This window comes from Ranitomeya imitator, chromosome 5 (assembly GCF_032444005.1).
Source record: "Ranitomeya imitator isolate aRanImi1 chromosome 5, aRanImi1.pri, whole genome shotgun sequence".
Lineage (NCBI taxonomy): Eukaryota > Metazoa > Chordata > Amphibia > Anura > Dendrobatidae > Ranitomeya > Ranitomeya imitator.
The window spans coordinates 420,398,365-420,542,543 of record NC_091286.1 but is presented as its reverse complement, the minus strand read 5'-3'; the positions used below and the strand labels follow the sequence as shown (position 1 = coordinate 420,542,543).

The 144,179-nt window shown below is 45.6% G+C and overlaps 1 protein-coding gene across 1 annotated transcript; it reads right to left on the bottom strand.

The window, feature by feature from the left end:
• Window positions 1-33,813: 33,813 nt before the first annotated feature.
• Window positions 33,814-132,717, bottom strand: LOC138680785 (receptor-transporting protein 3-like). Its single transcript, XM_069768041.1, has 2 exons — window positions 132,542-132,717; window positions 33,814-34,664 (listed from the first exon to the last, which is right to left on the bottom strand). Exons 1-2 carry the CDS (start codon window positions 132,679-132,681, stop codon window positions 34,136-34,138), a joined length of 669 nt encoding a protein of 222 aa, XP_069624142.1. The 5' UTR covers window positions 132,682-132,717; the 3' UTR covers window positions 33,814-34,135.
• Between the last annotated feature and the right edge of the window lie 11,462 nt (window positions 132,718-144,179).

Sequence of the window (144,179 nt, the reverse complement as noted above, 5' to 3'; positions counted from 1 at the left end):
TGCATAAAAACCATTTTTTTTTTCACTCTGGAGATACAGGGCCCAGGATTCATTTTTTATCATTCAACTGGGCATTTAATTTTGTTCCCCTTTGTGTGCCTGTACGTTCATCCCTCTGACGCTGTTCAATCATAAAAGGGCAGCGTACATAGGTAGGAAATAGTAGCAGTGGCGTAGGAAGGGGGTGCGGGGGGGGCGGGCCGCCCCGGGCGGCACAATGCGGGGGGCGGGCATCTAGCTGTGCTGGCACAAGCATCTTTTCAGTCAGTGCAGGGCCAGGCAGTGCAGGCACATAGGGGTTAAGAACGCAGCCAGCGTGACATTGTGGGCGGAGAGAGCACGTTCTCCTGCTCTGCTCTCCCGCCCGCCCCTCGCTGGCTGCTGAACTTATCAGGACAGGCAGATTCCGGAGGAGCTCCTTGCCGCCCTGAGTGAGTGCGATGTGTCGCTGTATTCTGACAGTCTGGGTGACCTGGGGCGGCCACAGCTGATATACTGTATATTATATACTTCAGCAGCCACCCAGGCCCCCAGCACCTGTCCTGTATATGTATATACTGTATCTGTACAGCCTGTATGACAGTATATATAATATATATACAGGACAGGTGCTGGGGGCCTGGGCTGGGTGGCTGTTGAAATATATACACTGCACAGTACCACTGCCCTGTATAAATACACTGCACAGTACCACTCCTCCTGTATATATACACTGCACAGTACCACTCCTCCTGTCCTGTATATATACACTGCACAGTACCACTCCTCCTGTATATATACACTGCACAGTACCACTCCTCCTGTCCTGTATATATATACACTGCACAGTACCACTCCTCCTGTCCTGTATATATATACACTGCACAGTACCACTCCTCCTGTATATATACTGCACAGTACCACTCCTCCTGTATATATACACTGCACAGTACCACTCCCCCTGTATATATACACTGCACAGTACCACTCCTCCTGTCATGTATATATACACTGCACAGTACCACTCCTCCTGTATATATACACTGCACAGTACCACTCCTCCTGTCCTGTATATACAGTTAGGTTCATATATATTTGGACAGAGACAACATGTTTCTAATTTTGGTTATAGAAATTACCACAATGAATTTTAAACCAAACAATTCAGATGCAGTTGAAGTTCAGACTTTCAGCTTTCATATGAGGGTATCCACATTAAAATTTGATGAAAGGTTTAGGAATTTCAGCTCCTTAACATGTGCCACCCTGTTATTAAAGGGACCAAAAGTAATTGGACAGATTCAATAAATTTAAATAAAATGTTAATTTCTAGTACTTGGGTTGAAAACCGTTTGTTGGCAATGACTGCCTAAAGTGTTGAACTCATGGACATCACCAGACGCTGTGTTTCATCCTTTTTGAAGCTCTGCCAGGCCTTCACTGCGGTGGTTTTCGGTTGCTGTTTGTTCGTGGGCCTTTCTGTCTGAAATTTAGTCTTTAACAAGTGAAATGTATGCTCAATTGGGTTGAGATCAGATGACTGACTTGGCCATTCAAGAATATTCCACTTCTTGCTTTAATAAACGCCTGGGTTGCTTTGGCTTTATGTTTTGGGTCATTGTCCATCTGTAGTATGAAACGACGACCAATCAGTTTTGCTGCATTTGGCTGGATCTGAGCACACAGTATGGCTCTGAATACCTCAGAATTCATTCGGCTGCTTCTGTCCTGTGTCACATCATCAATAAACACTAGTGACCCAGTGCCACTGGCAGCCATGCATGCCCGCGCCATCACACTGCCTCCGCCGTGTGTTACAGATGATGTGGTATGCTTTGGATCATGAGCTGTACCACGCCTTCACCATACTTTTCTCTTTCCATCATTCTGGTAGAGGTTGATCTTGGTTTCATCTGTCCAAAGAATGTTCTTCCAGAACTGTGCTGGCTTTTTTAGATGTTTTTAGCAAAGTCCAGTCTAGCCTTTTTACTCTTGATGCTTATGAGTGGCTTGCACCGTGCAGTGAACCCTCTGTATTTACTTTCATGCAGTCTTCTCTTTATGGTAGATTTGGATATTGATACACCGACCTCCTGGAGAGTGTTGTTCACTTGGTTGGCTGTTGTGAAGGGTTTCTCTTCACCATGGAGATTATTCTGCGATCATCCACCACTGTTGCCTTCCGTGGGCGCCCAGGTCTTTTTGCATTGATGAGTTCACCAGTGCTTTCTTTCTTTCTCAGAATGTACCAAACTGTAGATTTTACCACTCCTAATATTGTAGCAATTTCTCGGATGGTTTTTTTCTGTTTTCGCAGCTTACGGATGGCTTGCTTCACCTGCATGGAGAGCTCCTTTGACGGCATGTTTACTTCACAGCAAATCCTTCCAAATGCAGGCACCACACCTCAATTCAACTCCAGGCCTTTTATCTGCTTAATTGAGAATGACTGTTGTGAGTTCTGTTTTTGGGCTCCCTCTGGTGGTTACTGATGGTACTGGGTGACTTGTCTTTCCTGGGTTTCTGGGTTCCACCTGTTCCATCAGCATATGGGAGTTTCCTATTTAACCTGGCTTTGCTGGCATTTCCTCACCGGTTATCAATGTATCCAGTGTGTCTTGTTACCTCTGCTCCCTGCTCCTAGAACCTTCTGGTCAAGCTAAGTTTGGATTTTCCTGTTTTGGTGTTTTGCTTTATTTGGTTTTTAGTCCAGCCTGCAGATATGTGATTCTTGCTGCTGGTTGCTCTAGTGGGCTGAAATTGCTCCTCATGTACCATGAGTTGGCACATGAGTTCAAGTAATTTCAGGATGGTTTTTTGAAGGGTTTTTCGCTGACCGCGCAGTTCACTTTTGTATCCTCTGCTATCTAGCTTTAGCGGGCCTCATTTTGCTGAAACTGTTTTCATACTGCGTATGTGCTTTCCTCTCATTTCACCGTCATTATATGTGGGGGGCTGCTATTTCTGTGGGGGATTTCTCTGGAGGCAAGAGAGGTCTGTGTTTCTTCTAATAGGGGAAGTTAGATCTTCGGCTGGAGCGAGACGTCTAGGATCATCGTAGGCACGTTCCCCGGCTACTTTTATTTGTGTGTTAGGTTCAGGGTCGCGGTCAGCTCAGGTTCCATCGCCCTAGAGCTTGTTTGTATCTGTGCTTGTCCTTTAGTGATCCCCTGCCATTGGGATCATGACAGTATAACCGGCCCACAAAGTGTTAATTGTATTGGCTGAAGTAGGAGGATAAGTAGTCTGAGGAAGTTTTTTTTTTTTTTTTTCTCTTTCCCTCAGAGTTTGCTGCCTAGCCTTATTGCAGCGTGGCTACTTCCTCCTCCTCTTAATCTTTGAATGGCTCTGATCCCAGCTGTTTATCATGGACGTCCAGAGTTTGGCTTCCAGCCTGAATAATCTTGCCACTAAGGTTCAAAATATACAGGATTTTGTTGTACATGCTCCTATGTCTGAACCTAGAATTCCTGTCCCAGAGTTTTTTTCTGGAGATAGATCTCGTTTTCTGAATTTTAGGAACAATTGCAAGTTGTTTCTTTCTTTGAAATCTCGCTCCTCTGGAGACCCTGCTCAGCAAGTCAAGATAATTATATCTTTCCTGCGGGGTGACCCTCAGGATTGGGCATTTGCATTGGCACCAGGGGACCCTGCGTTGCTTAATGCGGATGCGTTTTTTCTGGCATTAGGTTTGCTCTATGAGGAACCTAACCAAGAGATTCAGGCTGAAAAAGCTTTGTTGGCCCACTCTCAGGGGCAAGATGAAGCAGAAATTTATTGTCAAAAATTTCGGAAGTGGTCGGTACTTACTCAGTGGAATGAGTGCGCTCTGGCTGCAAAGTTTAGAGATGGCCTTTCTGAGGCCATTAAAGATGTTATGGTGGGGTTCCCTGCGCCTGCTGGTCTGAATGAGTCTATGACTATGGCTGTTCAGATTGATCGGCGTTTACGGGAGCGCAAACCTGTGCATCATTTGTTGGTGTCGTCTGAACCGTCACCTGAGATAATGCAATGTGATAGAATTCAGTCCAGAAGTGAACGGCAAAAGTATAGGCGGAAAAAAGGGTTGTGCTTTTATTGTGGTGATTCAGCTCATGTTATATCAGCATGCTCTAAACGCACAAAAAAGGTTGATAAGTCTGTTGCCATTAGTACTTTACAGTCTAAGTTCATTCTGTCTGTGACTCTGATTTGTTCATTATCATCCATTTCCGTCGATGCCTATGTGGATTCAGGCGCTGCCCTGAGTCTTATGGATTGGTCATTTGCCAATCGCTGTGGGTTTAGTCTGGAGCCTCTGGAAGTCCCTATTCCTTTGAAGGGAATTGACTCTACACCTTTGGCTATGAATAAACCTCAGTACTGGACACAAGTGACCATGCGTATGACTCCCGTTCACCAGGAGGTGATTCGCTTCCTGGTACTGTATAATTTGCATGATGTTCTAGTACTTGGTCTGCCATGGTTACAAACTCATAATCCAGTCCTTGACTGGAAATCAATGTCTGTGTTAAGCTGGGGTTGTCAGGGGGTTCATGATGATGCACCTCCGATTTCTATCGCTTCATCTACTCCTTCTGAGATTCCTGTGTTTTTGTCTGACTATCGGGATGTTTTTGAGGAGCCTAAGCTCAGTTTGCTTCCTCCTCACAGGGATTGCGATTGTGCTATAAATTTAATTCCAGGCAGTAAATTTCCTAAAGGTCGTTTGTTCAATCTGTCAGTGCCAGAGCATACTGCTATGCGGGATTATGTTAAGGAGTCCTTGGAAAAGGGACATATCCGTCCATCTTTGTCCCCTTTGGGAGCAGGTTTTTTTTTCGTGGCCAAAAAAGATGGTTCCTTGAGGCCTTGTATAGATTATCGTCTTTTGAATAAGATTACCGTAAAATATCAGTATCCTTTGCCATTGTTGACTGATTTGTTTGCTCGCATTAAGGGGGCTAAATGGTTCACTAAGATTGATCTTCGGGGTGCGTATAATCTTATACGAATAAAGCAAGGTGATGAGTGGAAAACCGCATTTAATACGCCTGAGGGCCATTTTGAGTATTTGGTAATGCCTTTTGGACTTTCTAATGCTCCTTCAGTCTTCCAGTCCTTTATGCACGATATTTTCCGTGAATATCTGGATAAATTTATGATTGTGTATTTGGATGATATTTTGGTTTTTTCTGATGACTGGGATTCTCATGTTCAGCAGGTCAGGAAGGTGTTTCAGGTCCTGCGGGCCAATTCCTTGTTTGTAAAAGGCTCAAAGTGTCTCTTTGGAGTCCAGAAGATTTCTTTCTTGGGGTATATTTTTTCCCCTTCTACTATTGAGATGGATCCCGTCAAGGTTCAGGCTATTTGTGACTGGACGCAGCCTACATCTCTTAAGAGTCTACAGAAGTTCTTGGGCTTTGCTAATTTCTATCGTCGTTTTATAACTAATTTTTCTAGTGTTGTTAAGCCTTTGACGGATTTGACTAAGAAGGGTGCTGATGTTGCTAATTGGTCTCCTGCGGCTGTGGAGGCCTTTCAGGAACTTAAGCGCCGGTTTTCTTCTGCTCCTGTGTTGCGTCAGCCAGATGTTTCGCTCCCTTTTCAGGTTGAGGTTGATGCTTCCGAGATTGGAGCGGGGGCGGTTTTGTCACAGAGAAGCTCCGATGGCTCAGTGATGAAGCCATGCGCGTTTTTTTCTAGAAAGTTTTCGCCGGCTGAGCGGAATTATGATGTTGGTAATCGGGAACTTTTGGCCATGAAGTGGGCATTTGAGGAGTGGCGTCATTGGCTAGAGGGTGCTAGACATCGTGTGGTGGTCTTGACTGATCACAAAAATTTGATTTACCTTGAGTCTGCCAGGCGTCTGAATCCTAGACAGGCTCGTTGGTCACTGTTTTTCTCTCGTTTCAATTTTGTGGTTTCATACCTGCCAGGTTCAAAGAATGTGAAGGCGGATGCTCTTTCTAGGAGTTTTGTGCCTGACTCCCTTGGAAATTCTGAGCCCTCTGGTATCCTTAGGGATGGGGTGATTTTGTCTGCTGTCTCCCCAGACTTGCGACGTGCTTTGCAGGAGTTTCAGGCGGGTAAACCTGATCGTTGTCCGCCTGAGAGACTGTTTGTTCCGGATAATTGGACCAGTAGAGTCATCTCCGAGGTCCATTCTTCTGCATTGGCAGGTCATCCTGGAATATTTGGTACTAGAGACTTGGTGGCCAGGTCTTTTTGGTGGTCTTCCTTGTCGAGGGATGTGCGTTCTTTTGTGCAGTCTTGTGAGGTTTGTGCTCGGGCTAAGCCTTGCTGTTCTCGGGCCAGTGGATTGTTGTCACCTTTGCCTATCCCGAAGAGGCCTTGGACGCACATTTCCATGGACTTTATTTCGGATCTCCCTGTCTCTCAAAAAATGTCCGTCATCTGGGTTGTGTGTGATCGCTTTTCTAAAATGGTTCATCTGGTACCCTTGCCTAAGTTGCCTTCCTCCTCTGAGTTGGTCCCTCTGTTTTTTCAGAATGTGGTTTGTTTGCATGGGATTCCTGAGAACATCGTTTCTGACAGGGGATCCCAGTTTGTGTCTAGATTTTGGCGGACGTTCTGTGCTAAGATGGGCATTGATTTGTCCTTTTCGTCTGCATTCCATCCTCAGACGAATGGCCAGACTGAACGAACTAATCAGACCTTGGAAACTTATTTAAGGTGTTTTGTTTCTGCTGATCAGGATGACTGGGTTACCTTTTTGCCGTTGGCCGAGTTTGCCCTTAATAATCGGGCTAGTTCTGCTACCTTGGTTTCTCCTTTCTTTTGTAATTCGGGGTTTCATCCTCGTTTTTCCTCTGGTCAGGTGGAACCTTCTGATTGTCCTGGAGTGGACATGGTGGTGGATAGGTTGCATCGGATTTGGAGTCATGTGGTGGACAATTTGAAGTTGTCCCAGGAGAAGGCTCAGCAGTTTGCTAATCGCCGTCGCCGCGTGGGTCCTCGACTTCTTGTTGGTGACTTGGTGTGGTTGTCTTCTCGTTTTGTTCCTATGAAGGTCTCTTCTCCTAAGTTCAAGCCTCGGTTCATCGGTCCCTATAGGATCTTGGAAATTCTTAACCCTGTGTCGTTTCGTTTGGATCTCCCGGCATCGTTTGCTATTCATAATGTGTTTCATCGGTCGTTGTTGCGGAAGTATGAGGTACCTGTTGTTCCTTCGCTTGAGCCTCCTGCTCCAGTGCTGGTGGAGGGAGAATTGGAGTATGTTGTGGAGAAGATCTTGGATTCTCGTGTTTCCAGACGGAAACTCCAGTATTTGGTCAAGTGGAAGGGTTATGGTCAGGAGGATAATTCTTGGGTGGTTGCCTCGGATGTTCATGCTGATGATTTGGTTCGCGCTTTTCATAGGGCTCATCCTGGTCGCCCTGGTGGTTCTCGTGAGGGTTCGGTGACCCCTCCTCAAGGGGGGGGTACTGTTGTGAGTTCTGTTTTTGGGCTCCCTCTGGTGGTTACTGATGGTACTGGGTGACTTGTCTTTCCTGGGTTTCTGGGTTCCACCTGTTCCATCAGCATATGGGAGTTTCCTATTTAACCTGGCTTTGCTGGCATTTCCTCGCCGGTTATCAATGTATCCAGTGTGTCTTGTTACCTCTGCTCCCTGCTCCTAAAACCTTCTGGTCAAGCTAAGTTTGGATTTTCCTGTTTTGGTGTTTTGCTTTATTTGGTTTTTAGTCCAGCCTGCAGATATGTGATTCTTGCTGCTGGTTGCTCTAGTGGGCTGAAATTGCTCCTCATGTACCATGAGTTGGCACATGAGTTCAAGTAATTTCAGGATGGTTTTTTGAAGGGTTTTTCGCTGACCGCGCAGTTCACTTTTGTATCCTCTGCTATCTAGCTTTAGCGGGCCTCATTTTGCTGAAACTGTTTTCATACTGCGTATGTGCTTTCCTCTCATTTCACCGTCATTATATGTGGGGGGCTGCTATTTCTGTGGGGGATTTCTCTGGAGGCAAGAGAGGTCTGTGTTTCTTCTAATAGGGGAAGTTAGATCTTCGGCTGGAGCGAGACGTCTAGGATCATCGCAGGCACGTTCCCCGGCTACTTTTATTTGTGTGTTAGGTTCAGGGTCGCGGTCAGCTCAGGTTCCATCGCCCTAGAGCTTGTTTGTATCTGTGCTTGTCCTTTAGTGATCCCCTGCCATTGGGATCATGACAAATGACATAACTAAGGGATTGCCCAGACCTGTCCATGAAATAGCCTTGGAGTCAATTGTCCAATTACTTTTGGTCCCTTTAAAAACAGGGTGGCACATATTAAGGAGCTGAAACTCCTAAACCCTTCATCCAATTTTAATGTGGATACCCTCAAATGAAAGCTGGAAGTCGGAACTTCAACTGCATCTGAATTGTTTTGTTTAAAATTCATTGTGGTAATGTCTATAACCAAAATTAGAAAAATGTTGTCTCTGTCCAAATATATATGGACCTAACTGTATACACTGCACAGTACTGCTCCTCCTGTCCTGTATATATACACTGCACAGTACTGCTCCTCCTGTATATATACACTGCACAGTACCACTTCTCCTATCCTGTATATATACACTGCACAGTACCACTCCTCCTGTACTGTATATATACACCGCACAGTACCACTCCTCCTGTATATACAGTTAGGGCCAGAAATATTTGGACAGTGACACAAGTTTTGTTATTTTAGCTGTTTACAAAAACATGTTCAGAAATACAATTATATATATAATATGGGCTGAAAGTGCACACTCCCAGCTGCAATATGATAGTTTCCACATCCAAATCGGAGAAAGGGTTTAGGAATCATAGCTCTGTAATGCATAGCGTCCTCTTTTTCAAGGGACCAAAAGTAATTGGACAATGGACTCTAAGGGCTGCAATTAACTCTGAAGGCGTCTCCCTCGTTAACCTGTAATCAATGAAGTAGTTAAAAGGTCAGGGGTGGATTCCAGGTGTGTGGTTTTGCATTTGGAAGCTGTTGCTGTGAGCAGACAACATGCGGTCAAAGGAACTCTCAATTGAGGTGAAGCAGAACATCCTGAGGCTGAAAAAAAAGAAAAAAACCCATCAGAGAGATAGCAGACATGCTTGGAGTAGCAAAATCAACAGTTGGGTACATTCTGAGAAAAAAGGAATTGACTGTTGAGCTTGGGAACTCAAAAAGGCCTGGGCGTCCACGGATGACAACAGTGGTGGATGATTGCCGCATACTTAATTTGGTGAAGAAGAACCCGTTCACAACATCAACTGAAGTCCAGAACACTCTCAGTGAAGTAGGTGTATCTGTCTCTAAGTCAACAGTAAAGAGAAGACTCCATGACAGTAAATACAAAGGGTTCACATCTAGATGCAAACCATTCATCAATACCAAAAATAGACAGGCCAGAGATAAATTTGCAGAAAAACACCTCAAGAAGCCAGCTCCGTTCTGGAAAAGTATTCTATGGACAGATGAGACAAAGATCAACCTGTACCAGAATGATGGGAAGAAAAAAGTTTGGAGAAGAAAGGGAACGGCACATGATCCAAGGCACACCACATCCTCTGTAAAACATGGTGGAGGCAACGTGATGGCATGGGCATGCATAGCTTTCAATGGCACTGGGTCACTTGTGTTTATCGATGACATAAGAGCAGACAAGAGTAGCCGGATGAATTCTGAAGTGTACCAGGATATACTTTCAGCCCAGATTCAGCCAAATGCTGCAAAGTTGATTGGACGGCGCTTCATAGTACAGATGGACAATGACCCCAAGCATACAGCCAAAGCTACCCAGGAGTTCATGAGTGCCAAAAAGTGGAACATTCTGCAATGGCCAAGTCAATCTCCAGATCTAAACCCAATTGAGCATGCATTTCACTTGCTCAAATCCAGACTTAAGACGGAAAGACCCACAAACAAGCAAGACCTGAAGGCTGCGGCTGTAAAGGCCTGGCAAAGCATTAAGAAGGAGGAAACCCAGCGTTTGGTGATGTCCATGGGTTCCAGACTTAAGGCAGTGATTGCCTCCAAAGGATTTGCAACAAAATATTGAAAATAAAAATATTTTGTTTGGGTTATGTTTATTTGTCCAATTACTTTTGACCTCCTAAAATGTGGAGTGTTTGTAAAGAAATGTGTACAATTCCTACATTTTCTATCAGATATTTTTGTTCAACCCTTCAAATTAAACGTTACAATCTGCACTTGAATTCTGTTGTAGAGGTTTCATTTCAAATCCAATGTGGTGGCATGCAGAGCCCAACTCGCGAAAATTGTGTCACTGTCCAAATATTTCTGGCCCTAACTGTATACACTGCACAGTACAACTTCTCCTGTATATATACACTGCAAAAACAAAATCCAGCTCACCATACCGACATTCCCAGGAGCTCGGAGCACGGAACCGCTGTGTCAGGGCGTGGACGAACAGGAAAGAGAAGGAGATCCAGCTCAACGAAATAGTGAAAAATCCATAATTTATTTCACTCAAAATACAGTGAAAGGACAAAACATCAGCATACAGAAAAAATTATAAAAACAAGGTCAACGCGTTTCCGGTGACTAAGCACCCTTAATCATGAACGCGTTGACCTTGTTTTTATAATTTTTTCTGTATGCTGATGTTTTGTCCTTTCACTGTATTTTGAGTGAAATAAATTATGGATTTTTCACTATTTCGTTGAGCTGGATCTCCTTCTCTTTCCTATATATACACTGCACAGTACCACTCCTCCTGTATATATACACTGCACAGTACCACTTCAGTTGTGTGCGGAGGCTGACCAGAATACCGGCAGGTATGTAGGAGCTGGTATTCCACAACTCTGGTCTGCTGCTCACAAGCCTTGTCAGCATGTGCAAGTGTAGTTCCAGTGAGTGGTGGCATCCCACACAAGTCGGTTAGCTGACTTGCTGAAAATGGGCGCTGTCGCACTAACCTTCACCAAAAGCTTTGGCAAATCTGGGTAGGTTTTCAGAAACTGCTGAACTATCAAGTTGAGCACGTGGGCCAAGCATAGTATGTGTGAGCTTGCCAAGCTTCACTAAATAAATTACATTCTGTACATTCCACCATATAAATAGCATTGATAGAATTGCGTTTGATATAACTGAATGAATTGTTCCATTTAGAATCCTGGAACATTTAAAATGGACCTTTCACCATTGTTTCCCTTATAAACTATACATTTCCACACATAGTAGCAGGAATGTGCATAAAAACCATTTTTTTTTTCACTCTGGAGATACAGGGCCCAGGATTCATTTTTTATCATTCAACTGGGCATTTAATTTTGTTCCCCTTTGTGTGCCTGTACTTTCATCCCTCTGACGCTGTTCAATCATAAAAGGGCAGCGTACATAGGTAGGAAATAGTAGCAGTGGCGTAGGAAGGGGGATGCGGGGGGTGCGGGCCGCCCCAGGCGGCACAATGCGGGGGGCGGGCATCTAGCTGTGCTGGCACAAGCATCTTTTCAGTCAGTGCAGGGCCAGGCAGTGCAGGCACATAGGGGTTAAGAACGCAGCCAGCGTGACATTGTGGGCGGAGAGAGCACGTTCTCCTGCTCTGCTCTCCCGCCCGCCCCTCGCTGGCTGCTGAACTTATCAGGACAGGCAGATTCCGGAGGAGCTCCTTGCCGCCCTGAGTGAGTGCGATGTGTCGCTGTATTCTGACAGTCTGGGTGACCTGGGGCGGCCACAGCTGATATACTGTATATTATATACTTCAGCAGCCACCCAGGCCCCCAGCACCTGTCCTGTATATGTATATAATGTATCAGTACAGCCTGTATGACAGTATATACAGTTAGGTCCATATATATTTGGACAGAGACAACATTTTTCTAATTTTGGTTATAGACATTACCACAATTAATTTTAAACCAAACAATTCAGATGCAGTTGAAGTTCAGACTTTCAGCTTTCATTTGAGGGTATCCACATTAATATTGGATGAAGGGTTTAGGAGTTTCAGCTCCTTAACATGTGCCACCCTGCTTTTAAAGGGACCAAAAGTATTTGGACAGATTCAATAATTTTAAATAAAGTGTTCATTTTTAGTACTTGGTTGAAAACCCTTTGTTGGCAATGACTGCCTGAAGTCTTGAACTCATGGACATCACCAGATGCTGTGTTTCCTCCTTTTTGATCCTCTGCCAGGCCTTCACTGCAGTGGTTTTCAGTTGCTGTTTGTTTGTGGGCCTTTCTGTCTGAAGTTTAGTCTTTAACAAGTGAAATGCATGCTCAATTGGGTTGAGATCAGGTGACTGACTTGGCCATTCAAGAAAATTCCACTTCTTTGCTTTAACAAACTCCTGGGTTGCTTTGGCTTTATGTTTTGGGTCATTGTCCATCTGTAGTATGAAACAACGACCAATCAGTTTGGCTGCATTTGGCTGGATCTGAGCACACAGTATGTCTCTGAATACCTCAGAATTCATTCGGCTGCTTCTGTCCTGTGTCACATCATCAATAAACACTAATGACCCAGTGCTACTGGCAGCCATGCATGCCCAAGCCATCACACTGCCTCTGCTGTGTTTTACAGATGATGTGGTATGCTTTGGATCATGAGCTGTACCACGCCTTCGCCATACTTTTCTCTTTCCATCATTCTGGTAGAGGTTGATCTTCGTTTCATCTGTCCAAAGAATGTTCTTCCAGGACTGTGCTGGCTTTTTTAGATTTTTTTTAGCAAAGTCCAGTCTAGCCTTTTTATTCTGGATGCTTATGAGTGGCTTGCATCGTGCAGTGAACCCTCTGTATTTACTTTCATGCAGTCTTCTCTTTAGGGTAGATTTGAATATTGATACGCCTACCTCCTGGAGAGTGTTGTTCACTTGGTTGGCTGTTGGGAAGGGGTTTCTCTTCACCATGGAGATTATTCTGCGATCATCCACCACTGTAGTCTTCCATGGGTGGCCAGGTCTTTTTGCATTGATGAGTTCACCAGTGCTTTTTTCTTTGTCAGGATGTACCAAACTGTAGATTTTGCCACTCCTAATATTTTAGCAATTTCTCGGATGGGTTTTTTCAGTTTTCGCAGCTTAAGGAAGGCTTGTTTCACCAGCATGGAGAGCTCCTTTGACCGCATGTTTACTTCACAGCAAAACCTTCCAAATGCAAGCACTACACCTCAAATCAACTCCAGGCCCTTTATCTGCTTAATTGAGAATGACATAACAAAGGGATTGCCCACACCTATCCATAAAATAGCCTTGGAGTCAATTGTCCAATTACTTTTGGTCCCTTTAAAAACAGGGTGGCACATGTTAAGGAGCTTAAACTCCTAAACCCTTCATCCAATTTTAATGTGGATACCCTCAAATGAAAGCTGAAAGTCTGAACTTCAACTGCATCTGAATTGTTTTGTTTAAAATTAATTGTGGTAATGTCTATAACCAAAATTAGAAAAATGTTGTCTCTGTCCAAATATATATGGACCTAACTGTATAATATATATACAGGACAGGTGCTGGGGGCCTGGGCTGGGCGGCTGTTGAAATATATACACTGCACAGTACCACTGCCCTGTATAAATACACTGCACAGTACCACTCCTCCTGTATATATACACTGCACAGTACCACTCCTCCTGTCCTGTATATATACACTGCACAGTACCACTCCTCCTGTATATATACACTGCACAGTACCACTCCTCCTGTCCTGTATATATATACACTGCACAGTACCACTCCTCCTGTCCTGTATATATACACTGCACAGTACCACTCCTCCTGTCCTGTATATATACACTGCACAGTACCACTCATCCTGTCCTGTAAATATACACTGCACAGTACCGCTTCTCCTGTCCTGTATATATACACTGCACAGTACCACTCCTCCTGTATATATACACTGCACAGTACCACTCCTCCTGTCCTGTATATATACACTGCACAGTACCACTCCTCCTGTATATATACACTGCACAGTACCACTCCTCCTGTCCTGTATATATACACTGCACAGTACTGCTCCTCCTGCATATATACACTGCACAGTACCGCTTTTCCTGTCCTGTATATATACACTGCACAGTACCACTCCTCCTGTATATATACACTGCACAGTACCACTCCTCCTGTATATATACACTGCACAGTACCACTCCTCCTGTCCTGTATATATACACTGCACAGTACCACTCCTCCTGTCCTGTATATATACACTGCACAGTACCACTCCTCCTGTATATATATATACACTGCACAGTACCACTCCTCCTGTCCTGTATATATACACTGCACAGTACCGCTCCTCCTGTCCTGTATATATACACTGCACAGTACCACTCCTCCTGTCCTGTATATACACTGCACAGTACCACCTCTATATCCTGTATATATATATATACTGCACAGTACCACCTCTATATCCTGTATATATACACTGCACAGTACCACATCTATATCCTGTATATATATACACTGCACAGTACCACCTCTATATCCTGTATATATATACACTGCACAGTACCACCTCTATGTCCTGTATATATACACTGCACAGTACCACTCCTCCTGTCCTGTATATACACACTGCACAGTACCACTCCTCCTGGCTTGTATATATACACTGCACAGTACTGCTCCTCCTGTATATATACACTGCACAGTACCATCACTCCCCTGTATATCTACACTGCACAGTACCACTGCCCTGTATAAATACACTGCACAGTACCACTGCCCTGTATATACACACTGCACAGTACCACTCCTGCTGTGTATATATACACTGCACAGTAGCACTCCTCCTGTCCTGTATATATACACTGCACAGTACCACTCCTCCTGTCCTGTATATATACACTGCACAGTACCACTCCTCCTGTCCTGTATACAGTGGGGCAAAAAAGTATTTAGTCAGTCAGCAGTAGTGCAAGTTCCACCACTTAAAAAGATAAGAGGCGTCTGTAATTTACATCATAGGTAGACCTCAACTATGGGAGACAAACTGAGAAAAAAAAAATCCAGAAAATCACATTGTCTGTTTTTTTATCATTTTATTTGCATATTATGGTGGAAAATAAGTATTTGGTCAAAAACAAACAATCAAGAATTCTGCCTCTCACAGACCTGTAACTTCTTCTTTAAGAGTCTCCTCATTCCTCCATTCATTACCTGTAGTAATGGCACCTGTTTAAACTTGTTATCAGTATAAAAAGACACCTGCACCAGGCTGGGAAGACTGAATCTGCAATAGCCAACCAGCTTGGAGTGAAGAAATCAACAGTGGGAGCAATAATTAGAAAATGGAAGACATACAAGACCACTGATAATCTCCCTCGATCTGGGGCTCCACGCAAAATCCCACCCCGTGGGGTCAGAATGATCACAAGAACGGTGAGCAAAAATCCCAGAACCACGCGGGGGGACCTAGTGAATGAACTGCAGAGAGCTGGGACCAATGTAAGAAGGCCTACCATAAGTAACACACTACGCCACCATGGACTCAGATCCTGCAGTGCCAGACGTGTCCCACTGCTTAAGCCAGTACATGTCCGGGCCCGTCTGAAGTTTGCTAGAGAGCATTTGGATGATCCAGAGGAGTTTTGGGAGAATGTACTATGGTCTGATGAAACCAAACTGGAACTGTTTGGGAGAAACACAACTTGTCGTGTTTGGAGGAAAAAGAATACTGAGTTGCATCCATCAAACACCATACCTACTGTAAAGCATGGTGGTGGAAACATCATGCTTTGGGGCTGTTTCTCTGCAAAGGGGCCAGGACGACTGATCCGGGTACACGAAAGAATGAATGGGGCCATGTATCGTGAGATTTTGAGTGCAAACCTCCTTCCATCAGCAAGGGCATTGAAGATGAAACGTGGCTGGGTCTTTCAACATGACAATGATCCAAAGCACACCGCCAGGGCAACGAAGGAGTGGCTTCATAAGAAGCATTTCAAGGTCCTGAAGTGGCCTAGCCAGTCTCCAGATCTCAACCCTATAGAAAACCTTTGGAGGGAGTTGAAAGTCCGTGTTGCCAAGCGAAAAGCCAAAAACATCACTGCTCTAGAGGAGATCTGCATGGAGGAATGGGCCAACATACCAACAACAATGTGTGGCAACCTTGTGAAGACTTACAGAAAACGTTTGACCTCTGTCATTGCCAACAAAGGATATATGTTATGATAGGCAATTCAGTAACACAATGTACATAGCGATCAGAGCACATACAGTGATCTGATAATAACCCAAAATAATAGAACGAGCTCTGAGACGTGGGAACTCTGTAGACTGCAATACCTGATCCTCTCCAAACACAACTAGAGGCAGCTGTGGATTGCGCCTAACGCTCCCTATGGAACTCGGCACAGCCTGAGAAACTAACTAGCCTGAAGATAGAAAAATCAGCCTTCCTTGCCTCAGAGAAATACCCCAAAGGAAAAGGCAGCCCCCCACATATAATGACTGTGAGTAAGATGAAAAGACAAAACGTAGGGATGAAATAGATTCAGGAAAGTGAGGCCCGATATTCTAGACAGAACGAGGATAGTAAAGATAACTTTGCAGTCTACATAAAACCCTAAAGAAAAACCACGCAAAGGGGGCAAAAAGACCCTCCGTGCCGAACTAACGGCACGGAGGTACACCCTTTGCGTCTCAGAGCTTCCAGCAAAACAAATAGACAAGCTGGACAGAAAAAATAGCAACAAATAGCAAAGAAGCACTTAGCTATGCAGAGCAGCAGGCCGCAGGAATGATCCAGAGAAACACCAGTCCAACACTGGAACATTGACAGGAAGCATGGATCAAAGCATCAGGTGGAGTTAAGTAGCGAAGCAGCTAACGACCTCTCCAGATCACCTGAGGGAGGAACCTCAGAAGCTGCAGTACCACTTTCCTCCACAAACGGAAGCTCCCAGAGAGAATCAGCCGAAGTACCACTTGTGACCACAGGAGTGAGCTCTGCCACAGAATTCACAACAGTACCCCCCCCTTGAGGAGGGGTCACCGAACCCTCACCAGAGCCCCCAGGCCAACCAGGATGAGCCACATGAAAGGCACGAACAAGATCGGGAGCATGGACATCAGAGGCAAAAACCCAGGAATTATCTTCCTAAGCATAACCCTTCCATTTAACCAGATACTGGAGTTTCCGTCTAGAAATACGAGAATCCAAAATCTTCTCCACAATATACTCCAATTCCCCCTCCACCAAAACCGGGGCAGGAGGCTCAACAGATGGAACCATAGGTGCCACGTATCTCCGCAACAACGACCTATGGAATACATTATGTATGGAAAAAGAATCTGGGAGGGTCAGACGAAAAGACACAGGATTAAGAACCTCAGAAATCCTATACGGACCAATAAAACGAGGTTTAAATTTAGGAGAGGAAACCTTCATAGGAATATGACGAGAAGACAACCAAACCAGATCCCCAACACGAAGTCGGGGACCCACACGGCGTCTGCGATTAGCGAAAAGTTGAGCCTTCTCCTGGGACAAGGTCAAATTGTCCACTACCTGAGTCCAAATCTGCTGCAACCTGTCCACCACAGTATCCACACCAGGACAGTCCGAAGACTCAACCTGTCCTGAAGAGAAACGAGGATGGAACCCAGAATTGCAGAAAAACGGAGAAACTAAGGTAGCCGAGCTGGCCCGATTATTAAGGGCGAACTCAGCCAAAGGCAAAAAGGACACCCAGTCATCCTGATCAGCAGAAACAAAGCATCTCAGATATGTTTGCAAGGTCTGATTGGTTCGTTCGGTCTGGCCATTAGTCTGAGGATGGAAAGCCGAGGAAAAAGACAAGTCAATGCCCATCCTACCACAAAAAGCTTGCCAAAACCTCGAAACAAACTGAGAACCTCTGTCAGAAACAATATTCTCCGGAATGCCATGCAAACGAACCACATGCTGGAAGAACAAAGGCACCAAATCAGAGGAGGAAGGCAATTTAGCCAAGGGTACCAGATGGACCATCTTAGAAAAGCGATCACAGACCACCCAAATGACTGACATCTTTTGAGAAACGGGAAGGTCAGAAATAAAATCCATGGAGATATGTGTCCAAGGCCTCTTTGGGACCGGCAAGGGCAAAAGCAACCCACTGGCACGAGAACAGCAGGGCTTAGCCTGAGCACAAATCCCACAGGACTGCACAAAAGTACGCACATCCCGCGACAGAGACGGCCACCAAAAGGATCTAGCCACTAGCTCTCTGGTACCAAAGATTCCAGGATGACCAGCCAACACCGAACAATGAAGTTCAGAGATAACTCTATTCGTCCACCTATCAGGGACAAACAGTCTCTCCACTGAACAACGATCAGGTTTATTAGCCTGAAATTTTTGCAGCACCCGCCGCAAATCAGGGGAGATGGCAGACACAATGACTCCTTCCTTGAGGATACCCGCCGGCTCAGATAAACCCGGAGAGTCGGGCACAAAACTCCTAGACAGAGCATCCGCCTTCACATTTTTAGAGCCCGGAAGGTACGAAATCACAAAGTCAAAACGGGCAAAAAACAACGACCAACGGGCCTGTCTAGGATTCAAGCGCTTGGCAGACTCGAGATAAGTCAAGTTCTTATGATCAGTCAATACCACCACGCGATGCTTAGCTCCTTCAAGCCAATGACGCCACTCCTCGAATGCCCACTTCATGGCCAGCAACTCTCGGTTGCCCACATCATAATTTCGCTCAGCAGGCGAAAACTTCCTGGAAAAGAAAGCGCATGGTTTCATCACTGAGCAACCAGAACCTCTCTGTGACAAAACCGCTCCTGCACCAATCTCAGAAGCATCAACCTCGACCTGAAACGGAAGAGAAACATCTGGTTGACACAACACAGGGGCAGAACAAAAACGACGCTTCAACTCCTGAAAAGCTTCCACAGCAGCAGAAGACCAATTGACCAAATCAGCACCCTTCTTGGTCAAATCGGTCAATGGTTTGGCAATGCTAGAAAAATTGCAGATGAAGCGACGATAAAAATTAGCAAAGCCCAGGAACATTTGCAGACTTTTCAGAGATGTCGGCTGAGTCCAATCATGGATGGCTTGGACCTTAACCGGATCCATCTCGATAGTAGAAGGGGAAAAGATGAACCCCAAAAATGAAACCTTCTGCACACCAAAGAGACACTTTGATCCCTTCACAAACAAAGAATTAGCACGCAGGACCTGAAAAACTGTTCTGACCTGCTTCACATGAGACTCCCAATCATCCGAGAAGATCAAAATGTCATCCAAGTACACAATCAGGAATTTATCCAGGTACTCACGGAAGATGTCATGCATAAAAGACTGAAACACTGATGGAGCATTGGCAAGTCTGAACGGCATCACTAGATACTCAAAATGACCCTCAGGCGTATTAAATGCAGTTTTCCATTCATCGCCTTGCCTGATTCTAACCAGATTATACGCACCACGAAGATCTATCTTAGTGAACCAACTAGCCCCCTTAATCCGAGCAAACAAGTCAGATAACAATGGCAAGGGATACTGAAATTTAACAGTGATCTTATTAAGAAGGCGGTAATCTATACACGGTCTCAGCGAACCATCCTTCTTGGCTACAAAAAAGAACCCTGCTCCTAAAGGCGACGATGATGGGCGAATATGCCCCTTCTCCAGGGATTCCTTCACATAACTGCGCATAGCGGTGTGCTCAGGCACGGATAAATTAAACAATCGACCTTTAGGAAATTTACTACCAGGAATCAAATTGATAGCACAATCACAATCCCTATGCGGAGGTAGGGCATCGGACTTGGGCTCATCAAATACATCCCGGTAATCAGACAAGAACTCTGGAACCTCAGAAGGGGTGGATGACGAAATTGACAGAAATGGAACATCACCATGTACCCCCTGACAACCCCAGCTGGAGACCAACATGGAATTCCAATCCAATACTGGATTATGGTCTTGTAGCCATGGCAACCCCAACACGACCACATCATGCAGATTATGCAACACCAGAAAGCGAATAACCTCCTGATGTGCAGGAGCCATGCACATGGTCAGCTGGGTCCAGTACTGAGGCTTATTTTTGGCCAAAGGTGTAGCATCAATTCCTCTCAATGGAATAGGACACTGCAAGGGCTCCAAAAAAACCCCACAATGTTTAGCATAATCTAAGTCCATCAAATTCAGGGCAGCGCCTGAATCCACAAACGCCATGACAGAATACGACGACAAGGAGCATATCAAGGTAACAGACAGAAGAAATTTAGACTGTACAGTACCAATAACGGCAGACCTAGCGAACCGCTTAGTGCGCTTAGGACAATCAGAAATAGCATGAGTGGAATCACCACAGTAGAAACACAGCCCATTCAGACGTCTGTGTTCTTGCCGTTCAACTCTGGTCATAGTCCTATCGCACTGCATAGGCTCAGGTTTAATCTCAGGTAATACCGCCAAATGGTGCACAGATTTACGCTCGCGCAAGCGTCGACCGATCTGAATGGCCAAAGACATAGACTCATTCAAACCAGCGGGCATAGGAAATCCCACCATGACATCCTTAATGGCTTCAGAGAGACCCTTTCTGAAAATGGCAGCAAGCGCAGATTCATTCCATTGAGTGAGCACGGACCATTTTCTAAATTTCTGGCAATATAGCTCTATCTCATCCTGAGCCTGACCAAGAGACAGCAAATTTTTTTCTGCCTGATCTACTGAATTAGGCTCATCGTACAGCAATCCAAGCGCCAGGAATAACGCATCGATATTACTTAATGCAGGATCTCCTGATGCAAGAGAAAATGCCCAGTCCTGAGGGTCGGCCCGCAAAAAAGAAATGATGATCCTAACCTGTTGCGCTGGGTCACCAGAAGAGCGAGGTTTCAAAGCCAGAAACAATTTACAATTATTCTTGAAACTCAGAAATTTAGTTCTATCTCCAAAAAACAAATCTGGAATAGAAATTCTCGGTTCTAACAAAGAATTCTGAACCACAAAATTTTGAATATCTTGAACTCTTGCTGTGAGCTGATCCACACATGAAGACAGACCTTTAATGTCCATTGTAACACCTGTGTCCTGAAGCACCCAAATGTCTAGGGGGAAAAAAAGGCTGAACACAGAGCAGAGAAAAAAAAATGGTCTCAGAACTTCTTCTTTCCCTCTATTGAGAATCATTAGTACTTTTGGCTTCCTGTACTGTTATGAAAGGCAATTCAGTAACACAGTGTACATAGCGATCAGAGCACATACAGTGATCTGATAATAACCCAAAATAATAGAACGAGCTCTGAGACGTGGGAACTCTGTAGACTGCAATACCTGATCCTCTCCAAACACAACTAGAGGCAGCTGTGGATTGCGCCTAACGCTCCCTATGCAACTCGGCACAGCCTGAGAAACTAACTAGGCTGAAGATAGAAAAATCAGCCTTCCTTGCCTCAGAGAAATACCCCAAAGGAAAAGGCAGCCACCCACATATAATGACTGTGAGTAAGATGAAAAGACAAAACGTAGGGATGAAATAGATTCAGCAAAGTGAGGCCCGATATTCTAGACAGAACGAGGATAGTAAAGATAACTTTGCAGTCTACATAAAACCCTAAAGAAAAACCACGCAAAGGGGGCAAAAAGACCCTCCGTGCCGAACTAACGGCACGGAGGTACACCCTTTGCGTCTCAGAGCTTCCAGCAAAACAAATAGACAAGCTGGACAGAAAAAATAGCAACAAATAGCAAAGAAGCACTTAGCTATGCAGAGCAGCAGGCCGCAGGAATGATCCAGAGAAACACCAGTCCAACACTGGAACATTGACAGGAAGCATGGATCAAAGCATCAGGTGGAGTTAAGTAGCGAAACAGCTAACGACCTCTCCAGATCACCTGAGGGAGGAACCTCAGAAGCTGCAGTACCACTTTCCTCCACAAACGGAAGCTCCCAGAGAGAATCAGCCGAAGTACCACTTGTGACCACAGGAGTGAGCTCTGCCACGGAATTCACAACAGATATATTACAAAGTATTGAGATGAAATTTTTTTTCTGACCAAATACTTATTTTCCACCACAATATGCAAATAAAATGATAAAAAAACAGACAATGTGATTTTCTGGGTTTTTTTTTCTCAGTTTGTCTCCCATAGTTGAGGTCTACCTATGATGTAAATTACAGACGCCTCTCATCTTTTTAAGTGGTGGAACTTGCACTATTGCTGACTGACTGAATACTTTTTTGCCCCACTGTATATACACTGCACAGTACCACTCCTCCTGTCTTGTATATATACACTGCACAGTACTGCTCCTCCTGTCCTGTATATATACACTGCACAGTACTGCTCCTCCTGTCCTGTATATATACACTGCACAGTACCGCTCCTCCGGTATATATACACTGCACAGTACCACTCCTCCTGTCCTGTATATATACACTGCACAGTACCGCTCCTCCTGTATATATACACTGCACAGTACCACTCCTCCTGTACTGTATATACACCGCACAGTACCACTCCTCCTGTATATATACACACTGCACAGTACCACTTCTCCTGTATATATACACTGTACAGTACCACTCCTCCTGTCCTGTATATATACACTGCACAGTACTGCTCCTCCTGTCCTGTATATATACAATGCACAGTACCACTTCTCCTATCCTGTATATATACACTGCACAGTACCACTCCTCCTGTATATATACACCGCACAGTACCGCTCCTCCTGTCCTGTAAATATACACTGCACAGTACTGCTCCTCCTGTCCTGTATATATACACTGCACAGTACTGCTCCTCCTGTATATATACAATTCACAGTACCGCTTCTCCTATCCTGTATATATACACTGCACAGTACCACTCCTCCTGTACTGTATATATACACCGCACAGTACCATTCCTCCTGTATATATACACTGCACAGTATCACTTCTCCTGTATATATACACTGCACAGTACCACTCCTCCTGTATATATACACTGCACAGTAACACTCCTCCTGTATATATACACTGCACAGTATAACTCCTCCTGTATATATACACTACACAGTACCACTCCTCCTGTCCTGTATATCTACACTGCACAGTACGACTCCTCCTGTCCTGTATATATACACCGCACACTACCGCTCCTCCTGTCCTGTATATATACACTGCACAGTACCACCCCTCCTGTATATATACACTGCACAGTACCACTCCTCCTGTATATATACACTGCACAGCATAACTCCTCCTGTATATATACACTACACAGTACCACTCCTCCTGTCCTGTATATCTACACTGCACAGTACCACTCCTGTCCTGTATATATACACCGCACAGTACCGCTCCTCCTGTCCTGTATATATACACTGCACAGTACTGCTCCTCCTGTATATATACACTGCACAGTACCACTCCTCCTGTACTGTATATATACACCGCACAGTACCACTCCTCCTGTCCTGTATATCTACACTGCACAGTACGACTCCTCCTGTCCTGTATATATACACCGCACACTACCGCTCCTCCTGTCCTGTATATATACACTGCACAGTACCACCCCTCCTGTATATATACACTGCACAGTACCACTCCTCCTGTATATATACACTGCACAGTATAACTCCTCCTGTATATATACACTACACAGTACCACTCCTCCTGTCCTGTATATCTACACTGCACAGTACCACTCCTGTCCTGTATATATACACCGCACAGTACCGCTCCTCCTGTCCTGTATATATACACTGCACAGTACTGCTCCTCCTGTATATATACACTGCACAGTACCACTCCTCCTGTACTGTATATATACACCGCACAGTACCACTCCTCCTGTCCTGTATATATACACTGCACAGTACCGCTCCTCCTGTCCTGTATATATACACTGCACAGTACCGCTCCTCCTGTATATATACACTGCACAGTACCACTCCTCATGTACTGTATATATACACCGCACAGTACCACTCCTCCTGTCCTGTATATATACACCGCACAGTACCGCTCCTCCTGTCCTGTATATATACACCACACAGTACCACTCCTCCTGTATATATACACTGCACAGTACCACTTCTCCTGTATATATACACTGCACAGTACCACTCCTCCTGTCCTGTATATATACACCGCACAGTACTGCTCCTCCTGTCCTGTATATATACACCGCACAGTACCACTCCTCCTGTCCTGTATATATACACTGCACAGTACCACTGCCCTGTATATATACACTGCACAGTACCACTCCTCATGTACTGTATATATACACCGCACAGTACCACTCCTCCTGTCCTGTATATATACACCGCACAGTACCGCTCCTCCTGTCCTGTATATATACACCACACAGTACCACTCCTCCTGTATATATACACTGCACAGTACCACTTCTCCTGTATATATACACTGCACAGTACCACTCCTCCTGTCCTGTATATATACACCGCACAGTACTGCTCCTCCTGTCCTGTATATACACACCGCACAGTACTGCTCCTCCTGTCCTGTATATATACACCGCACAGTACCACTCCTCCTGACCTGTATATATACACTGCACAGTACCACTCCTCCTGTCCTGTATATATACACTGCACAGTACCACTCCTCCTGTCCTGTATATATACGCTGCACAGTACTGCTCCTGTCCTGTATATATACACTGCACAGTACCACTCCACCTGTCCTGTATATATACACTACACAGTACCACTCCTCCTGTCCTGTATATATACACTGCACAGTACCACTCCTCCTGTCCTGTATATATACACTGCACAGTACCACTCCTCCTGTCCTGTATATACACTGCACAGTACCACTCCTCCTGACCTGTATATATACACTGCACAGTACCACTCCTCCTGTCCTGTATATATATACACTGCATAGTACCACTCCTCCTGTCCTGTATATATACACTGCACAGTACTGCTCCTGTCCTGTATATATACACTGCACAGTACCACTCCTCCTGTCCTGTATATATACACTGCACAGTACCACTCCTCCTGTCCTTTATATATACACTGCACAGTACCACTCCTCCTGTCCTGTATATATACACTGCACAGTACTGCTCCTCCTGTCCTGTATATATACACTGCACAGTACTGCTCCTCCTGTCCTGTATATATACACTGCACAGTACTGCTCCTCCTGTCCTGTATATATACACTGCAAAGTACTGCTCCTCCTGTCCTGTATATATACACTGCACAGTACTGCTCCTCCTGTATATATACACTGCACAGTACTGCTCCTCCTGTCCTGTATATATACACCGCACAGTACCACTCCTCCTGTATATATACACCGCACAGTACCACTCCTCCTGTCCTGTATATATACACCGCACAGTACCGCTCCTCCTGTCCTGTATATATACACTGCACAGTACTGCTCCTCCTGTCCTGTATATATACACTGCACAGTACTGCTCCTCCTGTCCTGTATATATACACTGCACAGTACCACTCCTCCTGTCCTGTATATATACACCGCACAGTACCGCTCCTCCTGTCCTGTATATATACACTGCACAGTACCGCTCCTCCTGTCCTGTATATATACACTGCACAGTACCGCTCCTCCTGTCCTGTATATATACACTGCACAGTACCACTCCTCCTGTCCTGTATATATACACTGCACAGTACCACTCCTCCTGTCCTGTATATATACACTGCACAGTACCGCTCCTCCTGTCCTGTATATATACACAGCACAGTACTGCTCCTCCTGTCCTGTATATATACACTGCACAGTACTGCTCCTCCTGTCCTGCATATATACACTGCACAGTACTGCTCCTCCTGTATATATACACTGCACAGTACCTCTCCTCCTGTATATATACACTGCACAGTACCACTCCTCCTGTCCTGTATATATACACCGCACAGTACCGCTCCTCCTGTCCTGTATATATACACCGCACAGTACCGCTCCTCCTGTCCTGTATATATACACTGCACAGTACTGCTCCTCCTGTATATATACACTGCACAGTACCACTCCTCCTGTACTGTATATATACACCGCACAGTACCACTCCTCCTGTCCTGTATATATACACTGCACAGTACCGCTCCTCCTGTCCTGTATATATACACTGCACAGTACCGCTCCTCCTGTATATATACACTGCACACTACCACTCCTCATGTACTGTATATATACACCGCACAGTACCACTCCTCCTGTCCTGTATATATACACCACACAGTACCACTCCTCCTGTATATATACACTGCACAGTACCACTTCTCCTGTATATATACACTGCACAGTACCACTCCTCCTGTCCTGTATATATACACCGCACAGTACTGCTCCTCCTGTCCTGTATATATACACCGCACAGTACCACTCCTCCTGTCCTGTATATATACACTGCACAGTACCACTTCTCCTGTATATATACACTGCACAGTACCACTCCTCCTGTCCTGTATATATACACCGCACAGTACTGCTCCTCCTTTCCTGTATATATACACCGCACAGTACCACTCCTCCTGTCCTGTATATATACACTGCACAGTACCACTGCCCTGTATATATACACTGCACAGTACCACTCCTCCTGTCCTGTATATATACACCGCACAGTACTGCTCCTCCTGTCCTGTATATATACACTGCACAGTACCACTGCCCTGTATATATGCACTGCACAGTACCACTCCTCATGTACTGTATATATACACCGCACAGTACCACTCCTCCTGTCCTGTATATATACACCGCACAGTACCGCTCCTCCTGTCCTGTATATATACACCACACAGTAGCACTCCTCCTGTATATATACACTGCACAGTACCACTTCTCCTGTATATATACACTGCACAGTACCACTCCTCCTGTCCTGTATATATACACCGCACAGTACTGCTCCTCCTGTCCTGTATATATACACCGCACAGTACTGCTCCTCCTGTCCTGTATATATACACCGCACAGTACCACTCCTCCTGACCTGTATATATACACTGCACAGTACCACTCCTCCTGTCCTGTATATATACACTGCACAGTACCACTCCTCCTGTCCTGTATATATACGCTGCACAGTACTGCTCCTGTCCTGTATATATACACCGCACAGTACTGCTCCTCCTGTCCTGTATATATACACTGCACAGTACCACTCCTCCTGTCCTGTATATATACACCGCACAGTACTGCTCCTCCTGTCCTGTATATATACACCGCACAGTACTGCTCCTCCTGTCCTGTATATATACACCGCACAGTACCACTCCTCCTGACCTGTATATATACACTGCACAGTACCACTCCTCCTGACCTGTATATATACACTGCACAGTACCACTCCTCCTGTCCTGTATATATACACTGCACAGTACCACTCCACTTGTCCTGTATATATACACTACACAGTACCACTCCTCCTGTCCTGTATATATACACTGCACAGTACCACTCCTCCTGTCCTGTATATATACACTGCACAGTACCACTCCTCCTGTCCTGTATATACACTGCACAGTACCACTCCTCCTGACCTGTATATATACACTGCACAGTACCACTCCTCCTGTCCTGTATATATATACACTGCATAGTACCACTCCTCCTGTCCTGTATATATACACTGCACAGTACTGCTCCTGTCCTGTATATATACACTGCACAGTACCACTCCTCCTGTCCTGTATATATACACTGCACAGTACCACTCCTCCTGTCCTTTATATATACACTGCACAGTACCACTCCTCCTGTCCTGTATATATACACCGCACAGTACTGCTCCTCCTGTCCTGTATATATACACTGCACAGTACTGCTCCTCCTGTCCTGTATATATACACTGCAAAGTACTGCTCCTCCTGTCCTGTATATATACACTGCACAGTACTGCTCCTCCTGTATATATACACTGCACAGTACTGCTCCTCCTGTCCTGTATATATACACCGCACAGTACCACTCCTCCTGTATATATACACCGCACCGTACCACTCCTCCTGTCCTGTATATATACACCGCACAGTACCGCTCCTCCTGTCCTGTATATATACACTGCACAGTACTGCTCCTCCTGTCCTGTATATATACACTGCACAGTACTGCTCCTCCTGTCCTGTATATATACACTGCACAGTACTGCTCCTCCTGTCCTGTATATATACACTGCACAGTACCGCTCCTCCTGTCCTGTATATATACACTGCACAGTACCGCTCCTCCTGTCCTGTATATATACACTGCACAGTACCACTCCTCCTGTCCTGTATATATACACTGCACAGTACCACTCCTCCTGTCCTGTATATATACACTGCACAGTACCGCTCCTCCTGTCCTGTATATATACACTGCACAGTACTGCTCCTCCTGTCCTGTATATATACACTGCACAGTTCTGCTCCTCCTGTCCTGCATATATACACTGCACAGTACTGCTCCTCCTGTATATATACACTGCACAGTACCTCTCCTCCTGTATATAAACACTGCACAGTACCACTCCTCCTGTATATATACACTGCACAGTACTGCTCCTCCTGTATATATACACTGCACAGTACCTCTCCTCCTGTATATATACACTGCACAGTACCACTCCTCCTGTATATATACACTGTACAGTACCACTCCTCCTGTCCTGTATATATACACTGCACAGTACCGCTCCTCCTGTCCTGTATATATACACTGGACAGTACCACTCCTCCTGTCCTGTATATATACACTGCACAGTACCACTCCTCCTGTCCTGTATATATACACTGCACAGTACCACTCCTACTGTCCTGTATATATACACTGCACAGTACCACTCCTCCTGTCCTGTATATATACACTGCACAGTACTGCTCCTGTCCTGTATATATACACTGCACAGTACCACTCCTCCTGTCCTGTATATATACACTGCACAGTACCACTCCTCCTGTCCTGTATATATACACTGCACAGTACCGCTCCTCCTGTCCTGTATATATACACTGCACAGTACTGCTCCTCCTGTATGCACAGTACTGCTCCTCCTGTCCTGTATATATACACTGCACAATACTGCTCCTCCTGTATATATACACTGCACAGTACTGCTCCTCCTGTCCTGTATATATACACTGCACAGTACCACTCCTCCTGTCCTGTATATATACACTGCACAGTACTGCTCCTACTGTCCTGTATATATACACTGCACAGTACTGCTCCTCCTGTCCTGTATATATACACTGCACAGTACTGCTCCTCCTGTCCTGTATATATACACTGCACAGTACTGCTCCTCCTGTATATATACACTGCACAATACTGCTCCTCCTGTCCTGTATATATACACTGGACAGTACTGCTCCTCCTGTCCTGTATATATACACTGCACAGTACCGCTCCTCCTGTCCTGTATGTATACACTGCACAGTACCGCTCCTCCTGTCCTGTATATATACACTGCACAGTACCGCTCCTCCTGTCCTGTATATATACACTGCACAGTACCACTCCTCCTGTCCTGTATATATACACTGCACAGTACCACTCCTCCTGTCCTGTATATATACACTGCACAGTACCACTCCTCCTGTCCTGTATATATACACTGCTCAGTACCACTCCTCTTGTCCTGTATATATACACTGCACAGTACCACTCCTCCTGTCCTGTATATATACACTGCACAGTACCACTCCTCCTGTCCTGTATATATACACTGCACAGTACCACTCCTCCTGTCCTGTATATATACACTGCTCAGTACCACTCCTCTTGTCCTGTATATATACACTGCACAGTACCACTCCTCCTGTCCTGTATATATACACTGCACAGTACCACTCCTCCTGTCCTGTATATATACACTGCACAGTACCACTCCTCCTGTCCTGTATATATACACTGCACAGTACCACTCCTCCTGTCCTCTATGTATACACTGCACAGTACCACTCCTCCTGACCTGTATATACACTGCACAGTACCACTCCTCCTGACCTGTATATATACACTGCACAGTACCACTCCTCCTGTCCTGTATATACACTGCACAGTACCACTCCTCCTGACCTGTATATATACACTGCACAGTACCACTCCTCCTGTCCTGTATATATATATACACTGCATAGTACCACTCCTCCTGTCCTGTATATATACACTGCACAGTACTGCTCCTGTCCTGTATATATACACTGCACAGTACCACTCCTCCTGTCCTGTATATATACACTGCACAGTACCACTCCTCCTGTTCTTTATATATACACTGCACAGTACCTCTCCTCCTGTCCTGTATATATACACTGCACAGTACTGCTCCTCCTGTCCTGTATATATACACTGCACAGTACTGCTCCTCCTGTCCTGTATATATACACTGCACAGTACTGCTCCTCCTGTCCTGTATATATACACTGCACAGTACTGCTCCTCCTGTATATATACACTGCACAGTACTGCTCCTCCTGTCCTGTATATATACACCGCACAGTACCACTCCTCCTGTATATATACACCGCACAGTACCACTCCTCCTGTCCTGTATATATACACCGCACAGTACCGCTCCTCCTGTCCTGTATATATACACTGCACAGTACCACTCCTCCTGTCCTGTATATATACACCGCACAGTACCACTCCTCCTGTCCTGTATATATACACTGCACAGTACTGCTCCTCCTGTCCTGTATATATACACTGCACAGTACTGCTCCTCCTGTCCTGTATATATACACTGCACAGTACCGCTCCTCCTGTCCTGTATATATACACCGCACAGTACCGCTCCTCCTGTCCTGTATATATACACTGCACAGTACTGCTCCTCCTGTCCTGTATATATACACTGCACAGTACTGCTCCTCCTGTCCTGTATATATACACTGCACAGTACCGCTCCTCCTGTCCTGTATATATACACTGCACAGTACCTCTCCTCCTGTCCTGTATATATACAATGCACAGCACCACTCCTCCTGTCCTGTATATATACACTGCACAGTACCACTCCTTGTTTCCTGTATATACAATGCACAGTACCACTCCTCCTGTCCTGTATATATACACTGCACAGTACCACTCCTCCTGTCCTGTATATATACACTGCACAGTACCGCTCCTACTGTCCTGTATATATACACTGCATAGTACCGCTCCTCCTGTCCTGTATATATACACTGCACAGTACCACTCCTCCTGTCCTGTATATATACACTGCACAGTACCGCTCCTCCTGTCCTGTATATTTACACTGCACAGTACTGCTCCTCCTGTCCTGTATATATACACTGCACAGTACTGCTCCTCCTGTATATATACACTGCACAGTACCTCTCCTCCTGTATATATACACTGCACAGTACCACTCCTCCTGTCCTGTATATATACACTGCACAGTACCGCTCCTCCTGTATATATACACTGCACAGTACCACTCCTCCTGTATATATACACTGCACAGTACCTCTTCTCCTATTCTGTATATATACACTGCACAGTACCTCTTCTCCTATCCTGTATATATGCACTGCACAGTACCATCACTCCCCTGTATATATACACTGCACAGTACCACTGCCCTGTATTATATACACTGCACAGTACTGCTCCTCCTGCCCTGTATATATACACTGCACAGTACCACTCCTCCTGTATATATACACCGCACAGTACCACTCCTCCTGTATATATACACCGCACAGTACCACTCCTCCTGTCCTGTATATATACACCGCACAGTACCGCTCCTCCTGTCCTGTATATATACACTGCACAGTACCACTCCTCCTGTCCTGTATATATACACCGCACAGTACCGCTCCTCCTGTCCTGTATATATACACCGCACAGTACCGCTCCTCCTGTCCTGTATATATACACTGCACAGTACTGCTCCTCCTGTCCTGTATATATACACTGCACAGTACCTCTCCTCCTGTCCTGTATATATACAATGCACAGTACCACTCCTTGTGTCCTGTATATACAATGCACAGTACCACTCCTCCTGTCCTGTATATATACACTGCACAGTACCACTCCTTGTGTCCTGTATATACAATGCACAGTACCACTCCTCCTGTCCTGTATATATACACTGCACAGTACCACTCCTCCTGTCCTGTATATATACACTGCACAGTACCGCTCCTCCTGTCCTGTATATATACACTGCATAGTACCGCTCCTCCTGTCCTGTATATATACACTGCACAGTACCACTCCTCCTGTCCTGTATATATACACTGCACAGTACCGCTCCTCCTGTCCTGTATATTTACACTACACAGTACTGCTCCTCCTGTCCTGTATATATACACTGCACAGTACTGCTCCTCCTGTCCTGTATATATACACTGCACAGTACTGCTCCTCCTTTATATATACACTGCACAGTACCTCTCCTCCTGTATATATACACTGCACAGTACCACTCCTCCTGTCCTGTATATATACACTGCACAGTACTGCTCCTCCTGTATATATACACTGCACAGTACCACTCCTCCTGTATATATACACTGCACAGTACCTCTTCTCCTATTCTGTATATATACACTGCACAGTACCTCTTCTCCTATCCTGTATATATGCACTGCACAGTACCATCACTCCCCTGTATATATACACTGCACAGTACCACTGCCCTGTATTATATACACTGCACAGTACTGCTCCTCCTGCCCTGTATATATACACTGCACAGTACCACTCCTCCTGTATATATACACTGCACAGTACCACTGCCCTGTATATATACACTGCACAGTATCACTGCCCTGTATATATACACTGCACAGTACCACTCCTCCTGTCCTGTATATATACACTGCACAGTACCACTCCTCCTGTCCTGTATATATACACTGTACAGTACCACTCCTCCTATCCTGTATATATACACTGCACAGTACTGCTCCTCCTGTCCTGTATATATACACTGCACAGTACCACTCCTCCTATCCTGTATATATACACTGCACAGTACCACTGCCCTGTATATATACACTGCACAGTACTGCTCCTCCTGTCCTGTATATATACACTGCACAGTACCACTCCTCCTATCCTGTATATATACACTGCACAGTACCATCACTCCCCTGTATATATACACTGCACAGTACCGCTCCTCCTGTCCTGTATATATACACTGTAGAATTTGCAATAGCTGTCACTCATGTTAGAAGTGAAATCTGGCATTGTACTATACCTAGATTTCTCTGCTGTATCTGGGCATCATGAATCGTGGTATGTGTTAAAGGGGCCCACTGAGACTCTTTTGCCCGGGGCCCTCAAAAACCTGGAGCCGGCCCTGGGGGTGGGTCACCGGGCCACGGCCGGCGCTGCAGCTGTTTAACGCTATTGACGTGCGGGCCCGCGTCCGCACGTCAATAGTTAACAGCCGCCATCCAATCTGAGGCTGGCAGCTGACGTCAGTCCCAGTGTGCATGTCGCCGGCGTCTAACATCATTGTCAGTCGCCAGCGAGTGCACGCTTCAGCTGCGTGGAGAGAGCAGGAGCGCGGTCAGGTAAGCAGAACTTGTTTTTTTTTGCAGTCCCGATCATGTGATGGTAACATTCACCGGCGAAACAATTTAACTTCTCCATCTGAGGTCTTATTCCTGCTTGGGGGGGGGGGCGCCAAGCTCGGGAACATTACCGGGGGGCAAAAGCTCTAGCTACGCCTCTGAATAGTAGACACCCACAGTTTTGTCCTAAATGAAATGCCCATTGAGGTCAGGAACTAAGCCATGCTGACAACGCATCCATATCACCCTCATGTTAATACCTACCGCCCTTGGCAGCTCCAACCTCCCTCTGATGCTGCTGTTTGCCTCCTCTTCTGGCAATGTCAGGAGGGATTCGTGGCCACAGGAGACAGATAACCTTTTCTTCTTCTATCATGCCATTCTAACCATTATAAAATAGAATCCAAGATTTATAAAGTCTTTAATGGACTGGATAACAATTACAAATTATACAGAATTTTGATCTGCATTACATACAACACACTGAATGTTTAGTTACAGCATCCATGAACAAATCACTGTAATTGCATCTGTGCTGCGTAAGGCCTCATGGACATGATTATATTGTGCCTTTGAGTAAAAAAAAATTGATAGCGTGATAATACTAGAAACATTGCTTCTAACAACCATACAGCAGCACATGACTCCTTAAAACAGATGCTAATGTACTACGTGTGACCTCTTCTGGGCCCCATACATACATTGAGACTACATATTTCCCTGCCATTATTTTGTGATAAAAAAAACAAAAAGCAACGAAAGAATCAGGAAAACTAGGCAAATAATGCAGCAAATGTCCTGTAATATATGACCGACTGTAGTGTCTCCATTTTGTTCTCCAACTCTTGAAGTATCTCGGTGTTGGAATACTTCTGGCGCTGGCATAGTGATCACTGTTTTTTCTCTATAGCCTGTATTCCAAGGACGCAGCTTCATCATATAAGCCTCGCAATACTTCTTTTCATGAGGTCCCTCTATGTGATCACTGTAAACCTCAGGCTCTAGTGGTGGTCTTGTAGGCTTCCACTTATAGATCTTGCTTAGGATTTTGCTGACTAGATTGATGATGATCCTCTTACTGTTCTCTTGGGAAATGTCAGGCTCTTCGAAAGTCGAAACATTGCACCGTCTACATCTTTGCCTGAAAATCTTCATATTCACAGTGCCGCATCTAGATCTTGTATTCCACCTTATCAAAAACAGAATATGTACTTGTGCCGAGTTCCACCGTCGGCCACAGCGTGAGCATTGGAAGCTAAAACAAGAAATAAAAATACAAATAAATATGACATAATAATATTGAGGTGACTATAACTATGTCTTGTGTAGTGTAATGAAATCACAAAAGTGTATTACTACATTGCATTTACTATTACTACTATGTGCCTGTACTGAAATTTGTTATTTTATTATTTATGCAATTAATACATTTGCTTATGTAAAAAATATATAGACAGAGTTGTACTACAGCCAAGGATAACAAAGCTTTGTGTATATTAGGCTGCCGTCACACTAGCAGTATTTGGTCAGTATTTTCTATCAGTATTTGTAAGGCCGGGTTCACATTGCGTTAACAGCAGCCCGTTCAACACATACGTTAACGGGCTGCTATTAACGCAAGTGCCAGTATGGCAGCGCGCTAGCGCAGATAGAGCGTCTGGTAGCTCTATCTGCGCTAGCGGTGATGGACCCGGAAATGCTGCAGCCTGTATCCCAGGGTTCGTCACTCAATGACGGCACATGGCTAGCGCACTCCCAAGATAAAGAAGAGATCCATAGATAAAAATGTATAAGTTTATTTCAGAATGATTAAAAATCGAAAACATAGACAAAGTTAAAAAAGCAAGATGTCACAAAAACTGGAGAGATGCTACCAGCACACAATTAAAGAAGTTGTCCACTACTATAAAGTTGTTTTTTTTTCATAAATCTTGCTATTATGTGCCACTGAAAACATCTACTGTGTTTATTTTAGCAATATTACCTGTTATCATGCTGTAGCAGCACATCTTCAGTGCTGGATTCAGCTCTCATGGGGTTAATTGACAACTGCCTTTCTCCTGAGTTATTGTGCTCTAATACTACAAGTTCCATGATGCTTTGCACTGCCACTAAGCCCAAACCTACCACACCTACTCCAAAAACACACCCAAACCCCTCCCTCCTCTATCTTCAAAAAGATTTGTGGTGTCATTTCTGTCCAACCTCCTCTTTTACATTTGTCCAACCCACACTCCATTACACACAGATAGATAGATAGATAGATAGATAGATAGATAGATAGATAGATAGATAGATAGATAGATAGATAGATAGATAGATAGATATTAGATTGATAGAGATAGATATTAGATAGATAGATGATAGATAGATAGATATATAGATATGGGATAGATAGATAGATATTAGATAGATATATAGATATTAGATAGATAGATAGATATTAGATAGATAGATATTAGATAGATATGGGATAGATAGATAGATAGATATTGCCATGGACTATAGCCCCCAACCTGAACCTGCCCCATCCACCTCCCCTATGCCATGGACTATAGCCCCCAACCTGGATCTGCCCCATCCACCTCCCCTATGCCATGGACTATAGCCCCCAACCTGGATCTGCCCCATCCACCTCCCCCACAGCTCCTACCCAACATCCCCACAGTCCCTATCCCTATTGCCTCTATACACTTGCTTTGGCAAAACTGATGTGTATTTGGTCCTGCCAATAAAGCTTCTTTGAATCTTGAATCTTGAATCTTGACATTAGATAGATAGATATTAGATAGATAGATATTAGATAGATAGATATTAGATAAATAGATAGATAGATATGGGATAGATAGATAGATAGATAGATAGATAGATAGATAGATAGATAGATAGATACATAGATAGATAGATAGATAGATAGATAGATAGATAGATAGATAGATAGATAGATAGATAGATAGATATTAGATAGATATGGGATAGATAGATATTAGATAGATAGATATTAGATAGATAGATATTAGATAGATATTAGATAGATAGATATGGGATAGATAGATAGATAGATAGATAGATAGATAGATAGATAGATAGATAGATAGATAGATATTAGATAGATATGGGATAGATAGATATTAGATAGATAGATATTAGATAGATAGATATTAGATAGATATTAGATAGATAGATATGGGATAGATAGATGTTAGATAGATATTAGATAGATAGATAGATATTAGATAGATAGATATTAGATAGATAGATAGATAGATAGATATGGGATAGACAGATAGATAGATAGATAGATAGATATTAGATAAATAGATAGATAGATATGGGATAGATAGATAGATAGATACATAGATAGATAGATAGATAGATAGATAGATAGATAGATAGATATTAGATAGATATGGTATAGATAGATATTAGATAGATAGATATTAGATAGATAGATATTAGATAGATATTAGATAGATAGATATGGGATAGATAGATAGATGTTAGATAGATATTAGATAGATAGATAGATAGATATTAGATAGATATTATATAGATAAATATTAGATAGATATTATATAGATAGATATTAGATAGATAGATATTAGAAAGATAGATAGATATGGGATAGATAGATAGATATTAGATAGATAGATATTAGATAGATAGATAGATAGAGATAGATATTAGATAGATAAATGATAGATAGATAGATATGGGATAGATAAATAGATAGATATTAGATAGATAGATATTAGATAAATACAGTTAGGGCCAGAAATATTTGGACAGTGACACAATTTTCGCAAGTTGGGCTCTGCATGCCACCACATTGGATTTGAAATGAAACCTCTACAACAGAATTCAAGTGCAGATTGTAACGTTTAATTTGAAGGGTTGAACAAAAATATCTGATAGAAAATGTAGGAATTGTACACATTTCTTTACAAACACTCCACATTTTAGGAGGTCAAAAGTAATTGGACAAATAAACATAACCCAAACAAAATATTTTTATTTTCAATATTTTGTTGCAAATCCTTTGGAGGCAATCACTGCCTTAAGTCTGGAACCCATGGACATCACCAAACGCTGGGTTTCCTCCTTCTGAATGCTTTGCCAGGCCTTTACAGCCGCAGCCTTCAGGTCTTGCTTGTTTGTGGGTCTTTCCGTCTTAAGTCTGGATTTGAGCAAGTGAAATGCATGCTCAATTGGGTTTAGATCTGGAGATTGACTTGGCCATTGCAGAATGTTCCACTTTTTGGCACTCATGAACTCCTGGGTAGCTTTGGCTGTATGCTTGGGGTCATTGTCCATCTGTACTATGAAGCGCCGTCCAATCAACTTTGCAGCATTTGGCTGAATCTGGGCTGAAAGTATATCCCGGTACACTTCAGAATTCATCTGGCTACTCTTGTCTGCTCTTATGTCATCAATAAACACAAGTGACCCAGTGCCATTGAAAGCCTTGCATGCCCATGCCATCACGTTGCCTCAACCATGTTTTACAGAGTATGTGGTGTGCCTTGGATCATGTGCCGTTCCCTTTCTTCTCCAAACTTTTTTCTTCCCATCATTCTGGTACAGGTTGATCTTTGTCTCATCTGTCCATAGAATACTTTTCCAGAACTGAGCTGGCTTCTTGAGGTGTTTTTCTGCAAATTTAACTCTGGCCTGTCTATTTTTGGTATTGATGAATGGTTTGCATCTAGATGTGAACCCTTTGTATTTACTGTCATGGAGTCTTCTCTTTACTGTTGACTTAGAGACAGATACACCTACTTCACTGAGAGTGTTCTGGACTTCAGTTGATGTTGTGAACGGGTTCTTCTTCACCAAATTAAGTATGCGGCGATCATCCACCACTGTTGTCTTCCGTGGACGCCCAGGCCTTTTTGAGTTCCCAAGCTCACCAGTCAATTCCTTTTTTCTCAGAATGTACCCAACTGTTGATTTTGCTACTCCAAGCATGTCTGCTATCTCTCTGATGGATTTTTTCTTTTTTTTCAGCCTCAGGATGTTCTGCTTCACCTCAATTGAGAGTTCCTTTGACCGCATGTTGTCTGCTCACAGCAACAGCTTCCAAATGCAAAACCACACACCTGGAATCCACCCCTGACCTTTTAACTACTTCATTGATTACAGGTTAATGAGGGAGACGCCTTCAGAGTTAATTGCAGCCCTTAGAGTCCATTGTCCAATTACTTTTGGTCCCTTGAAAAAGAGGACGCTATGCATTACAGAGCTATGATTCCTAAACCCTTTCTCCGATTTGGATGTGGAAAATATCATATTGCAGCTGGGAGTGTGCACTTTCAGCCCATATCTATTATATAAAGCTGAATGTGTGTGTGTGTGTGTGTGTGTGTATGTGTGTGTGTGTGTGTGTGTGTGTGTGTATGTATGTATGTATGTATGTATGTCCGGGATTGGCATCTGCACCGTCGCAGCTACAGCCACAAAATTTTGCACAGTCGCACGTCTGGACCCCGAGAGCGTCATAGGCTATGTTGTGAGGCGAAATTTTAACCCCGCACGTTCCAATTCACCAAACAATTTTGCCCCTATCTACATAATGGGGAAAAAAGTGAAAGGAAAAGTGTTGGAGGCGTCGTAGCTACAGCCACAAAATTTTGCACAGTCACACGTCTGGACCCTGAGAGCGTCATAGGCTATGTTGTGAGGTGAAATTTTAACCCCGTGCATTCCAATTCACTAAACAATTTTGCCCCTATCTACATAATGGGGAAAAAGTGAAATGAAAAGTGTTGGAGGCGTCGTAGCTACAGCCACAAAATTTTTCACAGTCACACGTCTGGACCCTGAGAGCATCATAGGCTACGTTGTGAGGTGAAATTTTAACCCTGCGCTTTCCAATTCACCAAACAATTTTGTCCCTATCTACATAATGGGAAAAAATGAAAGGAAAAGTGTAGGAGGCAAATTGACAGCTGCCAGATGTGAACAAGGGGGACTTAAAGAATGAGAGCGATGGCGCCAAAGTATATACCGTACAGTTGCTAAGGTGGGGCCCCGACATGGGATACTCACCACACAGGGGGATATGAACACACACAAAATGCGCCACACACTACCACGTGCTTGAACACATATTACCCTCAGCACACATTTCACCACAAATACACCAACCTCGCCACATAAAAATCGAAACACAAAAGTCGCCGCTCAAAACTCGCCACGCGCAGAACTCGCCACATGCAAAAACTAGGCTCTTGCAAAACTCGCCACAAGTGCAAAACTCACCTCATGGAAAACTCGCCACACACAAAACTTGCACACGTGGAAAAATTGCCACATGTACAAAAGCTGCAACACATGCAAAAGTTGCCTCACACAAAACTTGCACATACTCAAAAGGCACCACACATAAAACTCGCCACACGCAAAACTCGCCATGCGCAAAACTTGCTGCACACAACTTGCTACACTAACCTGTCACATGCAACTCGACACACAAAAAGTTGCTACACGCATGTTGCCACACAAAACTCATCTCACAAAAGTCGCTACATGCATGTCGCCACACGCAACTCAACACACACAACTTAACAAACGAAACTCGCCCTAAAACACACACAAGTCTGGTATTATCCTTCAAAAATAAAAATCTGATTAATAAGCAGACAAACTACAAGAGCAACACATGTACCATATAGGAAATACGGCAGCTGTCAGTCACATGACCTGTCTATTATGTGTATGTGTGAGCTAATATATACTGCCAGGGGGAGGGCTTCCTGTTGGCTGGGGATTTATCAGGCTGCCAAATTAGCTTACAAATACTGAGGTAAAAATACTGAGCAAATAACGTGTGAACGAGGTCTAATACAGGAGGAGATGACACACAGGTATATACTATATACAGGAGAGATGACACACAAGTATATACTATATAGAGGAGGAGATGACATACAGGTACATACTATATACAGGATGAGATGACATACAGGTATATACTATATACAGGAGGAGATTACACACAGATATATACTATAAACAGGGGAGATGACACACAGTTATATACTATATACAGGAGGAGATGACATACAGGTATATACTATATATAGAAGGAGATGACATACAGGTATATACTATATACAGGGGAGATGACACACAGCAGGTATATACTATATACAGGGGAGATTACATACAGGTATATACTATATACAGGAGATGACATACAGGTGTATACTATATATAAGGGAGATGACAAACATGTATATACTGAGGTGAAAATGAGAGGTGCGAGGTGAAAATGAAAAGGTGTGAGTGCAAAATGAGAAGAGTGAGGGAAAATAGTGGAGTGATCAGAAAATGACAGATGTGAGGTCAAAATGACAAGTGTTAGGGGGGAATGAGAGGAGTGAGGGAGAAAATGAGAGGTGTGAGAGGAGAGAGAAAATGAGAGATGTGAGGGGGGGAAATGAAAGATGTGATTGGGAAAATGAGAGGTGTGATGGGAAAATAAGAGAAGTGAGGTGCTATAACTAACCACAGATATTTACTATATACAGGAGGAGATGACATACAGGTATATACTATATATAGAAGGAGATGACATACAGGTATATACTATATGCAGGGGAGATGACACAGCAGGTATATACTATATACAGGGGAGATTACATACAGGTATATACTATATACAGGAGATGACATACAGGTGTATACTATATATAAGGGAGATGACAAACATGTATATACTGAGGTGAAAATGAGAGGTGTGAGGTGAAAATGAAAAGGTGTGAGTGCAAAATGAGAGGAGTGAGGGAAAATAGTGGAGTGATCGGAAAATGACAGATGTGAGGTCGAAATGACAAGTGTTAGGGGGGAATGAGAGGAGTGAGGGAGAAAATGAGAGATGTGAGGGGGAAAATGAAAGACGTGATTGGGAAAATGAGAGGCGTGATGGGAAAATAAGAGAAGTGAGGTGCTATAACTAACCACAGATATTTACTATGCCCAGGCAACGCCGGGCTCTTCAGCTAGTCTAATATATAAAGCTGAATGTGTGTGTGTATGTGTGTGTGTGTGTGTGTGTGTGTGTGTGTGTGTGTATGTATGTATGTATGTCCGGGATTGGCATCTGCACCGTCGCAGCTACAGCCACAAAATTTTGCACAGTCTCACGTCTGGACCCCGAGAGCGTCATAGGCTATGTTGTGAGGCGAAATGTTAACCCCGCGCGTTCCAATTCACCAAACAATTTTGCCCCTATCTACATTATGGGGAAAAAAGTGAAAGGAAAAGTGTTGGAGGCATCACAGCTACAGCCACAAAATTTTGCACAGTCACACGTCTGGACCCTGAGAGCGTTATAGGCTATGTTGTGAGGTGAAATTTTAACCCCGCGCTTTCCAATTCACCAAACAATTTTGCCCCTATCTACATAATGGGGAAAAAGTGAAAGGAAAAGTGTTGGAGGCGTCGCAGCTAGAACCACAAAATTTTGCACAGCCACAAAATTTTGCACAGTCACACGTCTGGACCCCGAGAGCGTAATATGCTATGTTATGAGGTGAAATTTTAACCCCGCGCTTTCCAATTCACCAAACAATTTTGCCCCTATCTACATAATGGGGAAAAGTGAAAGGAAAAGTGTTGGAGGCAAATTGACAGCTGCCAGATGTGAACAATGGGAACTTAAAGAATAAGAGCGATGGCGCCAAAGAGTATATACCGTACAGTTGCTAAGGTGGGGCCCCGACATGGGATGCTCACCACACACAGGGATATGAACACACACACAAAATGCGCCACAAACTATAACGTGTGAACGAGGTCTACTACAGGAGGAGATGACACACAGTTATATACTATATACAGGGGAGATGACACACAGATATATACTATATACAGGAGAGATGACACACAGGTATATACTATATAGAGGAGGAGATGACATACAGGTACATACTATATACAGGAGGAGATGACATACAGGTACAGTGGGGCAAAAAAGTATTTAGTCAGTCAGCAATAGTGCAAGTTCCACCACTTAAAAAGATGAGAGGCGTCTGTAATTTACATCATAGGTAGACCTCAACTATGGGAGACAAACTGAGAAAAAAAAATCCAGAAAATCACATTGTCTGTTTTTTTATCATTTTTTTTGCATATTATGGTGGAAAATAAGTATTTGGTCAGAAACAAACAATTAAGATTTCTTGCTCTCACAGACCTGTAACTTCTTCTTTAAGAGTCTCCTCTTTCCTCAACTCATTACCTGTAGTAATGGCACCTGTTTAAACTTGTTATCAGTATAAAAAGACACCTGTGCACACCCTCAAACAGTCTGACTCCAAACTCCACTATGGTGAAGACCAAAGAGCTGTTAAAGGACACCAGAAACAAAATTGTAGCCCTGCACCAGGCTGGGAAGACTGAATCTGCAATAGCCAACCAGCTTGGAGTGAAGAAATCAACAGTGGGAGCAATAATTAGAAAATGGAAGACATACAAGACCACTGATAATCTCCCTCGATCTGGGGCTCCACGCAAAATCCCACTCCGTGGGGTCAGAATGATCACAAGAACGGTGAGCAAAAATCCCAGAACCACGCGGGGGGACCTAGTGAATGAACTGCAGAGAGCTGGGACCAATGTAACAAGGCCTACCATAAGTAACACACTACGCCACCATGGACTCAGATCCTGCAGTGCCAGACGTGTCCCACTGCTTAAGCCAGTACATGTCCGGGCCCGTCTGAAGTTTGCTAGAGAGCATTTGGATGATCCAGAGGAGTTTTGGGAGAATGTCCTATGGTCTGATGAAACCAAACTGGAACTGTTTGGTAGAAACACAACTTGGCGTGTTTGGAGGAAAAAGAATACTGAGTTGCATCCATCAAACACCATACCTACTGTAAAGCATGGTGGTGGAAACATCATGCTTTGGGGCTGTTTCTCTGCAAAGGGGCCAGGACGACTGATCCGGGTACATGAAAGAATGAATGGGGCCATGTATCGTGAGATTTTGAGTGCAAACCTTCTTCCATCAGCAAGGGCATTGAAGATGAAACGTGGCTGGGTCTTTCAACATGACAATGATCCAAAGCACACCGCCAGGGCAACGAAGGAGTGGCTTCGTAAGAAGCATTTCAAGGTCCTGGAGTGGCCTAGCCAGTCTCCAGATCTCAACCCTATAGAAAACCTTTGGAGGGAGTTGAAAGTCCGTGTTGCCAAGCGAAAAGCCAAAAACATCACTGCTCTAGAGGAGATCTGGATGGAGGAATGGGCCAACATACCAACAACAGTGTGTGGCAACCTTGTGAAGACTTACAGAAAACGTTTGACCTCTGTCATTGCCAACAAAGGATATATTACAAAGTATTGAGATGAAATTTTGTTTCTGACCAAATACTTATTTTCCACCATAATATGCAAATAAAATGTTAAAAAAACAGACAATGTGATTTTCTGGATTTTTTTTTCTCAGTTTGTCTCCCATAGTTGAGGTCTACCTATGATGTAAATTACAGACGCCTCTCATCTTTTTAAGTGGTGGAACTTGCACTATTGCTGACTGACTAAATACTTTTTTGCCCCACTGTATATACTATATACAGGAGGAGATTACACACAGGTATATACTATATACAGGAGCAGATGACCTACAGGTATATACTATATACAGGAGGAGATGACACACAGATATATACTATATACAGGGGAGATGACACACAGGTATATACTATATGCAGGAGGAGATGACATACAGGTATATACTATATATAGGAGATGACATACAGGTATATACTATATACAGGGGAGATGACACACAGGTATATACTATATACAGGGGAGATGACATACAGGTATATACTATATACAGGAGATGACATACAGGTGTATACTATATATAAGGGAGATGACAAACATGTATATACTGAGGTGAAAATGAGAGGTGTGAGGTGAAAATGAAAAGGTGTGAGTGCAAAATGAGAGGAGTGAGGGAAAATAGTGGAGTGATCGGAAAATGACAGATGTGAGGTCGAAATGAGAAGTGTTAGGGGGGAATGAGAGGAGTGAGGAAGAAAATGAGATGTGTGAGGGAGAAAATGAGAGATGTGAGGGGGAAAATGAAAGATGTGATTGGGAAAATGAGAGGCGTGATGAGAAAATAAGAGAAGTGAGGTGCTATAACTAACCACAGATATTTACTATGCCCAGGCAACGCCGGGCTCTTCAGCTAGTTATATATATAATTGTATTTCTGAACATGTTTTTGTAAACAGCTAAAATAACAAAACTTGTGTCACTGTCCAAATATTTCTGGCCCTAACTGTAGATAGATAGATATGGGATAGATAGATAGATAGATAGATAGATAGATAGATAGATAGATAGATAGATAGATAGATAGATAGATAGATATTAGATAGATAGATATATAGATATTAGATAGATATGGGATAGATAGATATTAGATAGATAGATAGATATTTTTTCTCGTTGCCAATCAACGAGAAAAAAACTAATATCATGGTGTTCCAGAAAAGAAAGCAGAAACCCACTAGCAATCCTACCTTTATGATAGACAACCGTCCACTGACTGAAACCAACAGGTACACCTACCTGGGCCTAGAACTCAGCCAGTCAGGGAGCTTCAAGCAAGCCATAGAGTCACTAAAAGACAAGGCATCCAAAGCCTTCTATGCCATCAGAAGGCATCTGTACCACCTCAAGGCACCAGTAACCGTATGGCTAAAAATTTTTGACTCCATCATTGCCCCAATTCTTCTATACGGTAGTGAGGTCTGGGGCCCAGTCTCATACCCAAACTGGTCAAAGTGGGACGCTGGGCCGACAGAAATATTCCACCTAGAGTTCTGCAAGCATCTTCTCCAAGTCCATCGGAGCACATCAAATAGCGCCTGCCGAGCAGAGCTGGGCAGATTCCCACTACACATCGCAATAAAGAAGAAGGCGCTGTCATTCAAGGCTCATCTACAAAGTAGCAGTCCCAGTTCCTACCATCACAAAGCCTTCCTACACTAGGAAGCCTCAGGAAGCCTCCCAAGAAAAAGTACCCAAAGCCAGTCTGACCAAGCCATCAACCTCCATGGCCTGACAAAAGGTGATATCCAGAAAATGGTACACAAAGTCAAAGAGGAATATCTCAGCATCTGGAGGAACGACATAAACAAATCCCAGAAACTGACAATATACCGGAATCTACAGAGGGAGTACAAACTGGCCCCATATCTAGAGAAACTAGAAAACCCCAAAGATCGACAGATCTTTAGCCGGTACAGACTGAGCGCCCACAGCCTACTCATCGAGTTCGGGCGGCACCGACAGAACTACAAGCCTCGAGAGAGCAGACTCTGCCAGCAGTGCCCCCAGGAGGCCATGGAGGATGAGGCCCACTTCCTGCTGAGGTGCCCCAAATACTCCGCAGTGAGGGACACTCACTTCAAGAGACTGTCTGATCTCCTCCAAGACTTCACCTCCAAGGAGGAGGAAGAGAAACTGCCGATAATACTGGGGGAAGAGGAAAGTGCAGTGGCCGTAGCAGCGGAATATGTCAGTGCCTGCCACAGACTAAAAGGAGCCTGATATGTCATGGACTCCTGTATCCCAACACTGGACAAATCCCTATCCCCCGACTAAAGAGCCTGATATGTCATGGACTCCTATACCCCACCCTGGAAACATCCCCCTATCCACCTCTCGTGTCTCCCCTTTTCCCCATAGTTTGTAAGCTTGCGAGCAGGGCCCTCACTCCTCCTGGTATCTGTTTTGAACTGTATTTCTGTTATGATGTAATGTTTATTGTCTGTACAAGTCCCCTCTATAATTTGTAAAGCGCTGCGGAATATGTTGGCGCTATATAAATAAAATTATTATTATTATTATATTATTATCCCCTATCCTCTAAAAGGAATTTGAAATTAACTAAACTAAATTATTCCCTTTCCAACGTGTCACAAACAGGTGGACAAGCAGTATTTTCTGGGTTGAAGATTTGAGGTGGCTCATTCTGCATGCATATAGCAGTGCAAATTTATTTTTCTCCCCCTTTTTTGTGTTTTTAATTTTTATTGAGGTCCTATAAAAGGGAAATAGCATCTTTTTTTTTGTCCCCTCATTTCTAAAACTTCATTCTTCTTTTAGTATGGCTTTGCTTGTTAAATTGTGTTCTCTTTATACAATACAAAGAATGGGAAGATATACGCCTGCTTTGTGGACTTTAAAAAGGCCTTTGATTCAGTGTGGCACCCGGGCTTATTCCTGAAACTGCTGGAGAGTGGAATAGGAGGAAAGACCTACGATGTCATCAAAAGCTCCTACACCGAGAACCGCTGCAGCGTGAGTGTGAGCGGCAAAAGAACGGCTTTTTTCCAGCAGAGCCGCGGAGTAAGACAAGGCTGCAGCCTAAGCCCAACGCTCTTCAACATCTACATCAACGAGCTGGCTACCGCCCTGGAATCCTCCTCAGCACCAGGACTCACCCTCCACGACGCTCAGGTGAAATTCCTGCTGTATGCAGATGACCTGCTGCTGCTGTCACCAACCGAGAAAGGCCTCCAGGACAACCTGAAAATCCTAGAGAAATTCAGCTCCACCTGGGCCCTACCGGTCAACCTAAAGAAAACCAACACCATGGTGTTCCAGAGGAGAAAGAGAAGATCAGACCAACACCCATCATTTATCCTCAACAACTGCGACCTCACAGGAACGGACAAATATACCTACCTGGGCCTAGAGATTCACCGGTCAGGGAACTTCAAACAAGCCATAGAGACCCTGAAAGACAAGGCCTGCAAAACCTTCTATGCCATCCGAAGGACACTCTACCATCTGAAGCCACCAGTGAGGGTCTGGCTAAAAATCTTCGACTCCATCATCGCCCCAATCCTCCTGTATGGCAGCGAAGTCTGGGGTCCTCACACCTACCCAGACTGGTCAAAGTGGGACTCCAGTCCAACAGAAATATTCCACCTGGAATTCTGCAAGCACCTTCTCCAGGTCCATCGGAGCACCTCCAACAGTGCTTGTCGGGCCGAGCTGGGCAGATTCCCTCTACACCTGACAGTTCTAAAGAGGGCGCTGTCATTCCGGGCTCACCTGCATAGGAGCAATCCAAGCTCCCATCACCATAAAGCCCTGATACATGAAGGTGAAACAGAAAAACCAGAACCCCCGGAACAGCCCAGCCAAACCCAACCGGAGCAGAACACCAATCACAACAACCTGACAAAAGCCGGAATTAGGAAGATGGCAGATGAAGGCCAGGAGAGGTATGTCAGTGACTGGAAGAATGATATCATCAGCTCACAGAAACTGACCATGTACCGGAGCCTACAGAGAGACTACAGACTGGCCCCATATCTGGAGAAACTCCCGGACCCCAGAGACCGCCAGATCCTGAGCTGATATAGACTCAGTGCCCACAGTCTGGCCATCGAATGTGGCCGACACAGGCAGAGCTACAAGCCCAGGGAGGAAAGACTGTGCCAACACTGTGATCAGGAGGCCATAGAGGACGAAACCCACTTCCTGCTACACTGCTCCAAATACTCAGCAGTGAGGGACACTCACTTCAGGAGACTCTCACATCTCTTCCCAGACTTCATCACCATGAAGGAGGAAGAGAAAACATATATCTTGCTGGTAGAAGAAGAGAGAGCGGTGGAGATAGCAGCGCGGTATGTGAGCGAATGCCATAGACTGCGAGAAAGAGAACTATGATGCCATGGACTATAGCCCCCAACCTGGATCTGCCCCATCCACCTCCCCTATGCCATGGACTATAGCCCCCACAATGGACCTGCCCCATCCACCTCCCCTATGCCATGGACTATAGCCCCCAACCTGAACCTGCCCCATCCACCTCCCCTATGCCATGGACTATAGCCCCCAACCTGGATCTGCCCCATCCACCTCCCCTATGCCATGGACTATAGCCCCCAACCTGGATCTGCCCCATCCACCTCCCCCCACAGCTCCTACCCAACATCCCCTCAGTCCCTATCCCTATTGCCTCTATACACTTGCTTTGGCAAAACTGATGTGTATTTGGTCCTGCCAATAAAGCTTCTTTGAATCTTGAATCTTGAATCTTTGAAATTCCCTGGACCTCTATATGCCCCCCTCCCCCACCCCCGTATTTTTACCATATGCTTTGGCAATGCTAACATATACTTAGTCCTGCCAATAAAGCTCATTTGAATTGAATTGATATTAGATAGATAGATATTAGATAGATAGATGATAGATAGATAGATAGATATTAGATAGATAAATAGATAGATATATATGGGATAGATAGATAGACAGATATTAGATAGATAGATAGATAGATAGATAGATAGATAGATAGATAGATAAATAGATAGATAGATATGGTTAACCCCTTTACCCCCAAGGGTGGTTTGCACGTTATGGACCGGGCCAATTTTTACAATTCTGACCACTGTCCTTTTATGAGGTTATAACTCTGGAACGCTTCAACGGATGCCGGTGATTCTGACATTGTTTTCTCGAGACATATTGTACTTCATGATAGTGGTAAAATTTATTTGATATTACCTGCGTTTAAAGTTTTTTTTTTCATAAATCTTGCTATTATGTGCCACTGAAAACATCTACTGTGTTTATTTTAGCAATATTACCTGTTATCATGCTGTAGCAGCACATCTTCAGTGCTGGATTCAGCTCTCATGGGGTTAATCGACAACTTCCTTTCTCCTGACTTATTGTGCTCTAATACTACAAGTTCCATGATGCTTTGCACTGCCACTAAGCCCGAACCTACCACACCCACTCCAAAAACACACCCAAACCCCTCCCTCCTCTCCCTCCTCTCTCTTCAAAAAGATTTGTGATGTCATTTCTGTCCAACTCCTCTTTTACATTTGTCCAACCCACACTCCATTACACAGAGATAGATAGATAGATAGATAGATAGATAGATAGATAGATAGATAGATAGATAGATAGATAGATATGGGATAGATATTAGATAGATAGATATTAGATAGATATTAGATAAATAGATAGATAGATATTATATAGATAGATATTATATAAATAGATTTTAGATAGATAGATATTAGATAGATAGATAGATAGATAGATAGATAGATAGATAGATAGATAGATATGGGATAGATAGATAGATATTAGATAAATAGATAGATAGATAGATATGGGATAGATAGATAGATAGATAGATAGATAGATAGATAGATAGATATTAGATAGATAGATAGATAGATAGATAGATAGATATTAGATAGATAGGGGATAGATAGATATTAGATAGATATTAGATAGATAGATGATTGATAGATAGATAGATATTAGATAGATAGATATTAGATAGATAGATATTAGATAGATAAATAGATAGATATGGGATAGATAGATAGATAGATAAATATTAGATAGATAGATAGATATTACCCGCCCACCATTCCTAGGAGTAAGAAGCAATGAACATGAGCTCCTGAATTTCCATCACTTTATACCTTGTAATGAGTCAACTGTAAGACAAAACCTGGAAAAACTCAACTCCGTGGAACATAAAAGTGATCTGGACTGAACTGGACTTTACATTTTATGAAAAAAGGAAGAATTGGAGGATTTAAAGGACAAAACAAGAATCTCCTGGAGGACACAGACTGGAAGCAGCCGACATCATACATCTGACATCCTGATACCTGGACCTATAGAAGGTAGGAGAATTCTTTAACTACAACACAACCTATAGACGTGCTACAAATTAATCTTCTTAGAAACAAGGATTATAATTAACATATAACTACAAAATGGAAAACACAAATTTAGAACATGTAAGTGAACAAAGCCCAGAGCCAGAGACACAGGAATGCTGGGGGCCAGATCAGGAGATAACACAGGGGGGCAATAAATCCAAGATGGACTACGTTAGAGAGAATCCAGAGACTCTTTATGCAGATTTCACAAAGAAAGAACCAAAAAGAAAAACCAACGTATTATTCTATACAGAACAACCCTCAGCCTGGCGCACTGCGCTGTGCAAACGATACAAACATGTATCTAAAACCAACGATAAAGGTGTCCAGCAGATTAAAATTACCAGCCAAGCAGAGGACACCAATGCGCTCACCATACTCCTATACAAAAATGGCACAGTCATGGCGCAGGGCACGGAGGAGATTCTGCAGCAATTTGAAAATTGTTTCTCCGATATCAAAGAGCAGGCACAAACCTATAAAGGACTACAAGCCCCAGCAGCTACCTCTAATGCTCACATAGGGATTCCCAGACAGAGCCGCCTAACCCCGACACTTCACACCTCTCGCCCGATAACATCAGAGACTTCTTATCTCAACTAGAAAGAGACTTGGTCCAACTGAAATTAGCATGTGAAAGAAACTCACAAAGCAATGCAAATTACCAAGCAGCAAATGACACAGCCATACAGAAAATAAGGGAGGAAATGTGTGAAATGAAGTGTCAATACAAGGCAGCACTACAGGAAATGGGGGAACTGAAAAAAGACAATGATCAACTCCGAAAGGAGATTAGAGAATTAAAAGCCCATAGCCCTGGTCATCTGAACCAGCAGGGGGCAACGAAAACAAGCCAGAGAGCAGACAACATGGCCACCACTGAACAGAATGTAGAGACACCAAACAGCATTAAAATAATAACCAACAATATGATGGAAGAGAGAAAAGAACCAGCCACCAGCAAAGCCAGCACCACAGACCCCCATCAGCAGCACCGTAGCCCACCCAAGACATCACAAAGTCCTGATACTGTCCTAATAATGGACTCAAATCCTGAAACCAGAGAGATGGAAGAGAGAACAGAACCAGCCACCAGCAAAGCCAGCACCACAGACCCTCGTCAGCAGCACCGTAGACCACCCAAGACATCACAAAGTCCTGATACTGTCCTAATAATGGACTCAAATCCTGAAACCAGAGAGATGGAAGAGAGAACAGAACCAGCCACCAGCAAAGCCAGCACCACAGACCCTCGTCAGCAGCACCGTAGCCCACCCAAGACATCACAAAGTCCCGATATTGTCCTAATAATTGACTCAAATGGGAAGTACCTAAATACACAGCGGCTATTCCCAGGAAAACAGGTCCGTACAATCCGCTGTGCAAGTATTGAACAGGTGACAGAGGTCATCAGTAGACCACGGTTTACCAACCCAAAGCACATTATTATACACACGGGTACAAACAATCGGCCAGACCAGCAGATCGCAAAACAACTGATCAACCTGGCAAAGATGGCAAAACTAAAATTCCGGGACAGTAAAATCATTCTGTCGTCGCTGCTTCCAAGAAAGGACATACCCAGGCAAACCACCCAAGCCATCAATGCAGAACTGACTGAAAAGATCAAGACTGTGCCAAACGTGACCCTGGCACAACACCTCTCCATAAACAACAGTCACCTGCACGATGATAAACACCTCAACAAACAAGGGGTCAGCCTCCTGGCCAAAGAGCTGAAGGACATCGTGCTAAACAGAGACCCCGGGCCTGGATTCAACAGTGGCCATAATCACACTGAAAGACCCCCGAGAACGATAAAGCAGAAAACCCCAAGGCTACCTCCTGAAGCTGGAAACAAAGCTCTTCACCCAGTGTCAGACCATCGGAGGTGGAGACCTCCACCGAGGAGACCACCAAGCCCACACAGATACATGCAGAGCAGAGATAGGAATGAGATAATAAACCTGCTCAATGCACTGCGCAGAATAATAATGTGACTGGATGGAACCAAGCACTTCTATAAAACTGTCAGAAATCCAGTTTGTCCCACACAGCCATACTCATTACAAGGTATATACACACAAACCACACAGAAGAATGTCTTCACTTACAATCAGCAGCTGGAATATCCAGGGTCTCAACGCCTCAACCTTCGGATCTAAAACAAAGGACCCTGATTTTATACAAAGTATGAAAAATATAGACATTCAGATCCTCCTGGAAACATGGACCAGAGCCGAAAACGAATCCCTGGTGCCTATTGGATACAAGGAATTCTTGGTCCATGCCCAGAAAAACAAAAACATCAAACAGGGCCGGGGCTCAGGAGGAGTAGCGATCTGGTATAAAGAGGAGCTCCACCAGTACATCAAACCGGTGAAGAAAGGAGACAGCCACATATGGATCAGAATCAGCAGCTCCATCCTCACCTGCCAATCTGATGTCCACCTCTGTGCCACCTATATACCACCGCCAGAGTCCCCCTACTTCAATCCAGACTGCTTCGAGATCTTACAAAGAGAAGCCGCCCATTATCAGGCCCTGGGCAAAGTTCTCATCTTTGGAGACCTCAATGCAAGAACAGGGAGAGAGAGAGACTTCCTGACCACGGATGGAAACATCTACATACTTGGAGCAGAGAATGACGGCCAAGACCCTGTACACACTGAGAGAAACAGCTATGACAGTACAGTCAACAAAAGTGGCAGAAAGCTCCTGAACGTATGTAAAAGTTTAGGACTTCATATCCTTAATGGACGAAGCAAGGGTGACTCCTTAGGAAGGTATACACTAAACTCCCATGTAGGGAGGAGTGTAGTTGATTACGCCATTACAGACCTGAACCTGGCAGATGTCAGCGCCTTCATAGTCACCCCACAAACGCACCTGTCAGACCACAGCCAACTTCTTCTGTACATGAAATCTACAGAGAAACCATCCACTCAGAAGCCACAGCAGAGCGGCCTCTTCACCCGGCCTCCATCCTATAAATGGTCCAAAATGTCGGCACCAAGATATAAAGAAGCTTCCAGCAGACCTGAAATACAGCGGATGCTCCACCACTTCTACAACCTTGAGTACATGCCAAACCCAGAGGGAGTGAACCAAGCAGCAAAGGACCTCAACAATATATTCTACGCAATGGCCAGACTGTCTGACCTTAAAAAAGTCGACTACAAGAGACCAAAAGAAACACAGGTCAATGGCTGGTTTGACAGAGAATGTAAAGCTGTACGGAAGACCCTGAGAACAGCCTCCAACAAGAAACACAGAGACCCCAACCACCTGGGTCTGAGGGAAGCCTATGACTCCATACAAAAGCAGTACAAAACCATCCTCAGGAGGAAGAAGCAGAGTTACATCTCTACCAAGCTCAATCAACTCCAAGACGCCCTCCAAGACAACTCCTTCTGGGAACTATGGAACCACATGGGCACCAAAGACAAGAAAAACAACAACCATATCCAAAATGGCAACCTCTGGCTCCAATACTTCAGAGACCTCTATAAAGACATTCCAAAGGAAGGACTAAGCCAAGAACAGGAAAACATAATGGCGAAACTAAAAGCAATGGAGGAAAAAATCAAAAACTTCCAAAACCCGGTGGATACACCTATAACACTACAGGAAGTAACCGAGAGACTCTCCTCCATAAGATGTAGAAAAGCCGGTGGCCTAGATGGAATCCTACCAGAAATGCTGAAGTACAGCCCACCAGAAATACAGGCTGCAATGGTTAAACTCTTCAATATTGTACTGAGTGCCGGCTACTTCCCTCGTACCTGGAACCAAGGCCTCATCACACCCATCCACAAGAGTGGGGACAGGTATGACCCAGCTAACTACAGAGGCATATGCGTCAGCAGCAACCTGGGAAAACTGTTCAACAGTATCCTGAACAAGAGGATCCTCACCTTCCTCACCGAGCACAACGTCCTCAACAAGAGCCAAGCAGGGTTCATGCCGAACCACCGCACCACTGACCACATCTATACTCTGCACAGCCTCATTCAGAGACACGTCTACAATACAAAGAATGGGAAGATATACGCCTGCTTTGTGGACTTTAAAAAGGCTTTTGATTCAGTGTGGCACCCGGGCTTATTCCTGAAACTGCTGGAGAGTGGAATAGGAGGAAAGACCTACGATGTCATCAAAAGCTCCTACACCGAGAACAGCTGCAGCGTGAGTGTGAGCGGCAAAAGAACGGCTTTTTTCCAGCAGAGCCGCGGAGTAAGACAAGGCTGCAGCCTAAGCCCAACGCTCTTCAACATCTACATCAACGAGCTGGCTACCGCCCTGGAATCCTCCTCAGCACCAGGTCTCACCCTCCACGACGCCCAGGTGAAATTCCTGCTGTATGCAGATGACCTGCTGCTGCTGTCACCAACCGAGAAAGGCCTCCAGGACAACCTGAAAATCCTAGAGAAATTCAGCTCCACCTGGGCCCTACCGGTCAACCTAAAGAAAACCAACACCATGGTGTTCCAGAGGAGAAAGAGAAGATCAGACCAACACCCATCATTTATCCTCAACAACTGCGACCTCACAGGAACGGACAAATATACCTACCTGGGCCTAGAGATTCACCGGTCAGGGAACTTCAAACAAGCCATAGAGACCCTGAAAGACAAGGCCTGCAAAACCTTCTATGCCATCCGAAGGACACTCTACCATCTGAAGCCACCAGTGAGGGTCTGGCTAAAAATCTTCGACTCCATCATTGCCCCAATCCTCCTGTATGGCAGCGAAGTCTGGGGTCCTCACACCTACCCAGACTGGTCAAAGTGGGACTCCAGTCCAACAGAAATATTCCACCTGGAATTCTGCAAGCACCTTCTCCAGGTCCATCGGAGCACCTCCAACAGTGCTTGTCGGGCCGAGCTGGGCAGATTCCCTCTACACCTAACAGTTCTAAAGAGGGCGCTGTCATTCCGGGCTCACCTGCATAGGAGCAATCCAAGCTCCCACCACCATAAAGCCCTGATACATGAAGGTGAAACAGAAAAACCAGAACCCCCGGAACAGCCCAGCCAAACCCAACCGGAGCAGAACACCAATCACAACAACCTGACAAAAGCCGGAATTAGGAAGATGGCAGATGAAGGCCAGGAGAGGTATGTCAGTGACTGGAAGAATGATATCATCAGCTCACAGAAACTGACCATGTACCGGAGCCTACAGAGAGACTACAGACTGGCCCCCTATCTGGAGAAACTCCCGGACCCCAGAGACCGCCAGATCCTGAGCCGATATAGACTCAGTGCCCACAGTCTGGCCATCGAATGTGGCCGACACAGGCAGAGCTACAAGCCCAGGGAGGAAAGACTGTGCCAACACTGTGATCAGGAGGCCATAGAGGACGAAACCCACTTCCTGCTACACTGCTCCAAATACTCAGCAGTGAGGGACACTCACTTCAGGAGACTCTCACATCTCTTCCCAGACTTCATCACCATGAAGGAGGAAGAGAAAACCTATATCTTGCTGGGAGAAGAAGAGAGAGCGGTGGAGATAGCAGCGCGGTATGTGAGCGAATGTCATAGACTACGAGAAAGAGAACTATGATGCCATGGACTATAGCCCCCAACCTGGACCTGCCCCATCCACCTCCCCTATGCCATGGACTATAGCCCCCACCCTGGATCTGCCCCATCCACCTCCCCCCACAGCCCCTACCCAACATCCCCTCAGTCCCTATCCCTATTGCCTCTATACACTTGCTTTGGCAAAACTGATGTGTATTTGGTCCTGCCAATAAAGCTTCTTTGAATCTTGAATCTTGAATCTTGAATCTAGATATTAGATAGATAGATATTAGATAGATAGATAGATATTAGATAGATATTATATAGATAGATATTAGATAGATAGATAGATATTAGATAGATAGATATGGGATAGATAGATAGATATTAGATAGATATATATTAGATAGATACAGTATATATTAGATAGATAGAGATAGATATTAGATAGATAGATGATAGATAGATAGATATTAGATAGATAGATAGATAGATAGATATGGGATAGATAGATAGATAGATAGATAGATAGATAGATAGATAGATATTAGATAGATATCATTCCTAGGAGTAAGAAGCAATGAACATGAGCTCCTGAATTTCCATCACTTTATACCTTGTAATGAGTCAACTGTAAGACAAAACCTGGAAAAACTCAACTCCGTGGAACATAAAAGTGATCTGGACTGAACTGGACTTTACATTTTATGAAAAAAGGAAGAATTGGAGGATTTAAAGGACAAAACAAGAATCTCCTGGAGGACACAGACTGGAAGCAGCCGGCATCATACATCTGACATCCTGATACCTGGACCTATAGAAGGTAGGAGAATTCTTTAACTACAACACAACCTATAGACGTGCTACAAATTAATCTTCTTAGAAACAAGGATTATAATTAACATATAACTACAAAATGGAAAACACAAATTTAGAACATGTAAATGAACAAAGCCCGGAGCCAGAGACACAGGAATGCTGGGGGCCAGATCAGGAGATAACACAGGGGGGCAATAAATCCAAGATGGACTACGTTAGAGAGAATCCAGAGACTCTTTATGCAGATTTCACAAAGAAAGAACCAAAAAGAAAAACCAACGTATTATTCTATACAGAACAACCCTCAGCCTGGCGCACTGCGCTGTGCAAACGATATAAACATGTATCTAAAACCAACGATAAAGGTGTCCAGCAGATTAAAATTACCAGCCAAGCAGAGGACACCAATGCGCTCACCATACTCCTATACAAAAATGGCACAGTCATGGCGCAGGGGACGCAGGAGATTCTGCAGCAATTTGAAAATTGTTTCTCCGATATCAAAGAGCAGGCACAAACCTATAAAGGACTACAAGCCCCAGCAGCTACCTCTAATGCTCACATAGGGATTCCCAGACAGAGCCGCCTAACCCCCGACACTTCACACCTCTCGCCCGATAACATCAGAGACTTCTTATCTCAACTAGAAAGAGACTTGGTCCAACTGAAATTAGCATGTGAAAGAAACTCACAAAGCAACGCAAATTACCAAGCAGCAAATGACACAGCCATACAGAAAATAAGGGAAGAAATGTGTGAAATGAAGTGTAAATACAAGGCAGCACTACAGGAAATGGGGGAACTGAAAAAAGACAATGATCAACTCCGAAAGGAGATTAGAGAATTAAAAGCCCATAGCCCTGGACATCTGAACCAGCAGGGGGCAACGAAAACAAGCCAGAGAGCAGACAACATGGCCACCACTGAACAGAATGTAGAGACACCAAACAGCATTAAAATAATAACCAACAATATGATGGAAGAGAGAAAAGAACCAGCCACCAGCACCACAGACCCCCATCAGCAGCACCGTAGCCCACCCAAGACATCACAAAGTCCTGATACTGTCCTAATAATGGACTCAAATCCTGAAACCAGAGAGATGGAAGAGAGAACAGAACCAGCCACCAGCAAAGCCAGCACCACAGACCCTCGTCAGCAGCACCGTAGCCCACCCAAGACATCACAAAGTCCTGATATTGTCCTAATAATGGACTCAAATGGGAAGTACCTAAATACACAGCGGCTATTCCCAGGAAAACAGGTCCGTACAATCCGCTGTGCAAGTATTGAACAGGTGACAGAGGTCATCAGTAGACCACGGTTTACCAACCCAAAGCACATTATTATACACACGGGTACAAACAATCGGCCAGACCAGCAGATCGCAGAACAACTGATCAACCTGGCAAAGATGGCAAAACTAAAATTCCGGGACAGTAAAATCATTCTGTCATCGCTGCTTCCAAGAAAGGACATACCCAGGCAAACCACCCAAGCCATCAATGCAGAACTGACTGAAAAGATCAAGACTGTGCCAAACGTGACCCTGGCACAACACCTCTCCATAAACAACAGTCACCTGCACGATGATAAACACCTCAACAAACAAGGGGTCAGCCTCCTGGCCAAAGAGCTGAAGGACATCGTGCTAAACAGAGACCCCGGGCCTGGATTCAACAGTGGCCATAATCACACTGAAAGACCCCCGAGAACGATAAGGCAGAAAACCCCAAGGCTACCTCCTGAAGATGGAAACAAAGCTCTTCACCCAGTGTCAGACCATCGGAGGTGGAGACCTCCACCGAGGAGACCACCAAGCCCACACAGATACATGCAGAGCAGAGATAGGAATGAGATAATAAACCTGCTCAATGCACTGCGCAGAATAATAATGTGACTGGATGGAACCAAGCACCGCTAAAAAACTGTCAGAAATCCAGTTTGTCCCACACAGCCATACTCATTACAAGGTATATACACACAAACCACACAGAAGAATGTCTTCACTTACAATCAGCAGCTGGAATATCCAGGGTCTCAACGCCTCAACCTTTGGATCTAAAACAAAGGACCCTGATTTTATACAAAGTATGAAAAATATAGACATTCAGATCCTCCTGGAAACATGGACCAGAGCCGAAAACGAATCCCTGGTGCCTATTGGATACAAGGAATTCTTGGTCAATGCCCAGAAAAATAAAAACATCAAACAGGGCCGGGGCTCAGGAGGAGTAGCGATCTGGTATAAAGAGGAGCTCCACCAGTACATCAAACCGGTGAAGAAAGGAGACAGCCACATATGGATCAGAATCAGCAGCTCCATCCTCACCTGCCAGTCTGATGTCCACCTCTGTGCCACCTATATACCACCGCCAGAGTCCCCCTACTTCAATCCAGACTGCTTCGAGATCTTACAAAGAGAAGCCGCCCATTATCAGGCCCTGGGCAAAGTTCTCATCTTTGGAGACCTCAATGCAAGAACAGGGAGAGAGAGAGACTTCCTGACCACGGATGGAAACATCTACATACTTGGAGCAGAGAATGACGGCCAAGACCCTGTACACACTGAGAGAAACAGCTATGACAGTACAGTCAACAAAAGTGGCAGAAAGCTCCTGAACGTATGTAAAAGTTTAGGACTTCATATCCTTAATGGACGAAGCAAGGGTGACTCCTTAGGAAGGTATACACTAAACTCCCATGTAGGGAGGAGTGTAGTTGATTACGCCATTACAGACCTGAACCTGGCAGATGTCAGCGCCTTCATAGTCACCCCACAAACGCACCTGTCAGACCACAGCCAACTTCTTCTGTACATAAAATCTACAGAGAAACCATCCACTCAGAAGCCACAGCAGAGCGGCCTCTTCACCCGGCCTCCATCCTATAAATGGTCCAAAATGTCGGCACTAAGATATAAAGAAGCTTCCAGCAGACCTGAAATACAGCGGATGCTCCACCACTTCTACAACCTTGAGTACATGCCAAACCCAGAGGGAGTGAACCAAGCAGCAAAGGACCTCAACAATATATTCTACGCAATGGCCAGACTGTCTGACCTTAAAAAAGTCGACTACAAGAGACCAAAAGAAACACAGGTCAATGGCTGGTTTGACAGAGAATGTAAAGCTGTACGGAAGACCCTGAGAACAGCCTCCAACAAGAAACACAGAGACCCCAACCACCTGGGTCTGAGGGAAGCCTATGACTCCATACAAAAGCAGTACAAAACCATCCTCAGGAGGAAGAAGCAGAGTTACATCTCTACCAAGCTCAATCAACTCCAAGACGCCCTCCAAGACAACTCCTTCTGGGAACTATGGAACCACATGGGCACCAAAGACAAGAAAAACAACAACCATATCCAAAATGGCAACCTCTGGCTCCAATACTTCAGAGACCTCTATAAAGACATTCCAAAGGAAGGACTAAGCCAAGAACAGGAAAACATAATGGCGAAACTAAAAGCAATGGAGGAAAAAATCAAAAACTTCCAAAACCCGGTGGATACACCTATAACACTACAGGAAGTAACCGAGAGACTCTCCTCCATAAGATGTAGAAAAGCCGGTGGCCTAGATGGAATCCTACCAGAAATGCTGAAGTACAGCCCACCAGAAATACAGGCTGCAATGGTTAAACTCTTCAATATTGTACTGAGTGCCGGCTACTTCCCTCGTACCTGGAACCAAGGCCTCATCACACCCATCCACAAGAGTGGGGACAGGTATGACCCAGCTAACTACAGAGGCATATGCGTCAGCAGCAACCTGGGAAAACTGTTCAACAGTATCCTGAACAAGAGGATCCTCACCTTCCTCACCGAGCACAACGTCCTCAACAAGAGCCAAGCAGGGTTCATGCCGAACCACCGCACCACTGACCACATCTATACTCTGCACAGCCTCATTCAGAGACACGTCTACAATACAAAGAATGGGAAGATATACGCCTGCTTTGTGGACTTTAAAAAGGCTTTTGATTCAGTGTGGCACCCGGGCTTATTCCTGAAACTGCTGGAGAGTGGAATAGGAGGAAAGACCTACGATGTCATCAAAAGCTCCTACACCGAGAACAGCTGCAGCGTGAGTGTGAGCGGCAAAAGAACGGCTTTTTTCCAGCAGAGCCGCGGAGTAAGACAAGGCTGCAGCCTAAGCCCAACGCTCTTCAACATCTACATCAACGAGCTGGCTACCGCCCTGGAATCCTCCTCAGCACCAGGTCTCACCCTCCACGACGCCCAGGTGAAATTCCTGCTGTATGCAGATGACCTGCTGCTGCTGTCACCAACCGAGAAAGGCCTCCAGGACAACCTGAAAATCCTAGAGAAATTCAGCTCCACCTGGGCCCTACCGGTCAACCTAAAGAAAACCAACACCATGGTGTTCCAGAGGAGAAAGAGAAGATCAGACCAACACCCATCATTTATCCTCAACAACTGCGACCTCACAGGAACGGACAAATATACCTACCTGGGCCTAGAGATTCACCGGTCAGGAAACTTCAAACAAGCCATAGAGACCCTGAAAGACAAGGCCTGCAAAACCTTCTATGCCATCCGAAGGACACTCTACCATCTGAAGCCACCAGTGAGGGTCTGGCTAAAAATCTTCGACTCCATCATCGCCCCAATCCTCCTGTATGGCAGCGAAGTCTGGGGTCCTCACACCTACCCAGACTGGTCAAAGTGGGACTCCAGTCCAACAGAAATATTCCACCTGGAATTCTGCAAGCACCTTCTCCAGGTCCATCGGAGCACCTCCAACAGTGCTTGTCGGGCCGAGCTGGGCAGATTCCCTCTACACCTAACAGTTCTAAAGAGGGCGCTGTCATTCCGGGCTCACCTGCATAGGAGCAATCCAAGCTCCCACCACCATAAAGCCCTGATACATGAAGGTGAAACAGAAAAACCAGAACCCCCGGAACAGCCCAGCCAAACCCAACCGGAGCAGAACACCAATCACAACAACCTGACAAAAGCCGGAATTAGGAAGATGGCAGATGAAGGCCAGGAGAGGTATGTCAGTGACTGGAAGAATGATATCATCAGCTCACAGAAACTGACCATGTACCGGAGCCTACAGAGAGACTACAGACTGGCCCCCTATCTGGAGAAACTCCCGGACCCCAGAGACCGCCAGATCCTGAGCCGATATAGACTCAGTGCCCACAGTCTGGCCATCGAATGTGGCCGACACAGGCAGAGCTACAAGCCCAGGGAGGAAAGACTGTGCCAACACTGTGATCAGGAGGCCATAGAGGACGAAACCCACTTCCTGCTACACTGCTCCAAATACTCAGCAGTGAGGGACACTCACTTCAGGAGACTCTCACATCTCTTCCCAGACTTCATCACCATGAAGGAGGAAGAGAAAACCTATATCTTGCTGGGAGAAGAAGAGAGAGCGGTGGAGATAGCAGCGCGGTATGTGAGCGAATGTCATAGACTACGAGAAAGAGAACTATGATGCCATGGACTATAGCCCCCAACCTGGACCTGCCCCATCCACCTCCCCTATGCCATGGACTATAGCCCCCACCCTGGATCTGCCCCATCCATCTCCCCTATGCCATGGACTATAGCCCCCACCCTGGATCTGCCCCATCCACCTCCCCCCACAGCTCCTACCCAACATCCCCTCAGTCCCTATCCCTATTGCCTCTATACACTTGCTTTGGCAAAACTGATGTGTATTTGGTCCTGCCAATAAAGCTTCTTTGAATCTTGAATCTTGAATCTTGATAGATAGATATTAGATAGATAGATATTAGATAGATAGATATTATATAGTTAGATATTAGATAGATATTATATAGATAGATATTAGATAGATAGATAGGTAGATAGATATTAGATAGATAGATAGATAGATAGATAGATAGATAGATAGATAGATAGATATGGGATAGATGGATAGATATTGGATAGATAGATAGATAAATAGATAGATAGATATGGGATAGATAGATAGATATGGGATAGATAGATAGATAGATAGATGATAGATAGATAGATAGATAGATAGATAGATAGATAGATAGATAGATAGATAGATAGATAGATAGATGTGGGATAGATGGATAGATATTGGATAGATAGATAAATAGATAGATAGATAGATAGATAGATATGGGATAGATAGGCAGACAGATAGATAGATAGATATGGGATAGATAGATAGATAGATATGGGATAGATAGATAGATAGATAGATAGATAGATAGATAGATAGATAGATAGATAGATAGATGTGGGATAGATAGATAGATAGATGGACAGATAGATAGAATTAGATAGATATGGGATAGATGGATACATACAGATATATCTATATATCTATTTCCATAGATATGTCTATATCCATGTTTCTAAACCCCTTCACCCCTGGAGCTTATTTCGTTTATCGCTCCCCTTCTTTCCAGAGCCATAATGTTTCCGTCAATGTGGCCATGTGAGGGATTATCTTTTGCAGGACAAGTTCTACTTTTGAACGACATCATTGGTTTTACCTTGTCGTGTAACAGAAAATGTGAAAAAAATTCAAAGTACGATGAAATTGCAAAAAAAGTGCAATCCCACACTTGTTTTTTGCTTGGCCTTTTTGTTAGGTTCACTAAATGCTAAGGCTGTGTGCACACGTTGCGGATTTGATTGCAGATCCGCAGCGTTTTTTGCCATACGGAATTGCATCAAATCCGCAGTGTAGTGCACAACCAATGTAAGTCTATGGGAGCCGCAGACTTGTTGTGCACATGCTGCGGAAAAGGCCACACCGAAACGCAGCTTTTTTTTTTTCCGCAGCATGTCACTTCTTTTGTGCCGAACTGCAGCGTTTCTGCACCCTTAGGCCGGGATCACACACAGCGAGATACGGCCGAGTCTCGCAGATTAAAACCAAGCTCTGGCACCGGCACTCTGGAGCGGAGCGTGCAGCCGCACAGCAATACATGGAGCCGCACGCTCCGCTCCGGAGTGCCGGTGCCAGAGCTTGGATTTAACCTGCGAGACTCGGCCGTATCTCGCTGTAGTGTGACTCCGGCCTTAGACTTTCATTAAGATGTAACAAATATCTGCAGTTTTGCTGCGGATGTGGGTCCGAGAAACGCTGCAGTTCAGGAGGAGGGAAGTGTGTTGGCGGTGACCAGGGCCGGACTGGCCATCGGGCACTTCTGGCAAATGCCAGAAGGGCCGGTGCCAGTAGTAGGCCGCTGCACTCTTTCCCCTCCTCCCACCAGTGCCGCCGCCGCATTCAACTATACCGGCTAGTTCAATGCAATGATGGAGGAGAGAGCGTCCGCTGACGCTCCCTCTCCCATCATTCCCCGCTCTGCCTCTGACACTGTGGGTGCGTGATGACGTCATATCATCGCACACCTGCTGTGTCCCGGGCAGACTGCAGCCGCCGAGACAGGAGCCAGGAGCAGCGCGGGCAAGAGGAAAGGTGAGGAGAGTGTTTTTTGTTTATTTTACTGGACTGTGGAGCCATTATCGGGGGGATGAGATGTGGGCTGTGCTGTGTATATACCACTGTGTGGGCTGTGCTGTGTATATACCACTGTGTGGGCTGTGCTGTATATACCACTGTGTGGGCTGTGCTGTGTATATACCACTGTGTGGGCTGTGCTGTATATACCACTGTGTGGGCTGTGCTGTATATACCACTGTGTGGGCTGTGCTGTGTATATATCACTGTGTGGGCTGTGCTTTGTATATACCACTGTGTGGGCTGTGCTATGTATATACCACTGTGTGGGCTGTGCTGTATATACCACTGTGTGGGCTGTGCTGTGTATATATCACTGTGTGGGCTGTGCTGTGTATATATCACTGTGTGGGCTGTGCTGTGTATATATCACTGTGTGGGCTGTGCTGTGTATATACCACTGTTTAGGCTGTGCTGTATATACTACTACGCGGGCTGTGCTGTATATACTACGACCCGGGCTGTGCTGTATACTACTACACGGGCTGTGCTGTATACTACTATGCGGGCTGTGCTATATTATGCAGGCTGTGTTATATACTATGCAAGTTGTGCTATATTATATGCGGGCTTTGATATATACTATGGGAGGTATATATATATATATTCTATGGGGGAGGCCGTGTTATATACTATGTGGCTGTGTTATATACTATTGCAGGGGTATATTCTATTTTATGGGGGAGGCTGTCTTATATACTATGGGGGGCTGCATTATATTCTATGGGGGCTACATTATATATTATGGGGAGGTGGGCTGCATTATATTCTATGGGGGGCTGTATTAGATTTTATGAGGGATGATTGCATCATACTCTTTGATGGGGCTGCATTATATTCTATGGGGAGGTGGGCTGCATTCTATTCTATTTGGGGCTACATTATATTCTATGGGGGGCTGTATTATATTTATATTCTATGAGGGGTGATTGCATTATACTCTATGGGGGGCTGCATTATATTCTTTGGGGGGTTACATTATACTCTGGGGTGGCTGCATTATACTCAGAAAATTCAGATGTAAGGCTACTTTCACACTTGCGTCGGTACGGGGCCGTCACAAACCGTCGGCCAGACGTACCGACGGACGTTATGCTAAATTTAGCACAACGTGGGCAGCGGATGCAGTTTTACAACGCATCCGTTGCCCATTGTGATGAGCGTGGAGGAGGGGGCGGAGTTCAAGCCAGGCATGCGCAGTCGGAAATGGCAGACACGTCGCACAAAAAAAGTTACATTGAACTTTTTTTGTGCGTTGCGTCCGCCAAAACACGACGGATCCGTTGCTAATACAAGTCTATGGGTACAAAATGCATCCTGCTAGCACATTTGCAGGATCCGTTTTTTTTCGCCGGATCTTTTTTTTTCCACCGTATCCGTTTTTTTCCACCTGATCGTTTTTTTCCGCCAGATCTGTTTTTTTCTCATAGAGTTTTATTAGCGCCGGAGTGCGCCTGATGGCCACACGTTTCATCCGTTTTTTGCTAGATCCGTCGCTGTGCATTTTTCGACGTACCGAAAAACCATTCCTCTGTATGTGTTTTCTGTCCAGCGGAAACAGCTTTTTTGACGGATCCTGCAAAAACGGATTAAACGTGTGGCCATCAGGCACAATCCGGCGCTAATACAATACAATACAATAAAAAGTACAATACAACGAAAAGTGCCTCTCAACCAATAACTGGTTTAAAGTGCGGTGCATAACTTTTAGGCAATACCCACTTTCAGCTAAATTTAGAAGGTAAGTATTAATTGACTTATACCGGGTATTTCCGATTGAATATATGTATCTATTGATCAGCCTAAACCAAACAATCTGTTGGGGTGCCCCCGGAAGAAGAACATATCGAAACGCGCGTAGGGGTTCACACTGGTCTTTAGCGTGGGTGCATACAGGTAACTATGATCTTTTGCTAGCCATACATTTGGCAGGATTGTCTGTGTTTGCAATAGGGTGTCACTCTATCCATTGTGGGTTACCACATTTATAATGCAGTTAGCTGGATGTGTTTTTAGGTCTTACAAGCCTTATAGGCTGCTTTCTACACAATGAGTCTGGTATATCTGCACCAACATAATAGCCCATACAAGCCTTATTGGCTGGTTGTGGATAAATTGCTGTGACATATCGGCACCCCAACAGATTGTTTGGTTTAGGCTGATCAATAGATACATATATTCAATCGGAAATACCCGGTATAAGTCAATTTTATTATCTGCCAGGTCTTAGTGTATTCAGTATTGTATTTATGTGTTCTGTATGAATTAAGTTTGGACTAATATGTATAAAATGATATACATTATGCATAACATTTAGAAGGCTAGTTTACTGAACTAGGAGTACAAATGATTAAACTAAGCTAATATGGAGCAGAAATATCTATAGGAAGCATAAAGACATACCGGCAATGCAATCGCAAGGGGGATGAAGTGAAGCATCTTTCCTTGAAGGCAGACCGAGGAAAGTGAAAGGAAAAAATGGAGGGAAATGGAGGCTGAGCTACCATAATGCATTGCAAAGGAGGAGGAGAATCAGACATGGATAATACAAACACAGAAGATTGAACTGTCAACATAACTCTGACCGCTAGAGGGAGCCAAAGCACTAAAAACAAATAAAGATATGAACATCTATACTGAGAAACCTGCAATTACGCAAACAGATAATCAGGGTAACAATATTAGATGGCGGAGACAGAACACTCCCCGTCTGGCATCAACGGATGTCACTACTCCTTTCTTTCGAAGGCAACAATAGGACCAGTTCAGATACCGGTCTGGAAAATGTCTTAGGTTCATTCCCTTTGGTCATCCTTAGCTCAACTTTGCGGACGTTGCCGTCCTTGCTCGGGAACGTTGCGGTAACTAGGCCAAGTGGCCACTGGTTCCGATGAATCTGACAGTCTTTCACAAGAACAAGGTCACCTATGTTCAGATTAGGTTTAGTAGATTGCCACTTCGTCCGTGGCTGCAGGGTAGAGAAATATTGTTTGCGCCACCTGTCCCAGAAAGTATTTGCAAGACTTTGTACCTGTCTCCATTGGCGCTTGTAGAGGTCCTTCACGTCAAATCCTCCTGGAGGGGCACTGGACAGTCCCGTGTTCTGGGTAAGTAGAGTAGCTGGAGTCAATAACAAGGGCTCCTCAGGGTCGTTAGGAACTGGAACCAGGGGTCTTGCATTGATTATAGCTGCAGCTTCAGCCATGAAGGTGATTAGGCTTTCGTGGGTAAGCCTCGCTGCTCCTTTACATTTTTCCATGTCACGAGTTCTGGTGGTCCTGAATGAGCGAGCTATATGAGTCAGGCAGGTAATGGCTCGAGTAAGTGACTTCCAACTTGAGAATCTGTCGAACCTGCAAGATCCAAGCTGGATACCAGAGGTCATTGTATGTAGTGTAGACACCTGAGGGCGGATTTCAGCATCTGAGTCCTCTCCTACTAGTTCAAAGGTGTCTGGAAAACATTCCTCAATGTACAATAGTTTTGGTCCAGAGAGCCACGTTGTGCTTCCTAGTCGACTTGGGTCAACTGCTCTAGTTGCATGATCTGCGGGATTCTGGTCTGTGGGTATGTAATGCCACTGCTGTGGGTGAACTGATCTCCTGATTCGTAGCACTCTGTTATTGACATAAACGTAGAATCGTCTGGTTTCGTTGTGGATATATCCCAGGACTACTTTGCTGTCTGAGTAGAACTTGGCCTGTGTCAGGTCGATATCCATTTCGGATACGATGAACTCCGCTAACTCAACGGCTAAGACTGCGGCACAAAGCTCTAACCTGGGTATAGTGTGATCTGGTTGTGGTGCGAGTTTAGCCTTTCCCATGATGAAACCAATGTGGCACTGACATTTAGAGTCTACAGTTCTGAGGTAGGCAACAGCGGCAATTGCTTTGACAGAAGCATCTGCAAATACGTACAGTCTTTGGCTTTGTATTTCAGTAGATGGCACAGGGGTGTATGGTCTCGGCACATGAAGGTTGGAGAGTGCTGCTAACGAGTTCTTCCACTCTTCCCACTGGATCCTCTTATCAGGTGGCAGAGGTGCATCCCAGTCAGATGTTTCCCTAGTTAATTCTCTTAGTAGGGCCTTGCCTTGTATAGTAACAGGAGCTGCGAAACCCAAGTGGGTCGTACAGACTGTTGATGGTAGACAGGACGCCTATACGTGTGAAAGGCCTTTCTTCCTGGCTGACCTGAAAGGTGAAAGTGTCTGATTGTAGATTCCAGAGAAGCCCGAGGCTGCGTTGCATTGGTGCGGGGTCTGACCCCAGGTCCAGGTCTCTGAGATCATTACATAGGTCTTGAGAAGGGAATGCTTCCATGAGTTCTTGGCTGTTTGAGGCTATTTTATGAAGCCTAAGGTTCGAGCAGGCAAGCATGTCTTGGGCTCTCCTGAGAAGACTGATGGCAGCCTCATTTGAAGGCATGGCTGTTGTGAGTTCTGTTTTTGGGCTCCCTCTGGTGGTTACTGATGGTACTGGGTGACTTGTCTTTCCTGGGTTTCTGGGTTCCACCTGTTCCATCAGCATATGGGAGTTTCCTATTTAACCTGGCTTTGCTGGCATTTCCTCGCCGGTTATCAATGTATCCAGTGTGTCTTGTTACCTCTGCTCCCTGCTCCTAGAACCTTCTGGTCAAGCTAAGTTTGGATTTTCCTGTTTTGGTGTTTTGCTTTATTTGGTTTTTAGTCCAGCCTGCAGATATGTGATTCTTGCTGCTGGTTGCTCTAGTGGGCTGAAATTGCTCCTCATGTACCATGAGTTGGCACATGAGTTCAAGTAATTTCAGGATGGTTTTTTGAAGGGTTTTTCGCTGACCGCGCAGTTCACTTTTGTATCCTCTGCTATCTAGCTTTAGCGGGCCTCATTTTGCTGAAACTGTTTTCATACTGCGTATGTGCTTTCCTCTCATTTCACCGTCATTATATGTGGGGGGCTGCTATGTCTGTGGGGGATTTCTCTGGAGGCAAGAGAGGTCTGTGTTTCTTCTAATAGGGGAAGTTAGATCTTCGGCTGGAGCGAGACGTCTAGGATCATCGTAGGCACGTTCCCCGGCTACTTTTATTTGTGTGTTAGGTTCAGGGTCGCGGTCAGCTCAGGTTCCATCGCCCTAGAGCTTGTTTGTATCTGTGCTTGTCCTTTAGTGATCCCCTGCCATTGGGATCATGACAGTATAACCGGCCCACAAAGTGTTAATTGTATTGGCTGAAGTAGGAGGATAAGTAGTCTGAGGAAGTTTTTTTTTTTTTTTTTCTCTTTCCCTCAGTTTGCTGCCTAGCCTTATTGCAGCGTGGCTACTTCCTCCTCCTCTTAATCTTTGAATGGCTCTGATCCCAGCTGTTTATCATGGACGTCCAGAGTTTGGCTTCCAGCCTGAATAATCTTGCCACTAAGGTTCAAAATATACAGCATTTTGTTGTACATGCTCCTATGTCTGAACCTAGAATTCCTGTCCCAGAGTTTTTTTCTGGAGATAGATCTCGTTTTCTGAATTTTAGGAACAATTGCAAGTTGTTTCTTTCTTTGAAATCTCGCTCCTCTGGAGACCCTGCTCAGCAAGTCAAGATAATTATATCTTTCCTGCGGGGTGACCCTCAGGATTGGGCATTTGCATTGGCATCAGGGGACCCTGCGTTGCTTAATGCGGATGCGTTTTTTCTGGCATTAGGTTTGCTCTATGAGGAACCTAACCAAGAGATTCAGGCTGAAAAAGCTTTGTTGGCCCTCTCTCAGGGGCAAGATGAAGCAGAAATTTATTGTCAAAAATTTCGGAAGTGGTCGGTACTTACTCAGTGGAATGAGTGCGCTCTGGCTGCAAAGTTTAGAGATGGCCTTTCTGAGGCCATTAAATATGTTATGGTGGGGTTCCCTGCGCCTGCTGGTCTGAATGAGTCTATGACTATGGCTGTTCAGATTGATCGGCGTTTACGGGAGCGCAAACCTGTGCATCATTTGGCGGTGTCGTCTGAACCGTCACCTGAGATAATGCAATGTGATAGAATTCAGTCCAGAAGTGAACGGCAAAAGTATAGGCGGAAAAAAGGGTTGTGCTTTTATTGTGGTGATTCAGCTCATGTTATATCAGCATGCTCTAAACGCACAAAAAAGGTTGATAAGTCTGTTGCCATTAGTACTTTACAGTCTAAGTTCATTCTGTCTGTGACTCTGATTTGTTCATTATCATCCATTTCCGTCGATGCCTATGTGGATTCAGGCGCTGCCCTGAGTCTTATGGATTGGTCATTTGCCAATCGCTGTGGGTTTAGTCTGGAGCCTCTGGAAGTCCCTATTCCTTTGAAGGGAATTGACTCTACACCTTTGGCTATGAATAAACCTCAGTACTGGACACAAGTGACCATGCGTATGACTCCCGTTCACCAGGAGGTGATTCGCTTCCTGGTACTGTATAATTTGCATGATGTTCTAGTACTTGGTCTGCCATGGTTACAAACTCATAATCCAGTCCTTGACTGGAAATCAATGTCTGTGTTAAGCTGGGGTTGTCAGGGGGTTCATGATGATGCACCTCCGATTTCTATCGCTTCATCTACTCCTTCTGAGATTCCTGTGTTTTTGTCTGACTATCGGGATGTTTTTGAGGAGCCTAAGCTCAGTTCGCTTCCTCCTCACAGGGATTGCGATTGTGCTATAAATTTAATTCCAGGCAGTAAATTTCCTAAAGGTCGTTTGTTCAATCTGTCAGTGCCAGAGCATACTGCTATGCGGGATTATGTTAAGGAGTCCTTGGAAAAGGGACATATCCGTCCATCTTTGTCCCCTTTGGGAGCAGGTTTTTTTTTCGTGGCCAAAAAAGATGGTTCCTTGAGGCCTTGTATAGATTATCGTCTTTTGAATAAGATTACCGTAAAATATCAGTATCCTTTGCCATTGTTGACTGATTTGTTTGCTCGCATTAAGGGGGCTAAATGGTTCACTAAGATTGATCTTCGGGGTGCGTATAATCTTATATGAATAAAGCAAGGTGATGAGTGGAAAACCGCATTTAATACGCCTGAGGGCCATTTTGAGTATTTGGTAATGCCTTTTGGACTTTCTAATGCTCCTTCAGTCTTCCAGTCCTTTATGCACGATATTTTATAAATAATAATAATAATAATTTTATTTATATAGCGCCAACATATTCCGCAGCGCTTTACAAATTATAGAGGGGACTTGTACAGACAATAGACATTACAGCATAACAGAAATACAGTTCAAAACAGATACCAGGAGGAGTGAGGGCCCTGCTCGCAAGCTTACAAACTATGGGGAAAAGGGGAGACACGAGAGGTGGAATATTTTCCGTGAATATCTGGATAAATTTATGATTGTGTATTTGGATGATATTTTGGTTTTTTCTGATGACTGGGAGACTCATGTTCAGCAGGTCAGGAAGGTGTTTCAGGTCCTGCGGGCCAATTCCTTGTTTGTAAAAGGCTCAAAGTGTCTCTTTGGAGTCCAGAAGATTTCTTTCTTGGGGTATATTTTTTCCCCTTCTACTATTGAGATGGATCCCGTCAAGGTTCAGGCTATTTGTGACTGGACGCAGCCTACATCTCTTAAGAGTCTACAGAAGTTCTTGGGCTTTGCTAATTTCTATCGTCGTTTTATAACTAATTTTTCTAGTGTTGTTAAGCCTTTGACGGATTTGACTAAGAAGGGTGCTGATGTTGCTAATTGGTCTCCTGCGGCTGTGGAGGCCTTTCAGGAACTTAAACGCCGGTTTTCTTCTGCTCCTGTGTTGCGTCAGCCAGATGTTTCGCTCCCTTTTCAGGTTGAGGTTGATGCTTCCGAGATTGGAGCGGGGGCGGTTTTGTCACAGAGAAGCTCCGATGGCTCAGTGATGAAGCCATGCGCGTTTTTTTCTAGAAAGTTTTCGCCGGCTGAGCGGAATTATGATGTTGGTAATCGGGAACTTTTGGCCATGAAGTGGGCATTTGAGGAGTGGCGTCATTGGCTAGAGGGTGCTAGACATCGTGTGGTGGTCTTGACTGATCACAAAAATTTGATTTACCTTGAGTCTGCCAGGCATCTGAATCCTAGACAGGCTCGTTGGTCACTGTTTTTCTCTCGTTTCAATTTTGTGGTTTCATACCTGCCAGGTTCAAAGAATGTGAAGGCGGATGCTCTTTCTAGGAGTTTTGTGCCTGACTCCCTTGGAAATTCTGAGCCCTCTGGTATCCTTAGGGATGGGGTGATTTTGTCTGCTGTCTCCCCAGACTTGCGACGTGCTTTGCAGGAGTTTCAGGCGGGTAAACCTGATCGTTGTCCGCCTGAGAGACTGTTTGTTCCGGATAATTGGACCAGTAGAGTCATCTCCGAGGTCCATTCTTCTGCGTTGGCAGGTCATCCTGGAATATTTGGTACTAGAGACTTGGTGGCCAGGTCTTTTTGGTGGCGTTGGGATTTGCGTTCTTTTGTGCAGTCTTGTGAGGTTTGTGCTCGGGCTAAGCCTTGCTGTTCTCGGGCCAGTGGATTGTTGTCACCTTTGCCTATCCCGAAGAGGCCTTGGACGCACATTTCCATGGACTTTATTTCGGATCTCCCTGTCTCTCAAAAAATGTCCGTCATCTGGGTTGTGTGTGATCGCTTTTCTAAAATGGTTCACCTGGTACCCTTGCCTAAGTTGCCTTCCTCCTCTGAGTTGGTCCCTCTGTTTTTTCAGAATGTGGTTCGTTTGCATGGGATTCCTGAGAACATCGTTTCTGACAGGGGATCCCAGTTTGTGTCTAGATTTTGGCGGACGTTCTGTGCTAAGATGGGCATTGATTTGTCCTTTTCGTCTGCATTCCATCCTCAGACGAATGGCCAGACTGAACGAACTAATCAGACCTTGGAAACTTATTTAAGGTGTTTTGTTTCTGCTGATCAGGATGACTGGGTTACCTTTTTGCCGCTGGCCGAGTTTGCCCTTAATAATCGGGCTAGTTCTGCTACCTTGGTTTCTCCTTTCTTTTGTAATTCGGGGTTTCATCCTCGTTTTTCCTCTGGTCAGGTGGAACCTTCTGATTGTCCTGGAGTGGACATGGTGGTGGATAGGTTGCATCGGATTTGGAGTCATGTGGTGGACAATTTGAAGTTGTCCCAGGAGAAGGCTCAGCAGTTTGCTAATCGCCGTCGCCACGTGGGTCCTCGACTTCTTGTTGGTGACTTGGTGTGGTTGTCTTCTCGTTTTGTTCCTATGAAGGTCTCTTCTCCTAAGTTCAAGCCTCGGTTCATCGGTCCCTATAGGATCTTGGAAATTCTTAACCCTGTGTCGTTTCGTTTGGATCTCCCGGCATCGTTTGCTATTCATAATGTGTTCCATCTGTCGTTGTTGCGGAAGTATGAGGTACCTGTTGTTCCTTCGCTTGAGCCTCCTGCTCCAGTGCTGGTGGAGGGAGAATTGGAGTATGTTGTGGAGAAGATCTTGGATTCTCGTGTTTCCAGACGGAAACTCCAGTATTTGGTCAAGTGGAAGGGTTATGGTCAGGAGGATAATTCTTGGGTGGTTGCCTCGGATGTTCATGCTGGTGATTTGGTTCGCGCTTTTCATAGGGCTCATCCTGGTCGCCCTGGTGGTTCTCGTGAGGGTTCGGTGACCCCTCCTCAAGGGGGGGGTACTGTTGTGAGTTCTGTTTTTGGGCTCCCTCTGGTGGTTACTGATGGTACTGGGTGACTTGTCTTTCCTGGGTTTCTGGGTTCCACCTGTTCCATCAGCATATGGGAGTTTCCTATTTAACCTGGCTTTGCTGGCATTTCCTCGCCGGTTATCAATGTATCCAGTGTGTCTTGTTACCTCTGCTCCCTGCTCCTAGAACCTTCTGGTCAAGCTAAGTTTGGATTTTCCTGTTTTGGTGTTTTACTTTATTTGGTTTTTAGTCCAGCCTGCAGATATGTGATTCTTGCTGCTGGTTGCTCTAGTGGGCTGAAATTGCTCCTCATGTACCATGAGTTGGCACATGAGTTCAAGTAATTTCAGGATGGTTTTTTGAAGGGTTTTTCGCTGACCGCGCAGTCCACTTTTGTATCCTCTGCTATCTAGCTTTAGCGGGCCTCATTTTGCTGAAACTGTTTTCATACTGCGTATGTGCTTTCCTCTCATTTCACCGTCATTATATGTGGGGGGCTGCTATGTCTGTGGGGGATTTCTCTGGAGGCAAGAGAGGTCTGTGTTTCTTCTAATAGGGGAAGTTAGATCTTCGGCTGGAGCGAGACGTCTAGGATCATCGTAGGCACGTTCCCCGGCTACTTTTATTTGTGTGTTAGGTTCAGGGTCGCGGTCAGCTCAGGTTCCATCGCCCTAGAGCTTGTTTGTATCTGTGCTTGTCCTTTAGTGATCCCCTGCCATTGGGATCATGACACATGGCTTTTAGACAGTCGTCGACATAAAAGTCCTTTTCTATGAATTGTCTGACATCTGCTCTGTATTCTGGTTCTCCTTCCTGAGCTGACCTTTTGAGTCCGTAAATGGCGACTGCAGGTGAAGGACTGTTGCCAAAGATGTGCACTCTCATGCGATACTCCGTGACTTCTTTAGTAGGATCATTGTCTCTGTACCAGAAGAATCTTAGCAAGTTCCTGTCTCTCTCTCACAAGGAAACAATGGAACATTTGCTGGATGTCAGCGATGAAGGCAATGGAATCCTTACGGAAGCACATAAGTACACCCAGTAGTTTGTTATTGAGGTCTGGTCCTGTCAGTAGAACGTCATTCAGGGAGACATCATTAAATTTAGCACTGGAATCAAACACGACTCTGATCTGGCCTGGTTTCTTAGGGTGGTATACTCCGAACATGGGTAGGAACCAGCATTCTTCAGAGTCTTTGAGAGTGGGAGCTAGTTCTGCGTGACGGTTTTCAAAAATCTTTGACATGAAGGAGAAAAAGTGATCTTTCATCTCTGGTTTCTTTTGCAGATTACGTTTGAGAGAGGAGAAACGTTGTAATGCCTAATTTCTGTTGTTCGGTAGACGTGGTATGTGGGTTTTGAAGGGAAGAGGTGCGACCCAGCTGTTGGTCTCATCTTTAACGAGTCCCTTGTCCATTACCTCTAAGAACAACTTGTCCTCTACCGACATTGCCACTTGGTTGTCCTGCTTAGTTCTCTGGAAGACTGTGCACCCTAACTGATCCTCATAGCTTCCCGACACTATACTGCTGTCGTGAGTAAAGTCTATTAAATGATCAGGTAGTTGGATGCTGTGTGGCAGTTCCCTGACATGGAACTCATTGTTACAAGGTTGAAACAGAGATGGACGTCCCTTCTCCAATGTATTTGTCAGCATGCTTGTCACAGAAGATGGGGCGTGCATGCGTCCCAAGCATACATTGCCAATTATGACCCATCCTAGGTCTAGTCTTTGGGCATAGGGAGCATTGTGGAGTCCATTGATATGACGTCTCACTTTATGAACCTGCAGGATATCTCTCCCCAACAGCAGAATTATCTGGGCCTGATGGTCGAGTTCCGGTATAAGGTGTGCTATTCGTTTTAAGTGAGCGTGATGGATTGCTACATCTGGCGTAGGGATTTCAGATCTGTTGTCTGGGATCTGGTTACATTCGATGATCGTAGGTAGCGGTAGGCAGAATTGTCCATCTAAAGACTCGATCTGGTAGTCAGTAGCTTTCCTGCCTGCTGTTGTCACAGTACCTGCACACGTCTTTAAGGAGTAGGGAGTGCTTGGCCCGTTGATGTTGAATAGGTCAAAGAACGTTGATCTAGCCAAGGATCGATTACTTTGATCATCCAAGATAGCATACAGTCTTACAGCTTGGTCTTTATGACCCTTCGGGTATACTCTGACGAGGCATATTTTTGAACAGGACCTACTGTCTATTGTCCCTTTGCAGACCTCGGTACATTGTGAAGTGATCTCTGGCGTAGCTGTATCAGTGCTCCTTTCCTCACCGCCATGCTCACTGTCAGCTGGCGTGTTTTGTGTACTCCATGGAGCTGGGCCAGGGTGTAGAGCGGTGTTATGATCTGTGGTGCCACATTCTGTGCATTTTACACTGACCTTGCAATCCTTGGCGAGATGAGCTGTGGACGAGCAGCACTTGTAGCAGATACCGTTTTCTTTCAGGAAGCTTCTGCGATCTGGCATAGATTTTCCTCTGAAGGCTCTGCATTTCAGGAGAGGATGAGGCTTCTGATGAAGTGGGCACTGCTTGTCAGGGTCCTGCACCTTTGTCTCTGATTGGGAGCAGCCAGCAGACCTGTAATTAGAATCTGGAGGAGAAACATAAGTCTTGTATACTGCCACAGATGTTCTGCGTGGATTTGCAGGTGGTGATGGTGTGGCATATGGTATTGCAAAGTCAAAGCTGGGATCGTTTCTAATTCTCGCTTGTTGGTGTATGAAGTCTACAAAAACGGAGAAGGGAGGGAATGAAACGCTGTGTTTGTATTTGTACGTGGAACCATGTGTGAGCCACCTCTCCTGTAGATTGTAGGGCAACTTCTGGACTATAGGGTTAACACCTCTGGCTGTGTCGAGAAATGCAAGTCCCTGTAGGTCGTCCTCGTATTTGGCAACTTGGACTTCCTTCAGCAGGTCGCTTAGCTCTCTAAGTTTCTGGAGACCTTTGTTAGATATTTTAGGAAAGTCATCGATTCTTTTGAACAAGGCTCTTTCCATTACTTCTGCTGAGCCGTAACACTCATCCAGCCTTTTCCAGATCTCTTTGAGGCCAGTCTCAGGGCAGTTTATATTAATGTCTCTGATCCTTACTGCGTGTTTGACTGACTCTTCTCCCAGGTATTTGACTAACAGGTCTATCTTTTCCCTGTGTTGTAGCCCCAAGTCTCTAATGACATTTTGGAAGGAAGCTTTCCAAGCTCTGTAACCTTCAGCTCGGTCAGTGAATTTCATGAGTCCCTTGCCAACCAGTTCACTTCGTGTGAAGAACTTGGCAAATTCTGTTGTGAACCGGTTGTCAGCAGAGTATACTGGTGATGGGTCGCCCTGATAATGATGTGAGGTGCGTTCGTACCTGTTAGTGTCCTCAGGGTGGCGCCAGCCGGTGTCGTATTGCTTCGGCCTGATGTACGGTGTGTCAGCAGGGTGATCCATGTTGGTTACCTGGTGAGGGGCAAGGTAGTCATTAGCAGAGTTGTTTTGCCTCACATTTTCGAGTTTGTTTCTGTCCTGAGCCTCGTGACGACTCTCGCTCACTTCGCTGGAGGTGTCGTATTCTGGTTTTGGTACTGGTTCAGGGTTATAGTTTGGATCAGGAAGTTCACTAACATACTGAGATGTGCGTTGTGGTGAGTCTTGCAGTGGGAACTCCAGACTCGACATACTGCTTTGGCTATGCAGCTTGGGATTTTGCGCGGCTTCTAGCGATTCTGCTTCGGCGAGGGCTGCGGCAGCTTCCCTTTTTGCTGCTAGGCTTTCTAAGGCGACATCCACGCGTGCCTTCTCTAACTGCGTTCTTCTCTCTTGGTCAGCTCTCTCTAACTGCATTCTTCTCTCTTGCTCGTCTCTCTCTAAGCGCAACCTTCTCTCTTCGTCATCTAGGCGTGCTTTTTCTAATTTAAGTTGCATCTCTTGGTCAGCAAAGCTCGCTCGTATTTTGGCGGCTTCAGCATTTGCGCGGGCAATGGCGACCGCGCTGCTGATGGATGTTGTCTTTGAGGAGACGGAAGTAGCAGATCTTGTCCTATGTGATTTGTGAGACATGGTGTCTTGGGAAAGTGCTTGGCTGTGCAGAGATTGCTGTAGATGTATTTAGACTCTGAGTAGCCGGTGACTTGAATCCCACTAGTTGGATGGCTGCCGTTTCACTGTTCTGTCCTCACTAGCTGAGGCAGGCTCATACGTAGCTATACAGTCAGCTAAACCGCTATACCGGGGTCCAATAAGGAGACTGTGGTTGAGTCTCTGCTTTATTAAACGTAGTGGTATATTGATGCGGTGAAACTGTGAACAATGATATACATAGAATCAGTGCATGGTATAGAACAGATACATAATACACATGATATACATTATGAATAACATTTAGAAGGCTAGTAACTGAACTAGGAGTACAACTGGTTAAACTAAGCTAATATGGAGCAGAAATATCTCTAGGAAGCATAAAGACATACCGGCAATGCAATCGCAAGGGGGATGAAGTGACGCGTCTTTCCTTGAAGGCAGACTGAGGAAAGTGAAAGGAAAAAATGGAGGGAAATGGAGGCTGAGCTACCATAATGCATTGCAAAGGAGGAGGAGAATCAGACATGGATAATACAAACACAGAAGATTGAACTGTCAACATAACTCTGACCGCTAGAGGGAGCCAAAGCACTAAAAACAAATAAAGATATGAACATCTATACTGAGAAACCTGCAATTACGCAAACAGATAATCAGGGTAACAATATTAGATGGTGGAGACAGAACACATAGACTTGAATTAGCGACGGATCGTGACGGATGGCCAGACATCGCCTCCGTCGTGCAACGGACCCGTCATGTTTTGGCGGACCGTCGGCACGAAAAAACGTTCAAGTGAAAGTTTTTTTGGCCGTCGCGCCGGCCATTTTCTACCACACATGCGTGGCAGAAACTCCGCCCTCTCCTCCCTGCACTTCAGAATAGGCAGCGGATGCGTTGAAAAACTGCATCCGCTGCCCACGTCGTGCACAAATTTCACAACGTGCATCGGTCCGTCGGCCCGACGCATAGCAACGGACCCGTACTGACGCAAGAGTGAAAGAGGCCTTAATGAGCGTTGAATTTATTAAAAAAAAGAGCGGAAAAAACCGTCGTAGGCTCCCGCGCAATTTTCTGCGCCAGAGGGGGAAAGCCGACGGACGGGGGCCAATATTTGTAGCCTGCTATGAATACCAGCCTGCAGCTGTCTGCGTAGCCTTTACTGGCTATTAAAATAGGGGGACCCCCCCCCCCAAAAAAAATGACGTGGGGTCCCCTGATATTCGTAGCCTAGAGAGGGGCCATGGATATTGCCCCCTCCCGGCTACAAATACCAGTCCGCAGCCGCCCCAGAAATGGCGTATCTGTAAGATGCGCCAATTCCGGCACTTAGCCCCTCTCTTCCCACTCCCGAGTAGCGGTGGGATATGGGGTAATAAGGGGTTAATGTCACCTTGCTATTGTAAGGTGACATTAAGCCGGGTTAATAACGGAGAGGTGTTAATAAGACGCCTATCCATTATTAATCCAATAGTAAGAAAGGGTTAATAAAACACACACACATTTGGAAAAAAGTATTTTAATATTCTTCATTTAACCATACTTACCATACTTCAGCGCCTGCAAAAAAAAGTAAAATAATAAACCGTATACTACCTTTCCGCCGTAGTCCAATTAATAACGAGTGTCCCACGACGATCTCCCCTATAGAACAGTGACATCGGGTGATGTCACTGCTCTATAGGACCCTCAGTGACACACTGACAGGAGACAATGGCTCCTGCAGTGCATCACTGAGGTTACTCTAGTTCACTGGTCTCACTTTATGGCATTTGCTGCGTGGGAAAATGTCTCACCCAGCAATGCCAATAGTGAGACTAGGGACTATTTTTTCACAGGGGCGTAGGAATACCTTGTGAGGAATACATGATGGAAGGATACCTTCCATCATTGTGTTCCTGGAGCCCCTGGAGAGCGGTTGCATCAGATGATGCTCCTGCTCTCCACGGGAGATCGTCGTGGGACACTCGTTTTAATTGGATTTCTGCGGACAGGGAGTATAGTGTTTGTTTATTATTTTAATATTTTTTACAGGTGACAATTAGGGTTGAGCGAAACGGGTCGAACATTTTCAAAAGTCGCCGACTTTTGGCTAAGTCGGGGTTTCATGAAACCCGATCCGACCCCTGTGCGGGGTCGGCCATGCGGTACGCGACTTTCGCGCCAAAGTCGCGTTTCAATGACGCGAAAAGCGCCATTTCTCAGCCAATGAAGGTAAACGCAGAGTGTGGGCAGCGTGATGACATAGGTCCTGGTCCCCACCATCTTAGAGAAGGGCATTGCAGTGATTGGCTTGCTGTCTGCGACGTCACAGGGGCTATAAAGAGGCGTTCCCGCCGACCGCCATCTTACTGCTGCTGATCTGAGCTTAGGGAGAGGTTGCTGCCGCTTTGTCAGAAGCAGGGATAGCGTTAGGCAGGGTCCATTAACCACAAAACCGCTTGTGCTGCAGCGATTTGCACTGTCCAACACCACCCTCGGTGTGCAGGGACAGTGGAAGTTTTTTTTTTTTTTTTTTTCCCCCTCAGCGCTGTAGCTCATTGGGCTGCCCTAGAAGGCTCCCTGATAGCTGCATTGCTGTGTGTACGCCGCTGTGCAAACCAACTGCTTTTTTCAAAGCACAAATCCTCTTGTTCCTTCCTTTCTGCACAGCTATCTTTTTTGTTTGTCCACACTTTTTATTTCATTTGTGCATCAGTCCACTCCTTATTGCTGCCTGCCATACCTGGCTGAGATTACTGCAGGCAGGGAGATAGTAGCTGCCTGCCATACCTGGCTGAGATTACTGCAGGCAGGGAGATAGTAATTGTAGGACATTCCCTGTTGTTTTTTTTTTTTTTTTTTTTTTTTGGTGGGAGATTAAGATTGGCAATTTGGCATTTCTGCTAGAGTGCCATCCCTGTGTGTGCCATCTCTCTCACATAGTGGGCCATAGAAAGCCTTTTCATTTTTCTGTATTTTTTTTTGTGGGGTGTATAAATTCTCCCTGATAAAAATACAGTGGGAGATTAATATTGGCCTTTGGGCTTGTGTGCCAGTCCTGAGTGTGCCATCTCTCTCACAAATAGTGGGCCATAGAAAGCCTATTTTATTTTTTTTTGGGTTTTATAAATTCTCCCTGAAAAAAAGGGAGATTAATATTGGCCTCTGGGCTTGTGTGCCAGTCCTGAGCGTGCCATCTGTGCCAGCCCTGAGCGTGCCATCTCTCTCACAAATAGTGGGCCATAGAAAGCCTATTTAATTTTTTTTTTGGTTTTATAAATTCTCCCTGAAAAAAAGGGAGATTAATATTGGCCTCTGGGCTTGTGTGCCAGTTGTGAGCGTGCCATCTGTGCCAGTCCTGAGCGTGCCATCTCTCTCACAAATAGTGGGCCATAGAAAGCCTATTTAATTTTTTTTTTTGTTTTATAAATTTTCCCTGAAAAAAGGGAGATTAATATTGGCCTCTGGGCTTGTGTGCCAGTTGTGAGCGTGCCATCTGTGCCAGTCCTGAGCGTGCCATCTCTCTCACAAATAGTGGGCCATAGAAAGCCTATTTAATTTTTTTTTTTGTTTTATAAATTTTCCCTGAAAAAAGGGAGATTAATATTGGCCTCTGGGCTTGTGTGCCAGTTGTGAGCGTGCCATCTGTGCCAGTCCTGAGCGTGCCATCTCTCTCACAAATAGTGGGCCATAGAAAGCCTATTTAATTTTTTTTTTTGTTTTATAAATTTTCCCTGAAAAAAGGGAGATTAATATTGGCCTCTGGGCTTGTGTGCCAGTTGTGAGCGTGCCATCTGTGCCAGTCCTGAGCGTGCCATCTCTCTCACAAATAGTGGGCCATAGAAAGCCTATTTAATTTTTTTTTTGGTTTTATAAATTTTCCCTGAAAAAAGGGAGATTAATATTGGCCTCTGGGCTTGTGTGCCAGTTGTGAGCGTGCCATCTGTGCCAGTCCTGAGCGTGCCATCTCTCTCACAAATAGTGGGCCATAGAAAGCCTATTTAATTTTTTTTTTGGTTTTATAAATTTTCCCTGAAAAAAGGGAGATTAATATTGGCCTCTGGGCTTGTGTGCCAGTTGTGAGCGTGCCATCTGTGCCAGTCCTGAGCGTGCCATCTCTCTCACAAATAGTGGGCCATAGAAAGCCTATTTAAATATTTTTTTGGTTTTATAAATTCTCCCAGAAAAAAAGGGAGATTAATATTGGCCTCTGGGCTTCTGTGCCAGTCCTGAGCGTGCCATCTGTGCCAGTCCTGAGCGTCCCATCTCTCTCACAAATGGTGGGCCATAGAAAGCCTATTTTTTTTTTTTTTTGGGTTTTAGAAATTCTCCCTGGAAAAAAAAAGGGAGATTAATATTGCCCTTTGGGCTTGTGTGCCAGTACTAAGCGTTCCATCTCTCTCTCTCTCTCAGTCAGTGGGCCATAGAACGCCTATTTTTGGTTTTATTTGTTTTCTAAATTCTCCCTGAAAAAATCATTTTATTTTATTTGGTTTCTAAATTCTTCCTGATAAAATCATATTTTTTTTATTATTTTTTTTTCTAAAGTCTCCCTGAAAAAAAAAAAAAAAAAAAAAAAACAGTGGGAGATTAATATTGGCCTTTCTGCTTGTGTGCCAGTCTTGACTCCTGGGTGCGTCATCTCTCAGTCAGTGGGCCATAGAACGCCTATTTTTGGTTTTATTTGTTTTATAAATTCTCCCTGAAAAAATCATTTTATTTTATTTGGTTTCTAAATTCTTCCTGATAAAATCATATTTTTTTTATTATTTTTTTTTCTAAAGTCTCCCTGAAAAAAAAAAAAAAACAACCAAAAAAAAACAGTGGGAGATTAATATTGGCCTTTCTGCTTGTGTGCCAGTCTTGACTCCTGGGTGTGCCATCTCTCTCTCTCTCTCTCTCTCTCTCTCTCTCCAATTGTGGTCCATAGAAAGCCTATATTTTTTTTCCTTGATTTGGGTTCCAAAATATACCAGAGAAAATAACTACATCAATCATTGGTAGAAAAATATTGGCCTCTGGGCTTGTGTGCCACTCCTGACTCCTGTGTGCGTCATCTCTCAGTCAGTGGGCCATAGAACGCCTATTTTTGTTTTTATTTGTTTTATAAATTCTCCCTGAAAAAATCATTTTATTTTATTTGGTTTCTAAATTCTTCCTGATAAAATCATATTTTTTTTATTATTTTTTTTTCTAAAGTCTCCCTGAAAAAAAAAAAAAAAAAAACAACCAAAAAAAACAGTGGGAGATTAATATTGGCCTTTCTGCTTGTGTGCCAGTCTTGACTCCTGGGTGTGCCATCTCTCTCTCTCTCTCTCTCTCTCTCTCTCTCCAATTGTGGTCCATAGAAAGCCTATATTTTTTTTCCTTGATTTGGGTTCCAAAATCTACCAGAGAAAATAACTACATCAATCATTGGTAGAAAAATATTGGCCTCTGGGCTTGTGTGCCACTCCTGACTCCTGTGTGCGTCATCTCTCAGTCAGTGGGCCATAGAACGCCTATTTTTGTTTTTATTTGTTTTATAAATTCTCCCTGAAAAAATCATTTTATTTTATTTGGTTTCTAAATTCTTCCTGATAAAATCATATTTTTTTTATTATTTTTTTTTCTAAAGTCTCCCTGAAAAAAAAAAAAAAAAACAACCAAAAAAAACAGTGGGAGATTAATATTGGCCTTTCTGCTTGTGTGCCAGTCTTGACTCCTGGGTGTGCCATCTCTCTCTCTCTCTCTCTCCAATTGTGGTCCATAGAAAGCCTATATTTTTTTTCCTTGATTTGGGTTCCAAAATCTACCAGAGAAAATAACTACATCAATCATTGGTAGAAAAATATTGGCCTCTGGGCTTGTGTGCCACTCCTGACTCCTGTGTGCGTCATCTCTCAGTCAGTGGGCCATAGAACGCCTATTTTTGTTTTTATTTGTTTTATAAATTCTCCCTGAAAAAATCATTTTATTTTATTTGGTTTCTAAATTCTTCCTGATAAAATCATATTTTTTTTATTATTTTTTTTTCTAAAGTCTCTCTGAAAAAAAAAAAAAAAAAACAAACAAAAAAAACAGTGGGAGATTAATATTGGCCTTTCTGCTTGTGTGCCAGTCTTGACTCCTGGGTGTGCCATCTCTCTCTCTCTCTCTCTCTCTCTCTCTCTCTCTCTCTCCAATTGTGGTCCATAGAAAGCCTATATTTTTTTTCCTTGATTTGGGTTCCAAAATCTACCAGAGAAAATAACTACATCAATCATTGGTAGAAAAATATTGGCCTCTGGGCTTGTGTGCCACTCCTGACTCCTGTGTGCGTCATCTCTCAGTCAGTGGGCCATAGAACGCCTATTTTTGTTTTTATTTGTTTTATAAATTCTCCCTGAAAAAATAATTTTATTTTATTTGGTTTCTAAATTCTTCCTGATAAAATCATATTTTTTTTATTTTTTTTTTTCTAAAGTCTCCCTGAAAAAAAAAAAAAAAAAACAAACCCCCCCAAAAAATGGGAGATTAATATTGGCCTTTCTGCTTGTGTGCCAGTCTTGACTCCTGGGTGTGCCATCTCTCTCTCTCTCTCTCTCTCTCTCTCTCTCTCTCTCTCTCTCCAATTGTGGTCCATAGAAAGCCTATATTTTTTTTCCTTGATTTGGGTTCCAAAATCTACCAGAGAAAATAACTCCATCAATCATTGGTAGAAAAATATTGGCCTCTGGGCTTGTGTGCCACTCCTGATTCCTGTGTGCGTCATCTCTCACTCAGTGGCCCATAGAAAGCATATAGTTTGTTACATTTGTTTTCTAAATTTTCCCTGCAAAAATCGATTTTTTTTTTGGGGGGGGTTTCTAAAGTGTTCCTGAAAAAAATAAAAATAAAAAAAAAATAATAGTGTGACATTAATATTAACATTTGTGCTTCAGTGACAGTCCTGCGTGTGGGGCATCTCTCTAATTTGCAGCCACCAAAAAAAGAGTGTGTAACATTGGGCCTGATTTTCGCTGTGGTCTCACCAACCTGTAAAGGGGTAGCTAAATCATACTGAAGTTATAGCTCACCGTGTAAGTTGTGTGACTGCAACAAATAACGTTAGTTTGGTTACGTTTTTAAAACAATGAGGAAGTCTAGTGGAAGAGGTCGTGGCCGGGGGCGTTCATTGTCAGCTGGTAATGAGGGTAGTGGTAGTGGTGGAGCATCAGGTGGTCGTGGGGAAAAAAATATTGCACCTAAGTCTGGAGCTGTGGAGCCAGGTTCGTCGTCCGGCTACACAAGGCCTCGAACGCTCCCTTTTCTGGGATTAGGAAAACCGCTTTTAAAGCCGGAGCAGCAAGAGCAAGTTTTGGCTTATCTTGCTGACTCAGCCTCTAGCTCTTTTGCCTCCTCTCGTGAAACTGGTAAAAGTAAAAGCAGCGCGTCGTTAGTGGATGTTCACGGTCAGGGACAAGTCACTTCCTTGTCCTCTTCAGCAAAAACAACAACAGAGAAGAATGCAGCAGGCGACACAACGGGTTACTCCATGGAGCTCTTTACACATACCGTCCCTGGCTTAGAAAGTGAAGCAGTTAACAGTCCATGCCCATTACAAATTGAATCTGACATGGAGTGCACTGACGCACAGCCACAGCCAGACTACTATGCTGGTCCTTTGACTCAGACCACAACATTGCCCTCGCAGGGTGCTGATCAAGAATCAGACCCTGATGAGACTATGTTGCCCCATCACGAACGCTATACCACCGAACGACACGGTGACACAGACGAAGTTGCGCAGGAGGTACAAGAAGAGTTATTAGATGACCCAGTTCTTGACCCCGATTGGCAGCCATTGGGGGAACAGGGTGCAGGCGGCAGCAGTTCTGAAGCAGAGGAGGAGGAGGGGCCGCAGCAGGCATCAACATCGCCACAGGTTCCATCTGCCGGGCCCGTATCTTGCCCAAAACGCGTGGCAAAGCCAAAACCTGGTGGAGGACAGCGTGGCCATCCGGTTAAAGCTCAGTCTGCAATGCCTGAAAAGGTATCCGATGCTAGAAAGAGTGCAGTCTGGCATTTTTTTAAACAACATCCAATTGATCAGCGCAAAGTCATCTGTCAAAAATGTTCTACTTCCTTAAGCAGAGGTCAGAATCTGAAAAGTCTCAATACTAGTTGCATGCATAGACATTTAACCACCATGCATTTGAAAGCTTGGACTAACTACCAAACGTCCCTTAAGGTTGTTGCACCCTCGGCCAATGAAGCTAGTCATCAACGCAACATCCCTTCCGGCAGTGTAGGACCACCATTTAGCGCACCACCTGCTGTATCTGTGCAGGTATCTTTGCCAGGCCAAAGCAGTCAGGGTCAGGGAATCACCAGTTTCGTAGTAGGAAACACTGCATCTAGGGCACCGGCGGCAACAATACCATCTCCCACCGTCTCTCAGTCTGCCATGTCCACCGGCACCCCCGCTAGTTCCACGATCTCCAGCTCTCCAGTCCAGCTCACCCTACATGAGACTATGGTTAGAAAAAGGAAATACTTAGCCTCGCATCCGCGTACACAGGGTTTGAACGCCCACATAGCTAGACTAATCTCGTTAGAGATGATGCCCTACCGGTTAGTTGAAAGCGAAGCTTTCAAAGACCTGATGGACTACGCTGTACCACGCTACGAGCTACCCAGTCGACACTTTTTTTCCAGAAAAGCCATCCCAGCCCTCCACCAGCATGTTAAAGAGCGCATCGTCCATGCACTCAGGCAATCTGTGAGCACAAAGGTGCACCTGACAACAGATGCATGGACCAGTAGGCATGGCCAGGGACGTTACGTGTCCATCACGGCACACTGGGTAAATGTGGTGGATTCAGGGTCCACAGGGGACAGCAAGTTTGGGACAGTTCTGCCTAGCCCACGGTCTAGTAAACAGTTGTCTGTAGCCGTTCGCACCCCCTCCTCCTCCTCCTCCTCCTCGTCCTCCTGCAGAAGCAAGAGCTCGTCCACAGACCGCAGTCGCACAAACACTCCATCCGCACCTGCCACTGTTGCACACCAGGTCTCCCATTATGGGGCAGCTACTGGCATACGTCAGCAGGCTGTATTGGCTATGAAGTGTTTGGGCGACAATAGACACACCGCGGAAGTTCTGTCCGAGTTCTTGCAGCAAGAAACGCAGTCGTGGCTGGGCACTGTAGATCTTGAGGCAGGCAAGGTAGTGAGTGATAACGGAAGGAATTTCATGGCTGCCATCTCCCTTTCCCAACTGAAACACATTCCTTGCCTGGCTCACACCTTAAACCTGGTGGTGCAGTGCTTCCTGAAAAGTTATCCGGGGTTATCCGACCTGCTCCTCAAAGTGCGTGGACTTTGCGCACATATCCGCCGTTCGCCTGTACACTCCAGCCGTATGCAGACCTATCAGCGTTCTTTGAACCTTCCCCAGCATTGCCTAATCATAGACGTTGCAACAAGGTGGAACTCAACAGTGCACATGCTTCAGAGACTGTGCGAACAGAGGCGGGCTGTTATGTTTTTGTGGGAGGATACACATACACGGGCAGGCAGTAGGATGGCAGACATGGAGTTGTCAGGTGTGCAGTGGTCGAAGATTCAAGACATGTGTCAAGTCCTTCAGTGTTTTGAGGAATGCACACGGCTGGTTAGTGCAGACAACGCCATAATAAGCATGAGCATCCCCCTAATGCGTCTGCTGATGCAAAGTTTGACGCACATAAAGGATCAGGCGTCTGCACCAGAGGAAGAGGAAAGCCTTGATGACAGTCAGCGATTGTCTGGTCAGGGCAGTGTACATGACGAGGTACCGGGCGAAGAGGAGGTGGAGGATGAGGAGGATGATGGGGATGAGTATATTTTTAATGAGGAAGCTTTCCCGGGGGCACGGGAAATTGGTGGCGTGGCAAGGCCGGGTTCTGGTTTTTTGAGGGACACAAGTGACGTAGATTTGCCTGCAACTGCCCCTCAACCAAGCACAACCGCAGATTTGACAACGGGAACTTTGGCCCACATGGCGGATTATGCCTTGCGTATCCTCAAAAGGGACACACGCATTACAAAAATGATGAACGATGACGATTACTGGTTGGCCTGCCTCCTTGATCCTCGCTATAAAGGCAAATTGCAAAATATTATGCCACATGAGAACTTGGAACTAATATTAGCAACAAAACAATCAACTCTTGTTGACCGTTTGCTTCTGGCATTCCCTGCACACAGCGCCCGTGATCGTTCTCACACGAGCTCCAGGGGCCAGCAGACCAGAGGTGTTAGAGGGGCAGAAATCAGAAGTGGCGTTGGCCAGAGGGGTTTTCTGACCAGGTTGTGGAGTGATTTTTCTATGACCGCAGACAGGACAGGTACTGCAGCATCAATTCAAAGTGACAGGAGACAACATTTGTCCAGTATGGTTACAAACTATTTTTCATCCCTTATCGACGTTCTCCCTCAACCGTCATTCCCAATGATTACTGGGCATCCAAATTAGACACCTGGCCAGAATTGGCAGAATATGCATTGCAGGAGCTTGCTTGCCCGGCAGCTAGTGTCCTATCAGAAAGAGTATTCAGTGCTGCAGGTTCAATACTAACAGAAAAAAGGACTCGTCTGGCTACCCAAAATGTAGATGATCTAACCTTCATTAAAATGAACCACAACTGGATTTCAAAATCTTTTGCCCCACCCTGCCCGGCTGACACCTAGCTTTCCTATGAAAAGGTCTTGCCTGTGGACTATTCTGAATGACTTTTCCAATCTTGTAATTTTCTTCACCTGATTGTCCAGCATACGACATGTTTCCACCTCACGAAATGGCCAAACTCCCCACACGGGGCCGTGCTATCGCCACTTTGCGCTTGGACCCTTGAGAGTGCTGTTTGTCTGAAGAGGTGGGTGTGGCCGCTTTTGGTCGACGGCACTGCCACTGGGTCCCTCATAGTACAATAAAGTGTCTCTGGCGGTGGTGGTGCGCACCCAACGTCAGACACACCGTTGTAATATGAGGGGCCCTGTGCCTGTACCGCCGGCCACAAGACAGTTCCCCCCCCCAGCTCAAACAGTGCTCTACCACTAGCAAAATTATCTCTCACAGCTTCACCAATGTGTAGTCTAGGCGCTGACATCCTTCAATGCCTGGCACTGACAATACCATTGTTTTGACATTTTTGTTATGTTAGGCCTTCGAAGCCTGTCTGCGGTCCCTTCTTTCTACAACTACTACACTGACCAGGCCACTGCTGGCCGTGTTACCCTGGAACCAATTTAAAAGTGCCTACAGTCAGCCCAATTTTGTTATGTTAGGCCTTCGAAGACTGTCTGCCGTCACTCCTTCCACTAGACTTCCACTGACCAGACCACTGCTGCCCGTGTACCCCTGCAACCAATTTAAAAGTGCCTACAGCCAGCCCAAGTTTGTTATGTTAGGCCTTCGAAGCCTGTCTGCGGTCACTCCTTCCACTAGACTTCCACTGACCAGACCACTGCTGCCCGTGTACCCCTGGAACCAATTTAAAAGTGCCTACAGCCAGCCCAAGTTTGTTATGTTAGGCCTTGGAAGCCTGTCTGCGGTCACTCCTTCCACTAGACTTCCACTGACCAGACCACTGCTGCCCGTGTACCCCTGGAACCAATTTAAAAGTGCCTACAGCCAGCCCAAGTTTGTTATGTTAGGCCTTGGAAGCCTGTCTGCGGTCACTCCTTCCACTAGACTTCCACTGACCAGACCACTGCTGCCCGTGTACCCCTGGAACCAATTTAAAAGTGCCTACAGCCAGCCCAAGTTTGTTATGTTAGGCCTTGGAAGCCTGTCTGCGGTCACTCCTTCCACTAGACTTCCACTGACCAGACCACTGCTGCCCGTGTACCCCTGGAACCAATTTAAAAGTGCCTACAGCCAGCCCAAGTTTGTTATGTTAGGCCTTCGAAGCCTGTCTGCGGTCACTCCTTCCACTAGACTTCCACAGACCAGACCACTGCTGCCCGTGTACCCCTGGAACCAATTTAAAAGTGCCTACAGCCAGCCCAAGTTTGTTATGTTAGGCCTTGGAAGCCTGTCTGCGGTCACTCCTTCCACTAGACTTCCACTGACCAGACCACTGCTGCCCGTGTACCCCTGCAACCAATTTAAAAGTGCCTACAGCCAGCCCAAGTTTGTTATGTTAGGCCTTGGAAGCCTGTCTGCGGTCACTCCTTCCACTAGACTTCCACTGACCAGACCACTGCTGCCCGTGTACCCCTGGAACCAATTTAAAAGTGCCTACAGCCAGCCCAAGTTTGTTATGTTAGGCCTTGGAAGCCTGTCTGCGGTCACTCCTTCCACTAGACTTCCACTGACCAGACCACTGCTGCCCGTGTACCCCTGGAACCAATTTAAAAGTGCCTACAGCCAGCCCAAGTTTGTTATGTTAGGCCTTGGAAGCCTGTCTGCGGTCACTCCTTCCTCTAGACTTCCACTGACCAGACCACTGCTGCCCGTGTACCCCTGGAACCAATTTAAAAGTGCCTACAGCCAGCCCAAGTTTGTTATGTTAGGCCTTGGAAGCCTGTCTGCGGTCACTCCTTCCACTAGACTTCCACTGACCAGACCACTGCTGCCCGTGTACCCCTGGAACCAATTTAAAAGTGCCTACAGCCAGCCCAAGTTTGTTATGTTAGGCCTTCGAAGCCTGTCTGCGGTCACTCCTTCCACTAGACTTCCACAGACCAGACCACTGCTGCCCGTGTACCCCTGGAACCAATTTAAAAGTGCCTACAGCCAGCCCAAGTTTGTTATGTTAGGCCTTGGAAGCCTGTCTGCGGTCACTCCTTCCACTAGACTTCCACTGACCAGACCACTGCTGCCCGTGTACCCCTGGAACCAATTTAAAAGTGCCTACAGCCAGCCCAAGTTTGTTATGTTAGGCCTTCGAAGCCTGTCTGCGGTCACTCCTTCCACTAGACTTCCACTGACCATACACTGCTGCCCATGTACCCCTGGAACAAATTTAAAAGTGCCTACAGCCAGCCCAAGTTTGTTATGTTAGGCCTTCGAAGCCTGTCTGCGTCCCGTTCTTTCAACTACAACTACACTGACCAGGCCACTGATGGCCGTGTTCCCTTGGAACCAATTTTAACTTGCCTACAGCCAGCCCTATGTTATTATGTTAGGCCTTCGAAGCCTGTCTGCGTCCCGTTCTTTCAACTACAACTACACTGACCAGGCCACTGATGGCCGTGTTCCCCTGGAACCAATTTTAACTTGCCTACAGCCAGCCCAATGTTAGGCCTTTGATGCCTGTCTGCCGTCACTCCTTCCACTAGGCCTCCACTGACCTGTCTATTGCTGCCCGTGTACCCCTTGAACCAACATCATTAAATATAAAAAAAATTAATTTGATTATAAAAAATAAGATCGTGTTGAGATCTCAAATGCAGACATTTTAACAATCAAAACAAACACACAACAAATATCTGGAACTGTACTACAAAGGTCCAACAGCTACAATTTCTTTCTCCTGCAAGAAGTTAACTGAAAGTTTTTTGGAGTTGTTAACACAGATATGGCATCCACCGAGTGTTGTCCTGTCGCGTCTCCTTTAAATTATTTCCAATAAGATGTTAAACTATTAATTTAATAAAATCAATAATTAAAAAAATAATTGAGTAAGTCAAAAGCACATTGCAAATAAACATTAATTACAAATCAAGAAGCATGGCGCGTCCGAGGGTGAGTAGATACCGAATAAGAATATAATCACCCTCGGACGCGCAATGCTTATTTACAACAGCCTTCCTTCCTAAGAATCAGCCCTTCCGTGGTGTAGAGAGAGGTTGTGTTACACTCCAAGGTGTTCCCCAGGTTGCCTTTCCTGAGCTTCGATCTTCCGGCTCTCGTTTAGTAGCTGTTGGAAACTACGCTGCATTAGGCCTACTAATTGTGTATGGGTGAAACAGTGGTGCATCTGCGGTCCCTCCTTCCACTAGGCCTCCACTGACCTGTCTACTGCGGCCCGTGTACCCCTTGAACCAACCTAATAAAATATTTAAAAAATTAATTTGATTATAAAAAATAAGATCGTGTTGAGATCTCAAATGCAGACATTTTAACAATCAAAACAAACACACAACAAATATCTGGAACTGTACTACAAAGGTCCAACAGCTACAATTTCTTTCTCCTGCAAGAAGTTAACTGAAAGTTTTTTGGAGTTGTTAACACAGATATGGCATCCACCGAGTGTTGTCCTGTCGCGTCTCCTTTAAATTATTTCCAATAAGATGTTAAACTATTAATTTAATAAAATCAATAATTAAAAAAATAATTGAGTAAGTCAAAAGCACATTGCAAATAAACATTAATTACAAATCAAGAAGCATGGCGCGTCCGAGGGTGAGTAGATACCGAATAAGAATATAATCACCCTCGGACGCGCAATGCTTATTTACAACAGCCTTCCTTCCTAAGAATCAGCCCTTTCGTGGTGTAGAGAGAGGTTGTGTTACACTCCAAGGTGTTCCCCGGGTTGCCTTTCATGAGCTTCGATCTTCCGGCTCTCGTTTAGTAGTTGGTGGAAACTACGCTGCATTAGGCCTACAAATTTGGTATGGGGTGTAGAGACAGGTTGTGTTACACTCCAAGGTTTTCACCAGGTTGCCTTTCCTGAGCTTCGATCTTCATGCTCTCGTTTAGTAGGTGTCGGAAAGTAGGCTGCATTAGGCCTACAAATTGGGTATGGGGTGGAGAGAGATGGTGTGTTACACTCCAAGGTGTTCCCCAGGTTTCCTTGCCATTGCTTCGGTCTTCCGACTCTCGTTTAGTAGTTGTAGAAAAGTACACTGCATTAGGCCTAAAAAATGGGTATGGGGTGGAGAGAGATGGTGTGTTACACTCCAAGGTGTTCCCCAGGTTGCCTTTCCTGAGCTTCGATCTTCATGCTCTCGTTTAGTAGGTGTCGGAAAGTAGGCTGCATTAGGCCTACAAATTGGGTATGGGGTGGAGAGAGATGGTGTGTTACACTCCAAGGTGTTCCCCAGGTTTCCTTGCCATTGCTTCGGTCTTCCGACTCTCGTTTAGTAGTTGTAGAAAAGTACACAGCATTAGGCCTACAAAATGGGTATGGGGTGGAGAGAGATGGTGTGTTACACTCCAAGGTGTTCCCCAGGTTGCCTTTCCTGAGCTTCTATCTTCAGGCTCTCATTAAATTGTGGTTAAATGGAACAACTGCATTTGGCGTACTAGTTGGTTTGGGGCCTACTATCGGTGTCTGCCACTCCTTGCTGTTCTCCTGGTTTCCTGTCCTGAAATACCATTTTCAGCCTCTCGTTAAGTAGTTGTTAATGTTAGACTGCATTTGGCCTACTAGTTGGGTTGGGGCCTACTATCGGTGTCTGCCACTCCTTGCTGTTCTCCTCCACTGAACAAAGCTGTGCCGCCTGTTTACTACGGTTGCCAATTTTGAACTGCATTTCGACTACTTACTGATTTGGCCCTACTCTCTGTGTCAGCCTCTCATTCCAGTTGTCCTCCACTGCAATGCCCCCTGGTTATTCCTGTGTTACCAATTTTGAACTGCATTTAGCCCACTTTCTTCTTTGGGCCTATATCTGTGTTTCCACTTCATCGTGCCCATTGCCCAGCCAGTGATAGATGAGTCTGCTGGTACATTGACCCATAACGCAACATTCCCCGTGCACGCTACACAACAACATTGTGACCCTGCTGAAAGTCAGGTTGCTCTTCCCGCATACCATACCACCTTACACGGGGACAAAGAGGAAGGTGCAGATGAAAGTGCAGGTTCCTTCATCAGGTGGGGGGAGGAATACTAGTTGGCGACGTCACTGGCACAGGGCCTCTCATAGTACGCAAAAGTGTTGCTGCCGGTGGGAGGCGCCCCCGCCGTGCAAACACACCGCTGTACTTTGAGGGGCCCTGTGCCAGTGCCAATGCCAACGAGTGGGCCCCCCCTGCTTGCTCAGGTTCACAGCACTTGCAAAGTTGAAATACTTACCTCTCCCTGCTCCACTGCCGTGACGTGGTCCAGATTTCCTGGGCCCACTAATTACTTGAACCAGCCCTACCCCCCACAACTTTAGCCAAATGACCCCCAATTTCAAATGCCTTCCAATTATTATAAGGTAAATTACGCTTGACAAGCTTCATTAAGAAGAATGGATGGTTTTGACATTAAAATGGCCACTCTAGGTGTTTTCCTGGCCCCCACTCACTGCCGACTATGCTGCCCCATTGACTTGCATTGGGTTTCGTGTTTCGGTCGATCCCGACTTTACGTCATAATCGGCCGATTTCACTCGACCCGACTTTGGACATAGTCGGGTTTCGCAAAACCCGGCTCGACTCTAAAAAGGTCAAGGTCGCTCAACTCTAGTGACAATGGCTTCAGGGAACAAAGTGACAAGTGATGGTGAGTATGTACTCTATGTTATATGTACTGTATGTCTGTAGTATGTATGTATGTACTGTATGTCGCATGTCGTCGCATGGTGCATGTCGCATGTCGTCGCATGGGAGCCGTGCCTGCACTATCCCTCTGTACTAGATACCACCACATCTGATCACAGGTAATTTATTCCCTGGCAATTTAACCCTATTTTGGCATTTTTCCTTTGTTGCACCTTATTGTGGGAGTATTCACTTGTACATCAGCAGGTCTTTTTCTTGCCTTGTACTTAGGATAGACATATACTCACCTGGTGCCCGGTTATTTAACCCATTAATAGGATACCCTTATGCCTCCGGGGGTTATACCTTGTACTACATTGATATATATTTATAATTAGGTTATCTAGTTTGCTCTACTTTTAACTAGTATTACCATCATATTGTCACTGGTAGGGTTGAGCGACCTTGACTTTTTTAGAGTCGAGTCGGGTTTCGCGAAACCCGACTATCTCAAAAGTCGAGTCGAGTGGAATCGGCCGATTATCGCGAAAAGTCGGGGATCGACCGAAACACGAAACCCAATGCAAGTCAATGGGGGAGCATAGTCGGCAGCGAGTGGAGGCCAGGAAAACACCTACAGTGCCCATTTTAATGGCAAAAAAGATACATTCTTGTTACTGAAGCTTGTCAATCTAAATTAACCTTATAATAATAGTAAGTCATTGGAAATTGGGGGTCATTTGGCTAAAGTTGTGGGGGGTAGGGCTGGTTCAAGTAATTAGTGGGCCCAGGAAATCTGGACCACGTCACGGCAGTGGAGCAGGGAGAGGTAAGTATTTCAACTTTGCAAGTGCTGTGATCCTGAGCAAGCAGGGGGGCCCACTCGTTGGCATTGGCACTGGCACAGGGCCCCTCAAAGTACGGCGGTGTGTTTGCACGGCGGGGGCGGCTTCCACCGGCAGCGACACTTTTGCATACTATGAGGGGCTCTGTGCCAGTGACGTCGCCAACGAGTATTCCTCCCCCACCTGATGAAGGAACCTGCACCTTCATCTGCACCTTCATCTTTATCCCCGTGTAAGGTGGTATGGTATGCGGGAAGGGGAACCTGACTTTCAGCAGGGTCACAATCTTGCAGTGTAGCGTGCACGGGGAATGTTGCGTTATGGGTCAATGTACCAGCAGACTCATCTATCACTGGCTGGGCAATGGGCAGGATGAGGGGGAAACAGATATGGGCCCAAAGAATAAAGTGGGCTAAATGCAGTTCAAAATTGGTAACAGGACTAACCAGGGGGCATTGCTTTGTTCAGTGGAGGACAACTGGAATGAGAGGCTGACACAGAGAGTAGGCCCAAATCAGTAAGTAGTCTAAATGCAGTTCAAAATTGGCAACAGTAGTAAACAGGCGGCACAGCTTTGTTTACTGGAGGAGAACAGCAAGTAGCGGCAGACACCGATAGAAGGCCCCAACCCAACTAGTAGGCCCACTGCAGTTTTACAATTCCAATAAGCTGAAAACCAGATAATTGAAGGTCATTTTTTGTAAAGAATACAGCTGTATTGAGTGGCGCAGCCAGACACTACAAGTAGGCCTTACACCACAAAGTTGGCTCGACGCAGGTTTAAAAAAGGTTACATGGGTACACAGTCTGCATTGGTGTGCTCAGTGGAGGACAATTGGAAGGAGGGACCGCAGAAAGACTTAGTAGGCGTAAAATAACAAAATAGGCTCTATGCAGCTTCGATTATGTGGCAACCTGGAGAACACCTTGGAGTGGCAGACACTGTCTCTACGACCCAGACCCAACTTATAGGCCTAATGTAGTGTTGTTTCAACAACTACTTAAGACGAGCATGAAGATTGAAGCAATGGAGAGGCAACCTGGAGAACACCTTGGAGCGGCAGATACCGTCTCTTCGAACCAGACCCAACTTGTAGGCCTAATGTAGTGTTGTTTCAACAACTACTTAAGACGAGCATGAAGATTGAAGCAATGGAGAGGCAACCTGGAGAACACCTTGGAGCGGCAGACACTGTCTCTACGACCCAGACCCAACTTGTAGGCCTAATGTAGTGTTGTTTCAACAACTACTTAAGACGAGCATGAAGATTGAAGCAATGGAGAGGCAACCTGTAGAACACCTTGGAGCGGAAGACACCGTCTCTACAACCCAGACCCAACTTGTAGGCCTAATGCAGTGTTGTTTCAACAACTACTAAACGAGAGCTAGAAGATTGAAGCTATGGAGAGGCAACCTGGAGAACACCTTGTTGCGGCAGACACCGTCTCTACAACCCAGACCCAACTTGTAGGCCTAATGTAGTGTTGTTTCAACAGCTACTTAAGATGAGCATGAAGATTGAAGCAATGGAGAGGCAACCTGGAGAACACCTTGGAGCAGCAGACACCGTCTCTACAACCCAGACCCAACTTGTAGGCCTAATGCAGTGTTGTTTCAACAACTACTAAACGAGAGCTAGAAGATCGAAGCTATGGAGAGGCGACCTGGAGAACACCTTGGAGCGGCAGACACCGTCAATACAACCCAGACCCAACTTGTAGGCCTAATGCAGTGTTGTTTCAACAACTACTAAACGAGAGCTAGAAGATCGAAGCTATGGAGAGGCAACCTGGAGAACACCTAGGAGCGGAAGACACCGTCTCTACAACCCAGACCCAACTTGTAGGCCTAATGCAGTGTTGTTTTCAACAACTACTAAACGAGAGCTAGAAGATCGAAGCTATGGAGAGGAAACCTGGAGAACACCTTGGAGCGGCAGACACCGTCTCTACAACCCTGACCCAACTTGTAGGCCTAATGCAGTGTTGTTTTCAACAACTACTAAACGAGAGCTAGAAGATCGAAGCTATGGAGAGGCAAACTGGAGAACACCTTGGAGCGGAAGACACCGTCTCTACAACCCAGACCCAACTTGTAGGCCTAATGCAGTGTTGTTTCAACAACTACTAAACGAGAGCTAGAAGATTGAAGCTATGGAGAGGCAACCTGGAGAACACCTTGTTGCGGCAGACACCGTCTCTACAACCCAGACCCAACTTGTAGGCCTAATGTAGTGTTGTTTCAACAGCTACTTAAGATGAGCATGAAGATTGAAGCAATGGAGAGGCAACCTGGAGAACACCTTGGAGCAGCAGACACCGTCTCTACAACCCAGACCCAACTTGTAGGCCTAATGCAGTGTTGTTTGCAGCAACTACTAAACGAGAGCTAGAAGATCGAAGCTATGGAGAGGCGACCTGGAGAACACCTTGGAGCGGCAGACACCGTCAATACAACCCAGACCCAACTTGTAGGCCTAATGCAGTGTTGTTTCAACAACTACTAAACGAGAGCTAGAAGATCGAAGCTATGGAGAGGCAACCTGGAGAACACCTTGGAGCGGAAGACACCGTCTCTACAACCCAGACCCAACTTGTAGGCCTAATGCAGTGTTGTTTTCAACAACTACTAAACGAGAGCTAGAAGATCGAAGCTATGGAGAGGAAACCTGGAGAACACCTTGGAGCGGCAGACACCGTCTCTACAACCCTGACCCAACTTGTAGGCCTAATGCAGTGTTGTTTTCAACAACTACTAAACGAGAGCTAGAAGATCGAAGCTATGGAGAGGCAACCTGGAGAACACCTTGGAGCGGAAGACACCGTCTCTACAACCCTGACCCAACTTGTAGGCCTAATGCAGTGTTGTTTCAACAACTAGTAAACGAGAGCTAGAAGATCGAAGCTATGGAGAGGCAACCTGGAGAACACCTTGGAGCGGAAGACACCGTCTCTACAACCCTGACCCAACTTGTAGGCCTAATGCAGTGTTGTTTCAACAACTAGTAAACGAGAGCTAGAAGATCGAAGCTATGGAGAGGCAACCTGGAGAACACCTTGGATCGGAACACACCATCTCTACAACCCAGACCCAACTTGTAGGCCTAATGCAGTGTTGTTTTCAACAACTACTAAACGAGAGCTAGAAGATCGAAGCTATGGAGAGGCAACCTGGAGAACACCTTGGAGCGGCAGACACTGTCTCTACAACCCAGACCCAACTTGTAGGCCTAATGCAGTGTTGTTTCAACAACTACTAAACGAGAGCTAGAAGATCGAAGCTATGGAGAGGCAACCTGGAGAACACCTTGGAGTGGAAGACACCGTCTCTACAACCCAGACCCAACTTGTAGGCCTAATGCAGTGTTGTTTTCAACAACTACTAAATGAGAGCAGAAGATCGAAGCTATGGAGAGGCAACCTGGAGAACACCTTGGAGCGGAAGACACTGTCTCTACAACCCAGACCCAACTTGTAGGCCTAATGTAGTGTTGTTTCCACAACTACTTAAGACGAGCATGAAGATTGAAGCAATGGAGAGGCAACCTGGAGAACACCTTGGAGCGGCAGACACCGTCTGTACGACCCAGACCCAACTTGTAGGCCTAATGTAGTGTTGTTTCAACAACTACTTAAGACGAGCATGAAGATTGAAGCAATGGAGAGGCAACCTGTAGAACACCTTGGAGCGGAAGACACCGTCTCTACAACCCAGACCCAACTTGTAGGCCTAATGCAGTGTTGTTTCAACAACTACTAAACGAGAGCTAGAAGATTGAAGCTATGGAGAGGCAACCTGGAGAACACCTTGTTGCGGCAGACACCGTCTCTACAACCCAGACCCAACTTGTAGGCCTAATGTAGTGTTGTTTCAACAGCTACTTAAGATGAGCATGAAGATTGAAGCAATGGAGAGGCAACCTGGAGAACACCTTGGAGCAGCAGACACCGTCTCTACAACCCAGACCCAACTTGTAGGCCTAATGCAGTGTTGTTTCAACAACTACTAAACGAGAGCTAGAAGATCGAAGCTATGGAGAGGCGACCTGGAGAACACCTTGGAGCGGCAGACACCGTCAATACAACCCAGACCCAACTTGTAGGCCTAATGCAGTGTTGTTTCAACAACTACTAAACGAGAGCTAGAAGATCGAAGCTATGGAGAGGCAACCTGGAGAACACCTAGGAGCGGAAGACACCGTCTCTACAACCCAGACCCAACTTGTAGGCCTAATGCAGTGTTGTTTTCAACAACTACTAAACGAGAGCTAGAAGATCGAAGCTATGGAGAGGAAACCTGGAGAACACCTTGGAGCGGCAGACACCGTCTCTACAACCCTGACCCAACTTGTAGGCCTAATGCAGTGTTGTTTTCAACAACTACTAAACGAGAGCTAGAAGATCGAAGCTATGGAGAGGCAAACTGGAGAACACCTTGGAGCGGAAGACACCGTCTCTACAACCCAGACCCAACTTGTAGGCCTAATGCAGTGTTGTTTCAACAACTACTAAACGAGAGCTAGAAGATTGAAGCTATGGAGAGGCAACCTGGAGAACACCTTGTTGCGGCAGACACCGTCTCTACAACCCAGACCCAACTTGTAGGCCTAATGTAGTGTTGTTTCAACAGCTACTTAAGATGAGCATGAAGATTGAAGCAATGGAGAGGCAACCTGGAGAACACCTTGGAGCAGCAGACACCGTCTCTACAACCCAGACCCAACTTGTAGGCCTAATGCAGTGTTGTTTGCAGCAACTACTAAACGAGAGCTAGAAGATCGAAGCTATGGAGAGGCGACCTGGAGAACACCTTGGAGCGGCAGACACCGTCAATACAACCCAGACCCAACTTGTAGGCCTAATGCAGTGTTGTTTCAACAACTACTAAACGAGAGCTAGAAGATCGAAGCTATGGAGAGGCAACCTGGAGAACACCTTGGAGCGGAAGACACCGTCTCTACAACCCAGACCCAACTTGTAGGCCTAATGCAGTGTTGTTTTCAACAACTACTAAACGAGAGCTAGAAGATCGAAGCTATGGAGAGGAAACCTGGAGAACACCTTGGAGCGGCAGACACCGTCTCTACAACCCTGACCCAACTTGTAGGCCTAATGCAGTGTTGTTTTCAACAACTACTAAACGAGAGCTAGAAGATCGAAGCTATGGAGAGGCAACCTGGAGAACACCTTGGAGCGGAAGACACCGTCTCTACAACCCTGACCCAACTTGTAGGCCTAATGCAGTGTTGTTTCAACAACTAGTAAACGAGAGCTAGAAGATCGAAGCTATGGAGAGGCAACCTGGAGAACACCTTGGAGCGGAAGACACCGTCTCTACAACCCTGACCCAACTTGTAGGCCTAATGCAGTGTTGTTTCAACAACTAGTAAACGAGAGCTAGAAGATCGAAGCTATGGAGAGGCAACCTGGAGAACACCTTGGATCGGAACACACCATCTCTACAACCCAGACCCAACTTGTAGGCCTAATGCAGTGTTGTTTTCAACAACTACTAAACGAGAGCTAGAAGATCGAAGCTATGGAGAGGCAACCTGGAGAACACCTTGGAGCGGCAGACACTGTCTCTACAACCCAGACCCAACTTGTAGGCCTAATGCAGTGTTGTTTCAACAACTACTAAACGAGAGCTAGAAGATCGAAGCTATGGAGAGGCAACCTGGAGAACACCTTGGAGTGGAAGACACCGTCTCTACAACCCAGACCCAACTTGTAGGCCTAATGCAGTGTTGTTTTCAACAACTACTAAATGAGAGCAGAAGATCGAAGCTATGGAGAGGCAACCTGGAGAACACCTTGGAGCGGAAGACACTGTCTCTACAACCCAGACCCAACTTGTAGGCCTAATGTAGTGTTGTTTCCACAACTACTTAAGACGAGCATGAAGATTGAAGCAATGGAGAGGCAACCTGGAGAACACCTTGGAGCGGCAGACACCGTCTGTACGACCCAGACCCAACTTGTAGGCCTAATGTAGTGTTGTTTCAACAACTACTTAAGACGAGCATGAAGATTGAAGCAATGGAGAGGCAACCTGTAGAACACCTTGGAGCGGAAGACACCGTCTCTACAACCCAGACCCAACTTGTAGGCCTAATGCAGTGTTGTTTGCAGCAACTACTAAACGAGAGCTAGAAGATCGAAGCTATGGAGAGGCGACCTGGAGAACACCTTGGAGCGGCAGACACCGTCTCTACAACCCAGACCCAACTTGTAGGCCTAATGCAGTGTTGTTTCAACAACTACTAAACGAGAGCTAGAAGATCAAAGCTATGGAGAGGCAACCTGGAGAACACCTTGGAGCGGCAGACACCGTCTCTACAACCCAGACCCAACTTGTAGGCCTAATGCACTGTTGTTTTCAACAACTACTAAACGAGAGCTAGAAGATCGAAGCTATGGAGATGAAACCTGGAGAACACCTTGGAGCGGCAGACACCGTCTCTACAACCCTGACCCAACTTGTAGGCCTAATGCAGTGTTGTTTTCAACAACTACTAAACGAGAGCTAGAAGATCGAAGCTATGGAGAGGCAACCTGGAGAACACCTTGGAGCGGCATACACCGTCTCTACAACCCTGACCCAACTTGTGGGCCTAATGCAGTGTTGTTTCAACAACTACTAAACGAGAGCTAGAAGATCGAAGCTATGGAGAGGCAACCTGGAGAACACTGTTACGAAATGGTAATTCAGAACCACAATGGATGTTGAAGACCAGAGCACAAATAGTAACCTGGCAATAACCCAAAAACATAGGACGAGCTCTGAGACGTGGGAACTCTGTTGACCGCAAACCCTAACTATAGTACCACAACTAAAGGCAGCCGTGGATTGCGCCTAACGCTACCTATGCAACTCGGCACAGCCTGAGAAACTAGCTAGGCCTAAGAGGAAAACAAGCCTAACTTGCCTCAGAGAAATTCCCCAAAGGAAAAGGCAGCCCCCACATATAATGACTGTGAGTGAGATGAAAAGACAAACGTAGAGATGAAACAGATCTAGCAAAGTGAGGCCCGACTTTCTGAATAGACCGAAGATAGGAAAGGCAACTATGCGGTCAACACAAAACCCTACAAACAACCACGCAGAGGGGGCAAAAAGACCCTCCGTACCGAACTAACGGCACGGAGGTACACCCTCTGCGTCCCAGAGCTTCCAGCAAGCAACAAAAACAAATAGAGCACGCTGGACAGAAAAAACAGCAAACAAAAAATAACACAAGCACAACTTAGCTTATGCAGAGCAGCAGGCCACAGGAACGATCCAGGAGGAAGCTAGACCCACACCAGAACATTGACTGGAAGCCAGGATCAAAGCACCAGGTGCAGTTAAGTAGAAAACGCCTAACGACTTCCCCACATCACCTGAGGAAGGAGACTCAGAAGCTGCAGTACCACTTTCCTCCACCAACGGAAGCTCACAGAGAGAACCAGCCGAAGTACCACTTGTGGCCACAGGAGGGAGCTCTGCCACAGAATTCACAACAGTACCCCCCCCCTTGAGGAGGGGTCACCGAACCCTCAACAGAGCTCCAAGGACGACCAGGATGAGCCACATGAAAGGCACGAACCAGATCGGGAGCATGGACATCAGAGGCAAAGACCCAGGAATTATCTTCCTGAGCATAACCCTTCCACTTAACCAGATACTGGAGTTTCCGCCTTGAAACACGAGAATCCAAAATCTTCTCCACAATATACTCCAACTCCCCCTTCACCAAAACCGGGGCAGGAGGATCAACAGATGGAACCACAGGCGCCACGTATCTCCGCAACAATGACGTATGGAATACGTTATGTATGGAAAATGAATCTGGAAGGGTCAGACGAAAAGACACAGGATTAAGAACCTCAGAAATCCTATACGGACCAATAAAACGAGGTTTAAACTTAGGAGAGGAAACCTTCATATATGACGAGAAGACAACCAAACCAAGTCCCCAACCCGAAGTCGGGGACCCACACATCGTCTGCGATTAGCAAAACGTTGAGCCTTCTCCTGGGACAAAGTCAGATTGTCCACTACATGAGTCCAAATCCGCTGCAACCTGTCCACCACAGTATCCACACCAGGACAGTCCGAAGACTCAACCGGTCCTGAAGAGAAACGAGGATGGAACCCAGAGTTGCAGAAAAACGGTGAAACCAAGGTAGCCGAGCTGGCCCGATTATTAAGGGCGAACTCAGCCAAAGGCAAAAAGGACACCCAGTCATCCTGATCAGCAGAAACAAAGCATCTCAGATATGTTTCCAAGGTCTGATTGGTTCGTTCGGTCTGGCCATTAGTCTGAGGATGGAAAGCCGAGGAAAAAGACAAATCAATGCCCATCCTACCACAAAAGGCTCGCCAAAACCTCGAAACAAACTGGGAACATCTATCAGAAACGATATTCTCCGGAATGCCATGCAAACGAACCACATGCTGGAAAAACAATGGCACCAAATCAGAGGAGGAAGGCAATTTAGACAAGGGTACCAAATGGACCATCTTAGAGAAGCGATCACAGATCACCCAAATGACTGACATCCTTTGAGAGACGGGAAGATCTGAAATAAAATCCATAGAGATATGTGTCCAAGGCCTCTTCGGGACCAGCAAGGGCAAAAGCAACCCACTGGCACGAGAACAGCAGGGCTTAGCCCGAGCACAAATCCCACAGGACTGCACAAAAGCACGCACATCCCGCGACAGAGATGGCCACCAAAAGGATCTAGCCACTAACTCTCTGGTACCAAAGATTCCATGATGACCAGCCAACACCGAACAATGAACCTCAGAGATAACTTTATTCGTCCACCTATCAGGGACAAACAGTTTCTCCGCTGGGCAATGATCAGGTTTATTAGCCTGAAATTTTTGCAGCACCCGCCGCAAATCAGGGGAGATGGCAGACACAATTACTCCCTCTTTGAGGATCCCCGCCGGCTCAGATACACCCGGAGAGTCGGGCACAAAACTCCTAGACAGGGCATCCGCCTTCACATTTTTAGAGCCCGGAATGTATGAAATCACAAAGTCAAAACGGGCAAAAAACAATGACCAACGAGCTTGTCTAGGATTCAAGCGCTTGGCGGACTCGAGATAAGTCAAGTTCTTGTGATCAGTCAAGACCACCACGCGATGCTTAGTTCCTTCAAGCCAATGACGCCACTCTTCGAATGCCCACTTCATGGCCAGCAATTCTCGATTGCCCACATCATAATTACGCTCAGCAGGTGCAAACATCCTGGAAAAGAAGGCGCATGGTTTCCTCACCGAGCAATCAGAACTTCTCTGCGACAAAACAGCCCCTGCTCCAATCTCAGAAGCATCAACCTCGACCTGGAACGGAAGCGAAACATCTGGCTGACACAACACAGGGGCAGAAGAAAAACGATGCTTCAACTCCTGAAAAGCTTCCACAGCAGCAGAAGACCAATTGACCAAATCAGCACCTTTCTTGGTCAAATCGGTCAATGGTTTAGCAATACTAGAAAAATTGCAGATGAAGCGACTATAAAAATTGGCAAAGCCCAGGAACTTTTGCAGACTTTTCAGAGATGTCGGCTGAGTCCAATTATGGATGGCTTGGACCTTAACAGGATCCATCTCGATAGTAGAAGGGGAAAAGATGAACCCCAAAAATGAAACCTTCTGAACACCAAAGAGACACTTAGATCCCTTCACAAACAAAGAATTAGCACGCAGGACCTGAAACACCGTTCTGACCTGCTTCACATGAGACTCCCAATCATCCGAGAAGATCAAAATGTCATCTAAGTACACAATCAGGAATTTATCCAAGTACTCTCGGAAGATATCATGCATAAAGGACTGAAACACTGATGGAGCATTGGCAAGTCCGAACGGCATTACTAGATACTCAAAATGGCCCTCGGGCGTATTAAATGCAGTCTTCCACTCATCGCCTCACTTAATACACACAAGATTATACGCACCATGAAGATCTATCTTGGTGAACCAACTAGCCCCCTTAATCCGAGCAAATAAATCAGATAACAATGGCAAGGGGTACTGAAATTTAACAGTGATCTTATTTAGAAGGCGGTAATCTATACAAGGTCTCAGTGAACCATCCTTCTTGTCTACAAAAAAGAACCCTGCTCCCAATGGCGACGACGACGGGCGAATATGCCCCTTCTCCAAAGACTCCTTCACATAACTCCGCATAGCGGCGTGCTCAGGCACAGATAAATTAAACAGTCGACCCTTTGGGAATTTACTACCAGGAATCAAATTGATAGCACAATCACAATCCCTATGCGGAGGTAGGGCATCGGACTTGGGCTCATCAAATACATCCCGGTAATCAGTCAAGAACTCAGGAACCTCAGAAGGGGTGGATGATGAAATATTCAGAAATGGGACCTCACCATGTATCCCCTGACAACCCCAGCTGGACACAGACATGGATTTCCAATCCAAAACTGGATTATGGACTTGTAGCCATGGCAACCCCAACACGACCACATCATGCAGATTATGCAACACCAGAAAGCGAATAACCTCCTGATGTGCAGGAGCCATGCACATGGTCAGCTGGGTCCAGTACTGAGGCTTATTCTTGGCCAAAGGCGTAGCATCAATTCCTCTCAATGGAATAGGACACTGCAAGGGCTCCAAGAAAAACCCACAACGCTTAGCATACTCCAAGTCCATCAAATTCAGAGCAGCGCCCGAGTCCACAAAAGCCATGACAGAATACGATGACAAAGAGCAGATCAAGGTAACAGACAGAAGAAATTTAGACTGTACCATACCAAAGGTGGCAGACCTAGCGAACCGCCTAGTGCGCTCAGGACAATCAGAGATAGCATGAGTGGAATCACCACAGTAGAAACACAGCCCATTCTGACGTCTGTGTTCCTGCCGTTCGACTCTAGTCAAAGTCCTATCGCACTGCATAGGCTCAGGTTTAAGCTTAGGTAATACCGCCAAATGGTGCACAGATTTACGCTCGCGCAAGTGTCGACCGATCTGAATGGCCAAGGACATAGACTCATTCAGACCAGCAGGCATGGGAAATCCCACCATGACATCCTTAAGGGCTTCAGAGAGACCTTTTCTGAAAATAGCTGCGAGCGCAACTTCATTCCACTGAGTGAGTACGGACCACTTTCTAAATTTCTGACAATATACTTCTATTTCATCCTGACCCTGACACAGAGCCAGCAAATTCTTCTCTGCCTGATCCACAGAATTAGGCTCATCGTACAGCAATCCGAGCGCCAGAAAAAATGCATCAATATTACTTAATGCAGGATCCCCTGGCGCAAGGGAAAATGCCCAGTCCTGAGGATCGCCACGCAAAAAAGAAATAACGATCCGAACTTGTTGAACTGGATCACCAGAAGAGCGAGGTTTCAAAGCCAGAAATAGTTTACAATTATTTTTGAAACTCAGAAATTTAGTTCTATCTCCAAAAAACAAATCAGGAATAGGAATTCTTGGTTCTACCATAGAATTCTGAGTCACAAAGTCCTGAATTTTTTGTACTCTTGCAGTGAGCTGATCCACACATGAAAACAGAGTTTTAATGTCCATTGCTACACCTGTGTCCTGAACCACCCAAATGTCTAGGGGAAAAAAAAGACTGAACACAGAGCAGAGAAAAAAAAATGGTCTCAGAACTTCTTTTTTCCCTCTATTGAGAATCATTAGTAGTTTGGCTTCCAGTACTGTTACGAAATGGTAATTCAGAACCACAATGGATGTTGAAGTTCAGAGCACAAATAGTAACCTGGCAATAACCCAAAAACATAGGACGAGCTCTGAGACGTGGGAACTCTGTTGACCGCAAACCCTAACTATAGTATCACAACTAAAGGCAGCCGTGGATTGCGCCTAACACTACCTATGCAACTCGGCACAGCCTGAGAAACTAGCTAGGCCTAAGAGGAAAACAAGCCTAACTTGCCTCAGAGAAATTCCCCAAAGGAAAAGGCAGCCCCCACATATAATGACTGTGAGTGAGATGAAAAGACAAACATAGAGATGAAACAGATCTAGCAAAGTGAGGCCCGACTTTCTGAATAGACCGAAGATAGGAAAGGCAACTATGCGGTCAACACAAAACCCTACAAACAACCACGCAGAGGGGGCAAAAAGACCCTCCGTACCGAACTAACGGCACGGAGGTACACCCTCTGCGTCCCAGAGCTTCCAGCAAGCAACAAAAACAAATAGAGCATGCTGGACAGAAAAAACAGCAAACAAAAAATAACACAAGCACAACTTAGCTTATGCAGAGCAGCAGGCCACAGGAACGATCCAGGAGGAAGCTAGACCCACACCAGAACATTGACTGGAAGCCAGGATCAAAGCACCAGGTGGAGTTCAGTAGAAAACGCCTAATGACCTCCCAACATAACCTGAGGAAGGAGACTCAGAAGCTGCAGTAACACTTTCCTCCACCAACGGAAGCTCACAGAGAGAACCAGCCGAAGTACCACTTGTGGCCACAGGAGGGAGCTCTGCCACAGAATTCACAACAGAACACCTTGGATCGGAACACACCGTCTCTACAACCCAGACCCAACTTGTAGGCCTAATGCAGTGTTGTTTTCAACAACTACTAAACGAGAGCTAGAAGATCGAAGCTATGGAGAGGCAACCTGGAGAACACTTTGGAGCGGAAGACACTGTCTCTACAACCCAGACCCAACTTGTAGGCCTAATGCAGTGTTGTTTTCAACAACTACTAAACGAGAGCTAGAAGATCGAAGCTATGGAGAGGCAAACTGGAGAACACCTTGGAGCGGAAGACACCGTCTCTACAACCCAGACCCAACTTGTAGGCCTAATGCAGTGTTGTTTTCAACAACTACGAAATGAGAGCTAGAAGATCGAAGCTATGGAGAGGCAACCTGGAGAACACCTTGGAGCGGCAGACACTGTCTCTACAACCCAGACCCAACTTGTAGGCCTAATGCAGTGTTGTTTCAACAACTACTAAACGAGAGCTAGAAGATCGAAGCTATAGAGAGGCAACCTGGAGAACACCTTGGAGCGGCAGACACTGTCTCTACAACCCAGACCCAACTTGTAGGCCTAATGCAGTGTTTTTTCAACAACTACGAAATGAGAGCTAGAAGATCGAAGCTATGGAGAGGCAACCTGGAGAACACCTTGGAGCGGAAGACACCGTCTCTACAACCCAGACCCAACTTGTAGGCCTAATGCAGTGTTGTTTTCAACAACTACGAAATGAGACCTAGAAGATCGAAGCTATGGAGAGGCAACCTGGAGAACACCTTGGAGCGGCAGACACTGTCTCTACAACCCAGACCCAACTTGTAGGCCTAATGCAGTGTTGTTTCAACAACTACTAAACGAGAGCTAGAAGATCGAAGCTATGGAGGGGCAACCTGGAGAACACCTTGGAGTGGAAGACACCGTCTCTACAACCCAGACCCAACTTGTAGGCCTAATGCAGTGTTGTTTTCAACAACTACTAAATGAGAGCTAGAAGATCGAAGCTATGGAGAGGCAACCTGGAGAAAACCTTGGAGCGGAAGACACCGTCTCTACAACCCAGACCCAACTTGTAGGCCTAATGCAGTGTTGTTTTCAACAACTACTAAATGAGAGCTAGAAGATCGAAGCTATGGAGAGGCAACCTGGAGAACACCTTGGAGCGGAAGACACTGTCTCTACAACCCAGACCCAACTTGTAGGCCTAATGTAGTGTTGTTTCAACAACTACTTAAGACGAGCATGAAGATTGAAGCAATGGAGAGGCAACCTGGAGAACACCTTGGAGCGGCAGACACCGTCTCTACGACCCAGACCCAACTTGTAGGCCTAATGTAGTGTTGTTTCAACAACTACTTAAGACGAGCATGAAGATTGAAGCAATGGAGAGGCAACCTGTAGAACACCTTGGAGCGGAAGACACCATCTCTACAACCCAGACCCAACTTGTAAGGCCTAATGCAGTGTTGTTTCAACAACTACTAAACGAGAGCTAGAAGATCGAAGCTATGGAGAGGCAACCTGGAGAACACCTTGGAGCGGAAGACACCGTCTCTACAACCCAGACCCAACTTGTAGGCCTAATGCAGTGTTGTTTTCAACAACTACTAAATGAGAGCTAGAAGATCGAAGCTATGGAGAGGCAACCTGGAGAACACCTTGGAGCGGAAGACACTGTCTCTACAACCCAGACCCAACTTGTAGGCCTAATGCAGTGTTGTTTCAACAACTACTAAACGAGAGCTGGAAGATCGAAGCTATGGAGGGGCAACCTGGAGAACACCTTGGAGCGGAAAACACCGTCTCTACAACCCAGACCCAACTTGTAGGCCTAATGCAGTGTTGTTTTCAACAACTACTAAATGAGAGCTAGAAGATCGAAGCTATGGAGAGGCAACCTGGAGAACACCTTGGAGCGGAAGACACTGTCTCTACAACCCAGACCCAACTTGTAGGCCTAATGTAGTGTTGTTTCAACAACTACTTAAGACGAGCATGAAGATTGAAGCAATGGAGAGGCAACCTGGAGAACACCTTGGAGCGGCAGACACCGTCTCTACGACCCAGACCCAACTTGTAGGCCTAATGTAGTGTTGTTTCAACAACTACTTAAGACGAGCATGAAGATTGAAGCAATGGAGAGGCAACCTGTAGAACACCTTGGAGCGGAAGACACCATCTCTACAACCCAGACCCAACTTGTAAGGCCTAATGCAGTGTTGTTTCAACAACTACTAAACGAGAGCTAGAAGATCGAAGCTATGGAGAGGCAACCTGGAGAACACCTTGGAGCGGAAGACACCGTCTCTACAACCCAGACCCAACTTGTTGGCCTAATGCAGTGTTGTTTTCAACAACTACTAAATGAGAGCTAGAAGATCGAAGCTATGGAGAGGCAACCTGGAGAACATCTTGGAGCGGAAGACACCGTCTCTACAACCCAGACCCAACTTGTAGGCCTAATGCAGTGTTGTTTTCAACAACTACTAAATGAGAGCTAGAAGATCGAAGCTATGGAGAGGCAACCTGGAGAACACCTTGGAGCGGAAGACACTGTCTCTACAACCCAGACCCAACTTGTAGGCCTAATGTAGTGTTGTTTCAACAACTACTTAAGACGAGCATGAAGATTGAAGCAATGGAGAGGCAACCTGGAGAACACCTTGGAGCGGCAGACACCGTCTCTACGACCCAGACCCAACTTGTAGGCCTAATGTAGTGTTGTTTCAACAACTACTTAAGACGAGCATGAAGATTGAAGCAATGGAGAGGCAACCTGGAGAACACCTTGGAGCGGAGGACACCGTCTCTACAACCCAGACCCAACTTGTAGGCCTAATGCAGTGTTGTTTCAACAGCTACTAAACGAGAGCTAGAAGATCGAAGCTATGGAGAGGCAACCTGGAGAACACCTTGGAGCGGCAGACACCGTCTCTACAACCCAGACCCAACTTGTAGGCCTAATGTAGTGTTGTTTCAACAGCTACTTAAGACGAGCATGAAGATTGAAGCAATGGAGAGGCAACCTGGAGAACACCTTGGAGCGGCAGACACCATCTCTACAACCCAGACCCAACTTGTAGGCCTAATGCAGTGTTGTTTGCAGCAACTACTAAACGAGAGCTAGAAGATCGAAGCTATGGAAAGGCGACCTGGAGAACACCTTGGAGCGGCAGACACCGTCTCTACAACCCAGACCCAACTTGTAGGCCTAATGCAGTGTTGTTTCAACAACTACTAAACGAGAGCTAGAAGATCGAAGCTATGGAGAGGCAACCTGGAGAACACCTTGGAGCGGCAGACACCGTCCCTACAACCCAGACCCAACTTGTAGGCCTAATGCAGTGTTGTTTTCAACAACTACTAAACGAGAGCTAGAAGATCGAAGCTATGGAGAGGAAACCTGGAGAACACCTTGGAGCGGCAGACACCGTCTCTACGACCCAGACCCAACTTGTAGGCCTAATGTAGTGTTGTTTCAACAACTACTTAAGACGAGCATGAAGATTGAAGCAATGGAGAGGCAACCTGTAGAACACCTTGGAGCGGAAGACACCGTCTCTACAACCCAGACCCAACTTGTAGGCCTAATGCAGTGTTGTTTCAACAACTACTAAACGAGAGCTAGAAGATCGAAGCTACGGAGAGGCAACCTGGAGAACACCTTGGAGCGGCAGACACCGTCTCTACAACCCAGACCCAACTTGTAGGCCTAATGTAGTGTTGTTTCAACAGCTACTTAAGACGAGCATGAAGATTGAAGCAATGGAGAGGCAACCTGGAGAACACCTTGGATCGGCAGACACCGTCTCTACAACCCAGACCCAACTTGTAGGCCTAATGCAGTGTTGTTTGCAGCAACTACTAAACGAGAGCTAGAAGATCGAAGCTATGGAAAGGCGACCTGGAGAACACCTTGGAGCGGCAGACACCGTCTCTACAACCCAGACCCAACTTGTAGGCCTAATGCAGTGTTGTTTCAACAACTACTAAACGAGAGTTAGAAGATCGAAGCTATGGAGAGGCAACCTGGAGAACACCTTGGAGCGGCAGACACCGTCTCTACAACCCAGACCCAACTTGTAGGCCTAATGCAGTGTTGTTTCAACAACTACTAAACGAGAGCTAGAAGATCGAAGCTATGGAGAGGAAACCTGGAGAACACCTTGGAGCGGCAGACACCGTCTCTACAACCCTGACCCAACTTGTAGGCCTAATGCAGTGTTGTTTTCAACAACTACTAAACGAGAGCTAGAAGATCGAAGCTATGGAGAGGAAACCTGGAGAACACCTTGGAGCGGCAGACACCCTCTCTACGACCCAGACCCAACTTGTAGGCCTAATGTAGTGTTGTTTCAACAACTACTTAAGACGAGCATGAAGATTGAAGCAATGGAGAGGCAACCTGTAGAACACCTTGGAGCGGAAGACACCGTCTCTACAACCCAGACCCAACTTGTAGGCCTAATGCAGTGTTGTTTCAACAGCTACTAAACGAGAGCTAGAAGATCGAAGCTATGGAGAGGCAACCTGGAGAACACCTTGGAGCGGCAGACACCGTCTCTACAACCCAGACCCAACTTGTAGGCCTAATGTAGTGTTGTTTCAACAGCTACTTAAGACGAGCATGAAGATTGAAGCAATGGAGAGGCAACCTGGAGAACACCTTGGAGCGGCAGACACCGTCTCTACAACCCAGACCCAACTTGTAGGCCTAATGCAGTGTTGTTTGCAGCAACTACTAAACGAGAGCTAGAAAATCGAAGCTATGGAAAGGCGACCTGGAGAACACCTTGGAGCGGCAGACACCGTCTCTACAACCCAGACCCAACTTGTAGGCCTAATGCAGTGTTGTTTCAACAACTACTAAACGAGAGCTAGAAGATCGAAGCTATGGAGAGGCAACCTGGAGAACACCTTGGAGCGGCAGACACCGTCTCTACAACCCAGACCCAACTTGTAGGCCTAATGCAGTGTTGTTTTCAACAACTACTAAACGAGAGCTAGAACAGTGTTTTTCAACCAGTGTGCCGCGGCAGACACATGGTCGGGTGTGCCACGGGGAACGGGAGTCAGCTGTTCTCTGTGCCGACTGTCAAGCTGACAGCCGGCACAGAGAAGCCGCAGCGCGCCGGCTCCCGGAGATCAATTGTACTCGCAGACATCTACCAGCTGCGAGTACAATTGAGGCTCTGACCGCTGGGTCAGAGCGACGCCAGCAGCGTGATCAAGTCATGTGATCACGCTGCTGGCGTCACTATCCGGCGCACAGGAGACAGAAGACACTTGGTGGTAAGTGCTCCTGTGCTGTGGAGCTGAAGACACCGAAGATTCAGCGTGGGGTGGGTTTATGGGGAGTATGTGGGGGGGATTTATTAAGTGTGTGGGGGGATTTATTAAGTGTGTGGGGGGATTTATTAAGTGTGGGGGGATTTATTCAGTGTGTGGGGGGGATTTATTCAGTGTGTGGGGGGGATTTATTCAGTGTGGGGGGGATTTATTCAGTGTGTGGGGGTGATTTATTCAGTGTGTGGGGGGGATTTATTCAGTGTGTGGGGGGATTTATTCAGTGTGTGGGGGGATTTATTCAGTGTGTGGGGGGGATTTATTCAGTGTGTGGGGGGGATTTATTCAGTGTGTGGGGGGGATTTATTCAGTGTGTGGGGGGATTTATTCAGTGTGGGGGGGATTTATTCAGTGTGGGGGGGATTTATTCAGTGTGTGGGGGATTTATTCAGTGTGTGGGGGGGATTTATTCAGTGTGTGGGGGGGATTTATTCAGTGTGTGGGGGGATTTATTCAGTGTGGGGGGGGATTTATTCAGTGTGGGGGGGATTTATTCAGTGAGTGGGGGGATTTATTCAGTGTGTACGTGGGGGGGGCTGGAATTTATTTAGCATGTGTGGGGCAGGGTGCATTTATTCTGTGGAAGGGGATGGATTTATTCTATCGGAAGGGCAGTGGATATATTCTGTGGGGGTGAGTGGGGAGATGGGGGTGGACACAGTAGCGAGGGGAAAAATGTGTGCTGACAGTACTGGGAGCAACGGTGATGGGATGTGTGAGGACAGTATGGGGAGTCGGGGGAATGTGTGAGGAGGAAATATGGAGAGAGCAAAGGGGTATGTTAGCAGGGGGGGATGTACAGGAGGAGGCTATTAGAAATGTGTGCAGACAGTATGGGGGGATGAAAGTGTGAGTGGACACATAATAGATACTGAGTAGTGTGAGGGTAACAGCCAGGAGGAGACAGTATGCCAAGTAGGAGGAGTGTAATGAAGGGGCACAGTAGAGAGACTGGGCTCTCTATGAGGGACACCGTATGAGAAGGCAGTGTGAAGTATAGAAAAGAGAGAGAGGGTAGTGTGGATGGCATGTACCATAAGAGGGACAGTGAGGGTCATATTATGTGCTGGTAATAAAGTGAGGGGCAATTATTTAATCAGGGGCTCAGCCTAGGGCAGATATTGTTATTCCGGAGCATTATAATAACACTGCTATCTTTAAGGGTGTTGTGTCGGGATGTGCTGCAGAAGACAGGAGAAGATGGAAGTCTGCAGAAACGAGCTCTGCCTGTGGATGAGAAGAGTCATCATGGCATCTGGACAAGGTGAAGATGAAAAGAAAGAGGCGACTCCACAAACAACGTCATCTATCAGGTACCTGGATGTAAATGTGTTTTTTTTGTGATACTAATTCTCATTTTTATTTGTTAGGAACATTAAAGGGGATGTCCAAGGTTGTGATGAGTCTGCAGTCATACTATGTGACTGCAGACTTCTGAATTCTCAAAGTGCACACTGCTATCATAATTCTCTGATGTTGGTGATTTACATACATGCGGTCACGTGCTGACTAGACATGTGTGGCCTCATTCAATGAAAATGAATTGACTGAGGCCGGACACGTCTAGTTAGAATGTGGCCAGAAGTATCCAAATCACATACTTGTGCTGTCATGACCGTCCACTCTGGCCACCGGCAAGGGAGAATCCTGAAAGTGTGCAGTGCTTGCGCTGTGAGAATTCAGAAGCCTGCAGTCACATAGAATGACTGCAGACTTTCATCTCAAACCTGGACGCACCATTTTGTGCCATTTTGGTTGGTGGTGTGCCTCGGGATTTTTTAAGTATAAAAAGTGTGCAGCGGCTCAAAAAAGGTTGAAAATCACTGAGCTAGAAGATCGAAGCTATGGAGAGGAAACCTGGAGAACACCTTGGAGCGGCAGACACCGTCTCTACAACCCTGACCCAACTTGTAGGCCTAATGCAGTGTTGTTTTCAACAACTACTAAACGAGAGCTAGAAGATCGAAGCTATGGAGAGGCAACCTGGAGAACACCTTGGAGCGGCAGACACCGTCTCTACAACCCTGACCCAACTTGTAGGCCTAATGCAGTGTTGTTTCAACAACTACTAAACGAGAGCTAGAAGATCGAAGCTATGGAGAGGCAACCTGGAGAACACCTTCGATCGGAACACACCGTCTCTACAACCCAGACCCAACTTGTAGGCCTAATGCAGTGTTGTTTTCAACAACTACTAAACGAGAGCTAGAAGATCGAAGCTATGGAGAGGCAACCTGGAGAACACCTTGGAGCGGAAGACACTGTCTCTACAACCCAGACCCAACTTGTAGGCCTAATGCAGTGTTGTTTTCAACAACTACTAAACGAGAGCTAGAAGATCGAAGCTATGGAGAGGCAACCTGGAGAACACCTTGGAGCGGCAGACACTGTCTCTACAACCCAGACCCAACTTGTAGGCCTAATGCAGTGTTGTTTCAACAACTACTAAACGAGAGCTAGAAGATCGAAGCTATGGAGAGGCAACCTGGAGAACACCTTGGAGCGGAAGACACCGTCTCTACAACCCAGACCCAACTTGTAGGCCTAATGCAGTGTTGTTTTCAACAACTACTAAATGAGAGCTAGAAGATCGAAGCTATGGAGAGGCAACCTGGAGAACACCTTGGAGCGGAAGACACTGTCTCTACAACCCAGACCCAACTTGTAGGCCTAAAGCAGTGTTGTTTTCAACAACTACTAAACGAGAGCTAGAAGATCGAACCTATGGAGAGGCAACCTGGAGAACACCTTGGAGAGGAAGACACCGTCTCTACAACCCTGACCCAACTTGTAGGCCTAATGCAGTGTTGTTTTCTACAACTACTAAACGAGAGCTAGAAGATCGAAGCTATGGAGAGGCAACCTGGAGAACACCTTGGAGCGGCAGACACCGTCTCTACAACTCAGACCCAACTTGTAGGCCTAATGCAGTGTTGTTTCAACAACTACTAAATGAGAGCTAGAAGATCGAAGCTATGGAGAGGCAACATGGAGAACACCTTGGAGCGGAAGACACCGTCTCTACAACCCAGACCCAACTTGTAGGCCTAATGCAGTGTTGTTTCAACAACTACTGAACGAGAGCTAGAAGATCGAAGCTATGGAGAGGCAACCAGGAGAACACCTTGGAGCGGCAGACACCGTTAGTAGGCCCTACCGAAGTAGTAGCCCCAATGCAGTTTTCAAATTCCTATAGGCTGAAAACCAGACTATTGACGCTCAGCTTTTTTCAGAGGAGGACAGCTGTATTGAGTGGCGCAGACAGACACAGGTAGTAGGCCTTAAACAAAAAATTGGGCTCAATGCAGTTTAAAAAAGGTTACAGGGGTACACAGGCAGCATTGCTCTGGTCAGTGGAGGACAATTTCAATTATGGACCGCAGACAGACTTAGTACGCCAACAATTAAAAAAAGGATGCTCTATGCAATTTAAAATAGGTTCCAGGGGTACATGGGCAGCAGTGGTGTGGTCAGTGGAGGACTATTGGAAGGAGGGACCGCAGACAGGCTTAGTAGGCCTAACATAACAAAAGTAGGCTGTAGGCACTTTAAAATAGGTTCCAGGGGTACACGGGCAGCAGTGGTCTGGTCAGTGGAGGACTAGTGGAAGGAGGGACCGCAGACAGGCTTAGTAGACCTAACATAACAAAAGTAGGCTGTAGGCACTTTAAAATAGGTTCCAGGGGTACACGGGCAGCAGTGGTGTGGTCAGTGGAGGACTATTGGAAGGAGGGACCGCAGACAGGCTTTGTAGGCCTAACATAACAAAAGTAGGCTGTAGGCACTTTAAAATAGGTTCCAGGGGTACACGAGCAGCAGTGGTCTGGTCAGTGGAGGACTAGTGGAAGGAGGGACCGCAGACAGGCTTAGTAGACCTAACATAACAAAAGTAGGCTGTGGGCACTTTAAAATAGGTTCCAGGGGTACACGGGCAGAAGTGGTGTGGTCAGTGGAGGACTATTGGAAGGAGGGACCGCAGACAGGCTTGGTAGGCCTAACATAACAAAAGTAGGCTGTAGGCACTTTAAAATAGGTTCCAGGGGTACACGGGCAGCAGTGGTCTGGTCAGTGGAGGACTATTGGAAGGAGGAACCGCAGACAGGCTTAGTAGGCCTAACATAACAAAAGTAGGCTGTAGGCACTTTAAAATAGGTTCCAGGGGTACACGGGCAGCAGTGGTGTGGTCAGTGGAGGACTATTGGAAGGAGGGACCGCAGAAAGGCTTAGTAGGCCTAACATAACAAAAGTAGGCTGTAGGCACTTTAAAATAGGTTCCAGGGGTACACGAGCAGCAGTGGTCTGGTCAGTGGAGGACTAGTGGAAGGAGGGACAGCAGACAGGCTTAGTAGACCTAACATAACAAAAGTAGGCTGTAGGCACTTTAAAAAAGGTTCCAGGGGTACACGGGCAGCAGTGGTGTGGTCAGTGGAGGACTATTGGAAGGAGGGACCGCAGACAGGCTTAGTAGGCCTAACATAACAAAAGTAGGCTGTAGGCACTTTAAAATAGGTTCCAGGGGTACACGGGCAGCAGTGGTGTGGTCAGTGGAGGACTACTGGAAGGAGGGACCGCAGACCGGCTTAGTAGGCCTAACATAACAAAAGTAGGCTGTAGGCACTTTAAAATAGCTTCCAGGGGTACAAGGGCAGCAGTGGTCTGGTCAGTGGAGGACTAGTGGAAGGATGGACCGCAGACAGGCTTAGTAGACCTAACATAACAAAAGTAGGCTGTAGGCACTTTAAAAAAGGTTCCAGGGGTACACGGGCAGCAGTGGTGTGGTCAGTGAAGGACAATTTCTATAATGGACCGCAGACAGGCTTAGTGGGCCTAACATAACAAAAGTAGGCTGTAGACACTTGGAATTATCTTGTAGGGGTACACAGGCAGCATTGGTGTTGTCAGCGGAGGCCGATTGTAATGAGTGTCTGACAGTTAGTACTCACCAAAAATAAATAGATGTTAATGTCTCGCAATACAACAAAACCAAAAGACAAAAGGGTGGCATACTTTGGTTCAGGGGTGGGCTCCTCTGCTGAGTTTCAGACCTAGTAATTTGGCGCAAAGTATTTACTGGTGTAAATATAGGACACTGCCCCTGACTATTTTAAGTAGCATCATACATGTCAACACATTGGTATTGTCAGTGCCAGGCATTGAAGGATGTCAGCGCATAGACTAAACATTGGTGGAGCTGTGAGAGATAATTTTGCAAGTGGTAGAGCACTGTTTGAGCTGGGGGGGACTCTCTTGTGGCCGGCGGTACAGGCCCAGGGCCCCTCATGTTACAATGGTGTGTCTGACGTTGGGTGCGCACCACCTCCGCCAGAGACACTTTATTGTACTATGAGGGACCCAGTGGCAGTGCCGTCGACCAAAAGCGTGCACACCCACCTCTTCAGACAAACGGCACTCTCACGGGTGCTTGCGCCAAGTGGCGAGACCACGGCCCCGTGGGGGGAGTTTGGCCATTTTGGGAGGTGTAAACATGTCATATGCTGGACAAACAGCTGCTGCAAATTACGAGATTGGAAAAGTCAGTCAGAGCAGTCCACAAGCAAGACCTTTTCATAGGAAAGCTAGGTGCCAGCCGGGAAAGGTGGGGCAAAAGAATTTGAAATCCAATTGTGGTTCATTTTAATGAAGGTTAGATCATCAACATTTTGGGTAGCCAGACAAGTCCTTTTTTCCGTTAATATTGAACCTGCAGCACTGAATACTCTTTCTGATAGGACACTAGCTGCTGGGCAAGCAAGCTCCTGCAATGCATATTCTGCCAATTCTGGCCAGGTGTCTAATTTGGATGCCCAGTAATCAAATGGGAATGACGGTTGAGGGAGAACGTCGATAAGGGATGAAAAATAGTTAGTAACCATACTGGACAAATGTTGTCTCCTGTCACTTTGAATTGATGCTGCAGTACCTGTCCTGTCTGCGGTCATAGCAAAATCACTCCACAACCTGGTCAGAAAACCCCTCTGTCCAACGCCACTTCTGATTTGTGCACCTCTAACACCTCTGGCCTGCTGCCCCCTGCAGCTCGTGTGATAACGCTCACTGTCGCTGTGTGCTCGGAATGCCTGAATCAAACGGTCAACAAGAGTTGATTATTTGGGTGCTAATATTTGTTCCAGGTTCTCATGTGGCATAATATTTTGCAATTTGCCTTTATAGCGAGGATCAAGGAGGCAGGCCAACCAGTAATCGTCATCAGTCATCATTTTACTAATGCGTGGGTCCATTTTGAGGATACGTAAGGCATAATCCGCCATGTGGGCCAAAGTTCCAGTTGTCAAATCTGCGGTCATGCTGGGTTGAGGGGCAGTTTTAGGCAAATCTACGTCACTTGTCTCCCTAAAAAAAACTGAACCCGGCCTTGCAACGCCACCAGTTGCTATTGGCCCCGGAGAAGCTTCCTCATTAAAAAAATACTCATCCCCATCATCCTCCTCATCCTCCTCCTACTCCTGTTCGCCCGCTACCTCGTCCTGTACACTGCGCTGACCAGACAATGGCTGACTGTCATCAAGGCTTTTCTCTTCCTCTGCTGCAGACGCCTGCTCCTTTATGTGCGTCAAACTTTGCATCAGCAGACGCATTAGGGGGATGCTCATGCTTATTATGGCGTTGTCTGCACTAACCAGCCGTGTGCATTCCTCAAAACACTGAAGGACTTGACACATGTCTTGTACCTTCGACCACTGCACACCTGACAACTCCATGTCTGCCATCCTACTGCCTGCCCGTGTATGTGTATCCTCCCACAAAAACATAACAGCACGCCTCTGTTTGCACAGTCTCTGAAGCATGTGCAGTGTTGAGTTCCACCTTGTTGCAACGTCGATGATTAGGCGATGCTGGGGAAGGTTCAAAGACCGCTGATAGGTCTGCATACGGCTGGAGTGTACGGGCGAACGGCGGATATGCGAGCAAAGTCCGCGCACTTTGAGGAGCAGGTCGGATAACCCCGGATAACTTTTCAGGAAGCACTGCACCACCAGGTTTAATGTGTGAGCCAGGCAAGGAATGTGTTTCAGTTGAGAAAGGGAGATGGCAGCCATGAAATTCCTTCCGTTATCACTCACTACCTTGCCTGCCTCAAGATCTACAGTGCCCAGCCACGACTGTGTTTCTTTCTGCAAGAACTCGGACAGAACTTCCGCGGTGTGTCTGTTGTCACCCAAACACTTCATATCCAATACAGCCTGCTGACGCTTGCCAGTAGCTGCCCCATAATGGGACACCTGGTGTGCAACAGTGGCAGCTGCGGATGGAGTGGTTGTGCGACTGCATTCTGTGGACGAGCTCTTGCTTCTGCAGGAGGACAAGGAGGAGGGGGTGCGAACGGCTACAGCCAACTGTTTCCTAGACCGTGGGCTAGGCAGAACTGTCCCAAAATTGCTGTCCCCTGTGGACCCTGCATCCACCACATTCACCCAGTGTGCCGTGATGGACACGTGACGTCCCTGGCCATGCCTACTGGTCCATGCATCTGTTGTCAGGTGCACCTTTGTACTCACAGATTGCCTGAGTGCATGGACGATGCGCTCTTTAACATGCTGGTGGAGGGCTGGGATGGCTTTTCTCGAAAAGAAGTGTCGACTGGGTAGCTCGTAGCGTGGTACAGCATAGTCCATCTGGGCTTTGAAAGCTTCGCTTTCAACTAACCGGTAGGGCATCATCTCTAACGAGATTAGTCTAGCTATGTGGGCGTTCAAACCCTGTGTACGCGGATGCGAGGCTAAGTACTTCCTTTTTCTAACGAGAGTCTCATGTAGGGTGAGCTGGACTGGAGAGCTGGAGATCGTGGAACTAGCAGGGGTGCCGGTGGACATGGCAGACTGAGAGACGGTTGGAGACGGTATTCTTGCCGGTGCACTAGATGCAGTGTTTCCTACTACGAAACTGGTGATTCCCTGACCCTGACTGCTTTGGCCTGACAACAAAACCTGCACAGATACTGCAGGTGGTGCGGAAAATGGTGGCCTTACAGTGACGGAAGGGATGTAGTAAAATTAAAAAAAACAGACACTAGGCTTTCTGTGGCCCACAATTTGAGAGAGATGGCACAGACAGGACGGGCACAGAGGCACAAAGGCCAATATTAATCTCCCACTATTTTTTTTTCAGGGAGAATTTAATAACCAAAATAAAAAAAAACAGACACTAGGCTTTCTGTGGCCCACAATTTGAGAGAGATGGCACAGACAGGACGGGCACAGAAGCACAAAGGCCAATATTAATCTCCCACTATTTTTTTTTTTTTTCAGGGAGAATTTAAAAACCAAAATAAAAAAAACAGACACTAGGCTTTCAAGTGGCCCACAATTTGAGAGAGATGGCACAGACAGGACGGGCACAGAAGCACAAAGGCCAATATTAATCTCCCACTATTTACTTTTTTTTCAGGGAGAATTTAAAAACCAAAATAAAAAAAACAGACACTAGGCTTTCTGTGGCTCACAATTTGAGAGAGATGGCACAGACAGGACGGGCACAGAAGCACAAAGGCCAATATTAATCTCCCACTATTTTTTTTTTTTTCAGGGAGAATTATAAAAACCAAAATAAAAAAAAACAGACACTAGGCTTTCTGTGGCCCACAATTTGAGAGAGATGGCACAGACAGGACTGGCACAGAAGCACAAAGGCCAATATTAATCTCCCACTATTTTTTTTTCAGGGAGAATTTAAAAACAAAAATAAAAAAAACAGACACTAGGCTTTCTGTGCCCCAAAATTGGAGAGAGATGGCACACACAGGACTGGCACTCTAGCAGAAATGCCAATCTTAATCTCCCACTACTTTTTTTTGTTAGGGAGAATTGCCAGGAAATCAGGGCCAGTATTACACACTAGGCTTTCTGTGCCCCAAAATTGGAGAGAGATGGCACACACAGGACTGGCACTCCAGCAGAAATGCCAATCTTAATCTCCCACTACTTTTTTTGGTTAGGGAGAATTGCCAAGAAATCAGGGCCAGTATTACACACTTGGCTTTCTGTGCCCCAAAATTGGAGAGAGATGGCACACACAGGACTGGCACTCTAGCAGAAATGTCAATCTTAATCTCCCACTATTTTTTTTTTATTAGGGAGAATTAAAAAAATAAAATAAAATAAAGGATTATAGACACTAGGCTTTCTGTGCCCCACAATTGTAGAGAGATGGCACACACGACTAGCACTCAAGCACAAATACCAAGATTAATCTCCCACTATTTTTTTTTTCAGGGAGAATTTAAAAAAAAAAAGGGACTGTCCTACAATTACTATGGCAGGCAGCAATAACAAGGAGTGGACTGCTGCACAAATTACATCAAAAGTGTTGGCAAACAAACAAGATAGCTATGCAGAAAGGAAGGAACAGCAGGATTTGTGCTTTGAAAAAAGCAGTTGGTTTGCACAGCGGCGTACACACAGCAATGCAGCTATGAGGGAGCCTTCTAGGGCAGCCCAATGAGCTACAGCGCTGAGGAAAAAAAAATGTAGCTTCCACTGTCCCTGCAAACAAAAGGTGGTGTTGGACAGTGGAAATCGCTACAGCACAAGCGGTTTGGGGGTTAATGGACCCTGCCTAACGCTATCCCTGCTTCTGACGAAGCGGCAGCAACCTCTCCCTATGCTCAGATCAGCAGCAGTAACATGGCGGTCGGAGGGAACGCCCCTTTATAGCCCCTGTGACGCCACAGACAGCAAGCCAATCACTGCAATGCCCTTCTCTAAGATGGTGGGGACCAGGACCTATGTCATCACGCTGCCCACACTCTGTGTCCACCTTCATTGGCTGAGAAATGGTGCTATTCGCGTCATTGAAACGCGACTTTGGCGCGAAAGTCGCGTACCGCATGGCCGACCCCACACAGGGATCGGGTCGGGTTTCATGAAACCCGACTGTGCCAAAAGTCGGCGACTTTTGAAAATGAACGATCCGTGTTGTGAATTCCGTGGTCAGGCTCCCTCCTGTGGTCACGAGTGGTACTGCGGTTTCTGGGTTTCCTTCCTCAGGTGATGAGGTGAAGTCGTTAGGTGATGCTCTATTTAACTCCACCTAGTGCCTTGCTTGTTGCCTCCAGTCAATGTTCCTGTGTTGGTCTTGTTCCCTCCTGGATCGTTCCTGTGGCCCGTCTTACCTGCATAAGCTAAGTTTTGCTGGTTTCACTTTTGTTTCTATATTTTCTGTCCAGCTTGTGTTTTTGTTATTTTTTGCTTGCTGGAAGCTCTGGGACGCAGAGGGGGTACCTCCGTACCATTAGTCGGTGCGGAGGGTCTTTTTACGCCCTCTGCATGGTTGTTTGTAGGGTTTTGTGTTGACCGCAAAGCTACCTTTCCTATCTTCGGTCTGTCCAGTCAGTCGGGCCTCAGTTTGCTAAAATCTATTTCATCTCTGTGCTTGTTGTTTCATCTCAACTCACAGTCATTATATGTGGGGGGCTGCCTTTTCCTTTGGGGAATTTCTCTGAGGCAAGGTAGGCTTATTTTCCTCTCTTAGGGCTAGCTAGTTTCTCAGGCCGTGCTCGAGGCGCCTAGGCCTTGGATAGGAGCGCTCCACGGCTGCCTCTAGTGTGGTACGATAGGATTAGGGATTGCGGTGAGCAGAGTTCCCACGTCTCAGAGCGCGTCCTATGTCATTGCTAACTGTCAGGTCACTTAGTGTGCTCTTAACCACTAGACCCATTGTGGTTCTGAATCACCAGATCATAACAGTACTGGAGGCCCAAAGTACTAATGCTTCTCAATAGAGGGAAAAAAGAAGTTCTGAGACCATTTTTTTTTCTTTGCACTGTGTATTGCCTTTTTTTCCCCCTAGACATTTGGGTGGTTCAGGACACAGGTGTAGTGATGGACATTAAAGGTCTGTCTTCATGTGTGGATCATCTCACTGCAAGAGTACAAAATATTCAAGACTTTGTGACTCAGAATTCTATGTTAGAACCAAGAATTCCTATTCCTGATTTGTTTTTTGGAGATAGAACTAAGTTTCTAAGTTTCAAAAATAATTGTAAACTGTTTCTGGCTTTGAAACATCGCTCCTCTGGTGACCCAGTTCAACAAGTTAAGATTATTATTTCTTTTTTACGTGGCAACCCTCAGGACTGGGCATTCGCTCTTGCGCCAGGAGATCCTGCATTATGTAATATTGATGCGTTTTTTCTGGCGCTCGGTTTGCTCTATGATGAACGTAATTCAACTGATCAGGCAGAGAAAAAATTGCTGGCTCTGTGTCAGGGTCAGGATGAGGTAGAGGTATATTGTCAGAGGTTTAGGAAGTGGTCTGTGCTCACCCAGTGGAATGAATGTGCGCTGGCAGCAATTTTTAGAAAGGGTCTCTCTGAAGCCCTTAAAGATGTCATGGTGGGATTTCCTATGCCTGCTGGTTTGAATGAGTCTATGTCTTTGGCCATTCAGATCGGTCGACGCTTGCGTGAGCGTAAAACTGTGCACCATTTGGCGCTATCATCTGAGTATGAACCGGAGCCTATGCAGTGCGATAGGACTTTGACCAAAGCTGAACGGCAAGAACACAGACGTCAGAATAGACTGTGTTTCTACTGTGGTGATTCCACTCATGCTATCTCTGATTGTCCTAAACGCGCTAAGCGGTTCGCTAGGTCTGCCACCATTGGTACGGTACAGTCGAAATTTCTTTTGTCTGTTACTCTGATCTGCTCTTTGTCATCCTATTCTGTCATGGCATTTGTGGATTCTGGCGCTGCCCTGAATTTGATGGACTTGGAGTATGCTAAGCGTTGTGGGTTTTCCTTGGAGCCCTTGCAGTGTCTTATTCCTTTGAGAGGAATTGATGCTATGCCTTTGGCCAAGAATAAGCCTCAGTATTGGACCCAGCTGACCATGTGCATGGCTCCTGCACATCAGGAGGATATTCGCTTTCTGGTGTTGCATAATCTGCATGATGTGGTCGTGTTGGGGTTGCCATTGCTACAAGTCCATAACCCAGTATTGGATTTGAAATCAATGTCTGTGTCCAGCTGGGGTTGTCAGGGGGTACATGGTGATGTTCCATTTCTGTCTATTTCATCATCTACCCCTTCTGAGGTCCCAGAATTCTTGTCAGATTACCGGGATGTATTTGATGAGCCCAAGTCCAATGCCCTACCTCCGCATAGGGATTGTGATTGTGCTATCGATTTGATTCCGGGTAGTAAGTTTCCTAAGGGCCGTCTGTTTAATCTGTCTGTACCTGAGCATGCCGCTATGCGGAGTTACGTTAAGGAATCCTTGGAGAAGGGTCATATTTGGCCGTCATCATCGCCACTGGGAGCAGGGTTTTTTTTTGTGGCCAAGAAGGATGGTTCACTGAGACCTTGTATTGATTACCGCCTTCTAAATAAAATCACGGTCAAATTTCAGTAACCCTTGCCGCTGTTATCTGATTTGTTTGCTCGGATTAAGGGGGCTAGTTCTTCGTGGTGCGTATAATCTTGTGCGTATTAAACGGGGCGATGAATGGAAAACAGCATTTAATACGCCCGAGGGCCATTTTGAGTACCTGGTTATGCCATTCGGGCTTGCCAATGCTCCATCAGTACTTCAGTCCTTTATGCATGACATTTTCCGAGAGTACCTGGATAAATTCCTGATTGTATACTTGGATGATATTTTGGTCTTCTCGGATGATTGGGAGTCTCATGTGAAGCAGATCAAAATGGTGTTCCAGGTTCTGCATGCTAATTCTTTGTTTGTGAAGGGATCAAAGTGTCTCTTTGGTGTTCAGAAGGTTTCATTTATGGGGTTTATTTTTTCCCCTTCTACTATCGAGATGGACCCTGTTAAGGTCCAGGCCATTTATGATTGGACTCAGCCGACATTTTTGAAGAGTCTGCAAAAGTTCCTGGGCTTTGCTAATTTTTATCGTCAATCATCAGTAATTTTTCTAGTATTGCTAAACCATTGACTGATTTGACCAAGAAGGGTGCTGATGTGGTCAATTGGTCTTCTGCTGCTGTGGAAGCTTTTCAAGAGTTAAAGCGTCGTTTTTCTTCTGCCCCTGTGTTGTGCCAACCAGATGTTTCGCTTCCGTTCCAGGTCGAGGTTGATGCTTCTGAAATTGGAGCAGGGGCTGTGTTGTCGCAAAGAAGTTCTGATAGCTCAGTGATGAAACCATGCGCCTTCTTTTCCAGGAAGTTTTCGCCTGCTGAGCGAAATTATGATGTTGGTAACCGTGAGTTGCTGGCCATGAAGTGGGCATTCGAGGAGTGGCGTCATTGGCTTGAAGGTGCTAAGCATCGCGTGGTGGTCTTGACTGATCACAAGAACTTGACTTATCTCGAGTCTGCCAAACGGTTGAATCCTAGACAGGCTCGTTAGTCGCTGTTTTTCTCCCGTTTTGACTTTGTGGTTTCATACCTTCCGGGCTCTAAAAATGTGAAGGCGGATGCCCTGTCTAGGAGTTTTGTGGCCGACTCTCCGGGTTTGCCTGAGCCGGAGGGTATTCACAAAGAGGGGGTTATTTTATCTGCCATCTCCCCTGATTTGCGGCGGGTGCTGCACAAATTTCAGGCTAATAGACCTGACCGTTGCCCAGCGGAGAGACTGTTTGTCCCTGATAGGTGGACGAATAGAGTTATCTCTGAGGTTCATGGTTCGGTCTTGGCTGGTCATCCTGGAATCTTTGGTACCAGAGATTTGGTGGCTAGATCCTTTTGGTGGCCGTCTCTGTCGCGGGATGTGCGTTCTTTTGTGCAGTCCTGTGGGATTTGTGCTCGGGCTAAGCCCTGCTGTTCTCGTGCCAGTGGGTTGCTTTTGCCCTTGCCAGTCCCGAAGAGGCCTTGGACACATATCTCTATGGATTTTATTTCGGATCTCCCCGTCTCTCAAAAAATGTCGGTCATTTGGGTAGTTTGTGATCGCTTCTCTATGATGGTCCATTTGGTACCCTTGCCTAAATTGCCTTCCTCCTCTGATTTGGTGCCATTGTTCTTCCAGCATGTGGTTTGTTTGCATGGCATTACGGAGAACATCGTTTCTGACAGAGGTACCCAGTTTGTTTCGAGGTTTTGGCGAGCCTTTTGTGCTAGGATGGGCATTGATTTGTCTTTTTCCTCGGCTTTCCATCCTCAAATGGCCAGAGTGAACGAACCAATCAGACCTTGGAAACATATCTGAGATGTTTTGTTTCTGCAGATCAGGATGATTGGGTGTCCTTTTTGCCTTTGGCTGAGTTCGCCCTTAATAATAGGGTCAGCTCGGCTACTTTGGTTTCGCCGTTTTTCTGCAATTCCGGGTTCCATCCTCGTTTCTCTTCGGGGCAGGTTGAATCTTCGGACTGTCCTGGTGTGGATACTGTGGTGGACAGGTTGCAGCAGATTTGGACTCATGTAGTAGACAATTTGACATTGTCCCAGGAGAAGGCTCAACGTTTCGCTAACCGCAGGCGCTGTGTGGGTCCCCGACTTCGTGTTGGGGATTTGGTTTGGTTGTCATCTCGTTATATTCCTATGAAGGTTTCCTCTCCTAAGTTTAAACCCCGTTTCATTGGTCCGTATAGGATTTCTGAGGTTCTTAATCCTGTGTCTTTCCGTTTGACCCTTCCAGATTCTTTTTCCATCCATAACGTATTCCATAGGTCATTGTTGCTGAGATGCGTAGCACCTATGGTTCCTTCTGTTGATCCTCCTGCCCCAGTTTTGGTTGAGGGGGAGTTGGAGTATATTGTGGAGAAGATTTTGGATTCTCAGGTTTCGAGACGGAAACTCCAGTATCTGGTTAAGTGGAAAGGTTATGGTCAGGAAGATAATTCCTGGGTCTTTGCCTCTGATGTCCATGCTGTCGATCTGGTTCGTGCCTTTCATGCGGCTCATCCTGGTCGGCCTGGGGGCTCTGGTGAGGGTTCGGTGACCCCTCCTCAAGGGGGGGGTGCTGTTGTGAATTCCGTGGTCAGGCTCCCTCCTGTGGTCACGAGTGGTACTGCGGCTTCTGGGTTTCCTTCCTCAGGTGATGAGGTGAAGTCGTTAGGTGATGCTCTATTTAACTCCACCTAGTGCCTTGCTTGTTGCCTCCAGTCAATGTTCTTGTGTTGGTCTTGTTCCCTCCTGGATCGTTCCTGTGGCCCGTCTTACCTGCATAAGCTAAGTTTTGCTGGTTTCACTTTTGTTTCTATATTTTCTGTCCAGCTTGCGTTTTTGTTATTTTTTGCTTGCTGGAAGCTCTGGGACGCAGAGGGGGTACCTCCGTACCATTAGTCGGTGCGGAGGGTCTTTTTACACCCTCTGCGTGGTTGTTTGTAGGGTTTTGTGTTGACCGCAAAGCTACCTTTCCTATCTTCGGTTTGTCCAGTCAGTCGGGCCTCACTTTGCTAAAATCTATTTAATCTCTGTGTTTGTTGTTTCATCTCAACTCACAGTCATTATATGTGGGGGGCTGCCTTTTCCTTTGGGGAATTTCTCTGAGGCAAGGTAGGCTTATTTTCCTCTCTTAGGGCTAGCTAGTTTCTCAGGCCGTGCTCGAGGCGCCTAGGCCTTGGATAGGAGCGCTCCACAGCTGCCTCTAGTGTGGTACGATAGGATTAGGGATTGCGGTCAGCAGAGTTCCCACGTCTCAGAGCTCGTCCTATGTCATTGCTAACTGTCAGGTCACTTAGTGTGCTCTTGACCACTAGACCCATTGTGGTTCTGAATCACCAGATCATAACAGATCCGTTTCGCTCAACCCTAGTCACTGGGTTTATTTGTTCAAACCCCTTATGGTATAGTGCAGTTTCGTTTTCTCTAGTCTGGTGGTTTAAACCCCCTCCTTCCTCGTCCTTTTTCCCTCCCCATGTTAAATGTCTTGTTTTACTGTTAACATTTTGTTTCAATAAAATTATTACTTTTTAATATCATCTCCCTTCTCTTCACTTCTGTTTCTGTTGTGGTATCCCACAATGGAATATGTGATTTATTTGTACTGTATGTCTGTAGTATGTATGTATGTACTGTATGTCGCATGTCGTCGCATGGTGCATGTCGCATGTCGTTGGATGGTGCATGTCGTCGCATGGTGCATGTCGTCGCATGGTGCATGTCGTCGCATGGTGCATGTCGTCGCATTGTGCATGTAGCATTTCGCATGGTGCATGCCGCATGTCGCCGCATGGTGCATGTCACATGGTGCATGTCGTCGCATGGTGCATGTCGCATGTCGTCGCATGGTGCATGTCGTCACATGGTGCATGTTGCATGTCGTCGCATGGTGCATGTCGCATGGTGCATGTCGTCACATGGTGCATGTCGCATGTCGGCGCATGGTGCATGTCGGCGCGTGGTGCATGTCGACGCATGATGCATGTCGCATGTCGTCGCATGGTGCATGTCGCATGGTGCATGTCGCATGTTGTCGCATGGTGCATGTCGCATGGTGAATGTCGCATGTCATCGCATGGTGCATGTCGTCACATGGTGCATGTCGTCGCATGGTGCATGTCGTCGCATGGTGCATGTCACATGTTGTCGCATGGTGCATGTCGCATTATGTCGCATGGTGTCGCATGGTGCATGTTGCATGTCATCGCATGGTGCATGTCGTCGCATGGTGCATGTGTTGCATGATGTCACATGGTGTGTGATGTATGTATGTATGTATGTACTGTGTATGTGTTTTTTTTTTCTACATTCAACACATTAGCCGGATGATGGGACTACTGTCCCATCATTGGATAATGTGTCACTCACTGTCAGTGTAGCAGGCAGAGCCTGATGGGATTTGTAGTCCCATCAGACGATGCCTACCTGCACACACACACCACCACCCCCTGCAGCGGACCCCAGCGCCGGCACGCACATCCCGGCGTCGGCAGGCAGACACCGGCGCCGGTCCGCAAACACCGGCGCCAGCGCGCAGACACCGGCGCTGGCACGCTGACACCGGTGCCAGTCTGCACATACCGGCGCCGGCACGCAGACCCCTGGCGACCGCAGCACAGCCCCGCCCGCAGATCCCAGCACACACAGCCCCGCCCGCCCCCAGCACAGCCCCGCAGGCAGCCCCCAGCACCGCCCACAGCCCAGTCACTCTTGATGAGTGACTGCTGACTGTGGGGGCTGGTCACGCCTGCTGCTGACGTCACGTCAATTTCCAGAGTCTGGAAATTGACGTGACGTCGGCAGAAATGAGCGGCGGCTGCAGCCTGGGGGTCACGAGAACAGCGCCGCTCACAGGCGAAAACGGCAACGGAAGGTAATTGCACAATTCATTAGGGGCCCTGGGGGGTACATTGGGGGTTAATTGAAAGTAGTGGGCAACCCCTTTAATATCCTTGAGGGTAAATGCTAATATCCCCAACTGCCAATATCATGCTAATTACTGAATACACAGTGATTCAGATTATAATTAGATATTCTCAATGGACTTAAATTATAATGACTATCTATTATATAGACTATCAGAGGGGTATATGTAACTTAGATACCTAATCTAAAGGGCACAATGCAATTCAGATCGATACAATATTCCCTTCAATGACTGTCAGTACATATCAATTATTAGAGAAGATCTAGAATTCCTATTCAAAACTAAATACACTTTGCTTATCGAGGATTACTAAATACCCATACCCTTAGTGGGGTTCACAAAGGGATAGAAAGACCGGCATCAGGAACTCAATTTATATCATAACATATATTAATATAGGTCTTACAATAGCATAAATGCCACATTCCAAACCGTGTGGAGGGATACATATGTAATGACCGTCGGTACATAAAAGTGTAAATATAAAGAGCCCAAATTACCTACATATTCAGTAATTAGCCTGATATAGGCACTTGTGGATATTAGCATTTACCCTCAAGGATATTAATTGTGCTGGTAGTGTCTCTCTAATTTTTGAGTCATCTTGCTTTTTTAACTTTGTCTATGTTTGGGATTTTTAATCGTACTGAAATAAACTTATATATTTTTATCTATGGATCTCTTCTTTGTCTTGGATGTATTGACATCTGGGTTGTTGATGTTTTACAGATACTGATGTAAAATACTGAACAAATCCTGAATGTGTGAACGTGACCTAGCAGAGTATTCGGAAAGTTGCAGTAGACATCACACAATTACTGAATCTCTGCTCTACAATGTTAGGCTTTATTCACGCATCAGTATTTTGATCAGTATTTCATCAGCATGTGTATCCCAAAACGAGGAGTGACTCCAAAATACAAAACCCGTTGTCAATCTTTCAATTATAGCTTTTTCTGTGAGTTCCAATTATGGTTTTGGCATACAAACACTAGTGCAATAATACTGACCAAATACTAATGTGTGAATAAGCCCTTATATTCACTCTGTGTGCCACTATATGGCGCTCCCGGAGATTATTCAGAGTTTTTAGGGGAGAATAGCTTTAAAAGCCATCTTCCTCTGGAGCATTGCAATATTTATGAAATCAGAGGAATATAAAGTTACAGTAAGGGTACCGTCACACTATAACATTTCGATCGCTACGACGGTACGATTCGTGACGTTCCAGCGATATCGTTACGATATCGCTGTGTCTGACACGCAGCAGCGATCAGGGATCCTGCTGAGAATCGTACGTCGTAGCAGATCGTTTAGAACTTTCTTTCATCGCTGGATCTCCCGCTGTCATCGCTAGATCGGTGTGTGTGACACCGATCTAGCGATCTAGCGATGCGATCCAGCGATGCGTTCGCTTGTAACCAGGGTAAACATCGGGTAACTAAGCGCAGGACCGCGCTTAGTTACCCGATGTTTACCCTGGTTACAAGCGTTAAACTAAAAAAAAACAAACAGCACATACTTACATTCTGGTGTCCGTCAGGTCCCTTGCAGTCTGCTTCCAGCACTGTGACTGCCGGCCGTAAAGTGAAAGCAGAGCACAGCGGATGTGCTTTCACTTTCACTTTACGGCCGGCAGTCACTGAGTGCGGGAAGCAGACTGCAAGGGACCTGACGGACACCAGATGTAAGTATGTGCTGTTTTTTTTTTTTTAGTTTAACGCTTGTAACCAGGGTAAACATCGGGTACTAAGCGCGGTCCTGCGCTTAGTTACCCGATGTTTACCCTGGTTACCCAGGGACCTCGGCATCTTGGTCGCTGGAGAGCTGTCTGTGTGACAGCTCCCAGCGACCACACTACGATTTACCTACGATCACGGCCAGGTCATATCGCTGGTCGTGATCGTAGGTAAATCGTATAGTGTGACGGTACCCTAAGACCACTAATGCTTTAATACGGTTCTACACAATTTGGAGGTTGCATGAAGCAGTAACCGTTCATATGCTAAGTAGATGCATTTCATTACTTACATTTTTTCTTTTTAACATTGTGTTACTTGGTTGTGCCCACCTCTTCTATCTAGTTTGAACTGTTGACAAATATAATTGGCTGATATTGTAGCATTTATTTTCTGAAAGGCAGCTTTTGAGATATCAAATTGTGTTATATGCCAGTTGACAAAGACAGATAACTTATCGCAATATCTATATTTGGAAAGTTATCACCTAGAGAGTTAAGTAATATGCTCAGTTATGTTACATCAACATATAACTATAATTTGCCAAATCAAAGTCTATTCTCTAACTGGTGTGATCTGTAAAAGCTACTTATTTACAATTTGGTGAAAGAAGAACATACAAATGATGTAAAAAAAAATCAATAAAACTTCCAAAACTTCCTATTTATATATATACAGTATGACTCAGTTCTTTGTAACAGCAGAGAGAGTGTATTAAAAAAAGAGAACATTTCTCAAACCTTTACTTTATGTATGACACCACAGACCAGAGAGAAAGTGAAAAAGGGGGTAAAAAAACAAGGAAACCAAAACAAAATTTCTCAAACTTTTCCTTTGGAATAATTTTCAATGACTCTTCTGCTATTCGTAACCAAATTTGTTACCTTGCAAATGTGTGTTGTGTATACTTCTGATAGCCCTGTTGCTTCGGGAGGTGTTGATCCACACTAAGGCTCCACACATAGTTAATTCCTTGCTTCTGTGTCTCACTCTCAAATAAGTTTTGCCACTTATAAGTCTCCATTTTCAGTTGTCTCTCGGCGTAGGTTATTGTACTAATGCTGTGCTGATCTCTACAAATACTGGAGAAACGAAACTACAAGAACAAATCTTGGGGGGGTTGGGCTGAGAATGTCGACATATCCTTAGTGACCTTAATAAAGTACTTGTTCTTTCCACACAGTTTAAAAGGCATCCCATTACTTTATTTTTTAATTGTTCAGGAGATCATACAATTTGAAAATAATTGTTTATCTTCTTATTTTAGTGCAATTAGCATCTGAATGTAAGTTTCTGGTTTGGGCATGGCAACTGTTATTAATTACCATGCATTGCATTCTAGTTATTTATTTATTTTACTCACTAAGCCGTCCTTCGCACATCCGTTTTTTGTGTCAGCATGCGGTCCGTTTTTTGGTCCATATGCGGTCCATTTTTTAAGAGCCACAAATACGGACACATGCACACCTATTGTATTCACTTGTGAAGCACACATGTCAGGTTTTTCACACGGACCATGTGTTCGTGTGAAAAACCCACAGACAAATCAGTTTTGTACGTGCACCACAGACAAAATGCATGCCGCACACTGATTTCACACAGATGACATCCATGTGTCATTAGTGTGAGACATACCGGTGCCTGAGAAAATCTGTACAGCTCTCATCATTGTCCACTTGTCTCCCTCAGATCAGCGTGACCAGGCAACAAGGATGGGAGTTGTATTCAGAACCTGCTGTGTACATCGTGTGGGTATATAAATAATTAAATGAAAAAAAATTGGCCTGGGCTCCTGCGTAATTTTGATAACCAGCTGACATGCACAGTGTAGGAAGGACTAAGTGCAACGTGCAGGGATTAGGGTGAAGGGAGTCCAACGCTAGGGAAGCGGGGAGTGGAGACGCCTAGGCAGATCTAATGTCACCCTGTCTGCCCTAAGCGACTCTAAATAGGTTCTGCACCTATTGCTAAGCAGGATATCTATTCCCTGCCTGACCCTAGCAGTAAGCCCCGCTTTAGGATGGACGAGGTAAGCACTGGTCGATCCCCACTGCAACTAAAAACAAATGAGAGAGACAAACAAAGGGAATACTTATCTGGATCAGACTCAGAGAGAAACAAAGACATCCTCCAAACATCAAAGAGGAAGATAGCTGACTGCCATAACTCCAAGCCTCAACAGGGAGGAAATGGAAATATCACCTGTAACTCCCGGCAGCAAGCTGAGAATTATAATCACCCAGGTCCAGGTTTGTCCTTTAGAGTAGAAGAAAGGTTGCCACTGGGTCCTAGACTCAGAAAGACCAGGAATAAGTCTGCAAAGCAAACTGCTGAGACCTTTTGCAGTCAGATGCAGTGCAACGGTCTGCAGCCTCTGACACACCAGTGACACCAGCAGAGGCAAAGAACATGGCTAGGAACTGATGTTAATACTCTAGGAAAGGAGGCAATATCTTGAAAGGTTCCCAGGCTAACAATAACAGCTCACAGCTGCTTGCTTAGCTTTTACTTGTTTGCTTACGGGGACCTAAGAAAAAAATGAATATAAATTCTAACCAGCAAAGGATAAAAAGACAGCTAATAGTTGATTAATAGCCTGGGAAGTGTCCAGGGATATTGCCCTTCCTCCCAGGCTAATAGCATCAACCCTCAGCCACCCCAGAAATGCCTTATCCAGAAGATGCACCAAATCTGACGCTTAGCCTTGCTCTTCCCACTTGTCCTGTTGCAGTGGCAAGTGAGATAATATGGTTGGGTTTGATGTCAGCTTTGTATTGTCAGCTGACATCAAGCCCAGGGGTTAGTAATAGAGAGGCATCTATAAGACTCCCCCATTACTAGCCCCATAGTCATATTGTAAAAAAGACACAGAAATAACAAAGTCCTTTAATTGAAATAAACACACCCCACTCTCATTTTCCCATTTATGACTGCAAAAATGAAAATAATAAAAAAATTCCTCACCTGTCTGATGACAATTCATTTGTCCCACAAAGAAATCCAGCTCTACTACATCGGGATTACATGGCTGAGCAGTGGCATGAGGAGATCACTCATCCGTGAATCCAGGAGACACTGAGCTCAGCTTAGGATGCAGCTTCAGTGACAAGGAGTAACATCATAGAGGTTACAGCCAGTCACTGCCAGCTGTTCCCACCTCAGTTCAGTGTGAGCAGGCCAATGAATTGTGGTAACCTTCATGACTTCACCGCTAGCACTGTGCGAAAATTCTCATGGTGCTAGCGGTGATCTCATTGAGCTCACCACAGTTCATTCGGCCACTCACAGTGAACCGGGCGTGGGAACTGCAGCTTCAGCGATCTGCGGTAAAGTCAATGACATCACTGCATGTTACTGAAGCTGCGCTCTGATGCTCAGCTCAGTGTCTCCTGGATGTCAGGATGAACTGTCGCATAATGCCACCATTCACCAAGGTTGCCAGATGAAGCAGAGATGGATTATGGAGTGGGATAAATTAATTGTTGTCGGACAGGTGAGCAATATGGTGTTTTTTATTTTTAATTTTACACTAATAAATAGGTAAAAGAGGGTGTGGAGTGTTTATTTCAAATAAGGGAGTCCGTGTCTTTCTTTCAGTTAAAGGACTTTATTCTTGTGGTGTCTTTTTACAATATGGCTATGGGTTTAGTAATGAGGGTGGTCATAAAACAGCTGACATCAACCCCAACCCTATTACCCCACTTGTAACTGCGCCAGGGCAAGTGGGAAGAGCGAGGCTAAGATCTTATTGATGTGCCAGTTCTGGGGATGCTGAGAGCAGATGCTATTACCCAGAGAGGGGACCAATATCCATGGACCCATCTTTGGCTATTAATATCAGCCCGCAGCTGTCTGTTTAGCGGGAACCTACTTCATTTTTTTCTGGGGTTCCCCTGAGAACTAAACAGTAAAGTGTAACACTAGTCACTTCTCACGACCAAGCCATGAGTCAGAATAGTCAAGGAGTCCAAGGTCAGAAGCCAAGAGGGTATGTCATAAACAGAAGGAAGAGACAATAGCATGGCCAAGTAACATTCCAAGGTCAGAATACCAGGAGGATAGCGGATGAGAGCAGAAAAGGTTAAACAGTGGAATGGTCAGAACGAAGTCCAATGTGAGGCAGCACAAGATCAAGCATACAGAACTGAAGGCACAGGAAGCACGGACCTCAACGGTTGAATGTACGTCTGGCAGAGTTCTGGGAGAAGCAGCTCAGTGAAGTAGTATGGCAATCACCCAGGATAATGAACACTTGGAAACAGCCAATGCCTCCCAGTCTCAGATTGGATAGTCAAGCTGTCAATCAACACAATGACAGCTCAGCAACCCTGTACCAGATTGGATGGACAAGCTGTCAATCAAAGTACTGACAGCCTGAGCACGCCCCTGTACCAGATTGGATGACTGAGCACTCGGTAACTGCATCTCAGACACACTGAGGGGTGGAACCATGACATAAAGGCTAAGCAACTGTGAGCTGTTCTTGATAGCCTGGAAACATTTACATCTATTGGTCCCATTCTGAGATTAATATCAGAACCCAGCTTTCGGCTTTACCTCTGCTGGTTATGAAAATTACACAGGAGTCCTCAGCCCATGCATTTTTTTAAATTAATTTGTTCATTTAAAAATAAAAACAAGTACAGAAAAACACACACAAAGCACTGATTATATAGCACACTGTTATGATCCGGTGACCTAGGAGCTGCATGAGAACTTTCACTGGAGAAGGTGTCCACTATACTGACCGCAATCCTGAACTTAACACCACAACTAGAAGTAGCCGTGGAGTGTACCTAACACACCTAGACACCTCGTCACAGCCGGAGGACTAAATACCCCTAAAGATGGAAATTGGAATACTATCTTGCCTCAGAGAAAATCCCCAAAGGATAGACAGCCCCCCACAAATATTGGCGGTGAGTCGGACACGAAAAAACATACACAGGCAGAAAAACAGGATTTAGCACAGGAGGCCACTCTAGCTAGATAGGACAGGATAGGACAGAGTTCTGTGCGGTCAGTATTAAAACCCTTCAAAACATACACAGCAGAATATACAAAAAACTTCCTACATCTACTAAAAGATGTAGTAGCGTAAATCTGCAACTCCAGTGAATCCTACAATCAGAGCAGGAATAAAACTGAAACAAGCACACAGCAGTGTGCCACAGATACAAAAACCAAACACGTATCTTTGCTGAATTTGGCAGCAACAGAAGAAGCCAGAAAGTGATCCAACACTTCACAAGTAACATTGACAACTGGAAGGGCTAAATGATCCTGCACACCTAAATACCCCAGTCAGAATTGTAATCATCCGATACACCTGGCCAGGACTGCGAGTCAGAGACAACTGCATTCCCACCAACAACCACTGGAGGGAACCCAAGAGCAGAATTCACAACAGTACCCCCCCCCCCTTGAGGAGAGGTCACCGAACCCTCACCAGGGTCCCCAGGACCATCAGGACGAGCCAGATGAAAGGCACGGACCAAATCAGCAGCATGGACATCAGAGGCAAAAACCCAAGAATTATCCTCCTGGCCTTAACCCTTCCATTTGACCAGGTACTGAAGCTTCCGCCTCGAAAAACGGGAATCCAAAATCTTCTCAACAACATATTCCAACTCCCCATTAACCAACACAGGGGCCGGAGGATCAACAGAGGGAACAACGGGCTCCACATATTTCCGCAACAAAGATCTATGGAAGACATTATGAATAGCAAAAGAGGCCAGAAGCGCCAGTCGAAAAGACACCGGATTAATAATCTCAGATATCCTATAAGGACCAATAAACCAAGTCTTAAACCTAGGAGAAGAAACCTTCATAGGAACATGACGGGAAGACAACCAGACCAGATCCCCAACCAGAAGCCGGGAACCAACACACCGACGACGATTAGCAAAACGTTGAGCCTCCTCTTGAGACAACACCAACTTGTCCACCACATGAGCCCAAATCTGCTGCAACCTGTCCACCACAGAATCCACACCAGGACAGTCAGAAGGCTCAACCTGCCCAGAAGAAAAACGAGGATGAAAACCAAAATTACAAAAGAAAGGCGAAACCAAGGTAGCAGAACTAGCCCGATTATTTAGGGCAAACTCGGCCAATGGCAAGAAGGCCACCCAATCATCCTGATCAGCAGACACATAGCATCTCAAATAAGTCTCCAAGGTCTGATTAGTTCGCTCGGTCTGGCCATTTGTTTGAGGATGAAATGCAGAAGAAAAAGACAAATCAATGCCCAGCCTAGCACAAAAGGCCCGCCAAAACCTAGAAACAAACTGGGAACCTCTGTCGGACACAGTATTCTCCGGAATACCATGCAAACGAACCACATGCTGAAAGAACAACGGAACCAAATCAGAAGAGGAAGGCAATTTAGGTAAGGGCACCAAATGAACCATCTTAGAGAACCGGTCACAAACAACCCAGATAACAGACATCTTCTGGGAGACCGGAAGATCAGAAATAAAATCCATCGAAATATGCGTCCAGGGCCTCTCAGGGACTGGCAATGGCAAAAGCAACCCACTGGCACGGGAACAACAAGGCTTGACCCGCGCACAAGTCCCACAGGACTGCACAAAAGAACGCACATCACGTGACATTGAAGACCACCAAAAGGACCTACCAACCAAGTCTCTGGTACCAAAAATGCCAGGATGACCGGCCAACACAGAACAGTGAACCTCAGAAATCACTCTACTAGTCCATCTGTCAGGAACAAACAATTTCCCCACAGGACAGCGGTCAGGTTTGTCAGCCTGAAATTCCTGAAGAACCCGTCGTAGATCAGGGGAAATGGCAGAAAGGACCACCCCCTCTTTCAGAATACCGACCGGCTCTAAGACCTCGGGAGAATCAGGCAAAAAACTCCTAGAGAGGGCATCAGCCTTAATATTCTTTGAACCCGGAAGGTACGAGACCACGAAATCAAAACGGGAAAAAAACAAGGACCATCGAGCCTGTCTAGGATTCAGCCGTTTAGCAGACTCGAGGTAAATCAAATTCTTATGATCGGTCAAGACCACAATACGGTGCTTAGCTCCCTCAAGCCAATGTCGCCACTCCTCAAACACCCACTTCATAGCCAACAATTCCCGATTGCCGACATCATAATTGCGTTCAGCAGGTGAAAACTTACGGGAAAAGAAGGCACACGGTTTCATTAAGGAACCAACAGGATCCCTCTGAGACAAAACGGCCCCTGCCCCAATCTCAGAAGCGTCAACCTCAACCTGAAATGGAAGAGAAACATCCGGTTGGCGTAACACTGGAGCAGAAGTGAATCGACGTTTAAGCTCCTGAAAGGCAGAGACAGCTGCAGAGGACCAATTCGCCACATCAGCGCCTTTCTTCGTCAAATCGGTCAAGGGTTTAACAACGCTGGAAAAATTAGCAATGAAACGGCGATAAAAATTTGCAAAACCCCAAAATTTCTGAAGGCTCTTCACGGATGTGGGCTGAATCCAATCATGAATGGCCTGAATCTTAACCAGATCCATCTCTATAGATGAAGGAGAAAAAATGAAGCCCAAAAAAGAGACTTTCTGCACCCCAAAGAGACACTTAGACCCTTTCACAAACAGAGCATTGTCACGAAGGATCTGAAATACCATCCTGACCTGTTGCACATGAGACTCCCAATCATTGGAAAAAATCAAAATATCGTCCAAATATACAATCAAGAATTTATCAAGATAAGTCCGGAAGATATCATGCATGAAGGACTGAAAAACAGATGGAGCATTAGAGAGTCCGAATGGCATCACAAGGTATTCAAAATGGCCTTCGGGCGTGTTAAACGCAGTTTTCCATTCATCACCCTTCTTAATACGAACAAGATTATATGCCCCTCGAAGGTCAATCTTGGTAAACCAACTAGCTCCCTTAATCCTAGCAAACAAATCGGAAAGCAATGGTAAAGGGTATTGAAACTTTACCGTGATTTTATTCAAGAGGCGATAATCTATACAGGGGCTCAAGGAACCATCTTTTTTAGCAACAAAAAAGAACCCCGCTCCCAACGGTGAAGAAGATGGCCGAATATGCCCTTTCTCCAAAGACTCCTTAATATAGCTCCGCATGGCGGTATGTTCAGGCACAGATAGATTAAAAAGTCGACCCTTAGGAAACTTACAGCCTGGAATCAAGTCAATACCAAAATCGCAGTCTCTGTGCGGTGGAAGGAAACTGGACTTGGGCTCATCGAATACATCCTGAAAATCAGACAAAAACTCTGGAATTTCAGAAGGTGAAGAAGAGGAGATTGACATCAAAGGAACATCATTATGAACCCCCTGACAACCCCAACTAGTCACAGACATGGACTTCCAATCCAACACAGGATTATGGACCTGCAAACATGGAAAACCCAGCACGATAACATCATGCAAGTTATGCAACACCAGAAATCGACAATCTTCCTGATGAGCTGGCGCCATGCACATGGTCAACAGTGTCCAAAACTGGGGCTTATTTTTAGCCAAGGGTGTAGCATCAATGCCCCTTAAAGGAATAGGGTTCTGCAAAGGCTGCAAGGGAAAACCACAACGCTTGGCAAACTCAAAATCCATTAAATTCAAGGCGGCGCCTGAATCCACAAATGCCATGACAGAAAATGATGACAATGAGCAGATCAAGGACACAGATAACAGAAATTTAGGTTGTACAGTACTGATTGTAATTGAACTGGCGATCCTCTTTGTCCGCTTAGGGCAGACAGAAATGACATGAGAAGCGTCGCCACAATAATAACACAACCTATTTTGACGTCTGAAACCTTGTCGTTCCGTTCTAGACAGAATTCTATCACATTGCATAGGCTCAGAAATTTGCTCTGAGGATAACGCCAAAGCGCGCACAGTTCTGCGCTCCCGCAGGCGTCGGTTATTCTGAATGGCCAGAGACATAGAATCACTCAGACCGGAAGGCGTGGGAAACCCCACCATAACATCTTTAACGGATTCAGAAAGCCCCCTTCTGAAAATTGCCGCCAAAGCATCATTATTCCATTTAGTCAACACAGACCATTTTCTGAATTTCTGACAATACAATTCTGCCACCTCTTGACCCTGAGACAGGGCCAACAAGGTCTTCTCAGCTTGATCCACAGAATTAGGTTCATCATATAATAGTCCTAAAGCCTGAAAAAAGGAATCAATATTAAGCAAAGCCGAATTCCCAGATTCCAGGGAAAACGCCCAATCCTGCGGGTCGCCAAGCAGCAGGGAGATTACGATTTTTACCTGCTGAATAGAATCACCAGAGGATCGAGGTCTCAGGTCAAAAAACAGTTTACAGTTGTTTTTAAAACTCAAAAATTTAGACCTGTCACCAGAAAACAAATCAGGAGTAGGAATCTTCGGTTCTAAAGCAGGAGTCTGAACAATATAATGAGAAATACCTTGCACCCTAGCAGCAAGCTGGTCTACACGAGAAGCTAATTCCTGAACATTCATGCTTACACCAGGCTCCTCAGCCACCCAGGTATTAAGAGGGAAGAGAACACAAAACAGACTGGAGAAAAAAAAATGGCTCAAGAGCTTCCTTCCCTTCTTCTGAGATGCATTTAACTCATTGTGGGCCAGTTGTACTGTTATGATCCGGTGACCTAGGAGCTGCATGAGAACTTTCACTGGAGAAGGTTTCCACTATACTGACCGCAATCCTGAACTTAACACCGCAACTAGAAGTAGCCGTGGAGTGTACCTAACACACCTAGACACCTCGTCACAGCCGGAGGACTAAATACCCCTAAAGATGGAAATTGGAATACTATCTTGCCTCAGAGAAAATCCCCAAAGGATAGACAGCCCCCCACAAATATTGGCGGTGAGTCGGACACGAAAAAACATACACAGGCAGAAAAACAGGATTTAGCACAGGAGGCCACTCTAGCTAGATAGGACAGGATAGGACAGAGTTCTGTGCGGTAAGTATTAAAACCCTTCAAAACATACACAGCAGAATATACAAAAAACTTCCTACATCTACTAAAAGATGTAGGAGCGCAAATCTGCAACTCCAGTGAATCCTACAATCAGAGCCGGAATAAAACTGAAACAAGCACACAGCAGTGTGCCACAGATACAAAAACCAAACGCTTAGCTTTGCTGAATTTGGCAGCAACAGGAGAAGCCAGAAAGTGATCCAACACTTCACAAGTAACATTGACAACTGGCAAGGGCTAAAGGATCCTGCACACCTAAATATCCCAGTCAGAATTGTAATCATCCGATACACCTGGCCAGAACTGCGAGTCAGAGACAACTGCATTCCCACCAACAACCACTGGAGGGAACCCAAGAGCAGAATTCACAACAGCACACTGACATATTTCTATCTGTATGTCTGGCACTGCGCAAGAAATGTGGCTCTGTCCATTCCCTGCCCAACACGCTGCTTTTGATGAGGGCAATTTGGCCATGGAACCCCCAGAGAATCGGGCTCCGAGCAACAAGCCAGATTGCCCTCATTCTTGCTGACCTGCAAGCAGGGGCGCATATAGAATTCTCAAAGCCCCATAGCAAAAGTTCTATTTGGACACAGATACTGATATATATATATATATATATATATATATATGCAGTATATAGGAGAAAAAAAGGAAAACAACACACAAAAGCATAGGAAAAAGTGGGCTTTTAATGCCTGAACGGCGTGGCAACGTTTCGGTTATGGTATCCTTTTTCAAGCTTGAAAAAGGATACCATATCCGAAACGTTGCCACGCCGTTCAGGCATTAAAAGCCCACCTTTTTCTATTTTTTTGTGTTCTATTTTCCTTTTTTTCTCCTATGATTGAACCATTGGACCACTGGTTTGGAAAGCTTTGCACCACGATTGCGGTAATATTGATGCTGTTCTTATTTTCTTTTCTATATATATACAGTTATATGAAAAAATTTGGGCACCCCTATTGATCTTAAGCTTAATGTTTTATAAAAATAGTTTTTTTTTGCAACAGCTATTTCAGTTTCATATATCTAATAACTGTTGGACACAGTAATGTTTCTGCCTTGAAATGAGGTTTAATGTACTAGCAGAAAATGTGCAATCTGCATTCAAACAAAATTTGACAGGTGCATAAGTATGGGCATCCCACCAGAAAAGTGACATTAATATTTAGTAGATCCTCCTTTTGCAAAATAACAGCCTCTAGTCACTTCCTGTAGCTTTTAATGAGTTCCTGGATCCTGGATGAAGGTATTTTTGACCATTCCTCTTTACAAAACAATTCCAGTTCAGTTAAGTTTGATGGTCGCCGAGCATGGACAGCCCTCTTCAAATGATCCCACAGATGTTCAATGATATTCAGGTCTGGGGACTGGGATGGCCATTCCAGAACAGTGTAATTGTTCCTCTGCATGAATGTCTGAGTAGATTTGGAGCGGTGTTTTGGATCATTGTCTTGCTGAAAGTTCCATCCCCTGCGTAACTTCAACTTTGTCACTGATTCATGAACATTATTGTCAAGAATCTGCTGATACTGAGAGGAATCCATGCGTCCCTCAACTTTAACAAGATTGCCGATGCCGGCATTGGCCACACAGCCCCAAAGCATGATGGAACCTCCACCAAATTTTACTTTGGGTAGCAAGTGTTTTTCTTGGAATGCTGTGTTTTTTGGCCGCCATGCATAACGCCTTTTTGTATATATACATACGCACACACACACACACACACACCTCCTTTTTATATATAGGAAAGAACCATATATCCTCATCTGTGGGGTCCTGCAGCCGGGGTCATATCTATCAGTGCACATTACTGACCAGTCTTGTCAGTATACATACCTTGGATTTACTGATATGAGATCATACAGACATTGGACTGGTAGGATCTTGACCCTGGCTATAGATTATATATTTATAATGTGATGCAGTCCTATAGCCGGGGTCAGGATCCTATCGGTCCAATGTCTGTATGATCTCATATCATTAAATCCAAGGTATGTATACTGACAAGACTGGTCAGTAATGTGCACTGATAGACATGACCCCGGCTGCAGGACCCCACAGATGAGGATATATATCTCCTTTTTATATATAGGAAAGAATCATATATCCTCATCTGTGGGGTCCTGCAGCCGGGGTCACGTCTATCAGTGCACATTACTGACCAGTCTTGTCAGTATATATACCTTGGATTTACTGATATGAGATCATACAGACATTGGACTGGTAGGATCCTGACCCCTGCTATAGGAAATATATGTATATATAATGTAATGCAGTCCTATAGCCGGGGTCAGGATCTCAGTCCAGTGTCTGTATGATCTCAGATCAGTAAATCCAAGGTTGTAAACACAAAACCCCCATTATAAAACCTTTTATTAAAAAAAAGTTATGGGTGAGTTTATACAGTATGATAAATAGCCAGACAGAAGAAAAAAGCATCACAAGTAAGTGTGTATAGAAAATCACATATGGTTGCGGACCCCTGAACATATACTCCGTCTAGACAACAAGACCCCAAAGGGGGAGAAGGGAAAAAGAGAGGAGCAGAC

What these genes read in the sequence shown, in the direction of transcription:
- LOC138680785 (XM_069768041.1), bottom strand. Translation starts at nt 132,681, where the DNA reads ATGGAGACTTATAAGTGGCAAAACTTATTTGAGAGTGAGACACAGAAG. An exon ending in ACACAACACACATTTGCAAG is followed by an intron (nt 34,665 to 132,541) that starts GTAACAAATTTG and finishes TTCTTGTTTTAG; the next exon opens with CTTCCAATGCTCACGCTGTG.